Genomic DNA, 132,657 nt, shown 5'->3' on the forward strand with positions numbered 1-132,657 from the left:
GTAGTCCATCTGTTTCTCTGCTACTTTGTTACCCTGTTCTTCAGTGGTCAGGACCCCCATGGACCCTCACAGAGCAGGTACTATTTGGGTGGTGGATCATTCTCAGCACTGCAGTAACACTGACGTGGTGGTGGTGTGTTAGTGTGTGTTGTGCTGGTCTGAGTGGATCAGACACAGCAGTGCTGCTGGAGTTTTTAAACACTCCATTCACTGTCCACTCTATTAGACACTCCTTCCTTGTCAGTCCACCTTGTAGATGTAAAGTCAGAGACGATGGCTCATCTGCTGCTGCACAGTTTGTGTTGGTCATCCTCTAGTCCTTCATCTGTGGTCACAGGACGCTGCCCACAGGACACTGTTGGCTGGATATTTTTGGTTGGTGGACTATTCTCAGTCCAGCAGTGACACTGAGGTGTTTAAAAACTCTAGCAGCAGAAGAATGATCCACGACCCAAATAGTACCTACTCTGTGAGGGTCCATGGGGGTCCTGACCACTGAAGAACAGGGTAAAAGGGGGCTAACATGTACATTTACACTGTTTGACTTCAGAGTTTTTTTTTGTATTGATGTCAAATAAATATATCAAACATGAGACACTGAAAATGCACAATCCGCACTCTGAAAAGCGTTTCATTCATGGTTCAGAATTACAGCATGGTGTTATTACTGGTGATAACTGTGATTAAGCTTGAAGTGCAGATACTGGTGACAGATACACTTTTGATATTATCATGTCGGGACCAAGGGCTGTCCCCTTCAACCCCAGGCCTCCAACATAATATTATGAATAAAAATAAATATTTAATACTCTCTAAACACTCTCACTAATAACTATTTTAAGTTCTCAAAAGGTGTCAAAAAGGAAAGAGTCTTCAGATGCTGGGTTTGAGGAAAGAGGGAAAAAGTCTTCTTCTTTATTTCAGTATCAGTCTCGAGAGACCCAACTGCACAAATACAGTGTTCCAAACAACAGTTTATATACCATTGATCTGGGGTAGTTTGATATCCCCCCACCTTACTTCTCAAATTTTGATATTAGTTCATTATCTAATTGGTGCATCTCTTCGTCCATCAGTTTGGCCAGCGCATGATGAGCTCACTCCTCAAAACTGGCTTCAACAGGTTTTTACCAGCCTGCTCTACCTTTCAAGGTCAACTTGCCCCTCTCTACATTGCATCAGTAAGTACACACAGGCATCTCTGTGAACCCAGGGGCTTTCCAGTGTCTAGAATCTCCTATGCAAAGAGACTAACGCCTTCCCTTTGTGAGAGAATTAATATTATCTGTTAGCCAATACTACTTATTTGGTTATTGATTACAATATCTAATCTATTTGATTCCTGATTAAGGGGATATTTATTCAAAATCTCTGTCAATCACCTCATGTAGGCTTTAAATGTTTATCAAAGAGGTACTAACAAAGGCATAGTTTGGGTTTTAGAAGTGTAGCAGGGTGGGGACAGGGTTAGCAAAACTGTAGACATGGGTGTTGCAAAATGCGTTTACATGGGTGTAAATGGAAATAGCACAACTACGGAAGTGAATGTAACAAAACTATGGCTATAGGTGTAGCATAATCATGAAAGTGGTGTAGCATAACATTGAAAATGGGTGTAGTGGAACTTACAGTACAGTTCTACTTACAAGTAAAACAGCTGCCAATAAAGGACTGTAAAATAACAGTAATTTACTGCTGAGAAATATTACATCATATTACTGTATCGTAATAACGGTAATTCACTGTAAATAAATTACAGAGAATTACCACTTTTTTACAGTAGATTTTTTCAACAATAAATATATTATAATACTGTAATTAGTCTTTACAACAATCAGTTATTACAGCACATATGGAAACCCGAGTTCCCCATAAACTGCTGTAAAATTTGTATTTATATATTACAGTAAACATTCCAGCTAGCCATGGTTATCTAATTTGTTTAAAGCTCCTCTGTGAAGAGTGTGGGAGTAGTGTAGCTATGGATATAGGAGTAGCATAACCAAAAAAAAAAAAGGCCCAATATGAAAATGGCTGTAGTATAGCTATGAAAAATAGATGTAGTGTATCTATCAAAATAGCTTACAAATAATTTTTTAAATGGGTGTAAATTAATTACACTTCAAATGGACCCCCCAACCATTTATCTCTCTCTCTCTCTCTCTCCCTCTTTCCCTCTCTCTCTTGCTCTATCTCTCTCTGATAGTTTGGCCAGTGTTGGACACGCACTGTTTTCCTTTAACTCATCCAGCTCCCTGCTGTGTTCAGCAGCATGCCTACACACACACACACTACACACACACACACACACACACACACACACACACACACACACACACACACAATCTCTCTCTTTATCTCTCTCTTTCTCTCTCTCTCTTTCATTGCGTGATAGATTAAATAACCGATCAGAACTCCACACGTGCACCAACCAAAGAACACATTGTACACTTTAAGAGTTTTGTGTGTGTGTGTGTGTGTGTGTGTGTGTGTGTGTGTGTGTGTGTGTGTGTGTGTGTGTGTGTGTGTGTGTGTGTTAGCTATCAGCTTTTCCTTCTTTCCAGTGTTTTGGTCCAAGTGAGAACGTGTCTATAACAAAATAACTGATCTTACTGACCCAGTGTTTATAATCATAACTGTATTTGATCAAACTTGAGAACTTTTTTTCAACACTATTTGAAAATACCATATGCTCTGTATGATGTGTGAGGATGATCGCCACCTGTAAACACAAATACCATCTGCTTTTTTTGGAGCTTAGACCAGGTAGAAACACAAACTTCTTGTACTACATATTCAGCTTAGATGACTATACATAGTCAGTTATGTACCAATTAAATTTACATTTGATTTACACCCAGAAAATGCTGATGTTTGTTTGAGATTGGTGGTGTTTTAGAATGATGTGGTTGGCTGTTATTGGCCACTAATATTGTAGCGATTGACTCAGGCTGCTCTGCCTCTTGGTGGTGAATCATGGTGTTTAGTGGAGAGTGACAGTGTTTGTTGGAGAGTCATGTTTGGTGAAGAGTGATTACGTTTGTTGGAGAGTAATGTTTGGTGGAGAACCATGGTGTTTGGTGAAGAGTGACTGTGTTTGGTGGGGAGTCATGTTTGGTGGAAAATCATGGTGTTTGGTGGAGAGTGACAGTGTTTGTTGGAGAGTAATATTTGGTGGATAATCATGGTGTTTGATGGAGAGTGACTGTGTTTGTTGGAGAGAGTCATGTTTGGTGGAGAGTGACGGTGTTTGTTGGAGAGAGTCATGTTTGGTGGAGAGTGATTATGTTTGTTGGAGAGTAATGTTTGGTGGAGAATCATAGTGTTTGGTGGAGAGTGATTATGTTTGTTGGAGAGTAATGTTTGGTGGAGAATCATAGTGTTTGGTGGAGAGTGACTGTGTTTGTTGGAGAGTAATGTTTGGTGGAGAATCATAGTGTTTGGTGGAGAGTGATTATGTTTGTTGGAGAGTAATGTTTGGTGGAGAATCATAGTGTTTGGTGGAGAGTGACTGTGTTTGTTGGAGAGTAATGTTTGGTGGAGAATCATGGTGTTTAGTGGAGAGTGATTATGTTTGTTGGAGAGTAATGTTTGGTGGAGAATCATAGTGTTTGGTGGAGAGTGATTATGTTTGTTGGAGAGTAATGTTTGGTGGAGAATCATAGTGTTTGGTGAAGAGTGATTATGTTTGTTGGAGAGTAATGTTTGGTGGTGAATCATGGTGTTTAGTGTAGAGTGATGGTGTTTGGTAGAGAATGTTAGATCAAGCTGCTCTGGCCTTTGAGGAAAACAGCTGTTTCTTTTATGGAATCATTCCAAAGAATGATGAGTATTCCTAAGACATAGCTCCAAGAAACAATAAACGATCTTGGCACCATCGTTTTTAAGTGAGAGTGTGGACACTGCCAGTGCTGCATTCAGCTGGGAGGAATTTATTCTGTCTGCTCTATAAAGTAATAAACACCTCAGCACACACAGCTGTGAGAAATATTGATATAATGACTGATGCATATAAAGGAGAGATAATTATCCTCTCTCTCTCTCTCTCTCTCTCTCTCTCTCTCTCTCTCTCTCTCTCTCTCTGTGGCTCTTAACTAAAGTGTATTGAGTTAATTAGGTTGTAAGTTTCCCCTCTCCTTCTCTCCCGTCTTCTCTTTTTTACACATTATTTTATTGATCTCACTCACCTCCTCTTCATTAAATGTACCATGTTTATTGTCCTCTAACTCTGGTTCTTCTAACAAGGTCGACCTGGATCAATGCGGAGCCTTTAAATCGGGATTAAATCTGAATGAGTCTTTAGCAGCTTTACTGTGGGCTGCTTTGTATCTTTATATGTAATGCCATATATCCACACAGTGCATATTTATGTGTCTGATGTAACTGCATTACTGAAATGAGCCTCCACTCCTGCACACATTAATTGGTTGAACAACAAGCCTGAGGCATGAACTATAATCAGATTATCCCAGGTATACATGTATGACCACTGTCCATTAATCAACAGCAATATTATACTGTGGACAAGTCAGAGAACACCCTTGTGGCATTAATTTCCATTCAAAACAACCATTTAGTACATGGTATTGATTTTTTCAGGAGATATTTCAGAGGAGATTAGATCTAAGATATTCCACTTGCATAAGGAAGGACAAAGTCAACGGAAGAGACAAAAACAGGAGTTTCCAAAACTGGAGTTCAAAAATGATTGGAAAATATAGGGAAAATGGGCCTCCTAACAGCCACCTGGAAGAGCTGGTAGACTCCAAAACTGCCCCCATCAGATAAACAGCACTTAAATCTTTCATCTTTGAGAGAGAGGAGAAAATCAAGCTGCTTCAGATCTGAAAACATCCACAGGTGTTTCTGTCCATCCTTCCACTGTGAGAAGACGACTCAGCGCTATGGGTCTGAAAGGATGTGTAGCTGTCAAGAAGAACCTCACTGAGAAAAGGAGACAGACACATCAGACAAAGGAGCTGATCAACGGACTGACCACCCCAGAGTCCAGACCTCAACATCACTGAATGTGTTTGAAAACTTTGTTACAAGCTATTTCTTGGCTTAGATGTACATTTTTAGGAGAAAAACCTTTAACTGGTGTAGAACTAGAATTTTCAAACTTTCCGAGGTTCTTCAAATATCTGCAAAAATATTTTTTAAAGTAGTTTTTCTCAAACCAGTCCTAAGCGTCACTCAGATGGTCCACATTTTTACCTAATTCAAAACTCAACAGGGGTAAAGCAAAAATGAGGACCAACTGGGGGGACTTGAGGACCAATTTAAGAACCTCTGATTTAAGAAACCACCCATTGATAGAAGACACTGTTCTCCTGTCACTCCAAAGAAAATAAACATGAAATTAACATTAATGCTTAAATAAAATATTTAATTCTTGAGAAAATGTAGCTGTCATGGCCTCCTACACTCTTAAAATGACAGTTCTTCACAAGTTTTTTAGTAAAGACATTCTTTTCATGGTGAAGTGGTTCTTCAGATTGATGGAGAATGTGATGAATATGGTTCCGGAAAGGGTTCTGCTATTGTGCTATGTCAAGCTTGTAAGAGTAGAAGAATGCTTTCGGTGCTAGATAGAAACCTTTAAAAAAGGTTATATATAGAGCAATATACAACACATTCTCCATCAGTCTGAAGAACCATTTCACAGTGCAAAGAACCTTTTAAGCATGCAAATGGTTCTTCAAGTGTTCATGGTTCTCTATATAATTGTTTCCATTGTCTTTACTAAGGAGCCCTTGAAGAGCCATCTTTTTTAAGAGTGCAATTCAGGTTTACTTGTTAGATAATGATCTAAGATATCTGCTGTTTGTAATCTAATAATTTAATAATTTAAAGGGTTGCTTGAGCCAGGAAGGAACAACTTTTGGTTCCTTTAAAAACATGTTTGTGAGATGTGAAGAACATTCACACAAAGGTTCTTCAAATTTGAGGGTTCATCCTACACAAAAGGGTTCTATAAAGCATCATAAAGGGTTCTGCTATTGTTACAAGCTTGTGTCGTAACAATAGTAGAACCCTTTCGGATGCTACATAGAACCCCTTTTAAAAAGGTTCTATATAGAACCATCTACAGCACATTCTCCACCAATCTGAAGAACCCTTTCATGATACAAAGAAACTTTTAATCATGCAAAGGATTATTTGAGTGTTCATGGTTCTATATAGATCCACTTTCTTTGCTAAAGAACACTTCAAGACACATCTGCTCAAGAGGGTAGAACATTTAAATCATGTGGAGCATCTTTAAATTTTAAAATGGTTCTTCACTCTTACATCTCCTTTACAAAAGATCTGTTCAAAGTCATGCAAACAATCCTTTTTGCCACCTTAATTTTCTAGAGTGTTCATTTTGTTGAAATAAACATGAAACAACAGCTTTTGTCTAATGTTGGACAGCAGAAAGTCATCTGATTGCTCAGAAAGTTTTTTTTAAGGTGTCTCGAGAGGTTTTGGTGTTGTGAATGTGTAGGAAGTGTGCAGGCGTGTGAGGTTTCTGGCCCAGAGAGGCAAATTTTTCAGTGGAACATTTAGAATAGTTATAGTAGTTAAAAATAAGGACCTCCATGATCAAATACATGTTCTTTACAATGTTAACGATATTTTGACATAAAGGTTTGAGCTTAAATGCTTGACGTTGTTTACAGTTCTATATTTGTACCTAAATATCATAAAATGATCCCTTGCATTTTTGGGGGGAAAACAATTAACAAAATAAGCATCCTTTGAAAGTTTTTTTGAGGGAACAAAATGTGGTCCTAGCCTGGAAAAGGATGGCATGCCCACTCCAGGTAAGGGGAGAGGACCTGCCCCAGGTGGACAAGTTTAAGTATCTCGGGCTCTTGTTCACGAGTTAAGGGAAGAGGGATCGTGAGATTGGCCGCAGGCTGGCACAGGCAGCAGCAGTAATGCGGTCACTGCACCAGACTGTAGTGGTGAAGAAGGAGATGAGCCATAAGGCAAAGCTCTCTGTTTACCAGTCGGTCTACATCCCGACCCTCACCTATGGTCATGGTAATGACCAAAAGAATGAGATCGCGAATGCAAGCAGTGGAAATTAACTTTCCTTTCAGGGTGGTGGGCTACACTCTACTCGACAGGGTAAGGAGCTTGGTCATCCAGGAGAGCCGCTACTCCTCCACATTGAGAGGAGCCAGTTGGTGGTTCCCCTGGACACCCCCTGGTAGGGGTTTACTAGGCTCGGCCTACCCGCTGGAGGGATTATATCTCCAAGTTGGTCTGGAAGAGGCTTGGGGTCCCCTGGAATGAGCTGAAGGAAGTTGCAGGGGACAGGGTCTTCTGGGATTCTCTGCTCTCCCGACTCCTCCCCCTCCACTGGATTAAGCAGATGATGAATGAAAATAATTTCTATTGTATCCTTTTAAAGATCCCTTTTTGGCTCCTTTATTTTCAAGCATGTACCTGCTTAACCTCTCTGTCTCATTCCTGCATATGTGCTTAATGTATATGTGTTGTTTGTATTTACCACAACTCAGTGCTTCATTTAGTAAATGGCACTGTGGTGTGTTTACACCCTTGGCACACTTACCACGATTGTGGTTCAGACAAAGGTCAGCGCTTTTATTTCAGCATCTTTGGGCTGTAGGGTCATCATCCATTTAGCTGCCATGTGGCTAACATCTGCATTCATTAGTATGCATGTAAGAGCTGCTCTATGTGAAGCGTAGAGGTTCATTTCATTCCTCGTTTTCATGAACGGAGGGATGTCTGATCAGTGGACATAAAACCGACACTTCTGCGGAAATGTAATGTAAACAATTTCCTCTTATCCCAAATGTAGTCATTCAGCTAAGACATGTGTGGTAAGTATGCTTCTTCAGTTTCCCGCTGGAGCTACGAGGCCAGGGAGGGTTCCACACTTTCAAAAGTGGTGGGGCAAAATTAACTGCTTGTAAAATACAAAATCTTCACTGTTATGATTCTTCTAGATGGTTCTTCAAGGGTTTATTTAGACAAGAATCATGCACACCATTTGCACGCTTGATTGGTTCTTCGCATGATGAAATGGTTCTTCAGATTGCACCAAAACACTGCACCAAAACCTTTGATTCTTCAAAAGTTCTTGAGCAAAGAAAATGGTTCTATATACAACTATGAACATGGTTTGTGTGATTAAAGGGTTATGAAAAAGTATTTCAGACTGATGGAGAAAGTGCTGTAGATGGTTCTATATGTAATCTTTTTGAAAATGGCACCCAAAAGGGTTCTTTTATTGTTACAATGCCACACTTGTAACAATAGAAGAACCCTTTTGGGTGCTATATACAACCTCTTTCAAAAAGGTTTTATATAAAACTGTCGTACATTTTCCATCAATCTGAAGAACCCTTTTATGATGCCAAGAACTCTTTAATCATGCAAATGGTTCTTTCATTGTTTATGGTTCTATATAGAACCATTTTCTTTACTAAAGAACCTTGAAGAACCGTCTTTTTTGAGAGTGTAGAACATATATAACATTCTCCATCAATCTGAAGACAATTACATAATGCAAAGAACCCTTTAATGAGGCAAATGATTCTTTGAGTGTTCACGGTTCTATGTAGAACCATTTTCTTTACTAAAGAACCCTTGAGGAATCATATTTTTTAGAGTGTTGGCTAAAATGTGCTACTGGAACAGTGACAGACTGATAAATGACAACTATCCCTATGCAGCCCCACACAAAGCAGGTGTATTATGACAAATTCCATAAGAATCATAAACATTTCAGCTAATTGTGCCACAGTAGCTCTTCTGTTGGTTGAGACCAGACTGGACTTTTGCCCTGGCACATCAGTGATCCTTGGGAGCCCAACATCCTGCCACGGGTGTTTGTGGCATGTCCCTCTTCAGACCACTGTCACTACACTCTCAGAAATAAAGGTACTAATCTGTCACTGTGTCAGTACCCCTCTTGTCACTGGGGTGGGAACCTCAAGGGTACATCTCAGTACCTTTAGTCAGGGAACATAACTGAACCATAATCCACTGAAATTATATTCTTTAAGTTGTATTGACTCCACACACCCCGTCTCGTTTCCAGGCTTTTTATTTTATTGTTCTGTTTTAAAACATTTGGTTATGAATAGATACAAATACAAACTTTTCACCTGGAAAAACTTACTTAAGGTTCACAACTGGACCTTAAAACCACTGCTGTACCTTTGAGGCTACATGTACATTGTTCGTACCTTGATAAACGCAAAATGTACCTGTACAGAACCTTTATTTCTAACAGTGTAGGTACTCACCACTGCTGACCATTTTAGGGATGCTCCAACCCAGTCTCCTGGACAAGGTTTGGCCCTTGTCAAAGGTTTTCACACCTACCAATTTCACATCCAACACAGAACCGACTGTCTGCTTTGTGTCTAATATATCCCAGACCTTGACATTCACATTTGTTATGAGATAGTCAACATTATTCAGTTAATCTGTGAGTGGTTGTAATGTTTTGGCTCATTGGTACCAATTAGCACTGCTCTAAATCATCACTTTCTTCAAATCCTCTAGAGTTGTTAAGTCATTTCATATGGATTTGTACATCACATAATGAAAAACAGCAGTCTGTGCCAACATGTCTTAGCTGATTGACTTTATCTGAGGTGGAGAGGGGAAAGAGAAAATCATAGAAATTAGATTTTTACTAAGTATCCCATGTCTTTCCAGGCCGAACGAGCAGCTCTCTGTGAAGATGTGGGTGATCACTATTCTCGTCATTTTCTATTACCGCATTGATTTGTCCTATCTGACTGGTCATTACTGTGCTTTTAACACACCTGGCAGCTCCGCTATATAAGTAATAACCACCGTTTCCTTTCATTTCCACAGCAAGCACTGTGGGAGTGGACCAATATCAGCTCCGGCTCTATATTGAGCAGAATGCAGTTAGATTCTCATCTTTGGAGCTAAAATGGGACTGACTGAAGGTTATTCATCACTACAGGAGATAAAATAAAGTGTGTTTTTAATGTAGAACATCATATGTAACCATGCTCAGGGGAGGTAAACGAAGATAGCTATGTAAGGGACCATTAAAGGTAGCGGACAACGAAGGAGACTGACTTCATTTCCTGAAAAGTTTAGAGAACAGAGGTGCTGCCCAGTACATCATCACTGTTAACACCCTTAAAAGTGTAGTTATTATTGTCATTCTGCTGCACTATTTAGAGGCAATTAGCTAATTACACAATTGCCTATAGAGTTACTGTATGTAGGCCTGACTCATCAAGTTATCAGCCCCTGGGCACAAATGTTTGATGGGCTCCTACCTGGCTACCTTTTTTGGGTGGTCAGTGAATTTTTATAACATCACAGTAGGTTACATGAGACCTATGCAGCACCATGATGGCAGAGGGACCGCAATGTTGGGCATCTCGCTGCTTTAATTCTTTTTTTCCAATTAAAACAAAATAATAGGAAGAATATGCATATATGAATGAGAACGCAGGTTAACATAAACCCAACATGCAATATAACATTTCCCTACCGGTCCAGGCAGCCAACCGAAGAAGCCTCTGAGCTACAGTTGGAAAATCACTCTTGGCCACTATCTCAGTGGATATAGATCAGGTGGTTAATTCCTCAGCCAGCAAGGAAACATCAAAACATACACACAAACAATACAAAACAAACAAAAAATGATGTAAATCAGCAGCCATATTGCACCAGTGTACTCACAGTGGAGCACACACGCACCAGACTGTATAATGCATGCATTTGCCCTTCCCAAGAAAAAAAAACATTTACAATAACAAAGATATCTGCAAAATCGAACAGCTGAAATCTACAAAACAATGGAAAAATGTAGCAAACTTAAAGACTCAACTTACCAAACATCCTAGCTAAAGTATACTGCAACAGTGAGTGTGGATTTTTTCCCCATTTATATCTTACCTTTGATGACAGTTCTCAGATCAGTGAAATGTTTTTCATGAACATGGGTTGACATTTTATGGCATCCTATACTCTGTGGAAGTATCAGCTCTTGCTTTTACAGATTCTACATGTACATCTTTTGAGTACATTCAACAGGAACACTAGCTCACTGCTAAAAACATGAAAGCTTGACCGAGGTAATGGAGAACCGTGAGTGGTTGCTAAGCACTGATGGCAGGGTAAAATGAAGTGGACATTTAGGAAAGACATGGAGATCATCAGGATTATGATCAGCTGTAACACAAATTAGTTCACAAATTAGTTCTGCTGTACCGCTAGTAAAGTTCCCATCATGAGTCAAAACAGCTGTTTAGATTTTCTCATAATTGCTCACAGGGCCTTCTAGTGGCTCGGGCCCATATGCTTGTACCCCTAACACCCATTGGATGATCCAGGCCTGACTGTTTGTAATGAATTACATTTACATTCAATTCACATGACATGATGATTAATGCAATTACACAATTATAAAATACATTAAAAATTGAATGTAAAGAATGTATCCATCAGGAGGCTTTTTTCCTGCCCTGTTGCTGCTAAACAGCAGAAATAGATTTTTAGGTGAAAGGAAAATAATCCTCATTTGCAGTAAAATGAAGTTTTTACAATAAATGCTCTTAAACACTGGAGTTAATGTATAACTGCTAATTCACCCTTTAACCCTGAAGATCAGCATGCAGACTGCTGGTCACTATAACAACAGATAACAATCTCACCTAGCTAGTAGCTAATGAAACAGCAAAGAGAAAGATTTAAGATGAACATGGATAATTTGGAGACAAATAATCAGCAACGAGAAACTGTCAAACACTGAAAAGTCATGAAAGTGATGTCGCTTCTCATTCACCAGCTTCCGTTCAAATTTTCAAGTTTCACCTTAAATGGTGTAGCAGTTACATTCTGGTGCCCCAGGCACCATTTAAGGTGGAATGGAAAAATTCAAACAAGAAGCTGAAGAATGAGAAGCAACATCAACCTCGTAAAACAATGTTGAGAGATGTTTTAGAAGAAACTGTTCCACTTTTGAGGGAAACTTTCCTGCTGAGATGTGAGAAAAGCAGCTATAGCTGAGCTAAAGCTTAAAGCAGAGCAAATTTTAGCCTATACTAGGACATTAGCACATACTGAGACTCAGGTTGGAGTATACATTACTGTTTGTTTCAATGTCAAACACACAACAAATTCAAATTATAATTAAACATCTCCTCTTCAACTTGCAACCAACTATATTCTGGATTTCTCTTGTTTCAGGGAGCTATTATTAAATGAAATCTAACGAGAGGAGTTTTTAGGCAAAATCCTTTACATTTTTTCTATGTATTCAGAAATTTTTGACATCAACAACAAACAAAAAGAGTCTGATGTGTGACTCAAACTGGCAGAATGTGAATTAAATGTACAAGTTATTTATTACATATTTGTTATTAGATTGTTATCATGTAATTACACTGTAATAATCATGTAACGTGAATCAAATGCATAGAAAAATGATAATAATGGCCTGGAGCCCTACAGGGTAAAGACTGGAATGCATGTAGATACCATAAATCCTTAGCAGAGCTGGATCCTCATCATGTTTTACTGCACGGATTCTCTGTATGATAAGACTCAGGATTTATGGTGCCTGTTGAGGCCATTTGTTCGCTCTGACCTGTGATCAGTGTTGCATTGCTTTTACAGTGTAAATGATGAATTGCAGTTGGACTGTATGAGTGGCCACTGAACTGTGGGACTGGGATGTGTTTGTGCTCTTTCTTTCTTTCTTTCTTCTTTCTTTCTTTATTTCTATCTTTCTGTCTTTCTTTCTTTCTTTCTTTCTTCTTTCTTATTCTATATCTGTGTTGAGCTCTCCCTACCCTTGCCTTTCTTTCTCTTCATCTCTCTCTTCCTCCTTCTATTCTCTCTCCCTCTTTCCTACTTTTTATTCTCTCTCTTTACTCTTTCTCTTTATCCCTTTCTTGTCTTCTCTCTTTATCTCTCTACCACTTCCCTCTCCCTTCCATGCTCTCTCTCAATCAAGCTGTCTCTCTGCTCTCACTCTCTTTCTTTATCTCTTTCCATCTACCTCTCTCTCTCTCTCTCTCTCTCTCTCTCTCTCTCTCTCACACTCTCTCTCTCTCTCTCTCTCTCTCTCTCTCTCTCTCCTTTTTTCCTGTCTCATTCACGTTTCCCCTCTTTCTTTTTCCATTTCTCTCTTTCTGTCTCCCCCTCTTTCTCTCTTGCCCTTTCTCTCCTTTTCTCACTCTTACTCTTTATCCTTTCTTTCTTCCCACTTTCTCTATCCTTTCCTTCTCACATGATTCCCTCTTTCTCTCTCATGTTATTCTCTCTCACTTTCTTTATTCACTTTCTCTCTCTGTACTTATTCTCTCTCTGCCACATCTCTCCCTCTTTATTCATTCTGCCTTCCTCTTTCTTTTTTTTCTCTCTTTCTTTCTTTCTTTCTTTCTTTCTTTCTTTCTTTCTTTCTTTCTTTCTTCTTTCTTTCTTCCTTCTAATATTATTTTTATTCTCTCTGTCTCTTTCTCCCTTTTCTCACTTTCTCTCCCTTCATCTCTCTTTTGTTCTATCTTTCTTTCTCTTTCCTCTCATTTTCTCTTTCTTCTCTCTTTCTCTCTTTTCTCAATCTCTTTCTCTATTCCTCCCTCTCGTTTTGCTGTCTCTCTCTTTATTCAGTTCAGTTGATCTCAGTTCAGTACTTCTCTCTCTCTTTTTTCTCTCTTTTTCTGTCCCTTTATCTCTCTGTGTGGGTATTTAGCTCTTTGTGGGGACCAGCTGTCTCCAGAATATGCAAAACAGAATGATAGAAGTACACAGTATTCTGCTAATGCAAATTTGTGACTGTCTCTCTCTCTCTCTCTCTCTCTCTCTCTCTCTCTCTCTCTCTCTCTCTCTCTCTCTCTCAGGTGTGTCGACTGTTTCCTGCTCGTTGCTGTGATGACTGTGGAGCTGAAGGCTAACTGAGGTGTTTATCATTGAAACGCTGCATAAACACTCAGCAGGTGTTTACAGGGGGTGCAGGGGGGGTGGGGTGTGCAGGGTTATATGGGTGCTGAAAGAGAGATAAGAGCTGCTGAACACTTTCATTGTTTTTAATAAGAGGCTAATTAAATACTAAACTTTTAATCAGAGCTTTTTTTTTTCCCAATTTACAATATTTTTCTCTCTCTCTGTTTATTTTTTCTCTTTCTCTTTCTATCTCTATTTTATCCCTCTCTCTTTATTCTCCAACTTTGTCACTCTTTATTTTCTCTTTCTTTCTATCTCTTTTCATTTTTTATCTTTTTTAGGTCTCTCTTTAATCTTTCAATGTTTCTCTTTCTCTTCCTTCTCTTATATATATATATATATATATATATATATATATATATATATATATATATATATGGAACCAGAATTTTTTTGATCATGAAATTTACACACAATATAAAGGACAGTAGGCATTTGTGTTATAATCTGTATGTATGTTACTGTATGTTCCATGTGTTTTATTTGATTTGCTTATTACTAGGTTTATGTCACTGAGTCTATAAAACATAATAATAAAACAAATTCTGATTCTGATGATGCTTTGTTGGTTAGTCTCGACACATTTGTGATGTGGTCAGTGCATGCTGGTGACCACTGGATTTTCCCATGAGCTTTAATGCTACCTCTGTTTCTTCCTCAGTCAGCATTAATTCACCTGGCTCTAAAATAGCCTCCATCCATCCATAAATAGCCTGCGGAACCTGTTTCCTTCTATTCTAGGAAAAAACAAAGCTTTTGAATAGAGAGACAGAGAGAGATAGAGAGAGAGCAAGAGCATGTGTGCCAACTACAGTTTGCTCAGTAGGAAGCCTCAGGCCCACTATCTCCAGGTTCAACTGCATAGAAGATCTTGACTGTGGATGTCTCATCATTTTCTGCAGTTAAAACAAAAGTAAGACTGGGCTCGGTGTACTAATGCTTTTGTGTCAGTTTTGGGTGCTTGGTATTCACAAAACTGCATAAAAATGTAAAAAAAAAAATACATAAATAAATGCAGTGTATGTTATACTTTATTGATCCTACAAGAGAAATTTCTAATTTTGCTGCCTTCAATCCACAATCTGGGTGCAACACAGCCTGGCACAGTGGGGGTTAAGTGTCTTGCCCAAGTCCTTCTAGTAAGACTACCAACCACCTGATTTGTGGGTAAATGCTGGGTTTAAGTGCATGAATAACTACAGAATGCATTTTACTCCCTTATGCAAATACATTTGAGGTAGGATCTCGTAAAACATCTGAGAATTGCACATAAAAGGTGTGGAGGTATCAGAAGTAAGGCTGACTATTCATATTCTCCTCTATTTACACTGCTCTTCAACGGTCATAATGTTTTGGCTCATCGTAATTCAGCATCAACCCACAGGAACTGGGGTTTCCTTGATGTACCAGAATTCAATGTACTGTGGGCTCCAGAGCCCTCGGGGGACCATGCACATCCATGAGCTACCCAGCTCAAGATGACCTGGATATAACGACTCAAGATGACTAATGACTAATGCCCTGCATTAGACCATCACATCTCATCTACATCTTCGTCCATGCTCATTCGCTCACTGTGTAAGGACACTGACCCCAACAAACACACATATATAGACACACTGCCTGCTTTTAGCTTATTAAGTTGATGATATTTCGACACTATGTTCATTTCAGCTCATAAATAGAACTGACTGGACTAGGCGTTCTTCCTTTATATGCTCTGTACATTGCCTCAAAGCATATTAAGCATCATTGTGGAGCCCTCATTATCCAGAACAAATAACATCCTGTCGCCATGACTCATGTATGGAGTGCATTATATTTGTAAGAGAACAAACTAGTGGGGTTTCTTTTATGGACTCATTTAGATGCAAGCGCTGTGCCAACATAATGGACATTTATAGTGTTGCTTTTTGCATGCTAAATAATATATTATTCCCCCCAACTCATACATGTAACACGTTAGTATATGCAAACTGAATAACTGAACAGGCTGACTGGCTGTTACATTATTGGTTTTTGAGGACAAGCAGTGATTAAACTCTGCTGAAATGTCACACCAATATATAATAACTCACTGATCACATTCATTCATGACATCCTGTATGATAATGTTCGGTTGGCCTAACATTTGCTCACAGATACGTCCGTCATGACGAAGACAAAGGAAGTCAATATTGAATAAGAATAATGTGTTCTATTATGAAAATGGCAGAGTTTGGCTATTGGATGGATTCAAGTGAAGACCTTTCCGGATACCACATGGCATCTTCATGAGCTAGTTATTATTCTACATTGCTAGAAGTCTCTGACCATAATTATTAAACCCACAAAGCCTTTTGCCTTTCGGGCATGTACTGTACAGCTCATAACCCTGATCAGAATTAAGCTGAGGATGGAATACACGCAATATGATTTGACCGCGGTAATGCAGATCCTTTTGGGAAGTCCTTGCATTTACATTGCCAAAGTCATTCATTCATAAAATTACCATTGCACCTGGAGACAGGGTCATAAAGCTCATTTCTTCAGGCCTCTTGCAGTTATAAGACTGTGCCTCATGAATTTCAATAGCAGCAATGCATCAGCAGCATAAGAGCTAGTAACTAAAGTTCAGCTCAATTACCTTAATCATTAACACCCTGACAGGCATATGATGGGATGTCTCTACGGACCACGAGAGCATCCAGTATGGTCGTACATTAAAGCAGAAGGAAGATGTAGCGGATAATACATTCATCTTGTTAGCTAGTGCTAGTCATTAGTGTACACGGTGGGGAGAGAACAGGTCAGCACTGTAAGGGAGCGAGAAGGTGTCCTAACATCAGGACTTTCTCCGAACTTACTTCCGACCTCCGAATTGACATACAGTGCTATTATGTTAAAGAAAAATGGCAGTTTTATGTGATAAATAAATACAAATATCACTTGCATTTTAGTAATGTAGCCACTAGCTTATGAACTCATGCACTGGCTAAGTCCCTGATAGCAAGAACACTGCACCACTGATGACTCTATTATGTATGTAGCGACAGTATGCAATGGTGTAGTCCTAACAACGGCAACTGGTGCTTAGCCAGGGGCATCGCCTGACCTGAGCTCCCAGGACTACAGCCCCCAATATTTTTTAATCAGTGCTAAACCTTATAATGTCAATATGTCACACATGTTTGCATTATCATTATCATTATCATTCTCGTCATCTATTAACATTCACCCACTCCCACTCCAACTCAAGAGCTATGCTGAATGCAGCTATTGACTACAACGTTAGGAGAGAGAGAATGCATGCAGACAGTGAGAGTGCAAGACAGAAAATGAAATTTTCTGTAAAAAAAAGCAAATTTGCAAAAGCCAAACTCAAGCCTCATTTTGTAAATGAGAAATTGGCCAAAACCCAATACCACTAGGCTTTGGCAAGGTCTCTTATAGTGTCCCTGGCTCTGGTTGCCATTCACAAACTTACCTGGATGGAATGGTTTGTTTTAATATGCTTTTTGTATTTAAAATGTTCTTTCTAGTTTGGCTTTAAAACAGTTGTACTGATTGAGTAACATTTGTACTGATTGACTAACAAATTAAGTAAATACACACTGCAAAAAATGATATCTTTTCAAGTTAAATGGTCTTAAATCTAGTCGATATATGTAATATTTCCAATTTTGAGATGGTTGCACTCTTATCTTAAGATTATCTAGCTTATTTCTACACACTTTTCACTTGTTTTCAGTAATTATATTTAATTCAGCAATTAAATTATCTCACTATACTGGCAGATAATCTTGCTGATTTCAAGTACATTTCTTAAAACAAGCAAAATTATCTGCCAAAATAGTGAGATAGTTTTACTTAATATAGTTACTTAAAACAAGTAAAAAATCTCAAAGACAATCTCAAGAGAAGAAATATTAGATCTACTGTCTATAGTTAAGATAATTTTACTTGACAAGAACCAATTTTTTGCAGGTTTTCTTGATGTGTAGATACTAACACTATATAAAAAAGTAAAAAATGACACATTTTACAGGTTAATTAAAATGTGTGAGGATACTCTAAAAAAAACTACTGTGAACTGGGCTGAGCCCCGGATCTTTACATTCCCAGCCAATGCCCCAGGCTTAGCCATACATCTTAAAGTTATTTAGTGAATGTTTTCATTTTGTTTACACTGAGACACAGATTTTCCATTAGCATTGGAGTGTTGTCCTGTGTTACGTTAGTACCAAGCTAACCATAGTCATCTAAGAAATTCATAGTTGCTGTAGCTAAAACACAGTCAACTGATGAATGTCTAGACATTAAGTGAACATTTCAGTAACATTTCAGGTCACCTTTTCAGTGAAGATTTGAACTTAAAGCATATAACTCAACATTTCTGAAGGGGTCTAATAAGCCTGTTAGCTGATACCCCTTTAGCAGTTTAGCCTACTTTGATGTCATGTTTTGTTCATGAAATTAACAAATAAAGAGAAATGCGTGTGAAAGTTCTTATAGATAATTTTGAAGGTAGTGGGTAGCTGGTGGAACTGATGCTCATTGGATGTTTTCTTTTTGCACCATTCTGAGTAACTCTAGAGACTGTTGTGCGTGCAAATCCCATCAGATCAGCAGTTATAGACATACTCAAACCAGCCCATCTGGCACCAACAATCATGCCACAGCCAAAATCACTGAGATCATTTTTGGTTGATCATCAGAATGAGAAAAAAAATGGCCCATATCTTCTTCATTTTATATTCCGCACTGTTGCCACATGGTTGGCCGATTAGATAATTGCATGAGTGAGCAGGTGTACAGTTGTTCCTAATAAAGTGCTCAGTGAGTGTAAATAAAGTTAAAACAGATACAAATGCAACTGGTTGGTTAACTAAGTAGCTGACAAGTTGCTATGAATATTTCAGTTAGTAGAAAACTGATAATGACAAATCTTGCCAGAACAAAACCCTTATTGTTGGTTGGTGTGTAAAATAAACAATTTAAATTTTCTTGAGATGGAGAGGCAAGTGATAACATATAGGATTTGTCCTCCACTTGAAAACTTTCCAAAAGTTGATCTGGATACATGATGGTATTTCCAGTCTAGTTAACTTCATAAAATGAAAGTTCCACTCCACTTTTGACAATAAAACACCCTAGAAAATATCGAAATCCCTGGACAGTACCCTAACTACTGAACTAGGGAGCTCTTTTAGGGCACAACCTAAGTTTTGATTGGCTGATGTGAAAAAACGATATAGTAAAAATACTAATTATCACAAATAAAAGTCAATATGAAGTAAATCCTTCGAATCTTTCTAAAGTCAAATCCTTCTAACAGGCTACGATACACCAAATCAAGCCTCCCCAGGTGTTGTGGGCCTTCTCCACAGTGCTGAAGAGCTGGGCAGAGTGCTTCAGCACTAATGCTGTGGATAGTTAGGTATACGTGGCCAAGACGTGGACTTGCCATTATTCAACTCGGCTGGGACCTACTAATGAGAGCCCAGCTGCACCTCATCAACACGCGCTACGACTACCCTTTAAAAACAGAGATGGGACAAAAAGAGATGACACTACGCTGCATAAGTTTTGCCAGGTGCCTACATCCTGAGCCCTGGGTTTCCCCAGGCAATAAAAATTCTTTTTTTTTTTTTTCCTTTTCTTGCTTGTTTCACTAAACAGCCTGCTGCTGGGCATGCCAAGCCTGAAACTGGTCTCTTTCTCTCCTCTGTGGGCCCCCAAGAGTCTCACCAACTAACACAGGAAACTGGGACTGGGAGCTCAGGCATGGCCCTCCTCTCAAACTTTAGTCATAAACTCATAAACATTTCTGGAGCAAAGAAATGCACAAAAATTTCATCTTGCCCAACATGGGTAATAGGCCACCTTTTTAAATTTCCTTCTTTTATCAATTTTCAATTGCTAATAATAATCATTTCTAGTTGTTTTTAAACAGTGTGCAGGAATGTTCAGAAATAAGTTTAATTTAGATTTTTATTAGGCCTCTGTTGTTAAAAGAATGCTGTGCTCTATTTCTTAAAGTGCCACTAGTCATTGCTAACCTAATGAAAATGTAGCGATACAATAAGCTGTACTGTAAGATATCTATAATCCTGTGTAATACTTAAACTATTATACAATACTTTTATCTGCTCTCTGACAGTAATTGATAATACTAGTACAGTAAATTACAGGGAATATTTCAATTATAGTAAGATTCTTATAGGATTCCTGTTTAAAGATCTGTATTATTGCTGTAGATCTTTTTCATAAAATAATAACCTCCAGCATCTTCTGATTTAGAAATTGTGCACCTCCTAACTCTCATAAATTCAAACAAAACCGTGACCCCATGGCTGGCCTCACATAGCAACCTCACAGATGAAGCTTTGGAATGTGGCTGGAATCTGGTTGGGTCAACAGGACCATCAGTCTCTATTACTGTAGAGGAAATGTTTCAATGACTTAATGTGTATTTACTCTTAAAGAGAATCTAATTTCGGCTCGGTTTGGAGATGTTGACGTCAATTGTGAAATTAAGGGGAGTGTGCACCTTATACTGTAACTGTCCATTCCGGATGGCCCAAGGTCATGTTGAGGATGTGAGATGAGGAAGTGGAAGTTTATGGTGAGCTTCCTGTCCAATACTCTTAAAAATAACACGTTATTCAGTGCAATTTCATAGAAGAACCACTTTTGGGTCCCTGAGGAACCTGCTAATGGGCAGTTCTTTAAATAACCATGTTTGTAAATGAAAAAGTTTAAAAGTTTATGGAACCTCCAAATAATGTTCTAAATTAAAGATGGCAAAATAACAAATTTTCTTTTCTGATGTAGATAATGAATAATGATCCAATAACTGCAGAAAATGAAATTTTGTCAGTAATCTGATCAATGCATTTACATGCACCAGAGTAATCAGATAATGGGAAAAGTCTGGGTCTACATGAGTTGGGCAGTAATCAGATTTCTGCTTTGCAACCAGCCAATAAACTCACAGAAGAAGATGTGACGTAAATGTAACGTAAAACTCAAACTTCATGCTGAGGCTTTTTCAAACATTGAGCCACTTTACCTGAAAATATGAACATATATCATCCAGAAGATGAAGAATATTTAAATCCTTCATTTCATCGAGAATGTCGGTTTCAGTGTCGCTCCAAAAGTGTTTTGCTGCGTCTCGCAGCATATTTCTGGTACAGTGGTCTGTTTTCACACATGTGCAGACTGAGAAATCTGAAAGAAATCAGAGTCAGAGTTTACATGCAGTGAGAAATCTGATTACTGAGCTAAAATCCAGCCTCTTTATCAGATTTCTTAATCTGATTTCTAGATTGGAGTATGGTGTTTACATGATCATTTGAATAATCGGATAACTGCAGAAAACTGATTATGATTGGATTATTGAGTGCATGTAAATGCACACAGGGAAACCTTCGGCCCAATTCACATCAACTTATGTCAAATAAAAGCTGAAATATATGCTGCGTTTATTGTAGATTGATTAACCCTGTGGAACTGAATGTTTTGCCAGTGATCTGTTCAGATAATTTGGCGAAGACCCTTTAAACTTGGAGTGTGTGGTACCATGTTCACTATCGCTCTATAAAATGCATAATGCATCCTTTACTACTGTATGTATTTTGACTGTTTCTAAGTGACCATGAAAGCTTATTCAGAGTGTAATTCTGATTTGCAAGAACTTCTTATTATTTTGTTCAATCAGAGTGATGATAAAATGCAACTGACCTTTGCATTTTCTTGTTCAAAAATGTGATTTGTCAACAAATTACATAAAAATCTGGCCAGGGTTAGTGTTGGGTTTAAGTTTTTTGGTTAAGGTTAAGGTTAGGGTTAGGATTAGGGCCAGGGTGGGGGTTGGGTTTAGGTTTTGAGATGAGGTTAAGGTTAAGGTTAGGATTAGAGCCAGAGTGAGGATTAGGATTAGATTTTGGGTTGAGGTTAAGATTAGGTTGAGGATTAGAGCCAAGTTTAGAGTTAAAGAAAATCATGGTCAATTTTGTAGATATTTAGTTAAACGTAACTTGAAAGTAAATTGAGTATCTACAAAGCATCTAAAGTGGACTATCCAAATAAATTGTTGCCAAAAATCTGGGCCGTGGCCCCCCAGTGGTACGTGGTGGTTCTGCATTTTTTTTTCTGGTCACAATATCAACATTTAGCTGAACATAATTTTAAATATGACAAACAGTGTTTCCTAATTATTTGCAAAAATATACATTTAGGTTAGTTTCAATGATTATTATGGTAAAATGCTAGCCACTTATTTGTATATTTTCAGTGCAAGTGCTTTCAGCGTAAAACGGTTCACTTCTTTTTGGAATCCATTCATCATGGATAAATGGCTAAAATTTGGCTCTCCAAAAGCAAACTTTCCAAGGCTTGGTTATCTGTAACTGAAGCAGCCACTGTATCTAAGACTGAGTAAACCGAGAAAAGCAAGCATATTCTCAAACATCATTAGATGAGCCAGAAAAAAGGATCGGTTAAACGTTCTTGCGGGCTGTGAAAGCTTTTGTGGTCATCTGTGTGGGCCAGGAGTTGCAAAAGATGGGCACCCCTGATCTACAGCTTTGATCATATTCTTCACATATAAATGCAACAGCACTGAGAAGTGAATGGAGAACGGCTGAATAAATTGTAGAAATAGCCACATTTTTGCATTGGCTTTAAAGCCAAGAACCACTTCACAACATTTATTTTTAAGAGTGAAGGTGAGCCGAATGTTTCTGCAGTAGGTTTAGAGGATTTGAAAAGCTCATTTTACTGCCGGTGGAGATTCTTGTGTGGGTGTAGAACAGTGTTTATCAAATCTTGGAGACTTGGCTATGAGCCAGGCTTCTGTGTGTGTGTGTCTGTGTTGTAAGTACCCCATGATTTACGCTGCAGAAATCTGCAGTGACCACATCAAGTTCCCAGACTTCCATATGTTTCAGCAATCATGCTAAATAACACGTGTCCTTTGGTTCAGTCAGTAATGTTTATAATCTTTTCAGATTCTCATCTACAAAACAAAACACAGAACAGTTCTTTTCTTCAAATAGCTATATACATAAGACTCTGATAGCATTAACATAACCTTAATAGCTTAAAAGTTCTTTCCCCAGACTTTTCCTTGTCCACATATACCACTATTGTACATTCAGAAAATAAAGCAGACTCAATGGTGGCTCAATCACACACGAAACATTGTCAGCAAGAATAAATACTTTTGGCAAAATTACACACAATGCAATATAAACAGGGGCATGGATGTGGAAAGTGCTGCATTTTCAATCAGCATTAAAGTTTGAACAAAAAAAAAACAAAAAAAAAAAACAAATAATTTATGGGTTTTGCTCGATACCCCAAATGTCATTAGCTTGACAAGACATTTTGTTGACGTTTGCGTCTTTCTACAAGCTTCAGGCTCCAAGACAGCTGCTAAAACTGTTAGCTATGCAATGTACTGACCAAATTTTAAAGGTAACTGTACACCAGTGGTGAAGTGGTATCTGGAAAGGTGAGTATATTGTCTCTTCTAAGAGATCCTTATCCCAATTTCCCCACATTTGAACTCTTTGATAATATTTTACCAGCATATAATTTTGCAGTCATCCTATTGAAAAAAGTATCAAAAAATATTATTATGACAAGTGAATTCAAAGGGGTTTTTTTTTGTTTCCCCAATTTTCTCATGTCCAATTCCACCCACTAGTTAAGACTCCCCCAATCACACAATACTACCAGCGCTAGGAGGGCGAAGGCAAGGCCAATTGTGCTCTCTTGGACCGCCTGGCCACATATAGCTGTAGCATCACCAGGGATCGAACTCACGATTTCCTGATGATGGGGCCAACGCTTAGATGGTTGTGCCATTCTGGAGCCTTCATGGTAGTATATGCATGGTTTACTTATCTTGGGTACATATATATCTGGGTTACTCTGTAACTGAAGAATCCAAAGTTTGTAAAATGATATTAATATAAACTTAAAGAGTTCCTTGTGAAATGCCCAATCCTGGTCCTACCACCAGGGGGATCTAGCACCCTGGAGAGTTCAGATCCAACACACTCTAACATTCAGATGTCACTGAAAGCCTTAATTACCTGGATTGGGTGTTTTTATTGGGACTGGAAACACTTTGGATTCTTTCAAATGATCGTTCTTTATAGTTAGCACCATGCTAATTGGTGTACATAAGCTTCCATTATGTGTTAGCTACATTGTAGAACTACCAAACATGTCTTGGCTCACCAATCACATTTGGAATAAAGAGACAATTGTGTACATTTGATTTTTTTGCAGAACCATCGCAACTCTACACCCAAATGTCTTCGTATTCACGAATGGCAAAGCATGTGACTTTCCACATCAGGCATTCCCTGCAGTATCTGGAATGCCGTTCCCACACAGCAGTCCCACTACTCTAGGCCCTTAATCAGCCCCAGAGGCTTCTTGATTTGGAAGAAGAACCCCAGTGGATGCCAACAAAGGCAGCGTTTTACAACTCTCAGTCGAGTTCAGATTCTCTCAAGAACATGTCTTCCATCCTGGGTAATCTCAGGCCTGGAATGGCACTATAGAAGAATGATAGAGCGTGTGCCTGTGTGAATTCGTGTGTAGACTCACAAACGCTCATCAGTTGTAACAGTATTATGAGATTTTTCAGCACTGCCAGGTGCTCGCTTGAGGTAAAATCTTTCCTTTTTTGTACAACAGGCAGGCTTTGGCTCATGACGCTTTGTGCCACAGTCAGGAGACCTAAGAGCTGGAGACTGTTCCAATGAGAAGCTAAAACCTTGCTAAAAAAGAGAGGTTAAATTCATTTTTAAACTCCATTAATTAGTTACATTAACAACTGAATGAAACCACAAAGCCAATGCTGACTGATGTGGCAGGTTTGTACCTATTTCTGTTTTCGTAGTATTTTGGATGGCAAGTGGAAAAATGTTCAATTGAAGCTTGTCCAACACCAGATCGAATTCGAGTCTGTTTGAACCTCCAAACTTTTTCACAACTGTGTGAAAACTTTGGTCGGCTCACTCTGAGTTAAAACTGGCCCATGTGAAAACAGTTACTGACACTTCCTTGGTATATCTATGAGGATAACATCTACCCATTTGTAGTTTTAACATGCCCTCGTCCACTTGACCTCGGCATTTCCCCTCTGCAGAATCCCAGACACAATCTTAAAGGCTGTTCCATTACTGAATTAGGTCAAATGAAGTTTATTAGACAAGCCCTCGGGGTGAGGGTCGAGTGGACGTAAGTGCTGCCTTAAGAGCTGAAGCTGTTGTTAAGCTATAGCAGTAAACTACTATAAAATGCTTATTATTTCAAAGCTATAACATTTAGATTAAAATTAATTGTGCGGACTACTCGATCTGTTATACCTGACTGTCAATAAAGCTTGATTTCTTTACTCTGCTTGCTTGCTAGTCAGCATGTTAAGAGCTACACAGCTGGCAACAACAAAAAGTAAGGCAGTACACCAAAACCAAACAAAGCAATTATTCATAAATTTTATGTGTGCCATGTTCAAACTTAAAACATATGGATTACAAAGTTTGCATGGCTAGTTGAGGCTAACCTATCCGAGCACAAATGCATTGCAATTGAAAGTTGGAGAGGGCATGTTAAAAGGATTGAAACCCATGTTTTTTGTGGTGCAGCCTCTTTTACAGTAGTGTGGTATCCAGCAAGGGACAAACTCAACAACCACCAGGAAACTGGTAGCTCTATGAGTTGTAAACGCAACATATATCAGGTTTTGGTCCTTTAAAGCCATTTGAAATAGCACAGATGGAAGTGTCTTAATGGTATATCCATCATTCTCGCCATGACGAAGCAGGAGGGCAATCTCAGTTTTAGGTCCACTGTTCTTCCATTATGCCATTTTACAGTTTCCTGAAAGACCTCCAGATTTGATAGTCCTAAAATCAACTCTTAGATGGGACTGTCTATGTTCCTCCATGGTTCCGTCTCATATTTGGAATGCATCATCTCAGGATTGCACTAGTCCATCGCAGGAAGTGATCAAGGTCCTGGTTCCCTCAGATATCGCACTCATCCACCCCAGTTGGAGTGCAGTTCAGGCGCTCCTCCAAACAAATGTCCTCCGTTAAAGAGCTGCAGTTGCTGGTGCCCTCATGTCGTTCGGAGGCCAAGCATAGGCCCGCCCTCCCTCTCCCTCGGTTCACACCTGTGCCATTGCGGTGGTAGCTGATCACAAGCCGCCTGCTCTCCTCAGAAGGTGGGGCTGATTCCTGGGGCTCCGGTGTATCCGAGCGGTCTGGGGGCAAAGGCATAACTGTGCTGCCACTCTTGGGATGAGGAGTTTGGCTGTGGGTGTGTCGGTACTCCTCCTCGATATCCTTCCCTAGCTTCCACCTCCTCCACCGCTTCAACATCTCATGCTGGACCTGGAGAGAGATGGAAGAGTAACACATTCAGGGTTAAGAATCATTGTTTTACATGTTAAGTTGTTAATTATCTGGGTCAAGATGCCTCTGGAGAAACAGAATTGAAGTGGCTTTGTACAGTTAGTCAGGTCTTGAAGGTGTAGTGTAAAGCAGCAGCTCCTCATCCTGGTTCTGGAATACCCCTGTTATGTATGTTTTAGCATTTTTTTGCTCTAACATGCCCATTTCAATTTAGGAAGAGGTAACACATTGTACTGGTCATGCTAGAGCAGGAAAAACCCTGTAATGTGCAGGACAGTGAGTACATTATCAACCACAAGTGGGAAAAGTTTCAAAAAATGGTTCCTCTTACCTCTTTGTTGACAAAGCAGTACAAAATGGCCACCAGCAGACCCTGTGTTTGGAGATAGATGGTTCAGTCACACTTCTGAAGCTACTTTTTAGACTTTATAACTGTTTAACCCTCTATTCCATGATGTTGCCTCAAGGCAACAAACTCATTTTCCTCACTTTACATTGACATGATACATATTTACTGAAAATGAAAGGGTTAATACTTAAGGGAAGAGTTTGAATAAACCAATAAAAAGTGAGCCCTTAGTCACATTAGAAGCTTTTGGACATTCTGAAACCTTTTTATCTGAGACAGAACTCTGTAAACTTAAAAAGGATGGATCTTCAAGGGTTATTTAGTAAAACAAAATGGTTCTATATAGAACCATGAACACTCAAAGAATCCTTTGCATGATTAAAGGATTCTTTGCATCCTGAAATGGTTTTCAGACTGATGGAGAATGTTCTGTAGATGGTTTCATACAGAACCTTTTTGAAAAGGGATATATATAGCACCAAAAAAGGGTTCTTCTATTCTAACAAGCCTGACATTGTAACAATAGAAGAACCCTTTATGGTGCTATATAGAAACTTTTTCAAAACCACCTACAGCATATTCTCTATCAATCTGAATAACACTTTCATGATGCAAAGAGCCTTTTAATCAGGCAAAGGGTTCTTTGATTGTTCATTGTTCTATATAGAACTATTTTCTTTTCTAAAGAACCATTACTTTAAAGTGTGTAGGGTAATTTGAAGCACTGCTTTTTTTACTCATGTCAAAAGGAAATGTGATGTGATGTCTTCCATAGAGTGCAAAATGTAATTGTTCAGATGCATGTTTTTGACATTCCACTTTAAAAACCAGAGAGTTCTACTTAAGTTTAAAATTTGTTTTGGCCTGCCTAAAGTTGGAATTTGTAATTTTCACTCCTTCCTTCAATAAACTGGATTCCCAGAGTGAACTGCATTGATATGTAGAGGGTTTGCTACATTGCTATTTGTTTTGCCTGGTGTTGTCCAGAGTAGGATAGGTTCCCCTTTTGAGTCTTGGTCCCTCTCAAGGTTTCTTCCTTTTGCCTTTAGGGAGTTTTTCCTTACCACTGTTGCCATTGGTGATGCTTATGGGAGCTTGAACCTGGAAATGTTTTTGGAAAGCTGCTTTGTGACAACGCCTGTGGTAAATAGTGCTATAAAAATAAACTTTGGCTTGACTTGACTTGAGAGGTTGAATCAATATCCATAATTCAAAAATTGTTCTTGTTCAATGTGATGTTGACATTTTGTTTGTGTCTCAAAAGTCTGAACAAATAAAGAAATATCTTTTCATCCAGCACAAAGGTGAAGTGCCCACTGAAAAATTGTTCATTGCAATGTCCTGCCTTTGCTGCAAAGCAGTACTAATGGAGCTTCTTGATCATGTTCTTGATCACATGCTGAATAGCTTTAAGGCTGCATTTTAAGTCCTAAGGGACCCAGAATAGAAATTGGCCTGAGTAACTATAAGCTTCAACCTCTTACCTGGAAGGAGCTGAAGAGCAAGTCGTAGAAGAGCCGAATGAGCCGCAGCAGAGACTCTTTGGAGACGGACTCATCAATGACGAAGGTGAAGAGGATGGCGTGAATCCCCAACAGTGGAATGAGGGTCAGGGTAGATTTAGCCAATCTGAAAGAAAGAATATGTAACTACATCCTACTGACATTATATGATTATGAAATATAATTGCTGATCTGAACACAAAATATTTGGTATACATTAGGTTTGGATGATCCGTTAAAGATAGTAGAAACATCCCTATAGATGATTTGAAAAATCATTCATTTGTAGTCTACGGGTTTAATTCAGCTCCAATGAAAATGTGCATCTTATAATTTGGCCACAAGGTGGCGCTGAATAGTTTCAACCACAGCACCCACTGGTGGTCAAACACAGAGTTTAAATATCTTGGAAGAAAATGTTCTTTGCTGTGTGAACAATAGTTCCTTTGTAATGAATTAGAGAATATATAATATGTTTTTATAATACATACAGGGATATGACAGGACGAAACCTTCTTTAGAATGTAAGAACTACCCTCATTACCTTCAGTACAACACTATTTTCACTGTGTGAATTCAAGGCTCACATTAACTTCGACATCAACAATTTAAATCATTTGAACCAATGTGTATATATCATATTTCATATATACAGTCATATTTACAACTGTTCCAACCAATATTCAATGTGCTGCAGGTGGGCTTCAGCCTGCACTGCTTTGCATGGTTTGAAGGATCAAACTAGGAAATGTGTTAATGGTGAAATACAAAAAAAAGTGGTCTTTATGCATTATTAATGCATTATTACCATATTATTACCATATTATTACCACATTATTAATGTATTATTACTCCACTAAGCTTGACAGTCTTAGTTTGCATGTCCCTTCCATCTAAAACTGTCATTTGTTCTTAAAACTTCTATCAAACGCTCTAATAATAGTGGGCTACAGCTTCTTTCACACCATTAATTTGGCAAAGACTGAAAAATCGTCAAATCAACCAGCCTAGTACATCATGAATATACATTAAACATTATACCAATGAAGTTAGTTATTTACCTGAACTTATAGTCGGTGTACCTCATCTGATGAGCCTTAAGTTTGGACATCAGGATCTTTATGATTCTAATAAATATAAAGAAATTAATCTGTTTGAGAGACAGAGAGAGAGAAAGAAAGAGAGAATAGAAGAAGAGAAAAATCTGATTTGTAAGGCACATTAGTCACACAAGCAGATCAAATTCCACTCTTACATAAATGGTTCAGATCACCATCCCATAATGGTGTGTGTAGTTGGAAAAGGATGAGAAGAGTAAGGCTGAGGGGGTGTGTAAGAGTACGAATGTGAGTGTATCTTTTATCTTTGTTCGGATGGAAATGTGAATTTTGTGATATTACCGCTGACATATTATCTGTGACTAATGCAGCATGCCATGTAATACAATGCAATATACATGTGTTCACTAAAACAGCCCAAAGCCTCAGCTCATCTCTCCTCATCTCCCAAAACAAGCTCTGCTTCATATTTCAAGAAAAATAAAATCAGAGTCTGGTTCATCACCATTATCATCATCATTACAGTGGATGTGCTGACGTGTCATTAAAAAGACGTTTTCAAAGAAGAGAAATATGATTCAGCAAAACTTCACAATATTTCCCATAGAAGAGCAATAAAGTGGTAGCACTCATCTTAAGGCCTGGATTGTGTTTGTACTTTGCTGTGCTAATTCTGTGAGGTGTCAGCATTCATCACTTGTTAGCTTCAGTCCTATGCAAAATCAGAGGCCACCGTTCATTCATGGCCATTAAAAAGCAGAAAACACATTTAACAGAAGCTCCAGCATTACAGTATGTAATGTGTCCGCTCTTTGCCCTTTTACATCTTCAGCTCTTTTCAGGAGGCTCACTTTCAGTTTTTCCCTGAAATCTGCAGGGATATTTTTCAAGTTGGGTGCATTTTCTGCTTCTCACGATCCAAATAATCCAGTTACAGATTTAGACTCATCATTCCATTAAACCTTCCTCCACATCTCAGATGTCCAGTTTTGGTGTTGTACTGCAAATGTTCTTCTTGTTTGTCTATTTCCTTTTCTCAATAAGGGCTTCTTCACAGCCAGTTTTCTCCATTTGTGCATAATGGCTCTCACTGTGGTTCACTGGAGTCCCAGAGCCTTAGCATTGGCTCTGTAACCCTTTCCAGACTGGTAGATTTCGATGTCTTCATTGCATCTGTATTTGAATCTCTTTAGAACGCGGTATCATGTGCTGCTTTTTGAGACCTTCTAGCTGCTTCACATTACCTGATGTCCTATTTAAGGGATGTTTAGATTCAACAGGTCGGGCAGTATTGATGTCTGGGTGTGGCTCATGAAATTGAACCCAGTAATTCAATTTGGTTAACTGGTAGATTTAGTAGCTAAGGGGGCAATTACTTTTTCACACAGGGCCAGGTAGGGCTGAACAGAATTTTTCCTTCAACAGTGCAATCATCATTTAAAACAAATACAGTGCCCCCCACTATACTGAGCTCCTTAACTGTTCAAGCTAACATCCACACAGCAATCAGTCATTTCATTCTCATTAACATTCTTTGAGATAATGATGATGCGCTTCTCACATTAGTCAGTAGTTAATCTGAACACGTCTGTCTGATGATTAGACTCACTTTGTTTCTTTATTCGTCATCAGTTTGTTCATTAATCATTACTTTATTCATTATTCTCATAACTCTCACTGCTTTTCTGTGTTACTGTTTGCAATCCAGTGTCAACCAGAGAAGGATGACTTGCCCTTTTGAGTCTTGGTTCCTCTCAGTGGTTCTTACTCATGCTCTAGGGAGTTCTTGGTTTCTCTTAGTGGTTCTTACTCATGCTTTTAGTGAGTTACCATTTTGAGTCTTGGTTCTTTTCAGTGGTTCTTCCTCATGCTTTTAAGGAGTTATCATTTTTGAGTCTTGGTTCATCTTATAGGTTCTTCTTCATGCTCTTAGAAAGTTCTTGGTTCCTCTCAGTGGTTGTTCCTCATGCTGTTAGAGAGGTTTTCTTTGAGTCTTGGTTCCTCTAAATAGTTTTCCCTGTGCTTTTAGGGAGATATCATTTTTGAGTCCGGGGTCCTCTTAGTGATTCTCCCTCATACTTTTAGGGAGCTTTCATTTAGGCTTTTCTTCATGCTCTTAGGGAGTTCTTGGTTTCTCTTAGTGGCTCTTCATAATGCTCTTAGGGAGTTCTTGGTTCCTCTTAAGGGTTCTTCCTCATATTTTAAGGGAGTTACCATTTTGAGTCTTGGTTCCTCTCAGTGGTTCCTCCTCATGCTTTTAGGAAGTTATCAATTTTCAGTGTTGATTCCCTTTAGTGATTCTTTCTCATTTTCTTAGGAGTTTTGTTTTGCACTCTTGAGTTTGGATATAGTTTTCTGCACTGTAAGCCTGGATAAGTTAAATTTCCTTAAAATTTGAGGAAACTGGTTGCCTTGAAAAAAATTAAGTAATGTGTAATGAAAACTTGAGTTAGAATAACTATCATTTTGTCTTAGGCTAACATAAACACATGTTTGTGCAACTCATAAATTCTAATTATTTTAACTTAACATCTTGAAACAGCAATTTATCCATATGTTTCATTAGCCAATGGAGATTTTTTTTTTTTTCTAATTAAGTGAGATTGACCACCAAACACCAAAGGGTTAACTTATACTGTGAACATGGTCACTGACCAACACAAACACCCATTCATCAGCAAAGAGAAAGATAACCTTCACTCTTAGCCAACAGCACAATGTCAGGCAGGAGTAAAGAATACATAAAAACATACACCTGAGGAAAGGCAGCCTGGGGGGAATGAAAGCTCACTGATGGTGACAAATGGAAAGAAACACTCAATATGCAAATAGATGGAGCCGGGAGCCAATGGGAAAGAAATATGTGTTTTATCTAACAAGATCGTCTTAACAAAACAAACAGGTAACTGTGTTTTACAGCTTACTTAGCTTCACTCAGTTCAGCAACTTTAATGAGAAAGAAACAATTAAAACCAACAGAAATGTTGTCATTTTTTGAATGTGGGGTTTCAAAGTTGCCATAGCAACAGACTAAACTAAATCGCAATCAGTTAATTCAACTCAAAAATGCCATTTGGGTGTACAAAGTCATCAAAAACGTTCCCTTAACTTAAAATGGTTGAGCAATGTGTGGAATATACTGAGTTTTATGTACAACAGACTTAATTTAAAACAAAATGCGGGATTACAGAGTAGGAAGCTGCTTTGTGACAAGACCAGATATACAAGCAATTAATTAGATTTATTTAAATTAATGTAATTGGTTTTCTACATTTTGGTTAAGGAGGAAAGTGTATAAATTTGATACAAAGGACATCCAATTAATCTTAATTATCAAAGACTTCCTCAAAGTTTTTACTCAAAGCGTCAGGTGTATTGAGTGTGTTGAAGTGCTACAATGACAAAACACTTTGTGAAACGTTTATAAAGTGCTCTCTTTCTCTCTCACTCTCACAAGATGCATAGCGGAATGTGTTAATTCGCTAGCGCTGTGTGTGTGTGTGTGTGTGTGTGTATGTGTGTGTGTCTGTTGCTGTGTGTGTATATGCGATAAGCCCCTCACCAGATAAGCAAACAGAATGGGTGAGCGGATTATCCACCAGTAGCCCATGTTTATGTTCCTCTCCCAGCACCTGTACACAGAACACAATACAAACAATATTGATCTGGATTATATTCTGGATTTCACTTCATAAATATGCACACGTTCCATGTGTCACTGAATGTGGATGAACAGTCACGTTTCAGTTTTACCGTGGGTCTGAATACACGTGATAGAGTCTGAGGACTCTGTTAAAACTGCAATACGTTCATACAGTGCCCACTTTACTGGAAGCCCCTCCATCTTGCTGGTGTAGAGTCTGAGATTTTAGCTAATACAAGCTGTTGTTGCAGTTTGTGTTAGACATTCTGTAGCCCCTCATCAGTGGTCAGTTTTCAACCACAGACCTCCTGGCTGGATATTTTAGGGTAACAACCATGAGACGTAGTGGAAACATAGGCTTAACAGAGTAGAACAAACCAGAGTCCAGTGGCGGTGTGCTTTACCCCACCACACCCATGGTATTGCTCATAGTGATCTTAGGCTTATGTACAGCTGCTTGGCCATTGAAACCCATTTCTTGAAGCTCCCATCACACAGTTCTTGTGCTGATGTTGCCTCCAGAGGCAGTTTGGAACTCTGTAGTGAGTGATGTCACTGAGAACAGGTGATTTTTATGTACTATGCACTTCAGCACTCAGCGGCCCATGGGTTAGGGTGGTCTACTGCTTTGTGGCTAAGCTGTTGTTTCTCCTAGATGTTTCTGTTTGACAATAACAGCACTTACAGCTGACCAGGGCAGATCCAGCAGAGCAGAAATTTCACAAACTGATTTGTAGCAAAGGTGGTATCCTATGACAGGACCATGTTTAAAGTCTCTGAGCTCTTCATTATGACCCATTCTACTGCCAATGTTTGTCTATGGAGACTGCATGGCTACTTGATTTTGAACTGTTGCTCGCAATGCGTTTTGTTGGAAACAAAAATTAGGAGGAATTAAAAGTTGTGTCTACATACTTTTGGTCATATATTGTACATGTTGAATGCTCGGAGAACACAATATATGATGTAAATATAAACACTACTTCTCAAGATCATCGATTATCATCATTGTTTAAAAATAAGTTGTAAACAGCTGGCCAGGCTTGGTAAACCAAACCTCTACCAAATCCTGTTGGCAACAAAGCCAAGACCTCTCTTTTCTCCTGTTCAAACCGATTGTCTTCAAACCAAATATTTTAAAAGAGTTTCATGTTATTGGTTTGGTGCCTCAAGCTTGACATTCTGAACAATGAACATTATGTAAAACATAGCTTTTCACTACCTATCATGCTTGTGTTATCGATTGTACTCCATACATTAAAAACAAAGGAATGGGGGGAATTTGGGGATAAGTTTTAGAGGGTGTAGCCTTGTTAGCAGGAATCTAACACCAACTGTTGAACAGGTGGTCCCCAGATGCATATTCTCATTACAAGATCGTTCCTGGCCTGCCAAATAATATCTGGTCAGCAGTGGTCCTACAGTGGTCCCTTTTCAGTGGTCAGGCCAGAAAGTGCTGATAAACTGTGCAGCAACAGATGGGATACAGTCTGTAAATGTGAACTTACAAAGTGCACCTATTCAGTAGGCTGTTTCAGATAAAGTGGCAATTCTGTGTACAACAATTTGGCAAAACATAACAGGTCTTAATATTTGATGACTGTGGAATGTGAAGCTTTGGTTCCCCAAAAGATTTCAATATCTAAGACAATCATAATAATCATAGAACTGGTTGAATGTGATGTTACACCATTTCAGTACGATGCTACAAAACCTCAAGCTTCACTGACCTTCAGATTAGTGGTGTGGGAAGCAAAGGAGAAAAAAGACCCCATTAGTAAGACTATTCAGGTTTTATGAGCTTGGTCTGATGCTCAGACTTCTAAATGCAGGGCTGATTAATCAAAAAAAACAATTTCTATTTCAAAGGTCACTTTTGCAAGGTCACCTTGGCAACCATTGAGTTTATTATTTTTCAATCTGAATAGGTGCACAGTCAGTGCACTTTGATGCAGCTTCTGTCCATTAATGTAGACCTTAATGAAGACTTAATGTAGACTTCAATATAAATATTAATGATTGGACTTGCATAACCCGTTGCTCACCCTTAATTCTCACTAATAGAACTTTCCTCCACACATCCTAGTTTTAGATAGACTCTAGACTCTGTTCTTCTTTGATCAGATGGATTTAATGTTTGGCCAAAAGTATGTGGACACCACTCCTAATTATTGAGTTCAGGTGTATCAGCCACAGCCATTGCTAACAGGTGGAGAAAGTCTTCACAGACAAACATTAGAAGTAGAATGGTAATAGTGAAGAGGTCAATGACTTTAAATAGGGCACTGTCATAGGATGCCACATTGTGAAATGGAAGTGTCTAGGAGCAAAAACAGCTCTCAAAGCGATAGACCATGCAAACACACAGAGCAGGGAGGCCGAGTGCTGAAGTGCATAGCGCCTATGCTCTGTTACATCACTCACTGAAGAGTTCCAAACTGCCTCTGGAAGCAACATCAGCAAATGAGCTGTGCATTGGGAGGTTCATGAAATGGGTTTCCATGGCCGAGCAGCCGCCAAGTGACGGCTAGTGTGGTGTGAAGCACACTGGCATTGGACTGTAGAGCAGTGGAAACGTGTTGTAGAACATGACTCAGTTTATATCACAGTACCTACATTTACAGCCAGTTGTTCATTCAACCTAATGAGAGACTGTAGAACAGACAAATCTTTTTCAAAATACCAAAATCTACAGTCAGTCATTATTTATAACGATGTTTATTTGTATGTGTGTTTGGTGTGTGAAGGCTGTGCCCATTTTTGGGTATATAAGGTTTTTATTTGCTTGCTTTTGTACTGGTTGTGGTGTGTCAGTGATTTATTTTGTTTTGAACCTTTCCCACTGGTCCAGGAGTTTTTCAATTGTTGACAGAGAACCAGCCAAGAGACTTTCAACTGCAGTGGTGTAAGTTTTTGTGTAATGGACCATAAGCCATGAATCAGGATACTTTTCACTGTGATGTTGGGGTTTGACTGATCCGTGAGCCAGGACACTTTTCTCTGTGGCTTGACTGGGCTGTGAGCCGGGACACTTTTCACTGTGATAGCAGAGTTTGGCCGGGCTGCGAGCCAGGACCCTTTTTACTGTGGTAGTGGAGTTTGATGGGGCTGTGAAACAGGGCAGTTTTCACTGCAATAGCACAGTTAGGCTGGACAGTTTTCACTGGATTTTTTTTTTTTTGGAGTTTTACTGGGTCACAAGCCAGGGCACTTTTCACTGCTGCAATGGAGTTTGACTGGGCCATAAGCCAAGACACTTTTTACTGCTGGAGCAGAGTTTGACTGGGCCATAAGCCAAGACACTTTTTTACCATTGGAGCGGAGTTTGACTGGGCCATAAGCCAGGATCCTTTTCACCACTGTAGAGGAGTTTGACTGGGCCACAAGCCAGGACTCTTTTCTCTGCTGGAGCAGAGTTTGACTGGGCCATGAGAAAGGACAATTTTTATCACTGTAGCAGAGTTTGACTGGACCATAAGTCAGGACGTTTTTCATCACTGTAGTGGAACTTGAGATGGGCCAAAAGCTGGGACACTCTTCACCACCATAGTGGAGTTGGACTGGGCCATAAGCCAGAACAATTTTCACTGCAGTAGTGGAATTTGACTGGGTCACAAGCTGGGACACTCTTCACCACTGTAGCAGAGTGTGACTGGGCTGTGAGCCAGGACACCTTTCACTGCAGTAGTGGAGTTTAAATGTTAAAAAGTATATGAAAGTAGAAACATTTTAACAGATAACCTTATTTATTTATTTATTTATTTATTTATTTATGCATGTGCATGCATGTATGTATGTATCTATGTATGTAACTGGACACAAGCTGATTATGCTCTGTGTAATCCAGACTAGACAATCTGTTGTGTCTTAAACCTTTTCAATAAACTGTGTATAGCGCAGCCACTAATAGGTGGTACTGGTCCCAGTGCAAACATGGATTAGCAGTGGTATAAATGAATAAAAAAAATAAATGAACTGAACTGCATTGAGAAAAAAGAGAAAATGTCCTGGTCTTTCAGATTTGTAATGAGTGTTTGGAAAGGAAGTAAAAAGTATGTTTTGTCTCTTTGAAATGTAACTGAGTAGAAGTACAAGTATTCGGTTTAAATAATAGCTAAGTGTGTGCTGTAGTTTTCCATTAGGGTGAATAAGATTACTACCAGTGTTCTGCAAAGCTTGTCCAACCTCACAACAGTAACTACGAAAGAACGCATTTGTGGGCAGAGCCTGGATAGATCAACTGGGGAACTTGAGCTACACAGTCTTTATCTTTTCAGCAGCAAAGCTTCAAGATTTTATTCAATGCTACTGTCACTGCAACACGTTCATCCAGAAATTCAACAAAATTTTACCTGTTAAGTGGGACCACTGCACAAACAGCCTCAGGCCTTTTTCTTTTTAATCTTCAGAAAGTTTAATTACAACATAACATTTTAAATGAAGGATACTTACTGCTCATTCTCATACAGGTATTTGACTGTCACCCATGGCAACACGAATATCACTGGAGCACCTGTAAGTCAAATAAGGGGGACTACATCAGTTCAGTTGATTAACAGTGTTACTTTCAGGTTGCATTACTTACGAATACATAAGTAATATGCAAAAGTATTTGGCCATCTATTTATTTAGGCAGTAAGCCTTTATGTGTTTAGAAAAACACGAATGCCAATAAATATACATTCAATACTTTGTGATTTGATTTGAGTGTGATAATCATTTGCAGTCAGTCCAGTATTTACAGTTACCATACAATACCTGGGTCATCTCATCAATACTCAATATTAAGTTATACTTTATTAGATTAAGGAAAGTGTGGTGATGGTAAAAGGAAGAGAACAACCAAAGTGAGCAACAGAGAATGCTAGCCAAGTACGTCGCATAATCATGTTAAACTAGCATAAACTATCCATCTGCTATAAGCTACTAGTAGTTTGTTTATGTTTCAAAGTGATGTTTCCAGTATTAAAAACTTGACAGTTTGCAATATGATGCAATTCTGTATTTGAACACTCGCTTTGTGTGTTTATGCTTTTACAACTTCTTACATTTTAAATAGTTTTTCTTGGCTGAACTAAGACTTTGGCACAGTAGTACTTTATCAACTATTAGATACAACTGTGGCTTCCTGTTATCAGTCAGCTGCTTAAACACACACACACACACATGCTTACCCCAGCCAATGCAGAGGTATATGTAGAAGTAGTTCCTCTCTGAGAACACAGTTATGGACAGAAGGCTGTGCAGGTATAAACCCTCCACCAGCAGCCAGTAGTTATTGGCAATAACACTGTACTGCATCATCACCATGGCAGCACGACACCCAGCAACCATCTGAGATGACCAAAGAAGAACAGCAAGGTTATTTAACATTTAAATTCACTGTTCAAAAGTTTAAAATCACTGTTCAAAAATTTTTAATCACAAAGTAAAAGTTTGACATCTCAAATACAAAGTTTAAAATCACTTTTCATAACTTTGAAATCACAATTCAAAGGTTTCAAATTATTGGTCAAAAGTTTCAAATTGCAAATCAAAAGTTGCAAATCACTGTTTAAAAGTTTTGAATCAGTTCAAAAGTTTCAAATCGCAGTTCAAAAGTTTCAAATCGCAGTTCAAAAGTTTAGAAATACTTTTCAAAATGTTAAAATCACTCTTTAAAAGTCTGAAATGAACTTCAAAATTTTAGAATTACTGTTTCAAAATTCAAAATCACAAAAGTCTGAAATCACTGCTCATCACTGTTTTGCATTATGTAACTAATACAGTGTAAAGGTTACTATTCAATTAACGATAATTATTAAACTGACGAGTGTAGTAGTTTAAATGATAAAATATGTAAAGTGTTAAAACATTTCACCGCCATATCTGATGTTGTAGTAGATGTAGCAGAGGTGTGTGGTTTTTCTCAGGTGTGTGTTTACCTTTACATTGACCCAGCTCTGACTCTGATAGTGGAAATGTCCTATCTGGGCAGTATTGATCATGTCCAGTAGTGCGTCTTTCACCAGGATGGACACAGCACGCAGGATGAAAGAGGCAAACAGGTTCATATGAATGTTGTTCCTCATGCAATGTAACTTCCTGCACAACCCATAAAACAAAGATATGAATCTATTATAAACAGTGAATCAGAGTTGAAAAGTTAAATAAGTCCATTATGAGTTGTCAAATGTTCAGTTTAGCATCTTTTTTTGAGAAATGACAGAATCAGACATAGTTCAAGTGACTCTTTTAGTGACTCTTTCAGTGACAATGACTTTTTCCCTAATTGGAATGAAACCCATCCTCTAGCCCTCCATCAATGGTCTGTTTTTGAGTGTGGTCCACTTTCAACCTAGCAGTGACACTGACCACCCAAATAACATCTGGACAACAGCAGTCCTCTGGTCAGAATCTGACAAATAATGAATGGGGTAGATGGGGGCTGGTAAACTCTGCTACATCAGGTGGATTATAGTCTGTAATTAAACACAGATATAGTAGAACTATAAGGTAAGTGAAGCTCATTCGGTGAATCAGGGGCTCTGCGTGAGAGAACATGTGGGTGTGTTACCTGAAGGCGGCCAGAATGCCCAGTGCGAGGATTAAAGCTGCCAGAGATAGAGAATACCCCACTGTATACATCGCCCTGAATTTACTGAGAATCTGCCCATACTCTCTCTATAGACAGAAACAGAGAGAGGGGATCAAAGGTCAGATATTAAAGAAGATAGTAAAATATGTCAAATAGTGAATAACACAAATGTGATTAACTAATGTCATATTTAAAGCTGTCATATTTAAAGCTTGTGAATCCACTGATCTCCATTGTTTTCTGTATACATAATTTACTAAACTCCAGCTGCTCTTGTGTGGGATTACACAGTTGAGTTGCCATTTGTGGATACATGTGAATATTTTAAGCCGCACCTGTGTGCACAGATTTGAATGACACTGAGAACAGCATAAGCCGAAACATGTGAAATAAAAAGATTTAAACAGCTATAATATCTTGTTAATATGCTTGGTTGCTGAGTGCAGGCCTCAGTGCTCTATGAGCATCATTAGAATGGACCATTAGACATGGACCAAAATTGGCTCCTTGTTACAGTGGAGGGTCTCAAAAGGAAAAGCTGTTGCTCTTGTTAGTTTGCTGCTCATTGATTTCTCATAGTTCTCCTGAATGTGCTGAAAGTATCGCTTTAAAAGCTATTTTTAATTACTGAGAGGGCTACAATCACAGATTCTATCCAGGCAACATACAACTTGCTAACTACTGTGGATGGTTCAAAGGGTCAGGCTAGAAAAATGTGCTAATATGCGTTAAAAAAATTAGTGAAATAATTTGTCTTGTCAACTTTGACAGCAAATGTACTACAGGTCTCTCACCATTGCTGGGTTGTTCTCTTCACACTCGCTGGTGTTTTTACTGTCACTCCATCGACCATCTGTACCACACACTCGATACACCAGGCCCTGCTGAACTACACACACACAAAGTTGGAAAGTAGAAAATTCAGTCTGCTGATCCTGTTTTTTTTCATAGGAATCAATAACAATAAAAAAAACGATATTATATTTTTTATAACATGTTTTTCTTAAGCCCAAAGAATCACTAACTTTACCAGCTTTTCCAAAAGCAACGCACAGAGTCAACCTAGACACATTTGTATTCAAGTAACCCAGTGTCTCAGTGATGTAAGTCAGAAGCCGACACTGTAAGGTGATTCTGACCTTTCCGATGCCACGGCAGGTACCACGGACAGGAAACATTAACAACAGAGCCGGGAGATCCATCAGACCAGCAGGCGTAATTATCAAATGTCCGGTTACACACCAAACCTGGACAAAAAAGTGGAAACGTGGTTAGGGTCAACAATGCAGATGGGGCACTATACTATTACACTATTCATACACTACGCTGTACTATTAATAGAAATGCTATTAATGATAATAAGATATTGATAATTCTAGAATCAATGATGAGTTCTATTATTCCTGAAGGTTTCATTTTTTTCCCATTGAAGTGTGATGTAAATAATAGCATGCAGTATCTTTTTTTTATTCCAAGATAGCTTAATGAAAAAAAAACAAACCTCTCATTTTGCATCCAAAAAAGGTTCAGAAAGGACTCATATTGTGCTATATTAACAAAATTAAATTTTCTGATTTAAATTTCTCCTGCAATGACACCCAAAGTCTATAATTTTCTAGCCTTTCGAATGACCCCAATATCACTATTGTATATAGTGTCTAATAATTGATTTAAGAACAGCATTATGAGCCATCAAAACTAAACATCATCATATATTTATACACTACAAGGCCAAAAGTATGTGGACACACACTAATTAGTATCTTCAGCTATTTCCAACACTTCCGATGCTAACAGGCACATAAAATCAAGCAAGATATTTAGTCTCTATAGAAAACACTGACAGTAGAATGGGTTGTAATGAAAAGCACAGTGACTTTATTGAACATGGCACTGCCATAGGATGCCACCTTTCTGACAACTCACTTCTTCAAATTTTGGCCTTGCTAGAGCTGCCCTGGTCAACTGTAAGTCTGTTACGGTAAAGTAGAGAGCTCACAGCACAAGACCACCAAGTGCTGAGAGCTTGAGAGGCATATGGCATGCAGCCATTGGGCTCTAGAGCAGTGAAAACATCTCCAGTGAAGAATCACACTTAACCACCATTTGGTCTAATGATCTGGGTTTGGCAGATACAACTTTCTACCTACCTTAATGCACAGTGCCAACTTTAAAGTTTGGTGGAGGTGGAATAATGGGCTCAGGCTGGTTTTGGTGGTTTGGGCCACTTAGTTATATCTTAATGCTATAATGACATTCTAGAGGATTGACAATACCCCTGTACACAAAGGGAGCTCCATAAAGAAGTGGCGGCAAGTTAGGAATAACTTGACTGGCCTGCACAGAGCCCTGACCTGAACCCCTTCCAGCTCCTTTGAGGGTGACTGTGAGCCAGAAAAACACCAATGTTGACCTATAGTCGAAAACCTTCTCAGAAGAGTAGAGGCTGTTACTGCAGCAAAGGGGCTACAAACTCCATATTAATACCATTTTGTAATAAAAAACCCATACAGCTGTGGTTTTTGGGTGCACATACTTTTGGTCATGTAGTGTATTTATGATTGCTATGAACCTAAATTTCTGAAAGCAGCATTTGAGTTTCTAACCTGCTGCAGGTGAAGTGTTCCTGAAGCTCTGAATACACTCGTTCCTGTAGCTCGCCCATTGCTCCATCAACACCTTCAGGGCCAAGGACACCTGCACAACAGCACATTAGAAACTGTCACAATACACAAGGGCTGCACACAAATCAGTGACAAACACCTACACACCAATACTATGAATCACTCGGGGTCACATTTATCAAACAATGGTGCACACACATGTGCACACAATAAGCGCTGCACTGATAGACCTCTGGACCCTCTGTTTACAATAAGACAGCACTTCTGTATAAAAATGAGAACTGAAGATCCGCTAAACCTGAGATGTAATTAAGGATACAGTGCCATGCAAAGGTTTGTGTACCCCTGGTCAAAATGTCTGTTACTGTGAATAGTTAGGGTGAGTAAAACCTTCAGCTTGCACCTCTTGAGGTAGTCCATTGTGGATTTTTAGATGTGTTTAGGATCATTATCCTGTTGTAAAAGCCTTTTTTCATCTCCAACTTTTTTTTTCAGAAAAAATTGTGATGTTTGTCTCTAGAATTTGCTGGTATTTAATTGAATCTATTATTCCATATACCACAGAAATGTTCCTTGTTCCACTGGCTGCCATACAAGTGCAAAGCATTATCGATCCACCCCCTTGCTTAACAGTTGAAGTTACTCTTGTCCGGTCTCTTGCTCGGTCACTCTTTCTATTTCTCTTCCTCGCTTCCTCTGACTACATCTTACTTGCTTTCATTGCAACTTTGGCTATTATGTCCATGCTGGGATAATCAAACTTCTTATAGCTGGCTGAGTTGTTGGTGTATGATGTGGTGCCATAAAGTGTTATGCAGTTCTCACAAGAGGTTTTGGGCCTGCTCCCTCTAAAGTTACAGAGTGCTATAGCAGGCATTCCAGGTCCACAGTGGCAATGACAGAGATGCCATTCTCTCTTTTATAAGTCTGTGTGCCATTAAGATGATGTTAAAACTGTGATGTTAAGGTAAAAAGGTACATAATGTTGCCTTAAACACATTTTTCCATACAACTCCTGATTCATTGTTGCGTTAAAAGATGAAACCAAAAAGGTAACATTTTTGTAAAAGCCCAGAAGAAAATTAGCAAATCACAAATCTTTTTTAATGGGGTCTAATTAGGTGCAGCCAGGTGAGCTCGCCTACTGGTTATGACTTCACAAGCTGAAGAGATGCCCTAACATGGTAGATTAACCATCAGCATAAATATGAAGTGACAGTGGAATCAGCCAATCACGTTTTGATTTCCAATGGGTGACCAATTCTGTGAGAAGCACATTACTCTAGGCCTTCTTGAAGTTCTAGATACATTCCTGACTGTGAAAATGAGTAGAAGTCTAATCAGTGGGCTTTTAGAAATGGAAAGCTCTCTACTGAAAGAGTCACTGTGTAACTGCTACAAGGTAAATATATGCTAATATGTCTATTACAAGCTTCAAATAGAAGACGATGCCTTTTAGGTGTCTTCAGTTGTCTCTGTTTCAATCTAAATCTATCACTCTTCGAATTTATTCCAACTAATTCTGGACCATTTCTTCATCGGCCCATTCATCATGAATTTTTTACACTGTAAATGGTGACTAGTGGTCAAATGCTGTAGAAAAAAAAAAAGACTTGTGAGCATGTTTAGTAACGTGTTACCTGAGTGTGTGAGGCCAGTGTTAAGAGGATCAGGAGCAGACACAGAGACATGCCTCAGTCTGTGTGTGTGGGTGGGGAGAGTGGGGTCAGGAAGACCCTCACTCTCAACTCATCACCCTCCAATGCTCACCATACCACCTACAGAAAGAAAGAGATACATATCAGCATATTGTGATTGCCATATCGAGATTGAGATCGAGATTGTTATGCTTAAATTAAGTCCCAGAGTTCCAAGTTAATATTAATAATAAAATTAATATTCAGAATGCCTCATATATCAAAAGTGATCACAGGTAAATAACACAATTAGGTTTCATTTAGATGGCATATTCCCAGACACGGGCTGTGCTTGCATTTTTTTCTACCATGGAAAAATGTTCAACTTAAGCCAATAACCTGTTCATCATGTGTCACTTCACAAGAGATAACAAATCAAATATAAGGGATTCTTAAGCCATGTGATGACTATTTCTTCTAATTCTGGTCAGGTGTTTCAGCCACACCTGTTGCTAACAGGTGTATAAAATCACAAAGCCTTGCAGTCTCCATAGACAAACACTGGCAGTAGAATGGGTCACAATGAAGAGTTCAATGACTTCAAACACGGCACTGTTATACACTGTAAACCCGCATTTTGTTTTAACTCAAATAAATTAAGTCAGTTGTACATAAAACTCAGTATATCCCACACATTGCTCAACAATTTTAAGTTAAGGGAACGTTTTTTATGATTTTGCACACCCAAATGATATTTTTGAGTTGAATTAACTTTTTGCTCTTTAGTTTAGTCTGTTGCTATGGCAACTTTGAAACCCCATATTCAAACGGAGTTGGTTGAAAATGTGTGAAACTGAGTGAAGCTAAGTAAGCTGTGAAATACAGTTACATGTTTGTTTTGTTAACATGATTTTATTATATAAATATATAATTAAATATATTTTATTATATACATATATAAAATGTATATTTCTTTCCCATTGGCTCCCGGCTCCATCTATTTGCATACTGAGTGTTTCTTTCCCTTTGTTTTACTCACCGTCAGTGAGCTTTCGATCCACCCAGGCTGCCTTTCCTCAGGCAAATGTTATTTACGTATGTTTTACTCAGCTGCCTGACGTTGTGTTGATGGCTAAGAGTGAAGGTTATCGTTCTCTTTGCTGATGAGTGGGCTTTTGTGTTGGTCAGTGACGGTGTTCACAGTAAAGGTTAACCCTTTGGTGTTTGGTAAAGTGATTAATATCACTTAAATAGAAAACATTTCTCAATTGTCTATGAAACATAGTTAAATTGCAATTTCAAGACGTTAAATTAAAATAATTAGAATTTACGAGTTGTACAAACGTATGTTTATGTTAGGCTAACTCAAAAATTATAGTTACTCTAACTCAAGTTTTCATTACACATTATTTAATTTTTTTTTTTAAGGCAACCGGTTTCCTCAAATTTTTTAAGTAAGTTCAACTTATCCGGGCTTACAGTGTAGGAATAGGAATTTCTGCCTTGCTAGATCTGCCCTGTCAACTGTAAGTGCTATTATTGTGAAATGGGAGCATCTAAGAACAACAACAGCCCAGTCATAAAGTGGTAGAGTGGGTCCGCCCAGTGCTGAAGCACTTAGTGTGTAAAAAAACCTATTCTCTGTTACATCACTCACTACAGAGTTCCAAACTCTGAAAGTAAAAGCAGCACAGGATTTGTGTGCTGAGAGCTTCATGAAATGGGTTTCCATAGCCAAGCTGCTGCAAACAAGCCTAAGATCATTATATGCAATGCCAAGCATCGGCTGGAGTGGTGTAAGGCACGCCGTCACTGGACTCCATGCCGGGAAAATCAAGCAGTGCAAAAGTGTTCCCTGGATTAATGCATCACACTCCACTTTCTCACAGTCTGATGGATGAGCCTGGGTTTGGTGGATGCCAAGAGAATGCTACCTACTGGAATGCATAGTGCCAACAGTAAAGTTTGGTGGAGGAGGGATAATGGGCTGGGGCTGTTTTTCAGGGTTTGGACCCCTTAGTTCCAGTGAAGGGTTAATGCTACAGCATAAAAAAGGCATTTTAGACAATTATATGTTCCCAACTCTGTGACAACAGTTTGAGGAAGTCCTTTCCTGTTTGGTGTGAAGCAACTCCAGTGGCCTGTACAGATCCCTGACCTCAACTCCACTGAACACCTTTGGGATGAACTAAAACTTAGATTGTGAGTCAGACCCTCTCGTCCAACGTCTGACCTCACACATGCTCTTCTGATTGAATGGGCACAAATTCCCACAGACACTCTCCAAAATCTTGTGGAAAGCCTTTTCAGAAGAGTTGAGGTTGTTGTAGCTGCAAAGAGGGTCACCTCCATAATCATGCCCATGGATTTAGAGTGGGATGTCCAGTGAGCTCATATAAGTGTGATGGTCAGGTGTCCATATATACGTTTAGCCTTGTAGTTTATTTATCATTTAAGAACTTTTTTTAGCTCCCTAAAGGCTTCAAATATAGAATAAAGCATCTAAAATATATTGTATAGTTTATAATTTTGCAATTTACACTGTAAATAAGGAAATATATTTAAAAATTCATAATATTATATTTTTACTAAAATCAAGTGATTCCAAATGGAAGTTTAGTGAAGCGATTCTGGATGATAGTCTTTTGCCTGCTTTTACAAAACGGTCTGAATGCAGCATGTCCTAAATAAAAGCCTATGTATCCCTGCCTGCAAGACCCTAAACATCAGCTATATGATGGAGAGGTGGATACATGCTAAAAGCCTCTAGGATGAGAAAATGAGAAGAATGGTGATGAATAAAACATGATTTTATGTAAATCATGGCTCCATCAGACACGAAGTCACCTGTAGTGAAGCTTTAAATAAAGCCACATTATGTGTATCTTAATTGAAAAAGCATCATCATCACCATCATCATCATCATATTCAAGAACATAATCACCACAGACGTGAACAGGAAAGTACATTTTTGTTTGTGTGTGTGTGTGTGTGTGTGGGCACTTGCGCATGTAAATGTGTCTCTCAGGATCACTGAAGAGGAGGAGGGCAAAGAAAAAGATTTCCCACACTGATATGAACCTGATGACTTAAAGTCAATATAAGCGCACACACAAATAAATGTTTGTTTGTTTTCATACAATGTCAGGACATGGAGTCCTACACATGTCCCATACATATTATATAAGTATCTATATGCAACAATAACATGTCCCATATGTATTAAATACATATATATAAATCTTTATATGTAATAATAATGTACTAAATATGTTATATATGTGTAATAATGTTGTAATAATATGAAGGGCTTCATTTCAAAGTGCAAAATAGCCCACTTTGAAGGATTATCTCTATATAATAACAAAATATTTACAAAGTAGAACCATTTACTGTGCTGCAGGACTGTTTTACCACAAAGCATAGTTTTGTAACTCTATTTTATTAAAAAATGTCCAGAAAAGATATAAAAACAAACACTTGGTCACACAGAGAGCTCTATAGACACTGTAGAGTTCCCCTCTGTTAAATTCAGTAGCACAGACCCCAGAGACTCGAGTACAGGCGGAATTCAGATTAGCATCCAAAAACAGCATGAACCGCATGTGTGTGTTCTAGAATCGCTCCTTCTGGCCGGCGATGGCGCGTTGACCTCCAACCTTCCGGTTTCCCATAGAGCCAGTCTTGTTCCCGAAGCGGGAGAACGGAACGGAATCTGAAACGTTTCTGCAAAAAACACCTTTAGCATGGAAACATTTTTGGCTAAAACGTTTCAAATTCCATTCTGTTCCATTCAGTCTGGACGTCGTAAATATGGTGGTCCTCAGAAAAGACAGACGCAATCCAGTTAGTTATCCACCAGAGCCGGAGTGGACGTCGTGACATGATGGAGATCAGCCCAGCCCAGACTTTATCTTCTCTGATAAACACACAAAATAAACCCAATAAAACAAACAAACAAAAATAGAGAGAGAGAAGGCTGCATTGCTGAAAGCTTATTTATTACCAGCTAACCTGTAGCTGGTCACTTTGCAGAGAAAGGCTAGTTAAAAACTGCTCAAAAAGCTGTTCTAAAATCTGGGCATCGTCTTCATTTGCTATTCTTATTTATTTGCTAGAATGGGATTACTAAGCTGGCCAGCTGGTGATAAAACAAAAACTGGAGAAAGCTTTTATGTTAAACGTTACATAATCATGACTAATAATATGCTATAAATGAATGCTATCAGCAATTTTTACTGCCTACTTGCTCAGAAATATTTTGCAACACTTTGCATTCTCCTCAAAGGCTTTCATTCCGGTCTTCTTGGTGCCACCTTCAGTTTTGTGCTCTTTGCTCATAATTGTCCATTTTCACATGATTCACGTTACCTTGGTAAACAAGGCAAGCAAAGTAATGCGCTCTGTAGAGCACTGTTGTGCAGGCCTGTACACAAATATTTTGGGAAGCAAAGGCTTAAAGGAAAACAAGGGCAACATCCATTTAATTTCATTTGGAAGGGTATGGGATGCAATTTTATTGAAAGACAGTTTGTTTCAGAGGAAAACAACTGTAATGTTAGGTGTCTTGCCCATAGACTCTTACATGCAGCCTAAAATAATGGCTTTGACATGATCTTGTAGTAAGAATACACACCTGGGGAGAACTTGTTATTGCCAATTCTGTTACGTCAGCTAACAGACGGCCACATTGTGCTCCACTAGCATTGTGCTGAGTACTGGGGGGAGGGGCAAGGAGGGCCAAGAGAGAGCGAGGCCAACTGTGCTTTCTTGGACTCCAGGCCACAGATGGCTGTAGCATCAGCAGGGATCAAACTGACGATCTCCTGATGACAAGGCCAACACTAGTTGGGTTGGCTTCGAAATTTCATTCTCAGTATGTTCCATCTACATTCAGCCCAAAATTCCTCTTCTCCCCATTACGACATCACATCTGAGCCCCGTGAAAATAAAAAAAAATGCAGTTACATGTTGGTGGTCTCATCAAAGCAGGGCATCAAACTGTCAATCTCTCATCCTTAAGGGGGTAGTATGATTCCATTTGACCACTTGATTTAGTTATTAGTACTCTTCATGTTTGGTTGTTCTAAATGACCACATAATGGAACGTGACGCCTCTTTAAAAAGGCGTTATCAGAACTTTGTCAGTAGGATTTCCCACACCAAACCTCTGCCTGCACCACTTAACAGAACGGCAAGTGTTGCTAGTTGTCAGCCTCCCTCAAAAATCTTCCTTCAGCCTCAGGCAAGCCAATAGGAGAGCAGTTGGTGTGCCTGATAATTCCTTCCAACATGGATGGAAGGGTAGTTTGACTTGGTGAAGTGCATCGTGCAAAAGTTGAAAGCACTTGAGCTTTGTATGACCTTGTGCCTCTGTTGCTGTGGACTGCTGGGGACTTACTGCTGCAAGCAGCTCTACATTGAGCTCGGTAAACATGTCTGTAACGTGCATCCCATTGGAAATAATGCATTTGAAAGTGCATCTGTGAATTTTACATGCTTACTGTGAAAGCAGCTGGGCTAAAAACAAGGAGCATATTCCGCAAAAAATCTGCATCTGAACTGCAAAGAAACTTGCAAAACTTGCAAAGTGGAGTCGATCTTTATGGGACATCACACATCCCTAAAAGAACAGACTAATGAAACTAGCACTCAGTTGTGCTTCATTATGGACGAAAAGAAAGTCCACCGGGTTTCATTCTTCCTACTCGACCCATGAAAACATTAGCAATATTAGACATTAGCAAAAGGACACGGTATCGTATTTCTACGTTAAAGTAAATTTCTCACTGAGCTATGGTGAAGAGAGGTATTCGTTTATTTCTCAAGGATTTGTGATCATTTCCAGGACGGTACTTATGCCAAGTAAGTCAAGCTGAGTATCTTTTCATCACAAACATGAGCAAAACTGCTACTGCCAGCCCAGTGCTCACTCTCCAGTTCAGTTTTACAAACTTTAGCACTGAAACTGAACATTTTTCATCATGATTGAATGGAAACTCAGGTAGGGCTATTTAGTTTAATTATTGGTGCATTTAGGAATGCAGCAATGATTCCAGGCAGCAGTCTCAGTCATTATTTACAAGGTGACTGGAAGTCATTTAACGCTTTGCATTAACATGGAAGTGTGAGAATGATCTATTATTGTACACTTTGACCAAGAGGACACTTAAATGGTCTAAGGGCAAGAGGGCAGGGGCTCAAGCTGTACCCGGGGTCTATCTATGTACATGCCTGCTGTTGTGTCAACCAGCAACAGATTGACATGTCAAATCTCTACCCACTCTGTGAGACTCACCTGCACTCATTAGCGGACCAATTACAATCAGCAACCGAGGGGCTACATTGAGGAAAGGGCCACTGATCTAACCGATAAATTACTACAAAAATATAGACGTGGTTGCAATGTTTACTGTTTTTCTGTGTGTTCTTCCATTTATATGCTTCACTTTTACGAGTTAGCCCACTGTAACCATCCCAAAGAATTACTAACCCACCAGGAATTGTCCCAGTTGCCCCCTCCAGCATTAACTATTCACAAACACTGGAGGCTGTTGTGCCAACAGCAGAACAAAACCGCACACACGCACCAATGCCTTCTGTAAAATGAGGGTGTATGGGGTCTAATACTACACATAATTGAAATCACCATTACTATAAATCAGTGTTATTTAGAGTGACCTGAAGCTATTTATCCATTCGAGTGACTGAATTAGTGTGAGTGAAGTGTTATTAGCACAGTTCAGACCGTGTATAAAAAACAGCAGAAACGTCTCAAAACACATTCTGATGAATTAGAATATCAAAGCTGTGCTACAAAAGGGCAAAAATGTAAACGAAATGCTGCTGTAGATTAAATTCTTCATATGTATATTATATATGTGCAGTGCTTCTCAAAAGGCCATCTGAGAAAATGATATATGAAGCTATTTATCTGGGCAATAAGCACTGATTTGTTGAAAATAAATGGGCAGAACCATTTGAATACTCAATTATTTGTTCATTAAGTTTTCTCATATAGTATTCATAAGCTTGGCCTTGGTTAAGGCTTTAGACCCCTCCAGAATTCTAGAACAGTTATTTATCATTTATTTAAACAAAACATTTTATCATTAAATCGGACGAAAATGGCGATTAGTTATGATGAATGTGATTTAAAAGTCATGTCATACTCAGGTAACGTTAGGTAAAGGCACAGCCACGCTGCCCCCTATGATTTCACAATGTCCCTCCTTTTTCTTTAAAAGACTGAAACAAGATATCATTAACATGGCAAACAACATTAAAATGAAGAGAAATAAGTAAATAATAAATAAACATAATGTTTTGGGCCATTTTAATCATTTGAACTGTAGAATATCATTTGGCTGAAGAAGCTGAGTGTTCTCAGTTACTTATTCACCTACCATGGAGCTGAGAGACGGAGATAAATGTAGACAGCAGGCTAGCTAACCGGTTTAGCTGATTCATAAAAGATGTGAATGGCCATGAATCTGTACGCCGTTGGTATTATGGTGTTGGCAGTGAATAATAACCAGAGGATGCCATTATTTCTGCTATTTTATTGAACAAAGCAGAAAAGGCCTCTGAAAAACTGACAGAATAGCAGGGAAGGTCATTTCTAGCCAAACAACTTCTGTCTATGGTAGACACACAAACCTACTAACCCACAGCCCAATGCAATAAAACACAGTCAGCACATAAACACATATTAAACCAACAAACAATAACATTAATAACAACTACAACACACTGTTGTCGGAACAAAGCCTTGTAACTTTACAGGAAAAGGAAAAAACACGTCTTACTTTTAACGTAGGTCAATGGAACCAGACTTTTTTGGGCTGTTTCTTTTAGTCCATTCTTCCTGAAATTTACACACAATGTAAAAAGGCAACAGGTATTTTCAAATCATGCCAAAAACTGAAAAATGGAGATGCAAGGTTTTGTTCCGACAGCAGCATTAAGCAAGTGGCACATGCTACATTAAATAACTTGGCAGGTCTTCAATCATGAAAGAGAATTCTGTTCACTTGATACTTAAGTCAAGATATTGACCGCATGGAAAAATGTTGAACCATACCTGGCCTGACCCACACCCAAAAACTGTTCATGTTTTCATCATACTGGGGAGATTTGTACACCAAAGATAGATAGCACATGCCTTATTCATATTACATTAGATAAGCAGCAGTGTCTGTAATCTAATTTCAATGCTACAAGTCTAATGATTACCAATATAAACAAATGATCTTCTGTGATATAACAATTACTCTCCTCCTCAGGCATTTCATTGTGTTTCCACGGCATCACTGGCTATCCTGTAGCAATGATTGCCATGTAATGTAACATCCCACAGCTAATGTAATCAATAGATGCCATGCCCTCCATTTGGTCACTTCACAAGCATGCTAAAGCAATCCTGTAGCTTCATTTAGCCTTCGAGTAACATAATATTAACCTCAGAAAGAGAGAGGGAGGAAGAGAGAGAGAGCGAGAGAGAGATAAGGGATAGTATACACTGGTACAAGAGAAAGAAATAGAGAGAAAGAAATAGACTGATAATTTTCTGAAATAATGCATAGTTATTCCTGTTTTATCTTCATTAGATTTATAGGCTCTACAATATATAGGCTCCTGGACAACAGGGCAAATGATTCCCCACTTTTAATTCAAACAGAACAGGCTACACAGACTGAAACCAGAGAAACCCAGACATTACCTCTGGAAGCATTTAGAGCAACAAAGCTCAGCCATGAACTGGTAGACCATGTGAACTAACAGAGCAGGGCTGCTGAGTGCTAAAGTGTGTAACTCTAAAAACCACTACAGTAGTTCCAAACTGCCTCTGGAAGCCATATCAACACAAGAACTGTGGGTCAGGAGGTTTACAAAATGGGTTTCCATGGCCGAGCAGCTGCACACAAGCCTAGGATCACTATGCACAATGCCAAGTGTCGGCTGGAGTGGTGTAAAACACACTGCCACTGGACTCTGGAGCAGTGGAAATGTGTTCCCTGGAGTGATGGAGTGCTTCATCTGGCGGTCTGACAGGTGAATCTAGGTTTGGTGGATGTCAACAGAACACTATCTACCGGAATGCATGGTACCAACAGTAAAGTTTGGTGGAGGAGGGATAATGGGCTGGGCTATTCTTCAGTATTTGGGCAACTAAATTGCAACTCCATATTAATCTCCATAGTTTTGGAAAGGAACGTCCAACAAGCTCATAGAGGTGTGATGGTCAGGTGTCTACATACTTTTAGTGCATCTTGCTACAACATACAGCACATCCTTTAAATGCCAAAATTGCAGCCAATACAAAGGAATTCATGCAGATCTTCCTGTGTTAATCACAAGCTTTTTATATCTATGTTTTATAAGTTGTCCCATTATAAAGGCATCCCCAGGCAAATACTCATCACCTTGTGTGTTTAAGGGGGTGACTAATTTTTGTCTGGGGAGCTTGTGAATAAAAATTGCTTTGCTTCCAGGCAAGAATTGCTTCTAAAAGAAGATCTTTCACAACCAATTTCTGAAAGAACTCGGTCCCTGTCCTTTAGTTTCATCTTTTGTCCACAATTCTGACAAGAATGTCCTGTAGACTTTTGCCACTGCTGGTCGAACCGTATGGCTGCACGCTTCGATACACCTGCAAATTCTGCTACTTCCTTCACACTGTGGCCTTTGGCTGCCCAAATGCAATCACTCCTTTTTGCCAGTCATTAACATCTGCTTTGCAACCTATTTTCCACACATGGAACGAGACATTCACTGCACTGTACCACCTTTTCTCAATCTATGAATCCCATCACACACCCCGCAGGTATTAATAGTCCGATCATCCTCATGCACATATTGACTCATTTTTTTGTCCGAGGAGCTTATGTAACATAATAGGGTTAAGTAAGCCCTACTGAATGACCCTCTGACACTGGGCCTGACCCTACATACCCTACCAGTCTGGTACTGTATTTGCAGCACACGTTAATTACTGCTGAGAGTTCCATCACTTCTCCATTAAGTGCTTTATTGATTGCAGGATGTGCGTGAAGTTATTACATAATCTTCTGCAAATGCTGTATCAATCTATGAGCTGTGTAGTGGCCATCAGTACCAAACAGACAGAGAGTATTCCTTCAGTCATTCATCACAAGTGTGATGCTTTCCAAAAAATGTGTGTTTATGTGAGCTCATGTAGGATGTTAGTTTGCATTCCTCAAGACGTATATTGCAGCTTATATTGCCACATATATTTCGGTTGCAACATGTATAGCAATATATTAAAACCACACTGGTACAATGTTAACATTGTAGGCCTATTTTTAATAACTTTTAATAATTTTATCTTATCTTTGCTGGATCATATGAATAATTCAGTTCCTCAAAAGGCCCAGAGAACCTCATGTAGGAGATACGAGATGCTCACGGAACACCATTACAACTCAGTTGACTCATTTGCATTTTGCGACTCGCTGTAGCAGCAGGAGGCCAAACACTGAGATAACTATTAACTAATGATACACTGTGCAGTGCTCATTTGCATATTTACTACATCTCATACAGTGAGAGTGAGACTACAGCAGACACACAAGTCTTAACAGCAGCTGGAGAGCAGAGACAATCTCTCTCTCTCTCTCTCTCTCTCTCTCTCTGTCTACACACACATGTATATGTATATATGTAGAGAGAGAGAGAGAGAGAGAGAGAGAGATGCGTGTGTTTGTTTATTTTATTTGTTTATTGTTTTTTTCTCTCTTTCCTCTCTCATTTTCTCTTTCATTTTGTTTTTCTTTCTTTATGTTTCTTTTTCTCAATCTTTGTTTTTCTCTCTTTCTTTTCCTTTCTTTCTTTCTTTCTTTCTTTCTTTCTTTCTTTCTTTCTTTCTTTCTCTTTCTTTCTTTTTTCTTTCTTTTTTATTCCCACATGATTTCTCTTACTTTCTTTTTCCCTTTTTGTCTTTCTTTCTTTCTTTTTTCCTTTCACTCACACAATTTCACTTACTTTTTTCCCTTTCTTGTCTTTCTCTCTCTGTTCCTTTCTTCTTTCTTTCTTTCTTTCTTTCTTTCTTTCTTTCTGTATTTATTGCTTTCTTTCTCACCCATACTCACTCTCCTAGTTTGTTCAGTTAGTTGTTTGTTTGTTTGTTTCTCTCCTTGTTTGTTTTTTCTCTCATAACTCACTTCTTTCTTTCTCTTTCTTTCTTTCTTTCTTTCTTTCTTTCTTTCTTTCTTTCTTTCTTTCTTTTATTTCATTCTCTCATTTTCTTTCCGCTTTTCGCTTTTGCTCTCAAATTGTTTGTGTTCCCTTCCATCTCACTCACCCTTTCATTACATTTCTGTTTGTTTATTTCTGTGTGTTTGTTTCTCTCCCTCTCTCTCTCTCTCTCTCTCTCTCTCTCTCTCTCTCTCTGTGTGTGTGTGTGTTTCTTTCTCCCTGTGTTCTGTCTTTTAGTATCCTCTTTCTGCAGTGCCCCCTAGTGTCTATTCTGCAGGTGGACTGGAAATTGACTCTGATATTCTAATATGATTTATCATGTGACTGTGTTATCAGATGATCTAGGACTCTGTCGTCTCTCTGTGTGTGAAAGCTGTGACTCTGTGTTGAGCTGCTAGTCAGCAATGAGGAGTGAAAGAGGAGGGGCTCTCACCCCCCTGCTGTTATAATACAAAAATAAGGTCAGACTTTACTTGACCTCACCCTGCTATGACCTTTACCTCCTCACTCCACAAACAAGCTGTCATGACAGCTCAGTGATAGAACTGCGTTATGTTACCATTACTGCTGTCATAACAGAGGCTGAGATGCTTTCGCTGGGTGTTCTCTAGCTAGACGCACAACATCAAACATCATGTCATCTGCCATGAGATGTTTATGGACTGTTTGTGTCAATACTAGGCGGCAGAGTTCAAATAAAGTGTCACCAAAACAGTATTTAAAAACAATAAAATGTACAATGTCAAATTCTAAACATGTTGGCTTGTTTGCTCACTTTGTTTAAGTCGTGGGGCCATATTATAGAAACTTCTTAAGTCTTATCTGTTTAGTTACCATGACAACTTCAGTTAGGACTGAATTTAGAACAGAAGCTATTACAGAACAACAGGTCTTAAGTTTATAATCTTATCATTAACTCCAGATAAGAAAACAGCGTTACAGAAACATCCTAACTAGACTAAATCTCCTAAATTCTGTCCTAACTTTAAGATAAACCCCAGAGGGTCTTAACTTCTGTTTTAACTGTCTGTTTCTATTGTTATATGCAGTGAGAGGCAGCACAGTTCACTGTAAGTAGCATAAAGATGCTACATTTATCTATACTGAAAATGGTGCTTTGACTTATGAGGGTTTTATTCTATCAGCGTTTTAAAACCTCAGACACTGCAGACTCGATCACCACCATCCCCTCTTATTACCTTCATGTGTTAACGTTGATGATAAAATATTAGTGATGGTGGTGAATAATGAGGAGACAGAGCTGAACGAGTGTGTGTTTATTAGGAGGAATAGTGTTAGCGTGCTCGGCTAAAGCATTCGGGAAACGGAGACTGAAACTGCAGAGCAGTGATGCTCTGATAAACAGCAGGGGGTGCTCTCACAGTATTCTTAACTTCCAGTCTATCGCGTTTAGGTTGTTTAACCTTTTTAAATCAATAAAAGTAGACAATGTTAGCTGTTTGGCTAACTAGCTTGATTACTTTTAATACATGTTTATTTTTCAGCTGTGCACATATGGCGGTTGCTAGGTAACAGACATGACAGTTGATTGTTGACTTTGATCGAGTGAGTTAAGACTTCTTTACTGGAGATAAGATGCTGTAAGATTCCTAAATTAAGATGAGCTTTATTTCTGTAATACAAATTTATGAAACACCTTATCTTGACCTGTCAGATCTTAAGTTAAGGGAAAAAGATAGGAAGTTTCTGTTTTCTGTTTACTCTGTTTATATATTCCTTCAATATTATTGATCAAAAAATGCATAATTTAGCTGAGAAAGTGCCAAAACAGGCGGACACTGCATTTCATTGCTTCTGTGAAAAATGAAGTTCATGCCCCTCAACATCTGGCCATACATCCCAGCTGGCACATTGCCAAATTCATGAAGTGTTTTCTTCAGTGAGGTCACTCACAGGCACTCGCTCTATCCATGAGTGGAGCTTGTTTGAGTGTATGTTTCTGTTTTATTCTCTGTAAATGAGCAGGAATAAATGGTACATAAGTGGAGTCTGGAGTCTTTTGTGGAACAGTCCGAAATTCCTCTGCAGTTTCCTGGAGCGTGTAACTCACAGAGTGAATAAAGAGGGACAGGCCGCATTAAGACTAATGAAATAAAGCCTAACCAACAGAATCGAGCTCTGTTACTAATACTTATTAGCGATGACTGTGTGCGTGTTCTCACTGTGAGATGTTTAAGTGAAATGAAATGAGCGCAGCGCTACTTCAGCTAAATGCCATTTTAAATACTCTCATTAAAAGTGTATTAGCAGCTTCTGTGTGGATCAGATTAAATGAACCAGGTGGGGGAACTTCTGCTAAAGCTCTCTGCACTCAAATGACCTCTAATGCTAACCATGTTCACACTAAACGCAAGATGCTTTTGTAGTTTCATGCACTTAGTTGACGCTGTGATTTACATCAGTCAGCTACTGGAGAAACCGGGTCTGATTCAGAGCACCAGACTGCTGACTACAGCCCCGAGAGGAGGCTAGGATGCTCGTCAAAATCTACTACCATTAGTTTAATTAATAAAACTTTTAAACAAACTGTAAAACTTGTATTTTTGCAGTTATTTTTACAGTTATCTGCCTCAAGATTTTCTCACTGCTCTCACTGCAGTCTGCTAGATTGTAGCTTCTAGATTATAACTTCATTTTGGATTTTCATGTTATTCTGTCTTCATTTTAGAAATTAATTTTATTAGAACTTCATTCTGGATTTTGTTGTTATTCTATCTTCATTCTAGCCATGCAATTTAGTAGAACTTCCTTCTGGATTTCTGTCTTATTCTAGATTTACTCTAGATATAAATTTTTTTTAGAACTTCATTCTGGATTTTTTTTTATTCAAACTTCATTCTGGATATTATTTTATTAAAACTCCATTCCGGATTTTCATGTTATTCTATCTCCATTCCGGATATAGATTTTATTAGTACCTTATTCTAGATATAAATTTTATTAGAACTTCATTCTGGATATTATCTTATTTAAATTTCATTCTGGATTTTCATGTTATTCTAACTTCATTCTAGATATAAATTTTATTAGAACTTCATTCCAGATTTCATGTTATTCTATCTGTAATTTACTTTTAGTAGAACTTCATTCCAGATTTCATGTTATTCTATCTGTAATTTACTTTTAGTAGAACTTCATTATGGGTATTATTTTATTTGGGCTTCATTTTGGATTTTAGTTTTATTAAAACTTCACTCTAGATATTCATTTTATTAAAACATTCTGCATATTAATTTTGTTGAACTTTGTTCTAGATATTAATTTTATTAGACCTTCATTTGCGATCCTAATTTCATTACAATTTTGCTCTGGAAATTAGTTTTCTCAGAATTTTTGTTCTTGATATTGATTTATTACAGCTTTTTTCTAGACATTAATATTAATAATAATTTTATTAAAACTGCATTATAGATTTTGAATTTATTGGAGCTTCATTCTGGATTTTCTTTCATTCATTTAAGACAAATGTGAAGTTTCCTAAGAAACTGGGTGTGTTTATATGAGTACATATACAACAGTAGTTTGCGTTCCTTTGTATCTATATTGACACATATACTGCAGTGCAGTGTGTCTTGTATTATATTAAAACCACACTGGTAAAATGTTAATGATGTTGTTAAAAACATGTCCTACCTTTTTAAATCAGTATCTTGTCTTCGCTGGATTGTATTAACCTCTCAATTCCTCACACAGAGAAACTCATCAAGGAGATATGAGATTTGCTCAGGATGCTCACAGAAACACCATTACAGCTCAGTTATCAGTCAGAGGCTCATTTGCATCTTGTGACTCACAATAGCAGGGAAGCCAAATACTAAGATAACTATTAACTAATGATTTTAGTTAATATTCTACTAAATATTTAAAACCTGTGAAGCTGCACAGCACCAGCATATTAGACTCATTTTACATATGTATTTCACATATTTCTCATATTTATAAATATACATGACATTCAGAATGTCTCCTTGTTCAAAGTCACTTTACTGAGGACACCATTTCTGAACCAGCTTCATCTTCCAGTGCTGAATTCTTCATATTCAGCTTTGTGTTTCTGAAAAGGTGGTTTAATGACTAGATATGAGATACATTTTCATATTTTATCATATAGCTAATGCTTTTATTTAAGTCATATCAGCCAACTACTATTGAGCCCCTGAAAGGATGTGGAGAGTCAGCACCTGATACTCTGTGGTGAGCGCCTGATACTATTAGGTGCACACCAGACATTATCAGGTGAGCGCCTGATATTATCAGGTGTGCACCAGATACTATGTGGTGTGCACCAGATACTGTGGTGAGCAGCAGATATTAGGTGTGCACTAGATACTATGTGATGAGCACCAGATACTATCAGGTGCACACCAAAAACTGTCAGGTGAGCACTAGATAATGTCTGGTGCAGAGCTAATATTATCTGGTGCTCAACACATAGTATCTAGTGCTCAACTAAGAGTATCTGGTGTGCAACTGATAGTATCTGGTGCACACTAGATACTATGTGGTGAGCACCAGATACTGTTAGGTGCACACCATAAACTCTCAGGTGAGAACAAGATAATAATATTATTAGGTGCACACTAGATACTATTTGGTGAGCACCAGATACTGTGGTGAGCATCACATATTAGGTGCGCAATAGATACCATGTGGTGAGCACCAGATACTATCGAGTGCACACCAGATACTGTCAGATGAGCACTAGATATTGTCTGGTGTGCACTAGAACCTATGTGGTGAGTACCAGAAAACATTAGGTGCACACTAGATACTATGTGGTGAGCACCAGATACTATTGGGTGCACAACATATACTGTCAGATGAGCACTAGATATTGGCTGGTGTGCACTAGATACTATGTTATGAGTATCAGATAATATTAAGTGTGCACTAAACACTATGTGTTGAGCACCAGATACTGTTGTGAGTGCTGGAAATTAGGTGCACACTAGATACTATGTGGTGAGCACCAGATACACATAGTGCCTCATATCTTCAGGTGTACACCTAATAGTATCAGGTTCTCACCACAGCATTGAGTGCACATCTGATTCTATCAGGTGTTCACCACCTTGTATCTGGTGCTCATCTGACAGTAATCGGTGCTTACCATAAAGTATCTGGTGCTCATCTGATAGTATCTGATGCACACCATGATTTTTACCTAAAAATACACTCCCTTCAGGGGCTCCATAAACTACTGGACAAACATGGAGAAATTTGGTGGTTGGTGCTGTGGCAGAAACTGTCAGCTGAAAATCAAACCGCTGAGCTCCTGAGTTGTAGTCAAAGCCACAGAATGCTAAGCTACAACCTGCTAAAGTAGGTTAGCATGTTAATTAAAGTTGCCTTTGCAGAACCTCCACTGCAGCGTTTGAACCGCATTCAATACATCAAGAGTCTTTGCTGAAAGCTGCTGGCCTTTACTGAGTACACCATCCTTTGATATTTTCTGAAAGACTCATTTTACGGTGGTGAATTCTTGACATTCAGTTTTGTTTCATGAAAATCATAATCATATTTCTCTCATTCGTGAAATGCGATTCTGAATGATTTCCTTTCTCAGCCTCCTGGCCTGGAAATGCTGCATCTAATCTATAAATTATAACAGGACTGGCTCTAAATCATCATGCCTTAACTGAAATAATTATTAATGAATAAATCATGGGGTCTGTATAATTATGATCTCCTCCACCTCCCTAAAACGCTTATCTCAGAAGCTGAAGGAGGTCAACGGACCAGAGAGAGGGAGGAAGTGAGAGAGAGAAAGAGAGAGAGATAGAGAGAGAGAGAGAGAGAGAGAGAGAGAGAGAGAGAGAGAGAGAGAGAGAGTATAATGATGCATAATCTATGACATTGCAAAAAACCATTGGCCTTTACAAGAAGCTGAACATTACTGCTTTCTCTGGAGGTCTTTCTGGCTTGACTGTCAATGGGGTTGGATGGTCTTGGAGCCAGTGGCTGCTAAGAAAGGACGCCTGGTGTAGTTGAGGTTATGCAAAAGTACAAATGTAAATTTACCCATCAGTGAATAGTAATGAGTGAAATGTGGAGTTTGTTTAAATTCTTGCAGTAATTCACTTCCAATTCGTACTCTAATTTACTTTATTACAGTATAAGTTGGCAAGAAAGTCCAAGGCAGTTGTTTCTAATAAAGTGGCCAGTGAGAGGAAGTACAAGGTAGGTGTTTCTAATAAAATGGCCAGTTAGTGGAAGTACAAGGTAGGTGTGTCTAATACAGTTGCAAGTGATTGGAAGTAAAGGGTAGGTGTTTCTAATATAGTGGCCAGAGAGTGGAAGTACAAAGTAGGTGTTTCTAATAAAGTAGCCAGTTAGTGGAAGTACAAGATGGGTGTTTCTAATAAAGTGGCCAGTTAGTGAAAGTATAATCTAGGTGTTTCTAATAAAGTGGCCAATGAGTGAAAGTACAAGGTAGGTGTTTCCAATAAAGTGACCAGTTAGTAGACATGCAAGGTATGTGTTTCTAATAAAGTGGCCAGTTAGTACAGGTACAAGTTAGGTGTTTCTAATAAAGTGGCCAATGAGTGAAAGTACAAGGTTGGTGTTTCTAATTAAATGGCCAGTGAGTGGGAGTACAAGGTAGGTGTTTCCAATAAAGTGACCAGTTAGTAGACGTGCAAGGTATGTGTTTCTAATAAAGTGGCCAGTTAGTAGAGGTACAAGGTAGGTGTTTCCAATTAAGTGTCCAGTTAGTGGAAGTACAAGATATGGGTTTCTTAATTGGCCTGCTCTACCTCATCCACTTTACCGTAGTTTATAAGCTACTAATACTGCAGTACTGAAACAATCTTGGCATGTTTATGAATGAGGTCATTGGCTTTTATCCCTCAGCTAATGCATTCAGCTCATGCAACAGATGTATCACTGCTCTAAACTCTGTAATGTTTGAGCTTGGAGCATCACAGTGCATTACTCAAAGGGAAAGTTTCAGGTCCAAAGTGAAAGTGTGCCAATTACTGAAGTAGCCACCTTTAATGGATTAAGACAGACCAGAGCAGTTTGAGTGCATCATTAACAAGAATGACACTCATTTGTTTGTTTGTTTCGAAAAAGAAACAACCGTCATCAGTTAGTTACTTTGTTCAAAGAAAGCCGAAGAAGTCTTTAACCTACTTTGCCTTCTCCCAGCTGGTCAACATGATAGCGCCGTCTGTCCTTCTTAATTAATGGTCCAATTAACCACAAGAAATGGCCATACATCATCACCTGGTGTTTACATCCCACTGTACTACCCACTACAGTGTTTGCAGGCAAATTTGCATAAAACTACAGCACAAATCGCCAATACCTATAATGTTAACGTGTGCATCTGCACACATATGCCCATTTGCACACACTTTAACTGTACGCATTTATAATTGCATGTACAGTTATACAGTAATTTCTTGCCTATCCTATTTATAATGCAACTGCATGATATTCATACCCATATTTACATACGTTATGCATTTGGTTTCTACTGACAACAAAATCTGATTCTAGAAACATTAAAATTCAGTATCTTTTTCAGGCCCATAGGGACAGATATGACCACAATGGAACCGTAATAAAACTTCTGTTTATATCGCAACAGTACAGTGGAACTTAGATAAAATCATTGTTTATATCACAACACCACAGTAACAAATGAGTGTCCTTATCGCTGTCCAACACAAACTCATTCATGCACTGATGGTAAGCCAAACCACAGGGGTGACGTGTGCTTCACTACACAATCTCACTCGTGTCCCAATTTGGCTGTCCAAGCTGTTTCTATCACTGCAGCGTTTGGGGTTATTTAGCTCTGGAAGCTTTAGGGAAGGTTCTGCCAGGAAGACTCTAATGCTACGTCATTCATTCATTCATTCATTACTCCTGACCAATCACGGGCTGCACCTGTCTTTAAAATGACGACTTCCATACCTACTCTGCTGCTTTTAGGTGCCCACGTTTTGACATTCCCATCCTTCCTCCCCACCACCACCAGTTGGGTCCCTGTCCGGTTGTCCTGGGATAGCCTCTGCCCCTGCTATCTCTATCCAGCAGGATCAGCAAGGGTCTCAACGCTCCAAGACCTGGACCGAGGACAGGGCCTACGCCAAAGACTCTTTAACTTCTACTGAATTGGTATCTTTCACTTTGTAAAATTCCATTGAGGATATAAAAATTTGCCTCCTGAGTCTTTCTGGCGGAACTGTTGTTCATGATTCACACAATTTAAATATATAATTTTGAACAATTCATAATTTCTGTCAGTTTATCTGGACCAGTCTGCTTTGCATTAACCTATTCATGTACAGTCTAACAAGGCCATTGTACTCTGGCAAAGAAGTCTGTTCTAAAGGGAGTTACTGTCCAACTGAAAACACAATATTAGATCGCCTGATTTGCTGTAGGGGCATTTTCTTCATAGATGTGCAGATTGTTGTTGAACTTCATTGGGATCTCAGTGCATTTGGAACCTTAAACTTTGGAACTGTTGAAATTGTTGGAGCTTTCAGTTATGGAACCTTTGACTTTGGGGTTTGGAATGTTTGAAACTTTTGAAACTTTTTGAGCTTCAAGCTTGAAGAATTTAGCCATTGCAAGCTTTGACATTTTTACAATTTTAGGCATTAGAATTTCAGATCTTTCAGATCTTTGGAACTGTTGCAACTTTTGGAATTTTTAGGTTTGGAATTTCCAGCTTTGAACATTCTGGAACATTAAAACATTGAAATGTTGGGCCTTGGAACTTCAGAAGTTTTTGAACTTTGGAATTTTTAAATTTTGAGCTTTGGAAATTTCTGAACATTGGAACTTTTGGAACTTTGTGTTTTATGACTTGTCAAGACTGGTAAGACAAATATACTGTTGGTCTAGTGGGCAACCAGCTAATCTTTAGCAGTGTACAAATGAAGTGAACACATCACAGCCCATTATTTAAATTTATGAGAAATCAATTGGTTGGCTGGATGACAACAGTACCACCAGCAGCCATATTCCAGTCCACTGGGCCATATTTAAGATCCATTATGTAATGATATTCTCTCATCATTTAACTCATGTGATTCCATTTAACACTTTAGTGAATAAATGCACTTAGATAAAATAACTGCGTATAATTTTCAATGTTATATTGACTTGAACTATACTGTATTATAATAACATGGATTTTTTACACTATATATAATAGGGTGCATCAAGGAAATAGTGTGTGTGGAAATCACAGCTTTAGGGTAGATTATATATAATACACAACAGATTTGGATCAGTTGGTTTGTTGTGTTCATCTGAAGCTCAGACCTGCTTATCTTTCACTTTATGTCCTATTTTCCCTGCAGCCCAAAAAGTATCCACTCTCTTCAACATTTAGGTTCCGAGTTTTGACATAAAGGAAGTTATTTTTTCTAGTTTTTATTCTCTGCAATCTCTTAAAGCCTCAAAACAGTGGATTCAAACCTGGAGATATAGCAAACCAACCTTCATAGCCATATCTTGTACCTTGTATTCACAGTATTTGCACAATTCAATTACCAGCACTTATATATGCACAGTGTAATGTAACTATGTGGTTAATTATGTATCTATATAACTACATATAACAAGGAAATGTGGTGTCATTGATGCTCAGCACCAAAAGCCACAAAGATGCTGTTAGTGCCCCCTTGTGGAGAATCTTCAGCCTGCTATACATGAGTGAGTGAGTTACGAGCCAGCTCCATGGGATGCTTTGCACCTAAAAATGACAAAAAACTAATATTGTTGTACAGTACAATGATATTAACTTGACTTCTAATGGCTTATGATGTCTAAGGAAATGCCAAACTTCCTAACATTGTACTGTGTTCTTCTACTTCCTCATTTATCTTTACAGAACAAGCCTAACAAGGAAGAAGACAGGGAGAATAAATACATCTAGGGAAGACAGAGTGAAAAATAGACAGAGGGAAAAGAAGACGTTGAGGAAAAACAGATTGAGGAAGTGAACTGACGGAGCAGATAAACCAACTGAGAGCGCTTAAGTACGTGAGCTAATGAGCTGATTAGAGTGAGCATCCTCTGCGGAGCGTTCAGTCAGCCAGACTATTAATAATTTATTCACTTTATACAAACTCAGTCTCTTTCTCTGGGACAGGAGCCAGCAGCACTCGTCCAGCCACTTAACTACCGTTCATGGTTTATTTTCTTGCACTTACTTCTTGCACAAAGCTTTGCTGCTGTTACAGAAGCCTGAAATGGTGATTTAAAAGTCAGAGGCATCGAGGCAGGTGTTTTTCAGACCATGCCCTACATCTTTATGTCTTAACGTCACTGACTTAAAGGCTTAAAAAGAAGGTCCATCTCAATGTTTAGGTCTCAAATGCAAAATAAACATTATACTGATAAAGATGTCGCTGTCCAAAGAAAAAAAGTATCTCCAAAATAGTAAATTTACAGGAGAAGGCAAAAACACTCTTACCTGTCAATGTAAGTCAATGTAAAGAGATTTTATTCCAAGTGATTTTAGAGCATTTCTATTGGTCCATTCATCATTAAATTTTTACTTGACGTAAAGTAAAGCTTTTGTGTTGTAAAAATGATGTATAAAACTAAAAATTGACAAAAATGGTACGTGGTTTTCTGTGGACAGCGACGATATGATGAACCTCAGAAGGCACATTGTTACACTCCACTCCATATTTTGTTGCTGTTTTGTCTGTGTCTCTGTTCTGTCTTCCCAGTTGCAGCCTCATTCTGTGATCCAGTCGTTGTTTTCAACTCATCACCACTCACTCCTGTCCATACTCCAGTCCAAGGCTCCAGTAAAGTTCAGGTTATAATGGCGGGAAGAACAAAAGGGGCTTCCTCGGCTCCACCAACAGCTTTAGCTCACTTGTTTCCTGTTACTTGTTTGTTTATTCTCTGACTGCTGGACTGTTTTGTGTTGACCTCAATTTAGCCGAATCCATTCGAACCTCTTAGCTTGTTGCATATTTTGTAGATTCCCTTTTTGTTGATTTTGCAAATAGCTTCACGAGGTTTAGGGTTTGGCTGCCATTTTGATTTGGGTTTAGGGTTTTGTCTGTACACCATTCTTTTACGGCCTGGCCCTAGACTGGGTCGTAACACATGCCCTTCACCGAGTTTTGACTGAATTCTCAGAATACTCTTTCAAACATCAGATTCAGCCACTCAGTAAGGGGACCGAAGCACAACTGTTCTTCCACATGTTGTGTGCAATTGCACATTTCCACCAGAGAGGTCTCCAAATCCCCAAAATACACCAGATACATAGTGTAGCTTCAAACAAGCTGAAATGAAATGTACTTCTGATCACCTTCTACTATTCCCTTACTCTCAGAAATGCTATCTGAGAATTTTGATAGATATATTTGGCAGATATTTTTTGAGACTCATTCTGAAAAGATATACCATCGAAACCAACTTTATTCATCAGAAGTGTTCTTGAATTTCCATTAAAGAATCAATGATTTAGTCAAAAACAAAAGGTTTATTGTATTGTAGCTTTTGCCTATTTTTAGCATTGTCTGACTTTTTATATTAGTTCTTTCAAGGTCAATAAATTAGTCCATATTCTAAAATGTGCAGTGTTTAAGGCGAGGCAAGCTTATAGCACCTTTCATACACGGCTTTCATTCAAAGTGCTTTACAAATGGGAAAATACAGATTCAGAAAATCACTACAGAGTTACTTCGGCCAAGGTAGTCTTGGGTGTCAGTGTCCAACTGAAAACACAGTATTAGAGAGCCTAGATTAGTTCGGCTGTATTCTCTTCATAGATGCGCAGATTGTTGCTGCACTTTACTGGGATCTCAGTGAATTTGGAACTTTGAAACATTGGAACTATTGAACCTGTTGGGACTTTGAGATATGGAACTTTTGACTTTGGGGTTTGGAACGTGTGGAACTTTTGAAACTTTTAAAACTTCAGGCATCAGAACTTCAAGGTTGGAACTGTTGCAACTTTTGGAATTTTTATGTTTGAAACTTCCAGCTTTGAACATTCCGAAACTTTAGAACATTGGAATGTTGGGCCTTGGAACTTTGGAGGTTTTTGAACTTTGGAACTTTTGAAACATTGGAACTTTGGGCATTTTGAATTTTTTGGACTTTGGAAGCTCTTGAACTTTGGAACTTTTGGAGCACTGAAACTTTATTATCCTTTACTTTTTTTACATTTAAGTTCTGGTCCTGCACCATTGAGCAATTTATAGACCAGTAATAGTATCTTAAAGTCTATTCTGGAACAGACTGGTAGCCAGTAAGGATTCAAGAATAGGGGTTTAAGTCCATATTATAGCCTGAAGACATCCTTTTTTTTTACACTTGGAAACTGGTCATAATACAAGCAATGGGCATTTCATTCAATCCCCAAAGGCTCTTTCCACCTGTACTGTCTGCCAAAGTATGGACAGGCTGATAATAAATTTCTTCTTGACTGTTGATCTGAGGTCAGTTCCTCTGGTGCGTAACAGGGACCGTATTTAAAATTAAAAACTGACACTGACCTCAGAACAGCCCACGGTAGGAGACTTTGTAGTCTAAACAGTGGAAGCCCTGTCACTTTCCCCATGTTTACACAGGCATCCACCCCACCCCCCCACAAGCACCCTGCTGCTGCAGACGGGTCAGACAGCCAACATCACTCACACAAAGCAGACCAAAGGAAAAAACGGCGCTATTACGTCTGCACAGGCGGTTTACTCAGAACACTGAGTGCTGCAATGCAAGTGCTGAATTTACTGCAACATGTTGTGTGTCAACACATCAGCAATATGACAGATGATGTCATTTGTTTTCAATAACCAGACAATAATACTGGCTTTAAGAGTGAAATAAATGAGATGTTTCAATATGGATGACCTACAGTAGATTTTTAGCATTTATTTTTTTATTTAACTTTTTTTGTTGTTGTTCTTGTCTTACAGAATTTATAAAATATATGTTTTTTTAATTTTATGCTTTTTGAACTGTAATTTACTTTTATTATTTCTTTTTATATTTTTAATAGTTTTTATGATTCCTCTACAATTTCTCTAAAGTTCTGCTAAGCAGTGAATTTTATGGCATTTATTGAAGGCATGAATAAAATGAAGACTGTAAACTCATATCTAGTGGTACATATTAGCATCTTAACATGTGTATCCTGTAAATATTCGTCTACTAAGTGAAGTGCTGTTTACAAAAATTACTTAGTAACAAGTAATATAAGTAATAAGTTACTGTTTTTTTGTTCTGTATTCTACATTTTTGTATATACTGTATATATATATACACCGATCATAACATTCTGACCACCTCCTTGTTTCTACGCTGATTGTCTATTTTATCAGCTCCACTTACTATATAGGTGCACTTTGTAGTTCTACAGTTACAGACTGTAGTCCATCTGTTTCTCTGATACTTTGTTAGCCCTCTTTTACCCTGTTCTTCAGTGGTCAGGACCCCCATGGACCCTCACAGAGCAGGTACTATATGGGTGGTGGGTCATTCTCAGCACTGCAATAACACTGACGTGGTGGTGGTGTGTTAGTGTGTGTTGTGCTGGTCTGAGTGGATCAGACACAGCAGTGCTGCTGGAGTTTTTAAACACCTCAGTGTCACTGCTGGACTGGGAATAGTCCACCAACCAAAAATATCCAGCCAACAGCGTCCTGTGACCACTGATGAAGGACTAGAGGATGACCAACACAAACTGTGCAGCAGCAGATGAGCTATCATCTCTGACTTTACATCTATATATATATATATATATATATATATATATATATGTGTGTGTGTGTGTGTGTATGTTTTCACCTAAAAAGTAATATATATTTCAATATATACACATATATTACATTTTAGGTGAACACATGTATATAGAAATAACATCTGCAGAGAGAGATAGAGAGAGAGAGAGAGAGAGAGAGAGAGAGAGAGAGAGAGTGTGTGTGTGTGTGTGTGTGATAGGGAGCATGAGGAGTTCCAGAGAAAGTCATGTGTGTATAAACCAGTGTGTGTAAATGATTAAGCGTTCTCGTCAGCTGGCCGCTGTCCTGATGTTCTTCCTAAAGCAGATGTTTTTACTCTGACCCACACACCCCCCCCCACACACACACACACACACACACACACACACACACACACACAGTAAAGCCAAGAATAACCTCAGTGTGTTGATCTCAGTTAACAACAGTGAGCCTCATTACAGGTGTTTATAAGGTGATATCAGATCTACACGTCACCCCTCCAGCCCGGCTGAAACTACGGCCAACTCGGCCACCTTGGACTACAATTCCCAGCACCCCTTGCTCCATCTCATGACTCACGACTCGTCCAGATCCACCTATCGACGTTCAGCCTCTACGGACCTCTAATCACTCTCACCTGCTCCTCTGTGTATATAACCAGTTTGTTTGTAGCTTCTCTTTGTGAAGTATCGTGGTCTTCGTTGTGCGTACCGAGCAGTCCCTCGTGTCTGTTAATATGATCACGTGTCTGACCGTTTATGACCCTGTTTTCTGTCCCCTTTTGCTCAGTTTTGGATCTCTGGTTTTCGAGTCTCTGTTTCTGTTTTACAACTGTGGTTTTGGATCATCCTTTTGGCATTAAAGCTCTTAACTCTAGCCGCGTCTGCGAGCGTCTGGTTACGTCTGTCACTATTAGTTATAGTAGTGGCAGTTCCAGCACATCTTACATCCAGTACATTCCAGCACATCATGCATTATTATTTTTGCTTTATTTAATAAATCAGTTTTAAGAATTCAACTAAGCAAATAATCAAATCTACAGACCAAATTACATATTTTATTGGTTTCTGACATGAAATGAAGTAAACACAGCCACTATATATATATAAATATATATATATATATACACACATACACACACACACACACATATATATATATAGTGTATAGTGATCTATATACACATATTATTTATATATATATATATATATATATATATATATATATATATATATATATATATATATAAATAATATGTGTATATAGATCACTATGTGCAATGTCAAGTGTCAGCTGGAGTGGTGTAAAGCACTCTGCCACTTTGGTAATTCCAAACTCCTGGGGAGCTAAAAACACCCCACTATTACAGACATACAGGGTCCTGTACCTACATTTCCATACGGTCTCTTGAGCTTTTGAAACATATATCAGAAAATGACTTGTCCTGCAGTCTAAACACACACACACACACACACACACACACACACACACACACACACACACACACAGAGCTCATATCTTCATCTACATGAGTGAATGACCCTGAGGCAAACCTGTCTGTCTTATAAAGCAGTAGCAAAGGCAGAATTTCTTTTTAGGGGTGCAGGTTGAGGAGGCCAGCTAGGAAAGCATTATGTCCAAACACATAGATTATAACAACCGCCAGGTAACCTACATTATTATAGCTAAATAATTAAAAAATATAATCACCCTGTTACCATAAATACAGAGAAAAAAACATGGTTGAATATTAAAATGAACACATGATTACATACCTCACATTTAACTGGCTAAAATGATCTACTACAACAGTCGACAGCTTACTGCAGCAGGTAAAGGCTGGTTATCTCCTACTTTTTACAGCACTGAAGGTAGATGTAGATACTGTGAATTAAGGCAGGGGTGAAATCGATTCTTAGATGCATCGCGATGCGGATGTGGTCAATTCTGTATCGATTCACAAATGTCAAAAAACGATTTTCTTAATTTTAATTGATGACATAATTTTGATGGAACGTAAAAGGCAGAACTTGGAAGTGTGGACGTTCAGAACCAACTTCTGAACAAAGACACAAGAAGCACTTTGGCTTTGAAGGGAAAAAGGACCTGGACAAGAGACACGCTATATTATTGCTGTCAGAACAAAACCTCGGATCTCCATTTTTGTCATTGTCATTTGTCAAAAATTTTCTTCCTAAGCCAGATGTTTTCACTGTGACCCAAAAACCCATATATATATATATATATATATATATATATATATATATATATATTTATTTATTTATTTATTTATTTATTTTCAAGTCAGGAGGCTGTGAGGTCCATTCCATAAGTTTCAGTTTGCATTTCTTGAAGTAGTTCATGGCAGATTTTATGGTGTGTTTTGGATCATTATCCTGTTGTAGAAGCCTCTTTTGCCACTGGCGGCTACACAACCCCAAAGCATAATTGATTCCACCTCTAAGCTTCACCATTGACAAGATGTTCTTTTCATCAAATGCTGTTCCTTTTTTTTCCGAACAGAACTTTGGTGTTTATGGACAAGGAGTTCTATTTTACTTCAAAGGTTGAGACTTTTGTAATGAGGTTGCAGGTAATGTTTCCTCCTGACGATTCTTCCATGTAGACCATGCCCCTTAATTTTGGGCAGTGAAAGTTGTGAGCTGGAAGCACTTTGGTATCTTTTTTCTAGTCTTACTCTTCTTTATAGGGAACAGTTAGCTTCTTTTTTACATCCTCAGCCAGCTGCTTCGAGGAGCCCATGGTTGTTAGTACAAGGTTTGAAGAGTCAGAGAATTTATTACACTCTGGAATTGTCATTAGCTGACAGTTCCTGATGACAATTCCTGACCTGCCTACACTCCTAAAATAGAAGTGTTCTGTCCTTCACTGTGTTCAGTTGAGGGCAGTGCATTTTTTGTTACTTTTAACATGGACTGTGTTAAAATAGTGTTGAAGTAATATCATAAAATGTGCTAAAATGGGGAACACAGGCAAGTATGTTAAGTGTAGTTCTTTTTTAGTCGTGTTTAGCTCTTTTTGCTCAAACATTTGCATACCCAAATAATCAGCTTTTAAGAAATTAAATAACTAAACAACTGATTTAACAAGAAATTAAAGAAACTAATAATCAAAGAGAGCATATAACCAAATAATAAGAGCTATAAGACTCCAAATAAAATAAATATGGACTAATAATCTGGCTCTCTAAACTCAATGTCTTTTTTTTGGACATATCTGTAAAAGTGTGGTAGTTTATTTTTTTTGTTGGGGATTCTCTCTCTCTCTCTCTCTCTCTCTCTCTCTCTCTCTCTCTCTCTCTCTCTCTCTCTCTCTCGCTCTGGAATGCCAAGGCAGGACATTCCATTCCAAACTCCTGTGGAGCTAAAAACACCCCACTGTTACAGACATACAGGGTCCTGTATCTACATTTCCATACAGTCTCCTGAGCTTTTCGTGTATATTTGAAACATATATCAGAAAATTACTTGTTCTGCAGTCTTAACACACACACACACACACACACACACACACACACACAGCTCATATCTTCGTCCACATGAGTGAATGACCCTGAGGCAAACCTATCCTTCTTATAAAGTAGTAGCAAAGGCAGAATTTCTTTTTAGGCATGCAGGTTGAGGAGGCCAGCTAGAGAGCTCAGACACATCAATTTAGTGAGAACGACAACTAACCTACATCATTACAGCTAAATAATTAGGAAATTAAATTGCAGAGATGAAATAAATGCAGAGAAAAAAAAATTGAATATTAAAATTAACGCATGATTGTATACCTCACATTTAACTGGCTAAAATGATCTACTACAACAGTCGACAGCTTACTGCAGCAGGTAAAGAGCAGCAGTGGAGGTAGATGTAGATACTGTGAATTAAGGGTGGGATTCTTAGATGCATTGTGATGCAGACGTGGATGATTCTGTATCGATTTACAAATGTCAAAATTCAATTTTCTAAATTTTAATTGATAATGTAATGTTGAAAGAACGCAAAAGGTTGAACTTGGAAGTGCGGACATTCAGAATGAGCTTCCGAACATAGACACAAGATGGATGAGCAAGAAATCCGACCGGCACCCTCTGCATTAAAAGCTAGCAAATGGAAGCACTTTGGTTTCCATGAAATTGAAGGGAAAAAGGACCAGGACAAAAGCCACACTATACCACTGCTGTCAGAAGAAAACCTCGTATCTGCATTTTTGTCATTTTTTATTTTTTGACATAATTAAAAAAAAAAAAAAATCTATATCTTTATATTGTGTGTAAATTTTATGATAAGTGGACCAAAAGAAATGGCCCAAAACTACTTGGAAAAAACTCTGGTTCCATTGACTTACATTAAAAGTAAAGTAGTTTTTTTTTTCCTTTTCCTGTAAAGTTAACATTTTGGAAATACGAGGTTTTGTTCTGACAAAAACGATATGAAAGTTGTGTCACATTAAACTAAAATATTTTTGAAACACAAAAACATGAGAAACCATATTTCAGGTTTCCACCCAGAGGAGGAAGAAAAAGGCCTGGTTGTAGTTGCGGCCAACCAGAGGACCGTCGAGCAAGCGATGTCAAAACTCCCACCTAACTACAAACTGTATCACAACTTTTATTTCCAATGGTCCGTACTCAGACTTTAGAACCAGGGCTTTCGTGCTGTGTTGCACACTTTGGAGTCGAGATACAGCGTCCCATCCCAAAGATATTTTACTGACACAGCGACCCCCCCCTACAGTCCAAACTGTAGTACTACTAAGTCCAAAACTAAAGTTATAAAATCACTGAAGAAAACGGGTAGAAGAGCTGTAACATGCTGCATGGACACTGCCACAGACTCTCCGTCACCGTAACTGCGCATTTTATCACAGATGAGTGGCAGCCAGTGGCTTATGTGCTCCAATCAAGAGCAGTGAATGAGAGTCTTCCAGTTGACTTGGCACATCACTTCCATTTGATTTAGTCCTAAAAGATATTAAAAGATATTCATCATTACAGATACTTTGCTTTAAAATTACCAAGTCCTCACACAATGAGAAAAAAGAAATCCTGTATAGAAAAAAAGATGCTTCAAGATGCATCAGTAATCATTTTATAATCACATCGCAGCCCTCTGGCTCACAATTAAATCAAATCGGGAGGTACCTAGAGGTTCCCACTCTGCGAATGGCTGAACATTGTGGTTTACTAAAGCAATAAGCCATGAGAGGCCGTGTGTTACTGTGATTTTATCACGGAAAAGGGTGTTCTTAGGCACAACGTGGAGCAGAGTAAAACGCAATAACGCACAGCCTCAAGTGGCTTATTGCTTTTATAAAACAGCGGCCAACATAAAATATGATAAAATACAATTTTTCAGAAAATAATTCAAGTGATCATTGCCAACCAACCATGGACCGCTGAATGAGGAGAGCGTTCGGTCGCCCGTCGCTGTATATTGCGGTCACTCCATGAACTTTTTAACTTTTTATCATGTAACAATGAACACATGATAACACAGCACTGTGTAATGCAACAACATTCACTTCATAAGTACTTTTTGGGCACCAGATTACTACCGCGAGTCTTATTTAGCACCAATCCAGCGGCGCCCCTCTTCTCACGCTGGGTCTGAATCTCAAATGGCTCCCTGCTCCCTACATAGTGCACTATAAAGGGATTTAATTACTGGATCCTGCAGCCCAACAGTGCAAAATACAGCTAAGACACAGTCATTTGGGACTCAGACACATCCACACTTGATAAATGAGGCACTATTTGGCTGTAGAGGCTAGAATTTCTAAACTTTCATAGCTAGAACACTATTTAGGGAGGATGGAGCCGTTTGGGATTCAGCCTGGGTTTCACTACTTCTGACTGAAACATGGACATTTGAAATGTGTGAGACATTCAAGTGAGACTTTTATACTGCCGTTTTACAGTTCATCATACCATAAGTACTTATATTCAAGCCTGTGATATTAATGATGGAGTTGTTTGGGCTGTTGGCTCTTCTAGCCTGTTAGCTAGCTGACCAGCCTAGTTCTAGTTAAGAACATGAGCTGCCAGCTCCTCAGTTTAAACAAAAACAGGTTTTTACTTCATCAATATACTCAGTGGTCCACGTGAGCAGCATGAGAGTCAAAATTTATTCCATTAACAGCACAAGGATTTTTTTGTGTCATGGCTCATTGATACACAATTCAGTTGTTGTAAGGCGGTCATAGGTGTGTGTATATTATGGATTTCACAACGGCTTCGAACACAGCTCAACCAATCAGATTTTAGGACCAGAACTATCCGTTTTATAACGGTCATTATTTCATCGTGTTGAATGGTTTTTGTCCCATGGTCAACTACTACAACTTGCTAACTAGGTAAGCAGCCTATAGGATCTAACACAGCTCAGCTACCGACAGGAGAAACAGTGGAGCAGCCTGATGCCTGTTTCTTCACTGACAGCAGTATGTAGCCATGTACACGCTGCCTGAGTTCTGCCTGATGCTGTGATGATCTAAGGAGGGCACTGTCAGTCTCTTGTATTGATTTAAGTCATGAAAGTGCACGAAAACAGCATCTTTACACACTACAACCTTACATTTTGTGATAATTTGAGAATCCTGGAGGGCCTGGCTTTCAAGTGAGGCACCCCCCCCCACACACACACATTGCTACGCCCAAGCTATACAGCTTGACACTTATGTATGGAAACACTAAAGATAAGACCACTATGCTCAGAAATGCAATGTGTGAAGGTCAACACACAGCATGCAGGCTGCTGCCCACACACACACACACACACACAGTGAATCACACTTACAGATAATGAATCATACACACACTCCGTTTGTCAGCAGACACTGACAGCTCATGTCTATGCAGGCTGATAACCAAGCAGATACAGCTATATCCGTCCTGTCAAGTCCTTGTTCATCTGGAAGTATGACTGTGTAGTCAGTGGTCCACCACCCAAATAATATCTGGACAATAGTGGGGTTGAGAGGAGAGGAAGTACAAGATAGGTGTTTCTAATAAAGTGGCCAGCGGGTGGAAGTACAAGGTGTGTGTTTCTAATAAAATGGCCAGTTAGTGGAAGTACAAGGTAAGTGTTTCTAATAAAGCGGCCAGTGAGTGGGAGTACAAGCAGATTTTTCCAATAAAGTGGATTGAACTTGTATATGCAATATATGTATGTTATAATAAGATAATAAATGTACATTTTCATTCATAACCATTTTGCTTCAACTTGTATTGCGCAATAGAGAAAGCATTAGGTTTGTTTCAGGGCCAAACACGGGTTTGATACATGAGCCTGTGCTGTGCGATTGCAGCTTGTGCAGTATATGATTCCACCTATGGACTATGTTTGCCATTTAAGCAGTTTTGGAGCATGGAGCGTACACTAACACACATACACAATGTCATGAATATGCTGAAACATGCAGTTTAGCACAAGCTCTTGCGTATCATCGAAATTTGAGCTTAAATACTAATTTTTACTGGGCTTTCTTCTGTCTCTCAGACTCACACTAACAAAGAGCAGCATCAGAAGGCACATTTAGCTTTAAGTGTTAAGCCTTATATTTGGATTGGCTGGGCACATGCACAGATAGACACCCAGGGGGCTTGGCCCCCTGCCCTTTATCCATCAGATTGTACAAATCCCCTCTTAGATGACTGAAAAAAAGGTAGTACACTGTCACTGGGGTGGAACCCTCAAGGCTACATCTCAGTACCTTCAGTCAGGGAACATAACTGTACCATAATCTATTGAAATGATATTTCCTAAGCTGTACTGACTCCACACACCCTGTCTCGTCTCCAGGGTTTTATTTTATTGTTCTGTTTCAAATCATTTGCTTATGAAAAGATACAAATATGTACTTTTCACCTGGAAAAACTTATTTAAGGTTCAGAATCAGACCTTAAAACCACTGTTGTACTTTTGAGGGAACATTTGCACTGTTTGTACTTTGATGAACCTGCACAGATCCTTTATTTCTAACAGTGCAGAGCTCCTGGGTCAGCCTGGGTTCTACGAGTTTCACTGCACTTTGGTGGTCACTTCGGTGGAGTACTGGCTGCCTGCGGAGATTTCACCTTAGTATTTCAGCCTGTGATGGATGCACATATCACATGCATCAGTGATAGGAATACAGCGGTGATAATGTGTTTTTAAAATGCATTATGGTCTATAATGTAGTCAACCAAAACATTATCTTCACAATACAAGCCCACGTTGACAAACTACATTCACATTACAAGCCTCATTGCTTGATTTTGATTTTTCGCTCAGATTCGATCTTTCAGACTTGATGTATCACTTTCTTATTGGTAAGTGACTCCAATGTGTACGAAGCTGTGTCCTGAAACCACCTACATGCACACATTCTAATCAATAACCACGTGAACCATCATGAACAACGGTCAAACTAACCAGTAGAACAAGCCCTCGGCGAAGATAATTAGCTCTGAATAGCTCTCAGCTCTTCAATATTAGACTGAGAGAGAGGTCAAATATGGTCAGATGAGGTGGATTGTCTAACTTCAGGTTAGATATTGCTGCACAGTTAAACATGAAAATGGCTCAGATCTGATTTGAAAAGATCAGATTTGCTTGTCCAGCTCTGAAATCTGTCACTCTGTGTCAAAAAATCAGACTTGCTTAACCAAATTTTTGTTGTTGTAAAAATATAGATTTATACAAGACCCTGTGGGGCTCAATGAGCACCTATTTAAAGAGAGTTAAAACTCAATGTTCTCACTGCTAAATAGCACTTAAATAGAGTGCTGAATAACATTGCTGCCTTTATAAAATAGGAGGATTTTGGTTCGATGTTCTGCTCTGCTGAGAACTGTGTTGTTAGGCTGCCTATAAAAGTCTTTGGGCAAGACTCCTAACACTATGGTGGTTTTTCTCTGAAACATGACCAGCCCATCTCTCTGGATAAAAGTGCACGCCATACAGTAAATAAATGAAATTTATTTCATATCGAAGCCTTTCTTCCTTGGGCCTCTACCCCCCAAAATGTCTGTGAATGGGCCTGGTATTGGCAATAATGAGATAATAACATTTGTTATATAATAGATAGTTCTGGTTCTAAAATTCAATCTCAAATTCAAAGCCATTGTAAAATATTCAAAACATGCACTCTCAGAAAAAAAGTACTTACTTACTCCTGACTTTTTCTGTAATTTTTCTATTTTGACACATTATAAAAAGGCTCAAGTGTGCACCTTTTCCCTTTAAAGAGGGTGTTGTGTACCTTATTTAACCCTTTTGGTTAAACGAACATGCCTGAACATCAAATTCTATGTTTCTACATCTGTTTCTGTATCTTTGTGATAATCCAGAAATATGGATCAAACATTTCCTGAATTTCCTGAGTCGCTCTTTCCATTCCATGTTATCATGAGATCATACATAACTCGCATCCGGAGTTATGAGCCTATGAAGAGGGGTTGAGATACACGTCATCTGCCATCACACTGGAAACCCTTCATTTTTCATTCAGTCCACATCAGAGACACATGTGAAATGACATGAAGAGAGTTTACAGCTGCTGAAGTTGCAGCAGAAAGTAGTGTTAAAGATAACGGAGGATTTTAATCTAAAACATATGAGTATCACGTTATACGCAAGTGCATTTAAAGGTGAATTTAAGAAGATACGCACAAATCGAGAAAATGCCCTCAGACCCCAGAGAGTTAAGATGCACAGTTGGACCTTAACACCATAATTGTACCTTTGAGGGTGGCTTTGTTTTGTTTGTACCTTAATAAGAGTCCATATAACCACAGTACATAATACAGTTAAATTCTGTATTATTCACCAAGTATATCAATACTGTCAGAAAAAAAAATCTTGTATCTCCTTTTTCATCTTTTTTTTACTTCATGTGAAAATGCCATTTGTCGGTTTACACTGATGGTGCATTTGATGATAAATGGACCAATCATTTCCATGGATTATGGTGCAGTTATGTTCCCTGACTGAAGGTACTGAGATGTACCCTTGAGGGTTCCACCCCAGTGGACGGGTACTGTCCCAGTGACAGTTTAGTATTGAGAGTGTACATCACCCCAAAAAAACTTAAGAATGTTTTACCGTCTCCTGTAATGTGGCAATTTTGAAAAAAAATGCTATGTTCAACTAAGAATGCTATGTTCAGCTAGAGCTTGTTGCTTGGAATGTCTGACCTTCAACAAGGAAAAGTCAAAGAAAACGCCCTGTCAACGGAGAATTCCAGTTGTTTTGACAGGCTTTTGGCTTAAAATGTATTTTTTTTTAAATACATTTATGACATATGAAGCAAAATAATCCCCAATAAAAACACATTTCTTTGATTTCTCACTATTTTTCCATCATCAACATTACATACACATGTGGGTTCAATGGTGGTTTTGGATGGTAAATAAAATGGTTATATGTGAGTTGTAGATATTGTGACCCCTGGTTCCCATCACAACCACTGTAAAGAAATCTGAGTCTCTACAATCAACCATTTCACACCAACCCCTCTAAATTACTCTGTTTACATCTTAATGTTTTTCATTAATGCAGAAATTGAGAAATAGGTGGTGTTACCCTTCAAATATGATAAATCTAACATACAGCTTCTTGTCGTGTACTGCTTTATTCTGTATAATTGCTTTCTAAAGGTTATTATTATCACTGTTGTGTTTACTCTGTTTCTGAAATCGGAGCTCAGCCAAATATGATGTTTATGGAAATCTGCATTCTCTTCATTCAGTAATGGACATTCTCATAATTGTCAGGTGTGCAATCCTCAGCTGAGGCAGTTACACACACTCAGGCATTCAGAACTGACACACACACACACACACACACACTCAGAGCGCAGGTGCTAAAAGCTCCATTCAGCCCTTACATAACACGACATCTGCTTCGTTCAGGGAAAAAAAACAACAAATGCCAGAGCAAAACAGCTCATAACTGTAAATGAACCCCAACCTCATTCAGCCACACCTCGGCCTGGGTGATAAAACAGTGCCAACAATGTCAAAATTCAGTATTTTATTTAGTACCGATAAAGCACTGACATGACCCACTGAGATATGATTTTGCAGTCCTAGTGGATTTTAAAGAATGTGAGAGTGGCATTAGTGTGATATACTGCTCTGTTTATTGGTGGAAACTGTGTTTTTACTTGTTAAAAACACCATATATCTTTAGCATACATACAAATAACCCTAAACACAGTAAAAAAGTCACAAAAGAAAATCTGAGTATGAAAAAAAAACAGTCAATATTTTGTGAGCTAGTTTGAAGAACAAACTTCAGAATGTCCAATTGTACACTAACTCTTGGACGCCTCCAGCCATCATTTAGATCTATAAAATCCCATCACTTGATTTAAAATAATGAAGTACTATTAGATCATATATATATATATATATATATATATATATACTATATATATTATATATATTTTTATATATATATTATATATATATATATATATATATATATATAGATAGCTATTGATATATAGAGATATACACTGTGGTAATGTTTTTGGCCATACTGTCTGGACCAAACGTCACCTCACCCAACAACTAGCAACACCTCAACCCCAGTTCCACCCATTTTAGCCTGGAAAATAATTGCAGTTATCAAAATCTAATGTTGTTTTGAATATTGTTAATAAAAAGATTATGTTAGTCCAGTATTAGCAGCAAAGGCTTCAACTTGAACAGGTACTAATTCAGTAAACTAAGTGCACCTTTAGATAGAAGTCTAGCCATTCACTCACAACAGCACACACCAGGATGCCTGAGTTGGCAGAGCTCTTTAGAAGACGGAACACCTTGCAAAGATCTAAACTACAAGTCTGGGCTTATATACTAACTAAACAAGACATCATCATCAGATTCAGATGAGGCATATCAATATTCAGGCGAGGGGGACCGGGGATGGTTTGATGCTGGTGAGGTGGTGTTGGTGGTGTCCCCGTCATGTGATCTCCCAGAGAATTCTGGGAGATCTAGTCTTTCATGAGCGCAGGGTCAGCGGGATGTGTGACACCATTCAAATTGCATGAGGGAATAAATTAAGTAAATTTCAATTGTAATAAACTTTTATTGAAGAAAATGAAAATTATTAATGCAATAATAATACAATTTTGAACACAACTAAAGTGGGCTCATAAAGTTTAAGTTGTTTGTTTACAGTTATGTTGCTAGCTAGCAAGCCTTCAGGTTGTTAGCAACCTCAACCATGGCCTGTTGAACCAGTGGTAGCTCCTACCTGGACACGTCCTTTAGCTGGGGAGCTTATGTTGCTACCTAGTTAGCCCCTAGAATGCTAGCTACATCAACCATGGGCTATTACACTATGTAAATGGAGGCAGTCTAGGAACGGAATTGAGTTCACTGAATCATGCACCTGCTGTATTCACAGAAGCCATAATTCTGCAATAAATAAATTAGGTTTATTTGTTCCTGTCTTGTTTTTGCACATTAACCATATTTTATAGTTTGCTGTGCTACTTTAGCTTTAAGGAATGTGTGACAGTATTGGATGTGACTGGTCGGAGTATCTTACCCGCTTTAACCCTCATGGATCTCCTCTAGCCAGAAAGCACCGCTGCATATGTATTTACTTTCAATTAAATGATCCCTTTCGTGACTTACGTCAAAGGGGTTTTCTCCCAAATTTCATTAGAGTAACCAGATTATCCTGAGGAATTTGGTGTGATCAGTGCTGAAATAGATCAAATTGCTAAAGCGCCTCACCACCCTGAAAATATACAGCTTCTAAACCGCTGAACTGGAGCCTATCAGCTTTATATATTACACTTTGTTAGTCATCATCTAGCCCTGCATCAATGGTCAGTTTCTGACCGCTGAGCTGCTCTTGGCTGGATATTTTAGAGTGTGGAAACTCCAGAAACACTGTTGAGCCTGATATACTCATACCTATGACACACTGCTATGCTATTAGAGAATGGCCCACTACTCAAAAAACATCTGGTCAATGGCACACCTGTGGTCAGAAACTGACCAGTGATAAATGGGGTAGAGGGAGCTGATCAAATCTGCAACAACAGGTGGGTTTTTCTAATAAAGTGGTCAGAGAGTGGATGTACAAGGTAGGTGTTTCTAATAAAGTGGCCAGTTAGTGGAAGGACAAGGTAGGTGGTTCTAATAAAGTGGTCAGAGAGTGGAAGGACAAAATGGGTGTTTCTAATAAAGTGGCCAGTGAGTGGAAGTACAAGATACATGTTTCTAATAAAGTGGCCAGTGAGTAGAAGGACAAGATCAGTGTTTCTAATAAAGTGGCCAGTGAGTGGAAGGACAAAGTAGGTGTTTCTAATAAAGTGGCCAGCTAAGGGAAGTACAAGGTAGATGTTTCTAATAAAGTGGCCAGTGAGTGGAAGTACAAGGTCAGTGTTTCTAATAAAGTGGCCAGTGAGTGGAAGGACAAGGTAGGTGTTTCTAATAAAGTAGCCAGTGAGTGGAAGTACAAGATACATGTTTCTAATAAAGTGGCCAGTGAGTAGAAGGACAAGGTCGGTGTTTCTAATAAAGTGGCCAGTGAGTGGAAGTACAAGATACATGTTTCTAATAAAGTGGCCAGTGAGTAGAAGGACAAGGTCAGTGTTTCTAATAAAGTGGCCAGTGAGTGGAAGGACAAGGTCGGTGTTTCTAATAAAGTGGCCAGCTAAGGGAAGTACAAGGTAGATGTTTCTAATAAAGTGGCCAGTGAGTGGGAGTACAAGATACATGTTTCTAATAAAGTGGCCAGTGAGTAGAAGGACAAGGTCAGTGTTTCTAATAAAGTGGCCAGTGAGTGGAAGGACAAGATACATGTTTCTAATAAAGTGGCCAGTGAGTAGAAGGACAAGGTCAGTGTTTCTAATAAAGTGGCCAGTGAGTGGAAGGACAAGGTAGGTGTTTCTAATAAAGTAGCCAGTGAGTGGAAGTACAAGATACATGTTTCTAATAAAGTGGCCAGTGAGTAGAAGGACAAGGTCAGTGTTTCTAATAAAGTGGCCAGTGAGTGGAAGGACAAGGTAGGTGTTTCTAATAAAGTGGCCAGTGAGTAGAAGGACAAGGTCGGTGTTTCTAATAAAGTGGCCAGTGAGTGGAAGGACAAGGTAGGTGTTTCTAATAAAGTGGCCAGCTAAGGGAAGTACAAGGTAGATGTTTCTAATAAAGTAGCCAGTGAGTGGAAGGACAAGGTAGGTGTTTCTAATAAAGTAGCCAGTGAGTGGAAGTACAAGATACATGTTTCTAATAAGTGGCCAGTGAGTAGAAGGACAAGGTCGGTGTTTCTAATAAAGTGGCCAGTGAGTGGAAGTACAAGATACATGTTTCTAATAAAGTGGCCAGTGAGTAGAAGGACAAGGTCGGTGTTTCTAATAAAGTGGCCAGTGAGTGGAAGGACAAGGTAGGTGTTTCTAATAAAGTGGCCAGCTAAGGGAAGTACAAGGTAGATGTTTCTAATAAAGTGGCCAGGGAGTAGAAGGACAAGGTCAGTGTTTCTAATAGAGTGGCCAATGAGTGGAAGGACAAGGTAGGTGTTTCTAATAAAGTGGCCAATTCTAACTAAAAAACAATGAAATTCACTGCCAATTCAATGACCAGCCATTCTCTGGTTTTGTAGCTGCTGCAATTCATGTCATATTCTGTAGTCCACACACTGTAATCATTTTAGCAAGTTCATTTCATATGAACTGTTTTAACCCCTTAAATGGGCAGGGCCCATCAGCAGGCCCAAAGTGTTAATGAACACTTCTATAACCTAAGAATAGCTCAACCAGTTTACATTAAAATCTCTGTAGTTACTAAGTAATAAACCTTAGTATGTAATAAATCAGAAATTGTAAAGGATTAATCTCTTGTCCTTTTTTTAGTTCTCAAAATTCTTATAAAATCTTCCCCTTTATTTTGGTTTAGACCAAGGATTTTCATTTTGGCGCAACACTAAATGTACCTATTATGAATAACAATCTCTAAGCACTCCTAACATCTGTAGTGCCACTTCTTCAACACTGCACTACAGAAAAATACAAGACTTACAAGTTGATAAAATTGACATTTTACAATGATTTCCACAAGCGTACACTAAGCGAATGTGAAATGATGAGGATTATTTCTGTGTGCAGAACACCGACTCGTAAGCGTATGTTGCGATGTGATGAACTGAGACAGCAGAAGATGAAGGAGTGAAGCGTCACAGCTCTGGATGGAGAAAGAGAGAGCAGGGGAGGGAGGAGGAGGCAAGAACAATGGATCAAAAGAGGGAGAAATGGAAGAGAACAGCAGGACTGATAGAGGCCAAGGCCAAGGGTGGAATGAAAGAAGAGGAGGATGATGAAATGGAGAGGGAGTGCAGGACCACAGGAAGGATGGAGAAACGATGGAGGAAGAAGAGATTAACAGAGAGATCATTCAGACAGGAAAGGAGAAAACGGAGGGGTGTAAAGATTAGTGAGGGGTGGAAGGGGAGAGATGGAGGGACAGCTGAAAGGTGTTGAAAGACGAGTTGGAGATGGTTTAATGTTAATGGAGCAGTAGAGCAGAGTAAGAGCTGTTATTAAAACTACTGAAGCTCAGAGTTAAAGGAAGACAGTGTACAGAATCAGGTGGGTGATTAATTTACCATAGGAAAAAAGGCAAAGGGAAAAAAGAGAGAAGGAAAGGTGGTTTCAATGGGTTTGAAGAAGAATTATAATATGACGGTTATTACATCCTGCATTTCTCCTTCCTTCATTTAGAATATATGCCAAACCCTAAATTTACACTTGTGAAAATACTGATTATTTATTTTATTATTTATTTTTTCTGTTTTATAGTGAGCTGAAAAAATAGGAAAACATTAAAAATGCTGTAAAGTTTGAGTGGTGTTAAGATTGTTTTGTTAGTGATATGGAATGGAATGTTCAATCATTTAGTTTAATTAATTTAATTATTATTAGTTAATGAAAAAAAACTCATATATCCAAATTGGTAACTTTACAGGAGAAGCAAAAAACATACTTTACTTTTAATGTAAGTCAATGAAACTGGAATTGTTTCCAAGTCATTTTGGGCTGGTTCTTTTGGTCTATTCATCATGAAATTTACATTAAATGTAAAGACCTTTAGGCATTTTCAAATTATGTCAAAAACTTAAAAAACCCTAGACAAAGATGGAGATATGAGGTTTTGTTCTGAAATATATATTTAAACATCATTGAATGTGTTTGGAGTTACTCGGATCGTGAGATACAAAAAGTGCTAAGCCAGCTTCTAAGGCCTAATGTACACATGCTACCTCTGCATGGTGTGAGCGCTGCGGCAGTGTGAGCACTACAGCTCAAACGCGCTGGCCCTTCATACATACAGTGTTCGATCTGCGGGGCAGAGCAGCAAGAAAGTTATACAGACAATTCTTTTTCCTGATGGATAGATGGTCACATCAGTCACTCTGCTCAATAAAAATATCATTTATGAAAGTGCGGAGTATGTTTGTTTATCCTCGACAGCATTCTGGCAAAAGTTTCAAGCCTAATAGACCAACTGGGAGTGTTTACCTAGTATTTCATCATGAATTATATTATGAATTATTGAATTATTTTGAATTACTTTTTACAAAAATGGCTTATTTTAGTGTATTTTGCTGTGTGATGTGCACACCTGCCCTGGGTCTATTCTCTTAATACCGCGCTGCTTCAGTGCAGCATCTTGGATGCTCTGCTGCTTTGCACGTGCCGTCCATGTGAAGGGCTGGCCAGTTAACACTGGCGCCAAAATAAAAACAAGACATTCCATGTCGCTCACGCCACTCAGAAGCAGTATCAGGCCTAAGACTGAATTTAGGATGTGTGGAAAAATATCCCTGCAGATTTCTTTCCAACTTTTTTCCCCAGTTTAGTCGTATGAAGTTCCACCCACTAGTTAGGACTCCCCAATCACACGATTCCACCGGTGCTGTGAAGCACCACCGTATCTGTTCTATATACTGCTAACACAACATCATTGGACAACTGAAGACGAGAATACGAGAATTCTCAGATGAGAATACAAACTGCCAGATCTTTTATGTCAGCTAACAGATGCCTGTGCTGAATGATGGGAGGAGGAGGAGGGACATCCTACCACCCAAAGAGAGCGAGGCCAATTGTGCTCTCTTAGACTCCCAGCCATGGATGTCTGTAGCATCACCAGGGCCCCGAACTCGCAGTCCCCTAATGATAGGGCCAACGCTTAGACAGTTGTGCCACTCGGGAGCCAACACTGCGGATTTACTTGAGAAACTAAATGCATGCCTCCTGAAAAGAATGGCAGTACAACAAGTAAACATAAATAGAGTAATTAATTTATTGTAATTTCTTTCTGGGTATTAATTTTATCAGAATCATAAAATTAATCATAAAATTAATCATAAAATTTATCAGAATCATTTGGGGGTTGGGGGGCACAAAACGTGTCAGCCCAAATTGCCATCAGAGTTTTGACAGCAATCACATTTCAATCCAAACTTTCAGTTTAAATTCACATCCTGTTCTAATGTTCCATATAAAACTTCTGCAAGCAAATATAGCGTCAGTAAAGACTCATGGGAAATAACTTTTCCAACCCCCACCCCCCCCCCTCCCAGTTTACTAAGGCAAGGTGACGTATTAGAAAATAAATAAAAGAGCTTTTAAAAGTTAGCAAAAGTTAGCCCTTTATTTTCCTAGCAGCACAAGATCATTGCAGAACTTAACAAGATGTGAAGAAAAAGTAAAATAAACTATTTTTTTCATATGTGGGTTGAAGGATATTGAGCCCAGGTAACAAACACAAGGACTAGATGCTGGTTGTTACCATGACAACAGGAGGCAAATGAGGTGCCAAGCTGAAAGGAGGGGTCAAAATAGGTCAGGAAGTCACGACATCAGCAAAAAAAAAAAAAGTGAAAACGATATGCTTTGATGAAGGTGTTTAACGGATGCTCCCACACCTTATGCTGCTGATTAAAAGTGTGAGAACATCTCACCTTTTTTTGCAACGTTCTCAGTAAGATTTCTAATTCCATCCTTCTAACTCAACCTTTAACCCAACTAAAACGGTTCTGTCCAAACGGGATTTCATTTCCATGAGCAGGTAGGAGATTAACCACAGACCGCCAGTAATGTTTTTGACCGCTTCGCAAACCAAACTCTGAACACAACCAAAATCACAGCAGAAAGCCTTGTTTGTTGACCTTTGTAAAACGTCCAGTCAAAGTAAAGTAGCAATGGTGTTGCTTGACAGTGCAAAGATGGAGACTAAGGATTAACCTCTTAACTGGTGCCTGTTGGTGGGCCCAGAATTTTGTTACACACTTCTATAACCAAGAATAACTCAACTAGTTTGCACTGCAATCCATAATAGCATTTGTATATTATAAGCATGGGTTTTTAAGGAGTTAAGGGTGGGCAATAGGGCAACAGTGCTTCAGTTAAAAATACTCTTGAAAATGATGAGTACAATGACTTTTAATTAATGTTTCACACACGTGCTGTTCTTTAAGTACCGACAGTCTCCAGGCTCAACTCTGAAAAGCATATTGTGAGGTAAGTTATCACAATAGCAATAAATATACTTCAAATAGAGTAAATGCTGCAAAAAAATCAAGCTTGTCCTCCTGATCAGGGCTGTATTACAGAAACTTCCTATCTTTTTGTCTTAACTTAAGACCTGACAGGTCGAGATGAGATTTTTCACAAATTCGTATTACAGAAGCAAATCTTACCCTAATTTATTCATTTATCTTTTCTTACAGCATCTTTTCTCATCTCACGTTAGGAAATCTGAACTTCCTTGATTGAAGTTGACAATCAACTGTCATGCCTGTTTCCTAGCAACCGACCCTACAAGCACAGCTGAAACGTAAACACATGAAGTATTCCAGCTAGTTAGCCAGACAGCTAACATTAGCTACCGTTAAAAAGGTCAAACTAAACTGCGATAAACTTAAAGTTAATAATATTGTATCAGCCCTTCCTGCTGTTTATCAGAGCGTCACCGCTCTCCGTTTCAGTCTCCATTTCCCAAATGCTTTAGCCGAACATGCTAACGTTATTCCTGCTAATAAACAGACACATGTTCAGCTCTGTCTCCTCGTTATTCACCACCATTACTGTAATATTTTATCTGATAAGTTTCCATCAACATTAACACAAAAAGGTAATACGAGGGGGTGGTGGAGATCGTGTCTGCAGTGTCTGGGGTTTTAAAACACTGTTAGAAAAAAAAAATCAGCACCGTTTTCAGTGTAGATAAATGTCGCATCATTATACTAGTTACAGTGAACTGTGCTGCCTATCACTGCAAAAACAGTAGAAACAGACAGTTAAAACAGAAGTTAAGACCCTCTAGGGGTTAAAGTTATCCGGAGTTGAAGATAATAGCTTCTGTTCTAAATTCAGTCCATACTGAAGTTGTCATGGTAACTAAACAGATAAGATAAGATTTCAGACTTTACTTTCTTTATATTACTTTCTGTAATATGGCCCCAGGACTGTGTGGCCATTTCAGACCCCATGGTGTTTGAAAGTGATGCAGCCACAGCAACGCAGCAACCCTACAGCAACAGGCATTTTAAAGCTTTTATTTTCTGGCAGGAGTTGCAGTTTGAAAATGTTGACGTATCTGATGACGGAAGTGAAATTACATTCAGTCCTGAGTGTCAAAGGCCAGTACAATCATCCACTCCAAGTATAGGACTGCAGCTAGACATCTATGATAGGTAATAAATCGTTCAAACAATGTGAATTTGTGTTGGGTCACTTTCACTTGAAAAGGGGTGAAATGGTGGAACTGATATTTTGTAAAAGTTCAAATTTTAGAGGTCATTGCCCCTCATCACAATCCATTCATCCCAATAGGCTGCAAGTTCAGAACTCAAAACTGTTAACTCAAAGCAAAAGACTAGAGTGACCAGTCAACTGATTATTGACCAAAAACAATGATGCAAATTACAGTGTCAGTTCCATCATTTACTGTCTAAATCTCAGAGAACAAGAAAGCTGATACAACAATATTTATGCCTGAGATACATGAAGCTGACGGAAAACAGTTCACATCAATCTCAGAAAGACTCACCCAAGTTCAACGCTTTTGCCAGAGAGCTGGAGGTGAAATCAGACCTTTGTTTGATTATTTATTTGCTTATGAATGTATAATTTATTTGTTTGGGCTCAAGGTAACTGGACCTGATGTAAAACCAGCTAAAAGCCTGCAGAAAAAAGCTGCCGAGTGTTAAAGAGAAAACCACTCAATACCATTCAGTAAGACTTACTTTGAGCAAATGAGTTTGAGAATGAGAGTAAAAAACAAGACGAATCAAAAGAGGGAGGTCAAGAGATAAATAAGAAGAGAAAAGAACTAGAGAGAGTTTTATTGAAGCTGAGAGAGGTTCAATAGACGAGTAAGAGACGATAATTCAGCAAGTCATCGATCAACACTCAGGAGAAAGCGAGGGATCGATGAACGCTCATATTCAAAACAGAAACACACTTCAAGGAGATTCAAGAGATTCTCTGGACTGAGGAGGAAAATGTTGATACCACAGCTAACCTATTAGTCCTTGGAGGCCAAGAGTTATTGCTGACATTTTGGTATAGATTTCAGAATATTACACATGTATATTTTATTTATAACTTAATTAAATACACAGTTATGTAATTACATCTACATTATTGATATTACATGAAAATTTAAATTGAACTACATATTTGAACGTTCAATTAAATGGTTAGTTACGCAACGAACAGAGAGGCACCAGTCATGAATTTTAATGCAAGGTTGATGGCTGTTTTGTTGGGCTGATTTTTATTAGAACTCGCCACTTCTGATCTTGGATGATTGAAAGAACAGAATGCAATGATGTGAAAACTATTTAAACCCTATATTTATTTGAAAATAATTCAAAGACAGCATATCAAATATTGAAACTTGTATTTTGAAATATTAAATTTTGTTTTATTTTGAAAAATATATGGCCATTTTGAATTTGATCTCAGTAACACGTTTCAAAAAAGTTGGGACAGGGGAATGTTTGCCGCTCTTCTTTTAACAACAATCTGTAAGTGTTGGGGAACTGAGGAGACCAATTGCTGTAGTTTCATAATCCACCAGATGTTTTCAATGGAGGCAGGTCTGGACTTCAGACAGGCCAGTTTAGCACCCGGACTCAAAATACATGCAGAATGTGATTTGACATTGTTTTATTAAAATAAGCAAGGCCTTCTCTGAAAAAGACGTCATCTGGATGGCAGCATATGTTGCTCCAAAACATTAATGGTGACTTCACAGATGTCAAGTCACTCATATCTCGTGCACTAATGCACCCGTATACCATCACAGATGTTGACTTTTGAACTGTGCGCTGATAACAAGCCAGATGGTCCCTCTGTTCTTTAGCCTGGAGGACATGGTGTACGTGATTTCCAAAAGGAATTTCAAATTTTGGTTCGTTGGACCACAGGACACTTTTCCACTTCACCTCAGTCCATCTTAATGAGCTCAGGCCCAGAGAAGGTATATATATATATATATATATATATATATATATGGTTTCGTTTTTGCATGATAGAATCTTTATTGCAATACTGTTTTCCTGCAGCTAAAGCTGAAATTGCAAGCTGAAGTTTAAGTTACACATCATAGATTAGCTATTGCACTAATTAGCTAACTTACATGCTATACAAGATACAGTACAACAAACTACTAGCATCTCAAAATCTGCGCTAAAATTTGTGATACAGTTTATTGTTCAGTTGAATGCATGCATAAGCTATCTAGCAACAAAAGAAATATTGCCAAACATGAGTAAACCAAATTTGTGCTAATGTAATATTATTTATTATTGTGGAAATGATCTACATATTAGAATCAGGTAAATCTGACATGCCCCTTTTTTCACTGCCTAACTGTTTAGCTGCCAAAATAGCCAGTCAGAAGTGTCCAACTGAACAAACCAATCAAATCAAATGTGGCAGCAGTCACCTACTTCTGTCCAAAGACCCCACGAGCCATTCAGCCACTCAAAACTCAGGTGATGAATGCTGGAAAGTGAATGACCTTCAGGGTCAGTTAAGAGCTGGAGAGAGTGGAGGATCAGGGCGAGGGTGGGGGTTTACTTCATGCTCCAGGATGTTGGATAATCTCTGTTAGAAATCAATCATTAACACACACTACACTACATTCCAACAGCGTGAGCTGGTGACCATCTGAGAATCTGAGTAAAATATTCACCCCCCCACCCCCACCCCCACACTCGCTTAGTGGTTGTAAGTGTGTCTGGACTTTGCTGTGTGGTTGGACGAGAGGACACACACCCTGACAGCATGTTCACAACATGTTTGATAACACAGAGCCATTTCTGCTGGTAAAATGACAGTGTATAAGGTGAAATATTAGTATATTACTATTAATATACTAATATATTAATATTAATAAAGTGTCATATGTAGGGCCATGTGATTTCCGTGATGTGAAGAATACGGACAGAATCACAGAATCAACACTTAACAATAAATCCCAAACACTAGTGTGATTATAGTGCTGTGAAAAAGTATTCACCCCTTATTTCCTGAGGAAAATAAGACCAGCAACTGCAGCCAAACAATTCCTAAAGTGGGAGATCCATCTTTCACATTGCTGTGGAGAAACTTTGGCCCACGCTTCTTTACAGAATTGCTTTAATTTAGCCACAATGGAGTGCTTTCAAGCATAAACTGCTCATATAAGGTCCTGCCACTGCAATGGGATTCATCTCAGCAAAAAAAGTTCTATATTGTACCAAATAAATGTTTTATTAGCTTATAACAACAGCACTTTTTGGTTGTTGTTTCTTTAAAGCCATTCAGAGGTAGACTTGCACTCGAGGTTCAGATCATGGGTCAGTCACCTAGATCCAGAAGCAGCGAAGCATTCCCACACCATCACACTACCACCACCATGTTTCACTGTTGGTATTATGTTCTTACTGTAGAATGCTGTGTTAGCCGTATGCAAATATGCAAAAATAGAAGAAATCATGAGGGGGGGAGCAAATACCTTCCCATGACACTGATTTATATAGCAACATATCTCAACAGTTAGCTTCCATCCACACTACACAGACAGCCCTGATGCCTATTTATCTCCCTCTTATACATAACGCAGATCATGCTTAGTAACCGTAACCTTAGTAACAGTTTCTTCAGCAAATTATCAGTTCTTTAAAGAAACAATAAGCAACGTTTATGACAAAAAAGCAAAATTCTATGTATAAAAGTGATTTTTCATTGTCTTTACATTTCTTTCATAATGTAGATCCACCTAAAACAAAGACTCTAAAACTCTACAACCAAAAAAAGTGGACTGTCTGGGGTCTCTGAGGACCATTTTGAGAACCACTGAATTAGATTATCAAAGCTTGACCAAAAAGAGCTTGCGGTACACTGAAATGGAACTGAAGTGGACTGATTCCATCTGACCTTTTTCTATAAAAACCCATCAGAGAGTCATCCAGTCACTCAAGTGTGATGAGTGAGTCAGTACAGATCAGTCTCCATGTGACGAGTCATCGGTACAAGGGAAACTCCCATTAGAGACAAACATTTAGTCTACGTTTCCTTCCTCCTGCTCTACACCCTCATTCGCTCTCTTTCTTAAAAGGTTGGAACTATTAGGCCTCATAAATTCATATATATCCATCCATATACAGTCATATGCAAAAGTTTGGGCACCCCTGGTCAAATGACATGTTTTGTTGATTTTCTAAGGGAAAATAAGTTGCACATCCTCTACAGAGAACGTGCTTCTGCACACTTTTGTTATTTTGAACAAAAATAACAAAAAATTATATTATTTTCAGTAAAATGCCTCATTTATGGACAGCCAAAATAAAAAAGCCTTATGTCCTGCAGTTTTAGAGCTAGAACCACAAAACTTTGCAGGATCATAGGACCAATACCCGATTAGGTTGCTTGTGCTTTTCTAAGCAATCTGACGTACGTTTTTCGTAAAATTAGCGTTCAAAGACGATATTTTTTCCCATAGGAAATTAATTGGCGGAATGTTCGGGACATTCAAGTCTAACTGCCACAAGTGATGTCACAATGCACATCTTTCACACAGACACTCATACGCAGTACACACACACGTACAGCCTAATGCACAACAATAATAGCACAAATAATTAAGGTGGAACTGCATTTAAGGTAGCACTGAATTCAAGGCGGCAGTGAATTTAAGGTGGAAATGCATTTACGGTAGCACTGAATCTGAGGTGGGAGTAGATTTAAGGTAGCACTGAATTTAAGGTGGCAGTGCGTTTAAGGCGGCAACCAAATCCAATGAACATTGGATACCAAAGCAACCGCTTAGCAACATCTAAGCAACACTTTTAGCAACCATCAACAGTCTTTCACCATTTTGACGTATTAACGTAATTAGCTGGCTTTTTCAAGCCAACTGAACATTTGTTCCAGACTTTTCCTTTCTAGTTTTATATGTTCTTCACAGAAAATGAAGGAAAGGAATCAGAGATTGAAATAAATATAAACCGCATCAATTTTTCTTTTGGTAAACTTTAAAAATGGGTCCCACAGACCTGAACACCACACACGGGTTAACTATTTAGGCTTTTATTTTCTGGCAGAAACTTTGAATCTGTGTGATACATTGAACTGCAGAGGCCTGACAGAGTTTCTATCACGCTTCCATCACTTCAATGGAAAATCTCTGCTTCAGCTTTGAGGGATGCTCTTTATTTTGCGCAATATGAACACTGACGGTGTTGTTCTGGAGGTGTTTTGTGAGGTATTGTCACCTCTACTGGAGTGACATGCATGTGTGAGTGTTTTTAATTCATTTTAATATTCTCATGCAGGTGAAGAGATGCTTAGACCCTTCAGATGTTCAGACGAAAATCAGTAGGTTTGGGAGACTTTTTTTAACTAAGAAAAACAGCCCTGTTGGTATATAAGTACAGATATGTAAGCACAAGGCCTTCGTTTTTTACTTTTCTCACGTTTTCAGAGTTTAATTTTAATCAAGTCAACTTTTCTAAGACAACACAATAAACTGCACACACTGTGCTCAATGTGGACTGACAGGCCAGTCATCATTCAGACATTCAAAACCTGACCTTTTTAAAAATTATTTTTTACACACGCTGAAAGATTATTAAGTGAAATACTTCATTCATTAAATGAAAATGAAAGAAATTAAAATTTCAGACCTAGGAATAAAATAGATCAGCTAATAGTTCAGTTATTCATTATAAAACCATCCTTAATACAGAGTGACTCATCTGTGTTTATGAATATAGAGGTTATTGAGTTCATAAAACTACTTTAAAGGTCAATCTAAAGCTCTCTCTCTCTCTCTCCCTCTCTCTCTCTCTCTCTCTCTCTCTGTCTGTCTCTCCCCATTCTCTATCTCTCTTTCTCTCTCTCTCTTTCTTCCTCTCTTTCTTCTTCTCTTGCTCTCCCTTCTTCTTTGTCTCTCTCATCCCCTCTCTTGCTCTCCCTCTCTCTCCACTTACATTCTCTTTGTCTCACTCACCCTTACTCTCTCTCTTTCTCTCTCACTCTCTCGCTTGGTCTGTTCTTGTTCTCTTACTCTTTCCTTCACTCTCATTCTCCTTCTTTCTTTCTCTCTCACTCTCTCGCTCGCTGTTCTTTTTCTCTCACTCTTTCTTTCACTCTCTTTCTCCTTCTTTCTTTCTTTCTTTCTCATTCTCTTGCTCGCTGTTCTTTTTCTCTCACTCTTTCTTTCACTCTCTTTCTCCTTCTTTCTTTCACTCTCATCCCCTCTTTCTCTCTCACTCTCTCACTCACTGTTCTTTTTCTCTCACTTTTTCTTTCACTCTCTCTCTTTCTCCTTCTTTCTTTCTCTCTCATCCCTCTCTCTTTCTCTCCCCCTCTTTCTCCACTCTCATCCTCTTTGTCTCTCTTTCTTACTTTCTATCTTTGTCCCTTTCTCCCTCTCTCTCTATCTCATTCTCTCTTAATCTCTCTATATCTTCGACTCTCTTTCTGTCTCTCTCCCTCTTTCTCTCTCACTCTCTTCTTTTCCTCTTAAACTTTATTTCACTCTCTCTTTCTTTATCTCTTGTTCTCTTTTTCTCACTCTCCCCTCTCCTTCTCTCTCTCTCTCTCCATGTGTGAAGCATTAAGGCTAATCAGCTCATATCTGCTCTGCGATGACGAAAGTAGTCTCAGATTGATGACATCAGGGTCTCATGTTTAGCACATCACTGTGGTCAGTATGAAAGGGGATCAGTGTAAATCTGCTGAGAGTTAAACAGACCTTTATAAACTCATTAAGGTGAAGGAAATGAAGAGATGACCAGTCCTGATTTGAGTCCAGCTGCAAACGTCCCAGTGAAAACACATGAAAAAGACATTTAACCTGAAATCTGATCATCAGAATGTGGAGAAAATATGTGGGATGTATAAATGCAGTAGACTGCATTTTTGAAGTTGATGTTTGAGTCCTAAATCCACAAGAGGCTCTCAGCATGAATATGAATCAGTTCTACGAGCTCATGGTGTTATAGACCAGCCGCTGACATGCTGAGAGCTACGAGATGGTTGTCAAAAGGTACAGACAAAGCTAAAAACAGTGGTTCTTTAAGGGTTCTTACTAAAGATGATGTTTTTAATAGCACCATGATGACATTATGAATGCATAAATTCTCTATGAGAGAAAACCTTGTGTACCTGTTGGGTTCTTTGGAGAAACCTGTTCTATAGGGGTCTTCGTTGATAAGACTGTAGGCTTTTAGAACTTATTTTGACCTTTTTTATTTTGGTGTTCAGACTTAATAATAAGCTTTCAGATACTTGCAACATATCAGTATAAAGATAAATTGTCATTGCTTTGTTTATGTATGGTCAGCAGTGGTATGTTCTTCCTCACATTTGGAAGACGTAGGCAAGTGCATGTGGAGCATATACCAAGAGAATGGCAACTGCATGAATGCTTGACCCCTAAAGTAAAGGAGTCTAGTGGCACTGTTATGCTGTGGGGGAGCATTTTACTTGAATGGTTTGGGTTCACTTGCCCCCCTTAAAGCAGTCACTGCAAATCAATACAGACTGACCTTTATCCTATGATGAAAGGCTCCTGTCCTGATGGGGGTGGTCTCTTCCAGTATGACCCCCCTATCCCCAGGGCACAAACAGTAACTGAATGGTTGGCTGAGTAAGAGCATAATGTAAATCATATTATGGTCAGTCAACAGATCTCAAACAGCTACAGCAGACTTTGGGCCAATGTGTTGGCCAAACATGCTAGCAAAATCATATAGATTTAAATTAGAGCTTTAGTTAGGCCTCACATTTTGGTCCAAACCCAAAAAACCTTCTGTCTGAGCCAGGACCCACCCACAGTGCCAAATTTTGAGTCCAAAACTGACCTGACCCCAAGAAGATTCTGTTTGAAATTGACTGTACTGGCCAATCATGACCCAAAGTACCAAATAAAACCTGATATTTCTAATGATAACAACATTAAACTAGAATAATATAATATGCAGAGTGACTGCGCAGCTTAGACTTATTGGTAGGAGGTGTTTCTAGGTGGTTGCTATTGCATGAGGTGTGTATACTCAGTGGTTGCTAAGGGAGTTGCCAAGTGGTTGCTAATTGTTGTTAAAATTATTGGGAGTCTGGAAGAAATGAGGGATGAAAAAAAAAGAACACATATAAGAGTGAGGGTCAGTATGGCTGTGGATTAGAGCTTGGCGACCTGTGAGTGCTTGCAGTTTCATGGCCTTCAGGCAAAAGAAATAACAGGGTTGGGGTGAGGGTGAAAATGAATGGGACTCTATGGGAGGAAAGAGGGATAAAAAAATGACACATAGAGGAGTGCAGGTCAGTATGATTGTGGATTAGAGCCTGGGGGCCTGCCCTGAGTAAGTACATGCAGTTTGTTGGCTGTTGGGCAAAGGAAATAATAGGGCTTGGGTGAGGGTGAAAATGAGTGGGACTCTATGGGAGGAAAGAGGGATGGAAAAAATGACACATAGAGGAGTGTGGATCAGTCTGGCTGTGTAGAGTTTGAGGACCTGCCCTGAGTGAGTACATGTAGTTTCGTGGCTGTCGGGCGAAAAAATTATTGGCAAAGAAATAAACGGGCAAAAAAGAATGGGACTCTAAGGGAGAAACGGGAGATGAGAAAAAAATGACAAACAGATGAGTGCGGGTCAGAACAACATTCGATTCGTGCTCTGGTGTCTGCCCTGAGATTGTATATTCAAAATGGAGTATTTTGGTTGAGCAGAAGTAGATACACGTACAATTATTTACCCCATTCACTCCTATGGGAAAAATTCCGTAATTTAACGAAGATTGTATGAAAACTGTACGTCGGATTAAAAGGTCTATACAAGCAAACCATTCCTGATCAGACCGAAATGTCCAGGGTTGGAACAGTGTCTATATCTTGGAAACTGCGGGACGAGTTAGCGGACAAAAATTCGGCAGTGAATTAAGAGAAAAAAGAAGAAAAAGAAGAAGAATGTAAATCAGGTAACAATAGTGCTGTGCATTGCTTTACAATGTGCAATCACTACTTACTGTGTAGCAACAATAGCTGTCATTAGACCATGGATAAATGAACTAAAAATATATGTACATGTAAATTGATATAATAAAATATTCAGCAGTTTTAATCTGGCTTCATCAAATGTATTCATCAAACAACGCTTTTGAACAACATCCCATGGTTCTTTGATCTGAATATGTGTGCCATACTGCACTGTTCTCACTCTGGGTGGTGCTGATATATCAATTACTCTCCTGAATTGATTAGCTGATTTATTTACCATGCATCATTTTCTCACAAGCGGGAGCCTCATGGACCTCCATCATCAACTTGTGTGACTCATGCCAGATTAAAAATAATTTCAAGGTAATGAAAGTAGGGAGGATGAATGAAGTATAGAGAATTGTGAAGGGAAATACGAAGTAAAGTGCAGGCCCTGAGAACCTGAACGTGAGATCTGAACCCAACACAAAAAGCAGTAAAAAGATAAAGGAAAGTATTCACTGCAACTTAGTAACACTAGTAGTAGCAAAAAGCCACTGCGTTCAATCACAGTTGCTAGAAGTCTATGGTATGAAGTCATTAGCTGTGGTTCAGCACTGTGGTTCAGTTTTGGTCCATTCCTCTGAGCAAACACTCTACAGTTCCCCAAGGTTACGAGAGTCCCAATGATAGACTGCCTAGTTTCAAAATACTCTATGAAGTAACAATGGGATTCAAGTCTAATTTATCATATCTATCATCTATTTTATTTGATGTTAATTTTTTTACTGTTCTATTTTTTTAAGTAATATTATTTCTAAGATTTTTCGTTTTCTTATTTCTTACTATCTTATTTGGTCCTTTATTTTTCCATTTTTATGCAAGGTTTTATGCCTATTTCTTATTTGTGCCGTTATTTTTATTTTCTTTATAAATGGGGAAGTCGTTTGCTGGAGGTTAGGGAACCAGCCTTGTGACCGAAAGGTCACCAGTTCGATCCCCTGAGCTGACAGGAAATGACTGAAGTGCCCTTAAACATGCACCTGACCCCAAACTGCTCCCTGGATGCTGTGGATAGGGCTGCCCACTGCTCAGGGCAAGTGAGCTCACTGCCCCCTAGTGTGTGTGTGTGTTCACTAGTGTGTATGTGGGTGTTTCACTGCACAGATGGGTTAAATGCAGAGGTGAATTTCCCCATTGTGGGATTAATAAAGGGTAATGTAACTTGAATCTTCTCATCTTGTTGATTTTGATTGCCTTAGTTTGGCTGCATGTTTAGGGTCATTGTCTTATTGGAGCATTCATCTTCTCCCCTTTCTTATCTTTCTGAGTCACAGGGAGAGCTGGAGCCTATCCCAGCGGTCAATGGGCAGAAGGCAGAATACACCCTGGACAGGTCACCAGTCCATCACAGGGCAGACACACAGACACACATACACTCACACCTAGGGGCAATTAAACATGTCCAACTGGCCTGACTGCATGTCTTTGGACTGTGGGAGGAAACCCACACAGACACAGGGAGAAAATGCAAAATCCATACAGAATGCTCCAGTACTGTTTGCAGAGAAGCAGCCTCATATCATGATGCTCCCACCTCCATACTTCACAGTTGGTGTTCTCAGGATCAAATGCAACCATTCTGTCTCCAAACATGACGAGCTGAAATATGAGGACACTGTTCTGAAAGACTTCTAAGTTGTCTAAATGCTTGTGTCCACCTTCGTGCTTCCTTTTTAGAGGGGTTTTGTGTGTGGTGTAGGACTGGAGATGATTGCAGTTTAGCCCATCTTATTGTTCTCTATGTAAATGTTGTTCCTGTAGCTTTCAGGTCATCCTGCAAGTCTTTTCAAGTGTCTGCTGGCTTCTGTCTTACCTTCTTTATCAATGATCTGAGACAAATGTTGTGTGAAGCACCTGTCCATGAACGTCCATGAACTTTCCAATCAACTGTACTGACAGGGATGTTTAATGTCTTTACTATGGCTCTGTAGCTTATTCCATTTCAAGTGATGTTTAATAATGTTGTCTCTGGGAGGTACAGGAAGGTCCTCATGATGATTGCATGACTACTTGTAGCATGAGATGTTCTCAAATCAATGGCAGCTTCTTTTATAATGAAGAAGAAGGATAAGATCCACCCCTGTCAACTGGAAGTGCTATTGTTGTGGAATGGAAGTGTCTAGGAGCAACAACAGCTCGGCCACAAAGTGGTAGACCACGCAAACTCACGGAGTGGAGCCGCCGAGTGCTGAAGCACACAGTGCCTATCCTCTGTTGCAACTCTAAAGAGTTCCAAATTGCCTCTGGAAGCAACATCAGCAAAAGTATTGCACATTAGGAGCTTCATGAAATGGACCAAGCAGCTACACACAAGCCTAAGATCCAAATGCACAATGCCAAGTGATGTGTGGAGTGGTGTAATGCACCACCACTGGACTGTGGAGCAGTGGAAATGAGTTCTGTGGAGTGATGAATCAAGCTTCTCTATCTGTCAGTCAGATGGAGGAGTCTGGGTTTGGCAAATGCCAGGAGAACGTTACCTGCCTGACTGCATTGTGCCAACTGTACAGTTTGGTGAAGGAGGGATGATGATATGGGGTTGTTTTTCAGGGGTTGGCCTAGAACCCTTAGTTCCAGTGAAGGGAAATCTTAATGCTTCAGCACCAAGACATTTTGGACAACTGTATGCTTCAAACTTTGTGGGAACAGTTTGGGGAAGAACCTTTTCCCAGTGCACAAAGCAAGGACCATAAAGGCCTGGCTGGGTGAGTTTGGTGCAGAACAACTTGACTGGCCCTCACAGAGCCCTGACCTCAACCCCATCAGATGCCTTTGGGATGAACTAGAATGGAGATTATGAGCCAGGCCCTCTCGTCCAGCATCAGTGTCTGACCTCTTCTGGATGAATATACAAAAATTCCCACAGACACTCTCCAAAATCTTGTAGAAGCTTCCCAGAAGAGTGGAAGCTGTTGTAGCTGCAAAGGGGGGACCAACTCCATATTAATGCCTATGGATTTAGAATGGGATTCATAAAAGCTCCTGTAGGTGTAATGTGTAGGTGTCCCAATACTTTTGTCCATATAGTGTATATATGGGAAGTATATTAAAACAAAACTGACTCACATGGTCTCACAGTGTTCAATTTTTTTCTCTGTGGTTTGAACGAAATAACAGACAGATGGTATGACTGTCAGAAAAAAAAAACAACAAAAACAACAACAACAACAAACATTCTGATAAGGAATATATTTTTATAATGATATTCACTGGAGTCATGATGTCTCTCTGCTCGGCTATTTCTGACTATATAAATATCCGATGAGTCAAACTGTCCACTCACACAAACACAGTGACAGACAGAAAACAGGAACAGCAAAGGTTAAAGAAGGATAAAGAAGACAAGAATAGGAAACTGATGAAGAAAATGAGGAGATATAGAAGGCATTATTGTATTTTAAAATAAATAGGCTTGTTTATTATGTACTTTGACACTGTATAGTATACTGTTATCTATAAACATGGACAAAAGTATGGATAATATTTAGTATGGCTGGTATAAGCTATGTTATATACTTCTGTATTTATTAAATATTCACTTAGTTTCACTTCACTTCAATGAGAGCCTACAAATTAAATAGCAGTGGTCCCAAGATTGAACCTTGAGGGACTCCACTAGACAAAATTATGCCACTTGGACAAGCAAGTTTATGACATCACTACAAGTAATAGCTGTTACTAGCTATGCTCATATACTTGTGTCCATATCAGTAGACAACAGTGTGTCATACAGTGTCAGAAACCACAAGCAAGTCTTTTAGAAATGACTTAATGACTCCATGTGGTTTGAGGGGATTGAGCAATAATTTAGGCATGCAGTTAGCACCATGCTAACTGGTGGGTAATACCCCTCGATTCTTGTTAGCTGCATTAGTCTCGTAGCTGCAAAACTAAAGAAGCAAACTTCACATACATATAAACAAACATATCTCGGTTAAATTGTCTTACTGTGAAACTACTTTTTAAAATTACTTTTTATTATTATGTATATTTTTAACACAATACTTTAACATATGCTTTCACACTTTCTTTTGCCAACATCTCCCTCCCTTCCTCCTTCTCTCTCTCTCTCTCTCTCTCTCTCTCTCTCTCTCTCTCTCTGTCAGTGTTAGTTTAACAGTCTGCTCTGTTTTTTGGCAGGAGCTTCAGTTCAGTCACAGATACAGACATATGTCCACACTCTGAAATGTATCTTAAACAAAGTTAGAGAAAGAGAGAAAGACAGAGAGAGGGGGAGAGGGAGAGAGAGAGAGAGAGAGAGAGAGAGAGAGAGAGAGAGAGAGAGAGAGAGACCAAGAGAGAGTAGAGAGAGAGAGAGAACGAGAGAAGAGAGAGAGTAGAGAGAGGGGAGCACAGAGAGAGGGAGAGTAGAGAGACAGAAGAAAGAGGAAAGTAGAGAGAGAGGGAAAGTAGAGAGAGCGAGAAAACAATAGAGAACAAGAGAGAAGAATAGAGAGAGGGAGAGTGAAGACAGACAAGAGTAGATACAGAGGACAAGAGAGAGAAATGAGTGGATAGAGAGCAGAGAGAGATAGAACGAGAGAGAGTAGAGAGAGCGAGAGGTAGAGAAATTGTGGGAGAAGTGAGAGAGTGAGATACAGATAATAGAGATAGGGAGGAGACAGAGAGAAAGAACAAGAAAAGTAGAGAAAGATCAAGAGAAAGAAGTGTGGAGAGAAAGAGAGAGAGAGAGAGAGAGAGAGAGAGAGAAGAGAGAGAGAAGAGAGCAGAGAGAGCAAGAGGTAGAGAGTGAGAGAGAAAGAGAGAGGGGGAGTCTAGTTTGTAAATTTTGCACTTCAATATAGGACATGGGGGCTGTTTTGAGAACATACACATTATATGAATCTCTCTCTCTCTCTCTCTCTCTCTCTCTCTCTCTCTCTCTCTCTAACCCACTCATATAGACTAGTTAATCATGTTGAATAATTCATGCTGTGCTCTGTAATCTGACTCTGCACTGTTCGGCCATATCTACTGTACTGTATAATCCACAGTATAATGACCCTCAGGAGAAAGTGACTAAACACAGCAGCTGAACATGCAGCACTGAGTCTCGGTTCCTCTCAGTGGTTCTACCTCATGCTTTTAAGGAGTTTCAGCCTGTTTTTTTAAACCAGTGCTAAAACAATCCTCCTCATATGGTATGTTAGTGCCAAGCTGGTGGGGCTATCCCAGCACTATTTTCAATTTTGATGTGAGCTCTAGTTTAAACACATTTACATAACATGTTAAGGTCATTATAGGCATGCAAGTAACAGTCTTTACTTTATATATCTCAGGACCTGCTCCGCCTACTCTATTGAAGGCAGAATATATGAAGTTATAAAGAGAATATGAAGTGTGAACCAGTTAAAAAGTTTGTTAGCAGCAACTAGTGATGTTTGGTAACACTTAACATCAAGGGCCGCTGATTAATTGGTAATTATATGTTAAAAAGTAATTAAATACTCATCATTTATATATTAACTGTTTATTAAGCATTAGTTACTGGTTAAGTACTGCATAATTACTAATTGAGTACTTCGTTAACTTGTAGTTTAGTTTGTCATTAGTTCACAGCTCATTTACTCATTAAATGTGTACTAACTGCTGCTTATTAAAGGGATAATTAACTGATAAGTGTGTTTAATCATATAAATAAGTAACATGAGAACCAACTAGTAACTAACTAGTAGTAATTAGTAATTGTGTTAATCCATTTAACTAATGGTGATTATTAAGCCATATTCCTATGTTCTCTAAAGCACTGCACTTCTCTGAGAAGTTTATGCTCGTAACCAAGATGCCTAGGGGGTCCAGGACCTCCTAATTAACCTCTTAGACCCTCTGAATGTCTCAAAATCAAAATTCTCAGGGGTCCCTGTAAATAAACTGATTTTAATGTAATGCTGTCCATGCAGCAAAAACAGATGCTCAAATGCAAATTCAGGGAAAGGTCATTGTTTATCTGCTTCACCCGCAATTAGTTTCTGTCTTTGGTATTCTTCACTAACTAGAGTTGCAGCACTTTTCTGCCTCAGGGTTGCACTGCAGCAAACTGGCTCACCCAGTTGGTCCTTCATAGCCTAGCAACTGTAACTATGCCTGGGATACCTCTGAAACACTTTACAGTATGCCGTAACATATTTTGAAAAGCTAAAAACTTGCCCAGTTTCACAAGAGTTTGGGAAAAACAGTGAATTGTTCCTCATTTGTCAAACAAAAGGTGTAAGACCTCAATGTGACAAAGAGCACATTACCAAACTAGAAACAAACTAGTAACTAACTAATAGTGGTTGGTGTAACTAACAAGTGGTTGGTGTAGTGTAGTGGGTAACACCTCTGCTTTCTACGCTGTGGACTGGGGTTCAATCCCCACCTGGGTAAGCACCCTACACTACACCAATAAGAGTCCTTGGGCAAGACTCCTAACACTACCTTCGCCTATCTGTGTAAAATGATCAAATTGTAAGTCACTCTGGATAAGAGCGTCTGCTAAATGCCGTAAATGTAGAATGGAGCATTTCCAAAAGAAGAACTGCTAAACCAAAGATTCTGTTACCATTGAAGCATCAGCACCACTATAAAATTAAAACAGCCAGCCAATATGGGACCCCCAAATACTAGTGAGTATTTCGCACACATAACATCGCTGTTCTTGCCATACTTTCATCTTCTCTCAGCTGTAGTGTGTTGGAGCACAGAATGTCTCAGAGACATATAATGGGACAAAAACTATGACTTAACAAGTGACCAAATCTTCCTTGACTTATGCCAGGTCAGACCACATGATACTTTTGTCTTTCACGATAGTCACTACACCAGAATGTAACTGCTGCTCCATTTAAGGTGGAACTGGAAAATTCGAACAAGATGCTGGTGAATATCTGACTTCAGCTTCATATCACTGCAGAATTAGGGGTGGGTGATAATAAATAACTGGCCGCCCTCTTTGAAGATCATCTGATTCCCTAAATGTAACTAAAGCCCAGCAGTGAGGAGCTGAACTTTACCTTCCTCTGCTGTCACTGCAGACTGGCAGGGTCTCCTACAGAGCAGCGCTAGTAGCTGTTAATGAAGTAATGTTCTTTTTATATGAGGATCCCATTTCAGAGGGAAGATTTTAACCACTACCCTTGAAAATCAGTTCCGACGGGCAAGGTGACACTCGATAACAAGGGGTAGGGGTTAACATAAGAAATGGGATTGGGCCTATGTCAGATTAGGCAATCATAGGACCACAAATATGTGCTGTGTTTCGGCCAGGAGACTGGCAATGCTACAAGTTTGGCACTGACCAATCATTGTTCATGTTGTTGAGCAAGTTCATAGGACATCAGGGAGGAGGGTCAAGAACCTGTCAATCAGAAGTGCTATGTGTGCTGGCGGTTTTGTGTTCTGTAAAGAAAGAGAAAGAAAAAACTGATTGCAGACCTGTTCCTGTGTGTCACAAAGAGCCTGTCTGATCTTCAAAAAGAACTTGAGGTAACGGATGTGTTAACATATCTAGAACATTATATAAACATAGCTGGCCGCCAGGTTTGCTGTGTGTACACAGATGCTACAAATGCTATTTCTTGTCTACATTTATCTTTTTGGACTCTTGTCATGGAACTCCCTCGAGGAAACATCAGAAAGGCAGGAGGAGAACCTTTCCTCTTTTTTTCTTGTTCCTCCTGACAGCACCATCACCGTCCCCCTTTCTCTTTGCTGTGTTTACATCTGCACACCAGACAGTGCTCTGTCAGCCTATTGGTTAATGTCAAGGAATGTCGTAGGCAGAGAAATACAAAAAATTCTGACATGCTAGACTTTTCGTCAGGGTGTTGTGGGGCATCTCAGATGTTACATTGCTGTTCTTTGATTATGTCACACTACAAGATCCGTTCATTGTTCCCGATGCAAATATTCAGGCCTGACACTGGAAATTTTTTGGCTGCAAATTTTGAAAATGGGGTCAAAATTGGGCTGAATTCTTGTGACCTAATCCTGGCATAAGATAAAACAGTGATGAACAACACCACATCCATTTCCCAAACAGATATTTTGGCCATTATCTCTTGTAAAAAAAAAAATAAGGTGGACACATTCAAATAGGACAGAATGAAATGGAATCCAACAGAATGGAAAAGACTACATAAGAATGGAATGAAATGGAATGGAATAGAATGGAGTGCAACAAGATGGAACAGAGTATATCGGAATGGAATGGAATGCAACATGATGGAACAGAGTACACTGGAATGGAATGGAACAGAATGGAATAGAAGGCACCAGAATGAAACTGATAGTATTCTGATGATATCACAGTCGCGTTGGCACCATTTTGGTAGCCAAATTCAAGTTCATTCAGCAGTGCTGTGGTGGTGTGTAATGAGATAAAAAAAGCCGTAACCGATCCAGCAAAGGCAGTAAAACACATTTTAAACACTTCTTTTCATTTTGTAAAGCACATTAACCAGTGTATTTGCATGTACTGACTTGATTTTATCTGATTTGTTGCTATAGCGATGGCAAAGGAAAACTAAAATCTAAATGGTTGAGATTTCCTGCATTCCAAACCTCATACAAGCAAACTAAATAGCAGTGCATATACCAAGTGCACTCATTAGTGTAGTAGGTCCAGTACAGAAGTGTGTTAGTTTGGGACGTGGCGTTAGATCAGCCAGTGAGACGCATTCAACAGCTGCTCTGCTGTGTTGCTCATTAGCACCTCCAAGAGAAAGTTTGAAGTATTTGTTGATTAAGGATAATTTTTTGAGGCAAATTAATGCATTTAGTGAGCTAACCTGATGTTGGCTTCGTATTCGCCAACTTTAAGTTCATTAAGGCACCTCGGCGTAATGTAACTGCAACACCATTTAAGGTGGAACAGAAAATTCAAAAGAAAAGCTGCCAAATAAAGAGCTGACTTTAGCTTGATATATATATATATATATATATATATATATATATATATATATATATATATATATATATATATATATATATATATATATATATATGTGCAGGATTATTATTTAGGAGCTTTGACAGCTTTGTTAGCCACTTTTATTAGTTTTCTGAACACTGGAGATATGTAGGTTATATGGATCCAGTGCACCAATCTACCAATCTTTTCATCTTTGAGGTCATTCTGGTATATTTGGCTGGTTTTTATCCACCCACAGGGCTGTATCTGCGGTATCAATAATGAGATGAGCTCTAACAGAGCACAGTCAGAGTTACAGCTTGCCTACTAACATGGAGATGCGGACTTCTTAATGACGTAACACTATGAATAGAGTAGAATGGAATGTAAATGAATGGACTGCAATTGAATGGAACTGAACTGAACTGACTCGTTCTAGTATCAACCCTCTGTAAGAACTGCTCCATTCCCCTCAGGCACCTTTGACTTATTCACCCTGAATCGGTTTCACACTCATCTTACAATGGTCATAATTCATTCTGCACTCTATGGCTGAGAGCTTCTGCAGCGCGCTCGGCTACAACCTCTCCACGCTGTTTTTTTATGACCTTTGAAATCAAAACTGCTTCATCCTGCACTAACGCTGCTATAATACACAACTGATGCATTCCCTCTGGCTATCCGGATTCAAGCGCACAACATCAGCACTGGAACTCACAGCTTTATTGTAACTTTAACCATATTTATTTTTTTGTAACTTTATTTATTTTAACTGCTGTGTTTATGTATGTTATCTGACGTAACTTACAGATCACAGAATGATAAATATGTCTGCACCTTATTCCACTACCTCATGTCCAGAAATCTGTGCTGCATCGGTGCTGCACTGTCCGGTCTGTTTACTGTGTCTAATGTCTGTTTAATTTATCGTATTTATCGTATTGTTTCTAGCTTAATTTTTGTCTGCACACTGTCTGCATGTTCGCACTTTGTACTCTTTGTTCCTTGTTGCACCTTGTTGTTGCTGGAGGATCGTAATCTCACTCCACTGTGTACTTGTACATAGACGGAATGACAATAAAAGCCTCTTGACTTGACTTGACTCTATTCAGGATGCAGTGTGTAGGATTTTCAGACCAACAGGAGATGATGGATTAAACTGTTTAGATCAGAAAAAACCCACAGGTGTTTCTGTCCATCCTTCCACTGTGAGAAGACGACTCAGCGCTATGAGTCTGAAAGGATGTGTAGCTGTCGAAAGACCTCACTGAGAAAAGAAAACAGTAAACTGGACATCTGAGATGCAGTGCGGTTTTATGGACTGAGTCTAAATTTGTAATTGGGATTACTTGGATGGTGACATGTTGGACTGACACTTACAGTTCAATGTTGGATTAACACATACAGTTCTAGATTAATGCTTGCAGATTTGGATTATGCCTACAGTGTTGTATTAACACCTACAGTGTCAGATTAGCAAATGCAGTGTTGCAGTAATACCTACAGTGTTGGATTAACATTTACAGTGTAGTATTAACACCTGCAGCCTACAGTGTCAGATTAACAAATGCAGTGCTGCAGTAATACCTATAGCGTTGGATTAACAGTTACAGTGTTGTATTAACACCTACAGTGTCAGGTTAACAAATGCTGTGCTGCAGTCACACCTACAGTGTTGGATTAACATGTACAGTGTTGTATTAACACCTACAGTGTCAGATTAAAAAATGCATTGTTGCAGTAATACCTACAGTGGGAGATTAACATTTACAGTGTTGTATTAATACCTACCGTGTCAGATTAACAAATGCAGTGTTGCGGTAATACCTAGAGTGTTAGACTAACAGTTACAGTGTCGTATTAACACATACAGTTTCAGATTAGGAAATGCACTGTTGCATTAATACCTACTCAACAGTTACCATGTTGGAATAACATCTTTAATGTTGGATTAACAAACACCTGCAATGTTGATACAACATTTACAGTGTTGGATTGGCATCTGCATGCTTGCAGTGATGGATTGACACATTGTTACATGTTAGATTAACAGAGATTTATTTTTTATTTTTTTTTCTGTTAGATAATTCATTTGGCAAAGTCATGTTCTTTTTCCTAAATCTAACCCATTTAAAAGCAGAAAGAGCAAACAACCTCGAAGAGGTGTGGAAAAACATTGCTGCAGATTTCTTTGAAGATCTGACAGCAAGTCACATTAAAGAAAGGAGAGGCAAAGGGTGGACACGCCCACATTCGTCTAAGTTTAACATTACATGTAGGCGTTGAGTGCAATTGCCTGCTAAATGCATGTTTCCCTCTTTTTTTCCTGACATTAAAAAATGAATATTTTGTAAACTGAATAAATGAAGGGTGGTCTCTGACTTTTGCCCAGTCACTGGCTTGGCTTCCATCAGTGTTACGCTACATCTCTGCCATCTATTTATCGACCTATTATTCATCGTGCAGCTCATCCATGGTAACCACATTTTTAAACAGATCCTTCAGAACCTGCAGGATTATGTACTCATTATCTATAATTATAACATCCATAGATCAAAATTAGTCCATTAAAAAATATAAGCGTGATTTAAATATGTATGCTCCACAGCAGGGTTCTCAGGAGTCTATGGAACCTTCTTATATGGTCAGTGGTCTGTCCAACAAGTCAGTATGGCATATAGCTGAGTTTTTATAAAATATAATATAATATAATATAATATAATATAATAAATAGGTGCGCTCTCAAAGAGATGATTCTTCAAGGGTTCTTTAGTGAAACAAAATGGTTCTATATAGAACCATAAACACTTAGAGAAGCCTTTGCATGATTAAAAGCTTCTTTGCGTGGTGAAATGGTTCTTCAGATGGAGAAAGTGTTTTATATGGTTCTGTATATAAAACCTTTTTGATAAAGGTTCTAGATAGCATCAAAAAGAGTTCTCCTACAGTTACAATCTTGACATCGAAACAATGGCAGAACCCTTTTTGTGCTATATACACACTCAAAAATGACTTCTTTAGTAAAGAAAATGGTTCTATAGAGAACCATAAACATTCAAGGAGCCCTTTCCGTGATTGAAGGGTTCGTTGCATCATGAAAGCGTTGTTCAGGCTAATGTGCTTTTTTCAAAAAGGGTTCCATGTAGCACCAAAAAGGGTTCTTCTATTGTTACAATGTCAGGCTTGTTGCAAAAACAAAACTTTAATCATGCAAAGGGTTCTTTGAGTACTCATGGTTCTATATAGAACCATTTTCTTTACTAAAGAACCCTTGAAGGACCATCTTTTTCAAGTGTGTAGAATCTTTTACAAAAATTGTACTATTCAGAACCATATACAGCACATTCTCTATCAACTGGAAGAACCTTTCACCATGCAAAGAACCCTTTAATTGTGCATCAGGTTCCTTGAGTGTTCATGGTTCTATGTAGAACCATTTTCTTTAGTAACAAACTCTTGAAAAACCCTAATTTTTGAGAGTGTAGAACCCTTCTCAAAAAGGTTCTATAAAGTACCATCTACAGCACATTCTCCATCAATCTAAAGAACCATTTCACCATGCAAAGAACGCTTTAATCATGCTCTGATGTTCTTTGAGTGTTCATGATTCCATAAAGAACCATTTTCTTTACTAAAGAACCCTTGAAGAACCATCTTTTTTAAGAGTGTAGTATAATGTAAAGATTTTGTTTTACTGATTTAAAGTAAATTTTACCATGAGTCATTATTATTATTATTATTATTATTATTATTGCCTTCTAGTTACTGAGACTATAATATGAGGTGAATAACAGGGGGTACAATAACAATAAAATCACAGTAAGGCAAATATAGAAAGACTAAGCGCGTGCGCTGCCGCACAGATCGATGACTCACGCGCTCTCACAGGTAAATAACTTTTAGACAGTCTTTGGCCACTTGCTGTGGTCCGACCCTCCACTGGACTCCATGCCCCCCCAGTCTACTGTACACGCGCCAACAAACATTCACAGAATCACTCACTGACTGACCTCCAATGGCTGGTGGTCAACCCCCCTCACAGAGCACCGCACGAGCTCACTTCTGTGTACAAACAAGCGCACGTACCTGAAGACCGCGTGTGCCGTGGACCCTCGCGCTCATCGTCCCCCTCCAAAGCGCAGGCAGTGAGGAAAAGTCCCGGATTCACAGCAGACTCATAGTAATCCAACACGCGGCTGAAGCTCAACTGAGTTTACGCGTCTAATTGTTGCGCGCGCGCGCGGCAGAGCGGAGCAGCGCGTGCACCGTAGCGCAGCTGAGAGTGAACAGGCAGCTCCCAGCACGAGAGCAGTTCTCTCAACAGCACCCCCCCCCACACACACACACACCCCACCTCCCCCCTTTGCTTTGCTGACGTCACGTGAGGTCCGAGGAGACGTGCGCGCGCGGGAGAGTGACAGGACAGACTGGCTTCAGCTTTTGGAGATCAGTATCAGCTGAGATGAGGCCATTCATCATGCACACTGCTGCAGGAGACGCGCGCAGAGCAGCAACACAGAGAAACACTGAAAACGAAATATACTTAATACTTTTTATACTTAGTACTTTTTTACCGTTTCTGGTCTTATTTAAGACAATTCATCATATCACACTATTTATTTATTATTTTTTTTTATTTATAAAAAAAAAAAAAATGCTCATAATCAATCAAAATGTGCTGTCTTTTGCCTGATCTCTAAAACGTCTCCTGATTTTTTATTACATCACTGTGCATCAGAATCACGTTTCACCTCCCCTCCCACCACCATCACAGAGAGAAAACTCTCAGCTAGCTCAGAGACCCTCCCTAATATGTCACTGTATGGAAGATAAATGTGTTATTATTTCTGATTTATGTTGGCTACACTACTGAATTAAAACAACTGCAAAGCTGAATGAACTTCTACAGTGATGTATTAATACATACACATACAGTGTTGGATTATTACATACGGTCTTGGGGTAACATATACAGTCTTGGATTACCGTCTACAGTGTTGGATTAATGCCCACAGTGTTGGATTAGCGTTTACAATGTTGGATTAACACTTACACTCTTGAATTACGCCTGCAGTGTTGGATTAAAACCAACAGTATTGGTTTAACACATATAGAGTTGAATTAACACTTACGGTGTTACTTATACACTAACAGTGCTAAATAAACACCTACAGTGCTGGATTAACAGTTACATCATTGGATTAACACATACAGTGTTGGAATAAAACCAGCAGTAATGGATTAATAAATACAATGTTAAATTAACACTTATAATGTTGGATTAACACATACAGTGTCAGTTTTAGTACTTAGTCTTGAATAAACACTTACAATGCTAGATGAACAGTTACAAAATTGGATTAACGGCTACAGTGTTGGATTAATGCCTGCAGTGTTGGATTATCATTTGCAATGTTGGATTAACACATACAGTCTTGAATTACACCTGCAGTGTTGGATTAACACCAACAGTAATGGGTTAAAAAATATAATGTTAAATTAACAAATGGTGTTGGTTTAACACCTACAGTGTGAGTTTTAACACTTTAGTGTTGAATATAGACCTACAGTGCTGGATTAACAGTTACAGTGTTGGATTAATGCCCACAGTGTTGTATTAGTGTTGAAATAGGATTTGCTGTATTGGATTAAAGCGGTGTTAGTTTTAACACTTACAGTGTTGAATAAACACCTACAGTGCTGAATTAACAGTTATAATATTAGAATAATGCTTACAGTGTTGGATTAATGCCTACGGTGTTGGCTTAGCATTTGCAATGTTGGAGTAACACCTATAGTCATTTATAGAAGGCATTCTATGTTCTATTTATAGAGGTAGGTCTGCAGTGCTGTATTAACACCAACAGTATTGGATTAAAAAATACAGTTTTGAATTAACACCATACAGTGCTGAAGATACACCTACAGTGCTGGGTTAACAGTTACAATATTGGATTAACGTCCACAGTGTTGGATTAATGCTTGTAGTGTTGGATTTAATAAATCTACAATGTTGGAATAACACAGTTCTAGATAATGCTTGTACTTTTGGGATTGAAGCCTACAGTAATGCTTACAAGTTTTGGATTGGATTGAGCGTTGGATTAACATTTACATTGTATTAACCTCTACAGTGTCAGATTAACAAACGCAGGGTTACAGTAGTACCTGCAGTGCTATGTTGGATTAACATCTGTAGTGTTGGATTAACAAATAGCTACAATGTTGAAATAAAATGTACAGTGTTGGAGTAACATCTACATGCTTGCAGTGACGGATTAACGAATTGGTAAATGTTAGATTAACATTTAATCATAGATTTTCCTGAATCCATTTGCAGTTTATAGGATATAAATACATATTATCAGCCTACTTGGTTGCAGTTTTCAGTTTATTCAAGTGTTCTTTGAGAGATTTACAGCTGTAAACCCGAGGAGAACACTCAGAGTGATTGTAATAGTTAGAACCCATGCAGTGAGGAGTGGAAATCAGATTAAAGGTCACTGTAGGCCTGTAGTTTTTAGCAGTGACGCTACAGCGGTTATTCAGTTAAACCTGATTAGATTTCCTCTTGTAATATAAAAATAGACATCTGTCAGCCTCTTCCCTTTAAGGCTCCTACGTGTGCTTGAGTGTGTGTGCATAGTTTGATTTGTGAGGCTTGGACTGTAAAAAAAAAAAAGATTTGAGTTTTAGGAAAAAGTTGGACAGATGAGTGTAGATTTACCTGCTTGACGAGTGTCTGGAATCTGACACCACACACAGCTTCCTTCACCCTCCAAATGACCTTAAACTCAACTTAGTGTTCGTTTTTCTCCTAGTTGTTCTTGTTTTGTACACTTTGTAGGCAATGAAAAAGAAATAGAATCAGTAATATTCTATAGAAATCAACAAAACTTTGTTTTTTGTCAATATTTGAAATGTTGTCAATATTTGAAATTTTGCAAATGTACCCCTGTGGGGAGATGGATATTTATATCGCGACTGCAACAAAACCTCCTTTAAAAACTATAACTGTACATTAATGTACGAGGATTTAAAAGATTTTCATGTGACAGCAACGATCAGGGCGGCCTTTGCACTAGGCAAAGTTGGATGGCCGCCCAGGACGCACATGAGCCAAGAACACCATGACGAAATTAGATGTACTCTACATGTTGATGTTAAACAAACCCTATTCTAAAATACGTTTACATTTTAGAAAAACCTGGTTTAATATCTGCAATTGTAGCGAATGTTTCAGTAATTTCAGAGCAGCCCCACCCTCCGGTCATGGTTATAATGGACTATTCCATGCTGTTACATGATGACACAGCTGCTTAAAGCCAGACGGCTATGAACGAGCATTTAAGTGATCATCTGCACTTTAGAAAGAGGTTGTTTACTGTGAGTTTCTGGGTGCTGAGAGGGAAAATCAATTGAAGTCAACCAAGTGAAGCAGAGAAGTGCAAAAAGAGAGAAAAGCATTGTTTTATTCCGTCAGAGCAGAGCTCTGCACAGGCATGTTAGTGCAGATAGCTCCAGTGTCGGGGTAGTTACTCACAAAAACATAATCCATTCAAGCGACTGAGCTCTTCTCTCAGAATGTACTGGGATTATGTTACCTGCTATATCATGGAAAGGTAGTCATATTACTCATTACTTCTACATTACGCTGTACCAAATTACCTCACTTATCACCATATTGGCAGATAATCTGGCTTGTTTCAAGAACTGTTTATTAAAACAAGTAAAATGATTACTGAGATTATGTCACTTAATAAAATTACCCAAGTAAAACATGTCTAGAAAGGAGTTACATAATCTTAAAATTCCTACAACAATCTCAAAATTAGAAATATTAGCTAGAACAACTAAATTTAAGATGAGTTTACTCACCAAAATGTATTTTTTTTACAGTCTTAAAGTTTTTTGTTGCAATGTTGGATTAACAGGGTTACTATTAACACGTACAGTGTTGAATAAACCCCTACAGTGCTGGATTAACAGTTATAACATTGGATTAACACCTACAGTGTTGGAGTAATGCCCCCAGTGTTGGATTAGTTTTTGCAATGCTGGATTAACAGCTACAGTCCTCAATTATGCCTACAGTGTTGGATTAACACCTACAGTGTTACTTTTAACACTTGCAGTGTTGAATAAACACAGTGTTGGATTAACACATACAGTGTTAGTTTTAACACGTACAGTGCTGGATAAACACTTACAATACTGGATTAACAGTTATAACATTGGATTAACACATACAGTGTTGGATTAATGCCCACAGTGTTGGATTAGTGTTTGCGATGCTGGATTAACACTTACAGTCTTTAATTATGCCTACAGTGTCGGATTAACACCAACAGTATAGGATTCATTAATACAGGTTTGAGTTAACACTTACAGTGTTGGATTAACACCTACAGTGATACTTTTAAAACTTGCAGTGTTGAATAAACACAGTGTTGGATTAACACACACAGTGTTAGTTTTAACATGTACAGTGCTGAATAAACACCTACAGTGCTGGATTAACAGTTGCAACATTGGATTAACACCTACAATTTTGGATTAATGCTTGCATTGCTGGATTAAATAAATCTACAATGTTGGTAGATTAAGACAAGCAAAATAACTAGTGATATAATGTCACTTAATTAAATTATCCAAGTAAAACAGACTAGAAATGAGTTAAATAATCTCATCATATTCCTACAACAATCGCAAAATGAGAAATATAATATATATCAACTAAACTTAATTTGAGTTCACTTGCCAAGGTGTAATTTTTTCCAGGGTAGATGCAGATTTTTAAAAATATGCCTCAGGTGGAGGCCCCAAATCACTAAATCTGCACCTGCCAATGATATTAATACGTTTATTTTTAGGCTAGGGAAAAATGTATATACAATTCTATTCTTTATTTGTTTTTCGACTGAAGTGGAGATTTAGGTAAAGTGAGCACAGCCCAAGATAAAATGCATAACCACTTCATAATATGCATGAAATTTCTGATGGAAATGTGGTAAACTAGATGTTTTTATTTGATGATATTAAAAAAAAAGTTGTGAAAGCAAAGTAATCCATGTACTTCACTCCAATCCATATTCCATTCCAAAATGCTCCATATATATATATATATATATATATATATATATATATATATTATATATATATATATTATCATAATCTTATATATATAATATATATAATCTTATATATATATTATCATAATCATTGCCCCTAGGTGTGTGTGTGTGTGTGTGAATGTGTATGTCTGTCTGTCTGCCCTGCGATGGACTGGCGACCTGTCCAGGGTGTATCCTGCCTTCCACCCAATGACAGCTGGGATAGGCTCCAGCACCCCCACCGCGACCCAGAAGGATAAGCGGCTTATAATCTAGCAATGATATGTCCTATATGTATAAAGGTGGATGGACTGTAATGCATTTTGGAATTAAATTGAATTTTATACATAAAATAACTCCCAGAGCAAAACGTAGGAAAACGCTTTATTTGTATATGTAGCTCTGCTACACTGTAAATGAGGGTCACCCTCAATTTAAAGGTTTATTGATTGATTGATAACATATAATAAAGGAAAAATAGCATATTAATAAAACGTTAGATGAGTAAGTGACCTTAACTGGTACTCATTTACATATGTAGTCTCTATCCTCAGGCTTAGTAAATCATACGGTGGGTCTTAAATTCATTGACTCCGCCCTGTATTTTGCATGCTTTGCAAGAACCGCCTCCAAATTGCATGTTCATCAAAGCGAACATACAGCACATGCTATTCTGCTCATGTGAAAGATGCAGTTCCCCACAGACCCTGTTAGTAGACCAACATGCTCATTTTTTGGCAGGTGGGATGAAGTTTGCATGTGTTTTTATTCATGCAAAGCCCCAGTGTGAAGGCCATTGTTTGTATTTGCATCACTCATACACAAGAAGCACCTGTCTGTCTACGTTTGTAATCCTTTCCAGCACTTCCTTCTCTTTTTTATTTGGTCACATTTGAAATTTTTCATGACCAGTATGATCTCTAAGTGGACTGGAGCGTAGATAATGACCGCTTTGGCATTGCCAGCTTTTGTTTATGGGAATGGTGGTGTTTATTGGTTTTAGATCCAGTATTTGAATGTAGACCCTCAGTACAGAGGGAGGCATTTTACTTCAACAGTGCAGCAGCTCAGAGAGACAGTTCATTTAGAGAGAGCTTTTCAGATTATAGACCTAAACAGATAGACAGACAGACAGAGAGAGAGAGAGAGAGAGAGAGAGGAGAGAGAGAGAGAGAGAAAGGCGGATGTCACTCGTTTTTTTTAATCAATACCACCTGGTTTGGGTAATTTTATATTTCTGCTGCGTCTCTAAAGCCGTCCATTACTGCACCCCCCCAGGACACGACCACCACCGAGAGAGTGTGTGCTGAGTCAGAGGGGCACTCAAATCTCTCTCTCTCACACACACACACACACACACACACACACACACACACACACACACACACAGGATAAGAGAAAAGATAAGACATTGAGAGATCAATAGTGAAAGATAAAGAAAGAGTGGTGGAGAGTACTTACAGATAGATAGAGAGAGATACAAATACAGCTCTAGCATTAACTGTCATGTTAATAAAGCATCCTTAATTAAATGGAACTGAACGGAAGTGAATTGAAGTGAATAGAGAGAGAGAGAGAGAGAGAGAGAGAGAGAGAGAGAGAGAGAGCACAGAGGAAAGAGATTAGAGAGAAGGGGAGAGAGAAACAGAGAGGAGAGAGAAAAGAGACAGGGGGAGCCTATATACAGTGGTGCTTGAAAGTTTGTGAACTCTTTAGAATTTTCTATAATTCTGCATAAATTTGACCTAAAACTTCATCAGATTTTCACACAAGTTCTAAAAGTAGATAAAGAGAACCAAATTTAACAAATGAGACAAAAATATTAGACTTGGTCATTTATTTATTGAGATATATTACATATCTGTGAGTGGTAAAATGTATGTGAACCTTTGCTGTCAATATCTGGCTTTGTGGAGTTTTAGCCCTCCATACAAAACAGCTTCAACTCTGTTATGTTGGTGGGTTTCCTCCCATGATCTGCTGCTTCAGGTCCTTCCACAACATTTCTATAGGATTAAGGTCAGGACTTTGACTTGGCCATTCCAAAACATTAACTTCATTCTTCTTTAACCATTCTTTGGTAGAATGACTTGCATGCTTAGGGTCGTTGTGTTGCTGCATGACCCACAGTCTCTTGAGTTTCAGCTCATGAACAGATGTCCTGACATGTTCCTTCAGAATGTGTTGGTATAATTCAGAGTTCATTGATCCATCAATGATGTTAAGCGATGATGGCCCAGATGCAGCAAAACAGGCCCAAATTATGATACTACCACCACCATGTTTCACAGATGGAATATTATTATTTTTTTTTTTGCTGGAATGCAGTGTTTTCCTTTCTCCAACCACAATGCTTCTCATATAACCAAAAATATCTATTTTGGTCTCATTCGGCCACAGAACATTGTTCCAATAGTCTTCTGGCTCACCCATGTGATCTTTAGCAACTGCAGACGGGCAGCAATGTTCTTTTTGGAGAGCACTGTGTTTCTCCATGCAACCCTGCCATGCACACCATTGTTGTTCAGTGTTCTACTGAGGGTGGACTTCCACAAACAGGTGTTGTGAAGATCAGACTGTGATAGATCCCTGTTCTTTAAATAAAACAGGGTGGTCACTCACACCTGATTGCCATTCCATTGATTGAAAACATCTGCCTCTAATTTCACCTTCAAATTATCTGCTACTCCTAAAGGTTACTGTTGCCACTCACAGATACGTAATATTGGATCATTTTCCTCAATAAATAAATGACAGAGTCTAATATTTGTTTATATTTGTTTAGTTTGATTCTTTATCTTTATCTACTATTAGAACTTGTGTGAAAATCCGATGAAGTTTTAGATCAAATTTATTTGTTATGCAGAAAATTCTAAAGGGTTCACAAACTTTCAAACAGCACTGTAAATACACAGAGAGAAAAGAGAAAGAGAGAGAGAGAGAGAGAGAGAGAGAGAGAGAGAGAGAGAGGGGTGAGGGAGGAAAGAAAAAGAGACTCTTGCTCTTGTCTTTGTGTTGTTTTTTGCGTCAAAAAGTCAAAAAGCCCCTGAGTAACATCAGCGATCCTTGTTCGTGCTGCTCTGCTGGTCGTCTCTTCTCCTGCTGTGCTGATGAGCAGGACGTTTGTAAGGCAGCTGAGGTGAGTTTAGGTCGTTGCTTGTTTGAATGCTGGTGTCTGTTTGAAGGGGAACATAGTGTCAGTGCCTCCTTTGGGAAGTTTTGCTGGAAGGACACAGCTGGAACTGGCTGGTTTTGAGATGGAAGGATGAAAGAGTTAAAGCCTACCCACTTTCTTTCCTCTAGAGAGAGATAAAGGCATGGTGAGGTTAAAAGACAGCGAGAGAGTGAGTGAGTATGGGTGTTATTATGGAAATGAGAGCTATAGAACTATAGGGGAGCTCATTGCCTCCATCAGCAAGCACCACCTTCATTACAGTGTGTGTGTGTCTCTCTGTGTGTGTGTGTGTGTGTGTGTGTGTGTGTGTGTGTGTGTGTGCGCTTGCAGTAAATCTTCAGAGAGATGAATGTGCACGTACACACACTGAGGTTTGTCACAGTGAGTTTGATAAACTGGAACCTGTTCAGGCATCCTAAATATTTCAGTCAAAATCCAGCAGAACAACATACATTTACTGAAGTGAAGAACACAAAGCACTGGCTCTGTGACTGACTCCTGAGTGTCCTCCTCAAAGTCCATCTGTCCTTGAAGCTTTCGGTTCATTCATACAAAGCTAATTTGTGTCATCTCTCCTTCTTCTTTGCTGGCTCAGAGGTTTGTCTCAGGACCAGAACAACAATATGTTGACAAAGTGAGTCAAGTCAAAGAAGCAGAGTTACATTTGTAAGATATGAAGCCTTCAAATGGACACACAGACAGACCAATGAAACTGAACCACTCAAAGATGTTAAATAATATATATAGATATATAGCCTTATTAGCCATTAGTCATGCGTATATATATATATATATATATATATATATATATATATATATATATATACACCATGAGCCTTTGTGTGTGGTCATCTGCATCTGCAATCTCAGGTGCCAGCGCCAACCAGTAATATATATATATATATATATATAATGACCTCATGTGATCCTAAAATAAGAAGGCTGCCAAAATTGAGAATGGCAGACTTACAATGAGGAAAAATATTCATTTTAATTTAAAACTATAGTGATAATATTATAGCATAGTGAGAAAAGGCTGTCTCGCCACTCTTTAGACCAGATAGCAGGAATAACCCACATATTTCTGTTTGTTGATCTGAAAGCTGTTGCTGGAACATCTTACAATCAATTCACTGAAGTACAGTGGAAAAAGGACACAAAGGCATTTGAAAAGCAGCACAAATATAAAACAACCAGATCTTGCCTGGAATTTCTTGCTGCAGTATTTTGCTCTCTATACATTTGTAAAAAAGCTCTTTGGTAAACAAGATAAAACAAGTTGAAACAAAAGTACATATAAGTTGTGTATCATCTGTGAACTAATGGAAGAACATGGTGTATTCATTACTGATCGAGGCAAACAAAAGCCTACAGACATCAAATGATGCTAGCCCCAGGACAAAGCCTTGAGGGACTCCACAAGACAAAGGATGATATTGGGATCAGCATGTCCCGAACAGAGCATAACACTCACACCTACTTTGGTAGCTAACAAGTGTTACTACTTTTTTATAGACAACAGTATGCCGTAGAGTAAGGAACCATGTAAACAAGTCTGTTTGAGATTACTTAATAACCCGACACAGTTTGAGGCAGGTATGACATGTAACATCCCGTCATGCCTTGTCCGTGATTTTCTCTGTTTCAGCTTTTATTTCCGTGTGCCACGTGCTTTTGTTTTGGTCTGCCACGTGCTTTTGTTGCTCACTCCTCTGCTGTCCTGCTCTGCTTCAGCCCTCATCTGTTTCTTGTTTCTGGCTCCGCCCTTGTCAAGTGTGCCTAGCTGTCCTTTGTCTTGAGTGTATATATATATATATATATATATATATATATATATATATATACCCCTCTGTTTGCCTTGTTCCTTGGCCAGTATTACTCTTCTACTCTTCTGCTCTTTGTTCTTGGTCCCAGTTTGGTCTCCTTTTTCTTTACGTTTATCTAGAGTCAATGTTTGCTGGTTTTCTTAGTCAGTTTAGTTCTCAGTATTAGATTAGATTAATTAGATTAAGTGGCCCTTATTAGTCCCACAATAGGGAAATTTCACCTCCGCAATTAACCAACTAGTGAACACATACACTAGGGGGCAGTGAGCACACCTGCCCGGAGCGGTGGGCACCCCTTTCCATGGTGCCCGGGGAGAGGTTGGGGTACGGTGCCTTGCTCAAGAGCACTTTAGTCACGTACTGTCAGATCAGGGGATTGAACTGGTGACCTTCCGGGGACCTTTACAGGGCTGGTTCCTGCTTGTTCTCTCGGTGTTCACAATAAAGATTGCACAAAAGGACACTCGCACTTGTACCCCATCTCCTAACTGGTGGGTACAAGCTTCCATTACTTGTTGGTAACATTAGCTTAGCATCTCCACTGTGAATCTAAAGAAGCAAACTTTAGACACCAATCTTGGCTTACAACAATTGAGCTGAGAAAATCTGATGAGCTTAATTTTGGGTTGACCTCTCGTAATAAGCCTCATTGTATTTGTGTAAAAGCTTTGAATGAATATTCAGAGAGGAAGATGTAAGTTCATAGCATCTGAATAACTTCAGTGTCTCAGTGTAGGATTACATACTTGTCTACCCAGCAGACAGTGGCAGGTTGACGTGCAGGCAGCAGCAGGGTGCGGATGTTTAGAGCAGAACAACCTGAGGCATGTTTGAAGCTCATTAAAGCTCTTTTAGATGGAATCTTTTTCAGAAGAACAATGCAGTGCTGTCAATTCTCTGTATTTATAATGGAAGGCTGAAGTTTGTCAAAGAGTGGAAGTCATTACCGAAACATTTTTGTGTGAAATTTCGGCACACTCGGTCCTCATATCGACCAAAACCTAATGGCACAGACGGGATAAGCTACTACAAATACACACACAAACTTGACACTTCATTAGGTACACCTCCTTGTTTCCACACTCATTGTCCATTGTATCAGCTCCTCTTACCATATAGAAGCACTTTGTAGTTCTACAGTTACAGACTGTAGTCCATCTGTTTCTCTACATACTTTGTTACTCTGTTCTTCAATGATCAGGACCCCCACAGGACCCCCACAGGACCACCACTTTTGTCACATTTTTTGGTACTGCATCTTAAACTGTTCTTTTAACGTAAGTTGAGATTACTCAAAAAAGTAGGGCCTCTTTATGTGCTGTTTTTTATTTATTAGATTTTTACTCAGCTCCTTCCCCAAATGTAGTCATTGCTAATTCCCAACCACATGTTACAACTCTCCCTTCATGCCAGCCTGGGGAGGGGCAGGGCTTCTTTCTCTTAGACTTCTGACCATTTGCAGTTGAGGTGTTGCTGGGATTTGAACTCATGACCTGTTGATGAGCAAGCAGGTAAGACAGTTTTAGCAGTCAAGAGCCACAAACTAACTTCAATTTCCCATTCATTTTTAAAGAAAAGCACTGGTTTCATCTGACGTGGCCAGGTGGTGCATGATGGATCCAGTGTCTTGGTGTTCTGGGTAAGCACATAGTTTGTTTTTTTGCTTTTTTGTGTGTTTGTATCTCTCTCTCTCCATCTCTTCCCTTACAGGTGTACTTGCTTTTTCCTAAGCAAGAAGAAGAGAAGCCTAATGCTTAAATGCATTCAAGAGTTGCAAGTGTGTTGTTTTAGTTTGTTTTAAACCACTTGTCTTAATTTGTGCTGTAGTTTGGCTATTTAACCAGCATATCGCTAACTACATTTAGAGGAAAAAGTGTCTCTTATGTCAGGGGTGCACTTAGGCTTACATTTTTTGCTTTACAAGAGATAGTAGAGGTCTGTACGGGCCAGATTATTAATGTAATGATGTCCGCTTGCCCACTCTCACCTGCAAAGCCCAGCATCATTTTTGCCCACACCCATCCAGTTCAACCACACGCCATGCCCACCAGCACCCACCTACTTTGGGCTGTGCTTGTGGTCATCATCAACTCCCACCTGTGTTTCTGCTCCACTGGTGTAGGACGTGTCTGCACAAACCTCACGGTGGAACAGCCTCCAGACCCTTTGCATGTCCACACACCTAGCAGCAAAAATAAATGTTTCAATGTTGCAAAATGAAAATAAAAATTTTGTGTATTTTTACAAAGCCGGGTAAACTTGCACATGGCACCACACAGAGCGTTGCACCACATCAGGTACCGCCACATGTACTTTTGGTTATTGGCCAGGAACATTTAGTGTAGTTGCTTTTTGCTTCATTTTGTAGAATAGCTAAGTACTTTTTGTTTCAGAGTAGGCAAGCATGGTCATGTTTGGTTTTGAAGTAGACTTTTTCCAAGGACATTTCTCTCTCAAGAACAAATTTATGAAAAACTTAGGAAGATATTGGTGAATTTGGCCCAATCTTGTAAAGCAATTCATGAAGCCTCTTTATTCTGATACCCATTTAGAGTGCTTTCAACTTGGTGAAATTTTCTTCACTTCAAAATATGCTCCTCAGTCCGATGTCCTTCAGCTCTTTTGACCTAATCACATGGGCGTGGTCTTGAGGGTTTATAGCAAATTTGTCCACTGATGTGGAAGAACTCTTCCATATATTCTGTAAAGCCTTTGTTGGGAACAAAAGCTGGACTTCTGCTCATCCTTGAAACATCTGAAAGCTGTGTGAGGAAAGGATCAGATGGCAGTGACTCAGGGTTTTGTTTGTAAGGGTGCAGGTAACCTAAGAAAAAGATGGATGTCATAAAGAACATCCTGCACCAGCACTGAGTCAACTGTAACATTTACGAATGGTGAGAATTGTATGCTTAACTAAAAAGGGAAAATTTGCGGACAAACTTTAAGTTGGCTTGCCAGCACTGTTGATATGAGATCGCAGCTTGTTGCTAAGGTGTTGCTAGGCCATATGCTGTATGCTTAATTTACTGAGTGATTAAATGTGATACCACATTTCTTATGGTTTTATATTTATTAATTTTATATTTTGCTCACTGTTGCTGAAGTGACTTTATAATTGTTTCAGGTTGGGTAGGATGTGCTTTATCCTACTGTGACCAGTGTTTGTAACTAGTAAATTGGGTAACTTTATTCTGAGTGATCCTTTGTAGATGATTATTAAATTACAAGCCCAATTCCAAAAAAGTTGTGATGCTGTGTAAAATGTAAATAAATGTAAATAAAAACAAAATGGACTGATTTGCAAATCTCATAGACCCATATTTCATTCACAATACAACATAGAACACTTATGATGAAAGTGAGACATTTTACCATTTGAATATTAACCATTAAAATATTAACTCATTTAGAACTTGATGGCAGCAACGCATCTCCAAAAAGTTGGGACAAGGCCATGTCTATCATTGTACCATGCCCACACCGTAGGTACTAATGCCTTTTGAACTGTGTGCTGATAACAAGCAGCATGGTCCCTGTCCTCTTGAGTCCACAGAGCACGGCATCCGTGGTTTCCAAAAAGAATTTCAAATTTTTATTCGTCTGACCACAGAATAGTTTTCCACTTTGCCTCGGTCCATTTTAAACGAGCTTTGGCCCAGAGAAGACGGCAGCATTTCTGGATTGTGTTGACATATGGCTTCTTGTTTGCATGATACAGCTTTAACTTGCATTTGTGGATTGCATGGTGAACTGTGTTCACAGGCAATGATTTCTGGAAGTGCTCCTGGGCCCATGCAGTGATTTCCAGTACAGAAATCACTGAGGGGCCCAGAGATCATGAGCATCCAATATTGACAGTCGCATCTGAATTCCATTACCCAAACCCTAACCCTAACTTAACCTCAACCCTAGGTTCTTCCTAGAGCCTTGACATCATGTAAGAGGTCTTTACGTTTTATAAAGGTTCTTTACATTTGCATGTCTTTAAAGAACCATCCTTTGAAACATTCTTGATGGGTGTTCTGTGGAATTAAACCTCAAAGAACCCATTTTGGCACCTATTTTGCAGTGTAGAGACTTTGTAGTCGAAAATCTTCTCAATCTGTTGAATTTTTAATGAGTTCAGTGAAGTTTAAACTCTCTCTCACACACACACACACACACACACACACACACACACACACACACACATTACCTAAGCCTCCTATCCTTCTGGGTTTCAAGGGGGGAGCTGGAGTCTATCCCAGCAGTCATTGAGCGGAAGGTGAAGTTTAAACTCTTACAAGCAGACTGAAAGCCCTTAACTTAAGCCTAAATTGTGCAATGTAATACATTTTTTTTGACATGCATCTGCTTCAGAAGTCAAAACAACAATGTGAACATGAAGAAGAGTCTGAATGAAGAACATTCTTTCAGATCCAGTCTCTCAGCAACAGACGTTTCCATGGTGGAGGATGCTGTGATCTGCTCTCATTAAGGAAAATAAAGTGGGGTTATTGCTGCAGTTTCATAGCTATATCTATATCACTCTATCTATCTATCTATCTATCTATCTATCTATCTATCAATCTCTCTGTCTGTGTGTCTATCTATCTATCTATCTATCTATCTATCTATCTATCTATCTACATCATTCAGGTATATTTCTAGCTATGTATGTATTATCATCTGTCTCTGTACTATCTCATTTTCCATCCCTCCATCTTCCACTCTTCGTTCTCTCATCTCTCTCCCTCCTGCTCTTATTTGTTCACTGTGCTAGTTCTACAGTTCTCCATCTCCACTCCTGTTCACAGCACAGACGGTGATGATGTTCTCCTCTATGCAGAGTTAAGAACACACATCAGCATTAGCCCCCTGTGAACTGCAACACCAGCAGATGCTGAGCTAAAACCAGCAGCTTCTGTCTGTTATTATAGGTGATAGTGTGTCATACAGTGTCAGACGCCACATAATCAAGACTGTTAGAGATACTGAACATCTTCACGCGGTTTGACGCAAGAGTGTGTTGATTTAGGCATGCAGTTAGCACCATGCTAATAGGTGGAGTATAAGCTATACTTGTTAGTGTAACCATTCAAACAAAACAATAGGGCAGGACAAAAGACGAGGTTAAAAGGCAGGCAAAAATAGTCCAAACACAGATCCAAAATACCAGGCAACAGTACAAAAGGGAACAGGCAAAAGGCAGAGTCAAAAACGAAGCAAAGGTCAAAAAACAGCATCATGCAGTCAGATGACCTAAGCACACAGGTGAAACCAGTCAATACTCAGGAGACTGAGATCTCTGATAGGTGTGTGAGAATGTGTCGGAAGTCACATGACCCCCGCTTGGCTCTTGGGTAATGGAGTCCACTTCGGACTCCGATTCTGAAGGGAAGTTTGAAGTCACGTGACCTCCCAAGGGAGCTTGGGAAATGAAGTCCATTTCAGTCTGCGAGCTTGTACAAGGCGTGACAGTTAGTTACATTACGTTAGCCTTGTAGCTCCAGTGCAAAACTACAGATGCAAAATTTAGACACAAAACACATCTTGGCTGACTGACTACATTTGCTGTAAGTGAGAAACACTGTGAATAAGATTTATCGATTTATATTGTTATGACATGCATAGGGAGGGAATAGGGTTGCAAGATTTTAGTGTCTCTTTGGGTTTTAATGACCATTAGGCCAATTAGAGGTTAAACTCTTTAATTGCTGTACAAATAAATGCTCTAGCCTACTGTTTGTTCTGGCATTGTATAAAACAAATGAAACGCTGATAATCTACAGTTTGAACACTGTCCCTGTAGGCTAAGAGATACATAAAACATATTAAGATTTGCTTAAATTTCATTGCCACGTGAAAGTAGCTGTAATTGAGATATAACAGGTTTATTTGAATGCCTTACTTTGCCCATGTGCCTACATTCAGGCTGTGTCTCAATTTGCATACTACTGCATTAACCTCTTAAAATCTCATGCTTATTACATACTAAGGCTTATTATTCAGTAACTACAGGGACTTCAATGCAAACTGGCTAAGCAATTCTTAAGTTATAGTAGTGTGTAATAACCAGCAAGTTCTGGCCTTGTAAAGGGTTAAGTAATACATTCAGGATACTAATGACACCATTAGTGGTGTACTACATTGACACTACTCAGTAGGTGCAGAACGCCCCCCGTCTTGCAATTGAAAAGCCATATCCATGTGGTGTGATATTATTATTTAACACTTAGAATGCTGAAGGAGGTAGAGAGAGGCGCAGTGGCAGGGCTAGAATGGAACTTCATCCACTTCAACAAATGGAATGCATTTAGACTCACACTTGACCAGACTGATAACGTTCCAACCGAACCCTGGACAACGGAGTTCCACATTAGACACCAGGAGGGATATCATTATTCCGTAAACCAGGCACATGCACAGATAGAGACCGCAGAGAAGAGCCTGAGGCCCGTGTCCTTTTGCTCTCAGACTGTACAAGTGGCCTCTTAGTCAAAGTATTCAGTAATTGTGTTTTATATGGCCGTTCGTCAAGATCTGTTTCAGTGAGGCTCACCTCAGTTTCGCCTTGGGAACAAAGCTAGTGGTTTGGCTCCATTACCATGAGTTTCATCACTCTGGATCCCCCTCTGGCGCAGTACTGACTGCCTACAGCAGTGATAACCAACCCTAGTCCTAGAGATCTACTTTCCTGCAGAGTCTAGTTCCAATCTGCCACACTTGCTCCAGCTAATTAACTTCTTCAGAAGTCCCTGATTGATCTAATATGCTCCAATCAAACTCTGCAGGAAGGTAGATCATAAGGAGGAAGTTTGGTGACCACTGGCCTATAGAGATTTCCCCAAAGTCTGACGCAGTGGTCTCCAATCCTTGGTCCTGGAGAGCTTCTTTCCTGCAAAGCTTAGTTCCAACCACAATTTGCCGTACCTGCTCCAACCTACAAACCTTATTAATCAAGTCCCTGATTGGCTGGATTAGACGTATTAGGCTATGTTCAAACTGATTTTTGGCATATTGAACTTGTATCCAGATTGATTTTTGATGGTCTGAACAGCAAAAACCCACAAGAAACCACGTTTGGAGGTGGTTTGAAATGCGATTCCAACCTGATATTCCTCAGCCTGGATGCTTTGGCCACTCAAAACGGATTTCACAGTGTCTTTTTCATTACTCACAATGCGACACAAAACAACAATGCCAAATCCAAAATGACAGAAGTGCTAGGTTCAAGAAGAGCACCAAAGGTTCTTGCTTATGCCAGAGGATTTTGAAGAGTTTGGAGGGCTAAATGATCCATCATCCATCACTCCTGCAACCACTTTTGAAATCCGCATCACCAGCATAGCTATATAGTTACTGACACCTATGTCATTGCCACAGCAACCAATGCAGATAGGCTGGTGACGTCTGGACGTAAAAATCCAATCTGATTACTTGCAAATAACAGTGTGGACAGTCGTGTCAAAAGATCTGATTTGAGAAACAAATCCGATTTGCCTGCGTTCTGAACACAGCCTTAGAGTTAATTACGGGGCAGGGAAGCTTATTGGAGACAGGTTGGAACTAAACTCTGCAGAAAAGTACAATGTATGGACAAAAGTATTGGGACAACTCTCCTAATCATTGGGTTCAGGTGTTTTAGCCACACCCATTGCTAAAGAGTTGATAAAATTAAGCAAGTAGCCTTGCATAGACAAACACTGGAAGTAGAATGGGTCGTACTGACAAACTCAGGGACTTTAAACATGGTGCGGTCATAGGATGCCACCTCTGCCACAAATCAGTAGACCACACAAACTCACAGAGTAGGGCTGTAGAGTGTTGAAGTGCACAGTGGCTAATCTCTGTTGAATCACTCACTATAGAGTTCCAAATTGCCTCTGGAAGCAACAAGAGCAAAGAACTGCGATTTAGGAGCTTCACAAAGTGGGTTTCCATGGACGAGCAGCTGCACACAATGCCAAGCGTCGGATGGAGAGGTGTAAAGCACACCGCCACTGGACTCTGGAGCAGTGGAGATGTATTCTTTGGAGTGATGAATCACACTTCTCTATCTGTCAGTCTGATGGACGAGTTTGGGTTTGGCGAATGCCAGGAGAACGTTACCTGCCTGACTGCACTGTGCCAACTGTAAAGTTTGGTGGAGAAAGTATAATGCTATGGGGTTGTTTTTCAGGGGTTGGTCTAGAACCCTTAGTCCCAGTGAAGGGAAATCTTAATGCTTCAGCACCAAGACATTTTGGACAATTATACACTTCCAACTTTGTGGGAACAGTTTAGAGAAGAACCTTTTCTGGTCCAGCATGACTGAACCCCAGCACACAAAGAACCTCCATAAGGGCATGACTGGGTGAGTTTGGTGCAGAAGAACTTGACTGGCCTGCCCAGAGCCCTGACCTCAACCCTATCGAACACCTTTGGGATGAACTAGAACTGAGATTGCGAGTCAGGCCCTCTCATCGAACATCAGAGCTGCCTCTCCACTTAGAAAGCAAAGTGGATACATTTTTCTGTCTATGCTGTATGGATTTGAAGGGGTTCAAATCCATGACAGGGGCGATAAAGTTAGTGTTTTTGGCTGCCTTTGTAAAAACTCCTTCCTCTGAAACATTGATTACACTGTTTCTCTTGATTAGGGTGACTGCATTATACAGTAAATTAAATCAAGTTTAATTCACATTGATATTACCCTGTTTTACCTTAAGCCTCTGCCTGTGCACTGGCCTCCTGTGAACTAAAAGACTTTAAGAATGTGTTTCAGTAACAGGAGAATAGCACCCCCACCTGGACATAGTGTTGAGAAATGGACACTAGTCAACAAACTAGTCAACACACACACACACCTACCATTTAGTTTGAGTTTGTCAGAGACCACTATCTATCTATCTATCTATCTATCTATCTATCTATCTATCTATCTATCTATCTATCTGTCTGTCTGTCTGCCTGTCTCTCTGTCCGCCTGTCTCTCTGTCTGTCTGTCTATCTAAATCACAGCAGCTGCAGACAAATTCTCGTCCTTTAAAAAGTGTAATATGTAACCTGATCACTTGTGAACTATTTTTGATGAAACTGGTTTGTTGGGTTTCACAATCAGTAAACTGATAAAGTTCAGATCCAGCACAGACATGCCCTTCTCCTTCCTTCTTTCTCCCAAAACAACATGGAACTGTTGTTAGAAGTCACAGTCCCACAGCTATTATGCAGTTCATTGACATATCCAATAAATTAAATATTTTAACAGACAGATTTTTGATGGTGCCTCATAAAACTGTAATCCTAAAGATACAAATCAATAAAAAGCAACTATAATTTGATTTTTCGTGTTTTCAAATGTATCCTATTCCGATTACATGGTCTTCATTTTTGTAATCAGATTACATGGAATTTGTTTCTTCCCAACACTGTTAAGTGGATGACTGAAATTTGAAAGTAAAATGTTCTCAATTATAGCTTATTATAATGATAGCTACAAAAGAAAAAAAACACTGAACTTTTGAATGGTAGCTACAGAAATACCAAGAACCTGCTGACCATTTACTCTCATTTTATGTTCATTGAAATTTCAGACAATTCTGCAAATGGAAACCACAGTAGCTCAGTTCTTATCAGATTTTCTTACAGTCATTAAACAGTCATATGAAAAAGCTGAATATGGCATTTAAATATGACATTTTCCTGCAAACGTTTCAGTTTATTTGCCAAATTAGAAGAAAATAAAACAAAATATAATGTGCCATAACTTTTGCACAGGCCAGATGTTATGTTCTATGTTAAATCCAGTAAGTAAACAGTAATTGTGTATTAAAATGTGCAGAAGTGTGTTCTCTGTAGAGGATGTCTAATTTAATTACACTGAGAAAATCAACAAATACACAGAATTTCACCAAGGATGCCCAAACTTCTGCATACAACTGTATATATTCAATATTTCAATATTTATTCAACTCTATGAATAAAAGTCTTTCTGTGTGTGTAAATATGAAACAGACACTCCACATCAAAAAAGCACAACAATCTGAAGTTCATTTCTTCCATGTTAGTCTTCAATTTCCAAAACATATTCATCATTTTAGACAAAACAAAGTCATCAGACAACTGTTCACACAAAAGCCTCAGTGTTATTCCAGTGAAAAGTAAACCTGCCCTGATCACATGATCTACTGTTCTAAAGGCTGTGACATCCTAACACACACATTCATCACAGCGCCTCTCACACCCACACATACATTACTGTTCATTAGACTGGAGTCACTGCTTTATAGCATAGAAAACCCAGCTCTGTTTCAGATACGCGTACAAAACAGTTCTAATATGTTTGTCTAGCACAACTTCACAGCTTTACAGTAATGACTGAGAAGATGTAGATACAGATGAAGAAATGTTAGAATGATGAACAGAGCTGTAAAGGGCTATCAAGAGACTGAGAAAACTGCAGAGCATCAAGAATGAAGTTCTAATAACATTAACATGCAGAATAACATTCTAATAAAAATAATACCAAGAACGAAGTTCTAATAAAGTGGTGATCAAATATTAAAGCAGACAAAATATTAAATATTTCTTTAAGTAGTTACAGTATTTTTTTTTTACCATTTTCAAATTGTCAAAATGTATATATATAGCCTATAGCAACAGTTATTTTCCTCAATATTCCAGGAACTGTGTGAACAGAAACATTACTAACTTCTAAAAAATATACTGTGATTATCTATTTACAGACATTGTGTCACATTATCTGCTTCAGGATTTGATCTCCAACGTTGAAAAATGACAAATTCTCCATGTTAATGTCATTATAATTTGTAATTTCAGAAATCATCTACAGGTCTGTTTATCTTTTCATATTTATTTGCAGATTCCCACTGTTCTTTTTGCTTACTGGAAATTTGCTGTAAACATCCAAATTGAAGTGATAAAAAAATAACATCCAGAATAAAAATATAATGAAAATGAACATCCAAAATGCAGTTCTTATACATTAACTATTACTATTCCAAAAGAGATTGTCATGAGGCAGAATAAAATATCAAATACTTCTATTAGTAGTTACAGTATATTATTTACCATTTTCAAATGAATAACTAATGACGATAACTTTTTCCCCCTGACAAAAAAAAACCCTTTTATTTATTTAATAAATAGTTTTTACGTGGCCTTTGTGACAAGTGACTTCAAACTTTTCTACAGTAAAGTATATGACCACAACATTTAAAAATGTCATGTTAATTACTTTTTTTATATATATATTCAATAACAACCTACACATTCTAACGTTAAATATTACTTAACCAAAAGGTACTTTCAGCTTCATTCAGTATTTCAGAAACTGTGTGAACAGAAACGTTACTAACTTTAATTAATATACTGTATTTTTCTATTTACACACAATTCTATTATCTGCTTCAAGATTTGATCTCCCACATTGAACAATGACAAATTCTGTGTAAATGTCTATAGAATTTAATTCTCGTTGTTATGCAGCTTTATCATTGTACAGTCATCTACAGGTCTGTTCATCATTTCATATTTATTTACAGATTACAGATAATAGAAATTTTCTGTAAAAGGCTGAAGTTGTACACGACTCCCAAAACTAAATGGATTTTATATTATAGAAAACACTGACCCCAAACTTTTGAACATAGTGTACAATCAGTCGACGTGTAATCTGACAACCACACAGCGCCCTCTTCAGGCTTCAGTTAGATAAGGCCAGTATCATGCATCAAACATCACAGAATGAGATTAAAAACTGTAGAGTTTCATTCATTAGACATTCTAAAATGACAAACAATTCATAGAGTCATTCAGTAGTGCAGTTCACTACAGCGGCATCAAATCATCTACAAGCAACTAGAATAAAACTACAATGAAAATAAATATTACAGCATCCTCCACCTCAGGAATAAACTCAAAGTTCACAATCTGACCGCTAGGGGTGGGCAATATGACAATATTTTATCAGTATTGTGATAAATTATGGCACAATACGCTTTCTGAGCATATCATGGACATCGTCAGTACTTAAAGAACAATGACTAACTACATAATTAGGCTTGTTTAAATGGATTTAGTGCAGTCAGTAAAACAATGAAGACAAATCATTGCAAATTATAGTATTTCAATGCTGTCGGAACAAAACCTCATATCTCCAAATTGGTAACTTTACAGGAGAAGCAAAAAACATACCCTACTTTTAATGTAAGTCAATGGAACCAGAATTTCGGGTCATTTCTTGTGATCCATTCATCATGAAATTTACACCCAAAGTAAAGAGCAACAGACATTTTCAAATTATGCTAAAAACTGAAAAATGCCAAAAATGGAGATACGAGGTTTTGTTCTGACAGCATTTGTTATCTGGCACTACAGAC

General features: G+C 38.7%; 1 protein-coding gene across 3 annotated transcripts; it reads right to left on the reverse strand.

Annotated features, from left to right (window-relative positions):
* Positions 1-25,594: 25,594 nt before the first annotated feature.
* gcgrb (glucagon receptor b) lies at positions 25,595-110,498 on the reverse strand. Of its 3 annotated transcripts, none has more exons than XM_036563731.1 (14): positions 110,268-110,498; positions 43,787-43,924; positions 42,129-42,219; positions 40,662-40,769; positions 40,317-40,411; positions 39,502-39,608; positions 38,870-39,029; positions 38,120-38,279; positions 37,398-37,458; positions 32,865-32,934; positions 29,306-29,394; positions 28,227-28,371; positions 26,725-26,766; positions 25,595-26,372 (listed from the first exon to the last, which is right to left on the reverse strand). In XM_036563731.1, exons 2-14 carry the CDS (start codon positions 43,835-43,837, stop codon positions 26,004-26,006), a joined length of 1,548 nt encoding a protein of 515 aa, XP_036419624.1. In that variant the 5' UTR covers positions 43,838-43,924; positions 110,268-110,498; the 3' UTR covers positions 25,595-26,003. The 3 variants fall into 3 exon arrangements, with proteins under 3 accessions (XP_036419624.1, XP_036419626.1, XP_036419625.1); XM_036563733.1 differs by lacking the exon at positions 110,268-110,498 and adding an exon at positions 90,714-90,908; XM_036563732.1 differs by lacking the exon at positions 110,268-110,498 and adding an exon at positions 58,655-58,692.
* Positions 110,499-132,657: the final 22,159 nt, after the last annotated feature.

Source organism: Colossoma macropomum, unplaced genomic scaffold (genome assembly GCF_904425465.1).
Source record: "Colossoma macropomum unplaced genomic scaffold, Colossoma_macropomum, whole genome shotgun sequence".
Classification (NCBI taxonomy): Eukaryota; Metazoa; Chordata; class Actinopteri; order Characiformes; family Serrasalmidae; genus Colossoma; species Colossoma macropomum.

Excerpts from the sequence above, each read along its gene's own strand:
- gcgrb (XM_036563731.1), bottom strand. The coding sequence starts at position 43,837 with ATGTCTCTGTGTCTGCTCCTGATCCTCTTAACACTGGCCTCACACACT. Across the intron at positions 39,030-39,501 it reads GGCATTCTGGCCGCCTTCAG|GAAGTTACATTGCATGAGGA; the intron begins GTAACACACCCA and ends TGGGTTGTGCAG. Across the intron at positions 26,767-28,226 it reads TGCTCTTCAGCTCCTTCCAG|GGTCTGCTGGTGGCCATTTT; the intron begins GTAAGAGGTTGA and ends CTCCAAACACAG.